Source organism: Tiliqua scincoides, chromosome 1, assembly GCF_035046505.1.
Source record: "Tiliqua scincoides isolate rTilSci1 chromosome 1, rTilSci1.hap2, whole genome shotgun sequence".
In the NCBI taxonomy this organism is placed as follows: domain Eukaryota; kingdom Metazoa; phylum Chordata; class Lepidosauria; order Squamata; family Scincidae; genus Tiliqua; species Tiliqua scincoides.
In genome coordinates this window covers 154,452,587-154,596,765 of record NC_089821.1, presented here as the reverse complement: position 1 = coordinate 154,596,765, position 144,179 = coordinate 154,452,587, and the positions used below count along the sequence as shown (strand labels likewise).

Genomic DNA, 144,179 nt, shown 5'->3' with positions numbered 1-144,179 from the left:
TCGCGCATTACAAAGAAATTAAAGTTTGTGCAGGATCGGGGGCGATGACAGGAAATTCTCCCCCATCCCCAAACAGCAAGGCGTTGCCTTGTATTTTCAGGTGATCTTCTCACCCAAGTAAGACCCCGAATTGTCAGGCCAGGGCTTTCAAACCAACATTGTTTTGGCCAAGTACTTGTAGAGCCCAAAACGACTATTAAATCCTCAGCAGTTTCCTGACCCACGAGGTAGATAAATGGCTGGTTGTTTTGGCTGCGGGTCTGCATTCCCATCCAGAAAAGCACCACCGATGGGGAGGGGTTGGGTTTTGAAAAATATGTGCGTTGTTGTTGTTATTATTTGGGGAGAAATGAAGAGCAACAGGCGCGATCCCTTCCCCCCTCCCAGTTAAGTGCTGAGAAAACTTCAAATAACATCCTCGTCAATATCGCGGTTTGTGATTTTAATCGGGCTCCAAGAAAACATCTGAATTTTTCCAAGGAAACCCTCAAGAGAAGGGAAAACATTAACACTGCAGCAAGCGAGAGGGGAGGTTTGTTTGGCTTCATTTTTCCCTTCTTTCTTTCTTTCTTTCTTTCTTTCTTTCTTTCTTTCTTTCAAGTGAGAATCCCCGTTTAAAAATGAAGGTAAACGATCTTCTCTAGAAAGGATCAAAGTCGTGAAGGTCTATACAGGCGAGATTTCAATTGCAAAATGGATGAAAGAAGACCCTGCAGGAAAGGAGGCTGTGGTTTCTGGTGGTGAAGGTGGCCACCGTATGACGGAAAAAAAAAATCTCTTATTCAACCTGATCCTAAACGTATCTTTTCGGAAGGGCAAATCCCACACAGCGTGACCAGATCCAATGGAGGACAGAATGTCTACACCTCGATCCACTATTTAGAAGAGGGGATTTTGTGTAGCAGATCGTGGAAGGATTTTAAAAAAATACACCTGCCAAAATCCCCTCTTCTATACAATGGTTAAAGGTAGAGGCACTTTGTCCTCCATTGGATCTGGTCACCCTGATCCCACAGAGTTCAAGGGGACTTATTTCCTGGTACTGAGCCTAATCTGTGAGAACAGCCTTGAGGGAAGAAGATCCTCACCCCGATCCTATACATTTATTATTATTATTAACAGTATTTATATACCGCTTTTCAAATAAAAGTTCACAAAGCGGTTTACAGAGAAAAATCAAATGGCTCCCTGTCCCAAAAGGGCTCACAATCTAAACAGATACAAATGAATACCAGCAGACAGCCACTAGAACAGACAGTGCTGGGGTGAGGTGGGCCAGTTACTCTCCCCCTGCTAAAAAAAAAAAGGAGCACTCACTTGAAAAAGTGCCTCTTACCCAATTAGCAGGGGTTTAGGCGCGCTTAACTGCCATTTCTGCCCAACGTTGCATTTACGCAACAGGGACCAAATGTGTACACCTGTGGTTTGGGCAGACATGAGTTTTTAACCCTGATAATTGCATCAAATCCAGCTGGGTTCACCTTCTTAGAAAACATCTCTGAAAACGAGCCTGCAATCCCGCACACGCTGAGCTTGCGCAGGAGGAAAGCATATGTCAATTACACATGTCAATGACACGGAGAAACGTCTTCTGAAATTAACATCAATGCATACGATTGTGCGTCACCCTATTTGATTATGACGACGAGAACCTTGGAAATAAGTTCTCAGTGGAAGAATGGCTGTACCCAGGACAGCTTGGTAGTAATGTTCTGGGTACAGGCATTCTTCCACTGGGAACTTATTGCCATCGTCGTGTACTCCAGAGCATACCTTCGTATGCACGCCAAAGACAGTACGTGTACTCCTAAGTGCATATAATGACACACTACCGTATTATTTAATAACACGTGCACCGTGCTACAATGCGTAAGAGTGATGGTAAAGATTTGTGGAAGTAATACGTGGAGTGATAATAGCACTGCAAGTTGCAACACCAGGAGTTGGAGTAGTAGTAGCACCTGCTGATGATACTAAGGCTGCAATCCTAATCTTACTTAGGTGAGAGTAAACCTCATTGAACTGAATGCGATTTATTCCGAGTAGATATGCATAGGATTGGGGCTCTAAGGCTTGCAAACCTAGCCACACTTACTTGGGAGTAAGCCCCTTGACTCTAATGAGACTTACTGCTGAATTACTTACATGCTGAATGCATGGGATTGGGCTCTAAGAAGGCAATTGTATGTACTTTGATTCAGAACTAAGGCTACAATCCAATGCACAAAATGGACATGATGTGGCTTACTTTTGAGTAGACCCGTTTAGGATTGGGCTGTAAGCCCATCTAAACTCAACTGGACTGACTTCCATGTCAGAGCAGATGGGGGTTGCAGCCCAAGACCAGTACTCTGGCAATCCGATGGAAGCATCTTTATTGGAAAGTTACATTTTCTCGGGTTAAAAATTAGGCTTGTTTCAGGAGGGCTGCAACCGTGTAGGAGCAGAAGTGCGCAAGGAACAATTATTTCCAGCAACTCCTCCTGCCTCTGCTACTCCTAGCAGTAGTAGTACATTCCTAGTAGTAGTACACTGAGAGTGAGTGTGTGTGTGATGTGATTTCAATGGAAAGGACTGGAGAAAGGGAGAAGGCAGCATCCTCTCGGAGTTCCTGCCAGTTTCTTTCTGCAGTCGATGCAACTTCCTCTGGGGCGAGTCCAGTCCCATTCCTGTCCCCCTGGGGGGAGAAGGAGAGGGAGAAGCGGCCCCCCGCCCACTCCGCCTCTGGGGCGACAATGCTCCCTGCCCCTTTGCCGAGCGCCTGCTGAGGCAGGAGCCCTGCTGGCACGGGGTGCGGCTGGCAAGGGCGCCCCGAGCCGCGCCAGGCTCCAGCCCCGGGAGCGGTGTGACTTCCGACGGATCCCCCAAAGCCAAGGGGGAGCGGGCAGGAGCCGGTGACAAAGCAAACAGATGACTCCACGGTGCGGCTGCTGGGGGGCCGCGGGCTTCTTCCTGCACTGCGCGCGGCGGCCAGGGCGCAGCAGTGGCGGCCGGCCGGCAGGGGGCGCTGCGCGCGGTCCGCAGAGCCCCTGGCTGGCCGTGGGCGCCTCGGCGAGGAGGATCGCGAAGACAATGTTAAAAGGCGGCCGGGGAGTCCGCGGAGCCCTCACAGCCCGCAGCCCGAGCCGCCGCAGCAGCCGCGGAGGGACGGCAGCATGGAGCTGAGGGGGGCCGCCGCCGCGCTCTGCCTCTGCTGCCTCTGGAGCGCCTGCAGGAACCCCGCGCTGCAGCTGGACGCCGCCGCCGTCGGGCCCCTGCCGGGTGGCGCCTCCTGGCCCTCGCCCCGGCCCCACCAGCAGCAGCCCCCGGGCTGGAGAGGAGGCGCCCTCCGCAACGGTACTGTGGTGCCCCACGACTACATGCTGACCCTCTACCAGCGCCTGGCCGCCCTGGGAGGCGCCCCCCGCCACCGCGCAGACACCGTCACCGGCTTCGCCGATCAGGCTCTGCCCCGAGGTGAGTGCAGAGCGCAGCCGTCCAAGCTCTCCCCTTCCAGGGCGAGGGGTGTCAAAGCGGCCTCGGAAAGAGTTCTCGGGGGTCTGTGGGGCGCCCCGGATCGTGTGCGAGGGATGCACCCCTAATGCCAGAGTATCTATAGAAGTGCCAGCCTTCCTCGGGCTGGGGGCGTCTCAACTAAGCTCAGGACTAGAACCATCTGTGGACACAAGCCAAGGCGTGTCTACTCAGAAGTAAGTCCCATCATGTTCCATGGGACTGACTCCCTGGAAAGTGTGTGGACGGGATTGTAGCCTGAACCTTGGTTCAGATGGTAGGAGGGTGGAGAGATGGCCTTGTCTTTGCCAGGGAAAGAGTCAGGCTGCAATCCTATCCACGCTGGACTGGGAGTAAGCCCCATTGAACACATTTGCACACTTACTTCTGAGTAGACATGCCTAGGATTGGGCTCTCGGGCAGCCCAGCGCACACTCTCATCACCAATCGTTTTGCAGGGTGTGCTTGAATCCGAACAGAATCACTATCTCCACAGTGAATCTCCGAATTCTTGTCCAGGACGGTGAGCTCATCTCAAAAATGCAGATCTCGTTCCAGTTTCACGCGGGGGAGGCAACCCAGTCCGAACGGAGCTAATTGAAGAAATTAATCTCCGCTCACCCAAATCCTTCCCCACTAGTTAATCTGATTCTTATCTGAAAGCTCCACAGGAACTATCCCAGTTCACCTCAAAGCAAACCCCCCCCCCCCAATCCCAATATCTCATATTGAGCTGGTGGAAAACAATTTGATCAATTTCATTCTAAATAGAGGAGGGGGCTTGTCTGCTGAGGTGGTGGAAGAAAGGTTCAAGAAAGGTAAGATAAATAAGAAGAAAGTGGAAACAAATCCAGAGGATACAAATAGGTGGATTTCAGGGAAAATGTGGGATATATACGGAGAAAATGGAACCCCAGTAAGTGAGATGATTTTGACTGAAGCCAAAGATCTATAATCCACTAACTACGTGGCTGACTCACAGCCCAATCCTATCCACACTTTCATGGGAGTAGGTACTATTGACTCTAATGGAACTTACTTCTGAGTAGACATAAATAGGATTGGATAGCCCAAGCCTATGCATGTCTACTCAGAAGTAAGTCCCATTATCATCAGTGGGGTTTACTCCCAGGAAAGTGTGGATAGGCTTGTAGCCTCAAACGTATGGGCAAGCCAATGTCAGAGGAGAATTGTGATGCTGGGGATGGTTTTGGTGTGAAATCACCAAAGAGAAGTGTTTTTTTGTTTGTTTGTTTTAAAATTCCTGTGACCCCAAGGATCTCCCTCAGGATCCAGCAGCTGTAGGGCACGGCTTCAATCTGGCTAGACTTGATTGACTGTGAACCCACCAGTCGACTGAACACGAAAGTTTGGGAGCTTAACTCTTAAGATGACCAAAATGTCAATTCACCAGTTCTGAGGGCTATCAGAACCTGGCCAGTTTGCTCTTTGACATCCAGTCTCCTGTTCGCCCTGATCAAGAAGAAGGAAACTCAGCGTTTAAAGAAAGAAAGAAAGAAAGTTCAGAGGAAAGGAAAGGGAAAGTGTAGGGTTAGGACAGACTTTCAGCGATGAACCCCAAATCTCAGACTGGAGCCCCCAGCGAGTGTCCCACCTCCCCTTGCTGCCCCTTCCCTCCACCGGTGGGCGGGCCAGGGCTTCGCCTCCCGCGATCCTGCGTGGCCTGCCCTGGGAGGCCACAGGACTGGAAAGGAGAGCTGGCGGGGGCGTGAGCAGCAGGTGTAAGGCGAGGGAGGGAGGCTGGCTGGCTGGCTGGCTCCGAATGCCCGCGCCGCTGGGCCCCACGCAGGACAGGAGGAGGGATGGACTCATCTCCTTCCCTTCCAGGCTCTCCCTGGTCCTGAGCGTGGCTGCGCCTGCAAAGGTGCTCCAGGGGCTGCCCCGTCCTCCTGGGCTCCTTCCCGTCTGCCCTCCTCCTTCCTGGGCAGGCGCTGGGAGGAAGGCTGCGGGCACCCTTCCCTGCTACCAGTTCCCTCTTGGGGCAGCGAGAGTAACTCAGAACATCTCCCCCCCCCCCACTTTCCTCCCACTGGCTTTGGGGAGCCACTTGGGTGGTGACATTCCTGTTTGGCAAGGTAGGCAAGCGGCAAGGGGGCGGGGTGTGTGGGTCTGCAGTGGGGTCGTCATCTGGATCGCATCACCACCACCCCCAGCCCTTGGCGTGAACCATGTCAGCGCACTTGGGATGGAGAAACAGAAGGCGCTTCAGTGCATCGTATGCACACTTTCGTGGGAGTTGCAGCAACTGTCACCCTGCACATGCCTAACCTCGGAAGCTAAGCAGGGTCAGGCTTGGTTAGTACTTGGATGGGAGACCACCTGGGAATACTGGGTGCTGTAGGCTTGTACCATTGTCTTTCGAGACTGAAGGTTGCCAACCAATGGGACTTGCTTAAGTTGACAATCCACAGAATTGTGCTTTCAGACTGCAATCCTATCCACACTTTCCTGGGAGTAAATTCTATTGACTTTAATGGGACTTACTTCTGAGTAGACATGCCTAGGATTGGGCTCTCAGTCTCTTCTCTCTGGCTGAATCCTTGCTCTGGCCCTGAAACTGACCTGTCGCTGCGCTTGAAATTGACCAATTGGGTTCCTTTGCATGGTTAGTTCCAGGTTGCTTCTGAGTTATACAAAGTGACCAGATGTTCTCTTTTTCAGCCTCGTGCCCTGGAAAAGAATCTAAATGTCCTCCTTTTCCCTATGAGCAGGCAGTCCAGAGCTTTTTTGTGATTAATAAATTATGTAATATAATTTTAAATTAATAAAATAAGGGCACAATCCTAACCAGGTCTACTCAGAAGTAAGTCCTATTTTGTTCAATGGGGTTTACTGTCAGGAAAGTGTGGTTAGGATTGCAGCCTTACAGCCCAATCCTATGCATGTCTACTCAGAAGTAAGTCTCAATAAAGTCAATGGGGCTTACTCCCAGGAAAGTGTGGATAGGATTGGGCTGTTAGTCATATATTGTTTAATAAGTCACATATATTTTTTTAAATTAACCACATGAAATCAATGTAGGAGTGTTTTTAGCTTTCATTTTGTGATGTCCTGCACTTTTTAGTTGTCCTACATTTTGGGGTGCCTTGTCCTCTTTTGCGGTTATGACGTCTGGTCACCCTATTACTCGGAAGTAAATCTTGCCGTGTTCAATGGGGTTTACTCTTAGGTAAATGTGTGTAGGTTGCGCTGTTGGTTTATTGTATGCATTTAGGCAGACCACAGCCCCAATCAAAACCATCCAAATGAAGTATAGCTGAATGGATTTCCTCGGCAGAGATTGAAGCGGGTGTTTAACTCACCCCTTGAGAGCAATGGAAACGAAATGTAACTTCAGCTGTAGCTCCTGTATTTGCATTAATTTGCCTCAACAGCCATGGATAGACATAGGAGAGAGGGCACGATCCAGCCACAGTTAAAACCTTTCATGCACGTGTTTTCCTCCATCTAGATTTCTTTCTCGTGCTGTCAAAGAAGCCCTAAGCCCTGAATATTGGGCGAAAAGATCTGTATTCAGACTTCCCTCCTCCCCACTGCTTCGGCCCCCCAATTATCTTTCTAGAATAAGCAGTTTCCTAAAATGAACCCGAAGTGAGATAGATGGCCTTGCCTGGCTGAGCAGAGCCCCGTTTTTGATTCACCACTAGTGCCAAGATTTAAATCGCCCTTATTTCGAGCACAACGAAAAAAAGCACCGTGTCGAGGGCCATAGGAAAGTCCTATGTACACTTTCCTGGGAGTAAGCCCCATTGAACTCAATGGGACTTTCTTCTGAGTAGACATGCATTGGCTTGGGCTGTCAGGTTGCAATTCTACCCATATTTTCCCGGGAGTAAGTCTCATTGAACTACATGGGACTACCTTCTGAGTAGGCAAGCATTGGATTAGGCTGGAGGAGTTCGCCTCATAGAGCAGGTTGGGGTTGGCCTGGAGACAGATCTGAAGGTGTGGGAGACGCAGGCTATTCAAGCAGATTCCCAGCGAGGACACCAGTTGGATTGCAGCCCAAAGAGTTGTAAGGAAGGGCCGCCTGAGCGCAGCCTTTAGCAAGCAAGCCTGATATTTTTTTTTGGGGGGGGGGGAGGGAGTGCCTTGAACGAAGTCGGATTTGCCTGGGGGAGATCGGAGCTGTCTCCTGGAGGAGTGTGCGGAGAAACGCTGGGAAGGGACTGTGGTCCTGGGTTCTTGCGGATGCAGGTTGTACAGAAGTGGGACAGGTCTGGAGATGATGCTTTGGGGGTGAGTGCGGGAGGCGCGGCAGAGGGGAAAGAGGACTGGACTTCCCAAGGGAAGGGAGGAGGACTCCCAAATGTCCTATGAGGGGCTCCCCTTGGAGACCTGGAGCGCATCGGAGTGGCTGCAGGAATGGGAGCTGCGCAAGAGTTTGCGAAGGAAAGGTGGTCAGTGGCGCACTCCCAAGCCCGGTTACAGACCGTGCAATCGGTGCCACAGGGGCCTGTCCTGTCCTGCAGACCCGCCTGAGGCTGGCATCCTGTGCACGATCGCTTGGGGGAGTCTATTGCAACGAACACAGCCGAGTAAACGTGCAGAGGGGAGTCTATTTATTCGTATTTTGCCTACAAATCACAATGGATTTCTTCATCCTTAATGGACCTTTATTATCTAGAGCAGTGATTCTCAAACTTTTAGCACCCACTTTTTAGAAAGAAAATATGTCAGAACCCACCGGAAGTGACATCATCAAGCGGGAAAATTTTTAACCATCCGAGGCTACAATCCTACCCACACTTACCCAGGAGTAAGTCCCATTGATTGATTGATTGTTAAAAGTACAGGTCTGAAACATTTCCCCAGATGCAGTCACATACCATGGTAGCATTAAATCTAAAATATTAAAAATAAAATACACATTGAAATGAATGGGGACCCACCTGAAATTGGCTCGCGACCCGCCTACTCCGTCCTGATCCACATTGAGAAACAAAACAGTGAAATCTGAAGATTTTAGAGGTTAAATCTTGCCAGCAACTATATAGGAAGACCGGTCCCATAGAAGCATTGCCGGAGTCACTTGAATGATGCCTCTGTGTCCCAAATGCATTTACTCGGGAGTAAGTCCCTGAAAGGAAACTAACTTTGGGGATGAACTGGTATCTCTGAGAAATGGATCAAGTCTGATCCCCACTCCAGATGGTTGAAATGTTCCAACGGACTCAGGGCAGCAGACCAGACCCACTGAAGTCAATGGGATTAACCCATTTTTTGCCCAGCCCACAGGTGGTACCCATTTGGTCCCTATTGTAACGTTGGGCAGAAATGGTTTAAATAGATTTCTACCTTAAGTGAAATCCTATGTGGAACTATTCAGAAGTAAGCTCCATTATGGGGGTTACTCCTAGGAAAGTGCAAATCGGATTGGCGCCTGAGGGCCCAATCCTACCAACTTTCTAGCACTGATGCAACCATAATACAACCCTGAGGTAATGGAACAGACATTCCCTTATCTTGAGGAGGCTCCATTACTGCCCCCCCCACCGGATGCAGTGCACACCCCATTGGCACTGCTGTATTGGTGCTGGAAATTTGGTTAGGATTGGGCTCTTAGTGAAAACAGGAGGGCGACTGTGGTTGTAGGAGTTGGAGCTCCATGCATTTTAGCTGGTTGACTGCACACCAATCAAGCAATAAAATGCACATAGAGTTTTTAGATGAGGCCATAGATGCCACAGGCACCATCTTAGAAAGGGCATTCCCTCCCACGTGGGGTGGATGAGAAGAGGGAATGCTTCCCTAAAATGGAGCCTGTGGGTTTGTATGAACGGGGGGGGGGGGTAGATCTGCTGCTGGGAAGGACACTTTTAATTCTTGGCTTTTCTTCTACTTAAAAATACCTACTGCGTATAGGTCTCTTTTCCAAACAGACCCAGACCAGTTTAAAATTAAAAAATAGTTGCCACCAACAAATCATGCAACCTAACAAAACAAAACAAACCTAAACAAACCTAACCTAAACAAACCTAACCTAACCTAAACCTAACCTAAACAAAACAAAAAGTAAAAAAAAAAAAATTAGCTAGGAGAGTCTAACATAAGGAGATGACAACATGTTCTCATCCATTTATGCCAATTCCTGTCCCTTTGGGGAAAGGTGTTGAGGTCTGAACTGTAAAGGGGGAGGGCTTTTAAAATCGATCAGAAGGCTTTTAATGGATAACTCTGCATGCTAAACCGTGCAGGTCTAGTTAATAGGTCTAGACAGTAAATCAGGTTTCCCGGAAGTTCTACCAGAAAGTAAATACCAAGGTGTGAACCTGTTGATCTGAGAGTTGATGAATTCTGCCCCCCATACAAGACAGACAGACAGACACACACACACACACACACACACACACACAGAGAGAGAGAGAGAGAGAGAGAGAGAGAGAGAGAAGGGAACAACACTGAATCTTATAGATTCGAGGTGGGAGTTAAGCAGGAGCTTAACAGCCCAATCCTTTACATGTCTACTCAGAAGTAGGTCCCATTGTAGTCAGTGGGGCTTACTCTCAGAAAAGTGAGCACAGGGCTGCAGCCTGACCTGGGATTGCTCCCACACTTACCTGGAGTAGGGCCTATTGATTATCACGGGACTTACTTCTGCGTAGACATGCATAGGATTGGGCTGTAAGCCCGCAGTCCTCGCCTAGGAGTCAGTCAGCGCCTCTGAACGGGGCTTTCCGCTGCGCAGCCCATTGAACTGCGAGAGGACTCTGAAGGTGCTGCAAAGAGGGACAGCGGGGGTGTTCGTGAGCCCCCCTTGGGAAGGTTCGAAGGGCGCCCTGCCCGGCAGGCCTGAGGTGGGTCTACCTGGCCAAGCTGCATCCCCCACCGGCCGCTCCCTAGGCCCTGCTGCGCTTGAGAACCAGCTACCCCAGCAGAGTGCTTCAGATGGAGGAGTCTCCATCTCCTGGAGGGAGACCCCCTCCCCCCCGAAACCTGCCCGGCTGCGCTCGGGGCACTTTGAGGCTGGTCTGGAGGCAGGAACCTGGGAGCACCTGTCTGATTCAGGGACCCTTTTTTTTGGGGGGGGGGGGGTGAGAAGTGGAATCAAGGCAGCTTTGGAAGGTGCCAAACTGGAGCAGATGATTTCATCTTCCTCATTAGTTGGTACCCCGCCTTTCTCCTGGAGTGGAACTCCAGGCGATGTACAACTCCCCCACCTTTGCAGGCACTGACCAGGGCCAGATCACCTGAGTGAGCTTCAGCAAGGGGGCTGCATCCAGCTCACAGCAAAATCCGGAACTGTTTTGTTTTTGTCGTCCCCCCCCCCCCAATCTGAATCAGGGTTCAGCTTCTGAATTGAGAGTGCCCCCCCCCCCAAGCAAGAGTCTTCGGCTGTATGTATAGCGACATCAGGAAGAACGAGTTGTCTGTGACAGATCAGAAGAGAGATCTTGGGGTGGTGGTGGTGGACTGGTCGATGAAAGTCGACCCAATGTGCGGCGGCAGTAAAAAAGGTCAATTCTATGCTTGGGATCATTAGGAAAGGTATTGAGAACAAAACGGCTAGTATTATAATGCCGTTGTGCCACACCTGGAGTATTGTGTCCAGTTCTGGTCGCCGCATCTCAAAAAGGACATAGTCGCTCTCTTTTGCACCTTTTCCATTTCCACTAAGATGATTGCTCAGCTGGGGCACGTTCCTTATGAGGAAAGGCCTCTTCAGCCTAGAAAAGAGATGCCTGAGGGGGGACATGATTGAGACATACAAAATTAGGCATGAGAAGGATAAGGGGATAGAGAGATGCTCTTTACACTCTCACATACACCAGAACCAGGGGACATCCACTAAAATTGAGTGTTGGGCGGGTTAGGACAGACAAAAGAAAATATTTCTTTACTCAGCATGTGGTTGATCTGTGGAACTCCTTGCCACAGGATGTGGTGATGGCGTCTGGCCTTTAAAAGGGGATTAGGGGGGACAAGTTTCTGGAGGAAAAATCCATTACGGGTTACAAGCCATGATGCGTATGTGCAACCTCCTGATTTTAGAAATGGGCTATGTCAGAATGCCAATACAAGGGAGGGCACAAGCATGCAGGCCTCCTGTTGTCTTGTATGCTCCCTGGGGCATTTGGTGGGCCGCTGTGAGATACAGGAAGCTGGACTAGATGGGCCTATGGACTGATCCAGTGGGGCTGTTCTTATGTTTATGTTTGAGCATGCAGAGAACTGATTTCTGCCCCATTGAGGAATCCCACAGCCCCTGTCCCACATCTGGGACTTCTGTCCTTGAGACACAAATGGAAGTCTTTTCAGCCCCGATTATATGACCGAAAGGGAAACACACACTTTTCAGGCTATTGAATTTCGGTGAGCTTTCAGTTGCCGTGCTCCTCTCCGTTGACATAATCAAAACTTCCCTTTGGATATGCTTAGGATCAGGAGCCCAAAGTCTTACTCTAACAAGCAGCCCACTCGCTTGGTGCAGGGAGGATCCATTTGCACCTGGCACATTCAGGAGTGAGTGAAGCGATGGATGGTGTGAGACGGAGCCTTTGGGAATTGAAGTTTTTTTTAACATAAGATCCCCACTGGATCAGGCCCAGGGCCTATCTAGTCCAGCTTCCTGCAGCTCACAGAGGCCACCAGATGCCTCTAGGAGCACCCAAGACAAGTTACCTGCATCCTGGTGCCCTCTCTTGCATCTGGCATTCTGAGGTGGTCTGCTAAAACCAGAAGCCCATCACATCTTATAACCTGTGATGGAGTTTTCCTCCAGAACTTTGTCAAATCCCGTTTTAAAGACACCCAGACCAGACGCCATCACTACATCCTGTAGCAAGGAGTTCCACAGACTAACTACAGGCTGGGTAAAGAAATATTTTCTTTGGTCTGTTCTAACTCCCCTGACACTCAATTTTAATGGATGTCCCACTGGATGTAGTGTTTTTTCTTCTTTTTCCATTCTCCTCGCCCTCCTTTTATTTATATTCATTTAATTAACGGGCCGTCATCGTCATCCCCGATTGGTTTAATTCATCTCAGGAGAAGTTTGTGGCCTAGCTTGGGACATCAGTGAACTGGCAGGGCTAATATATGGGACCGACGGCAAGGGAGTTAACAACAAGGGGGTGATCGCGCCAGAGAAGCCTGCTCCATTCGTTCACCAAGCTCCAACAAAGTGATCCTAGGCAGACTGGAGAAATGTTTAACTTGGCTTGGAGTATGGAGCGTTCTGGGGAATGAAAGACGAGAAACAAGCGCCCAGAACCTGCTCAGCTCAAAGACAGGGACATAAATATAGCTGATAATGGTAAAGATACTTCAGATTTCCTTATTCTCGATCCTGTACTCGATCCTGGACAGAAGCGGAGCAAGAATTCCAAATTTGTCCATCTTGCAAAAGATGAATTTCAAAAAGGAGACGGTTTGGCCTCAAACCTGCTTTATAGTTGGCACTTCTGGACCCGGGGGCCTTCCACTGTTAACCAACACGGGGTGGATTGTACATGAGGAACTTTGCACTTTGCACATGCTTGAAAGCACTTGTAAATCGTGACATTACACATTCCAGGGCTGAGCAGTAGGAAAGGCTAGCTAGAGCAGAGGTGGGCAAACTTTCAACTTTAGGGATCCTGGACCTTTAACAATTGTATAGAAAAGGGAATTTCAGCAGGTGCAGCTTGTCGTCTCACAGGTGACAAGCTGCACCTGCTGAAATTCTCTCTCCTACACAATTGTTAAAGGTCCAGTTTGCCCACCCCGATCTAGAAGATCTGACCCTCAGTCACCCACTCCCGGTCCGATCAGAGCTGGAGGGAGAGAGGTAGAGTCCAGCAACCCCCTGGGCGGACTGGCGACAATGCTGGTCGGCCAGTAAGTCGCAGCGAGGCTGCAATCCTCTCCACCCTTACCTGGGAGCAATCTCGATTGACTATCGTGGGACTTAAAGCCCAATCCGATGCACGTCTATTCAGAAGTAAGTCCCATTAGAGTCGGTGGGGCTTACTCCCAGGTAAGTGTGGAGCCTTCCTTCTGAGTAGACATGCCTAGGATTGGGCTGCGAGTCCTGCAGGGCAGGGCAACGCAACTCCCTCCCTCCCATTCCTTCACTGATTGCCAGTCACGTGCTGCTCCCCTCCTGTCTTCCAGACGACCCCGCGGCGGAGGACGGGCAGCGCTACCTCTTCGACGTCTCCAGCCTGCCGGCGCTGGACGAGGTGGTGGGCGCCGAGCTGCGGATCCTGCGCAGACCGCCGCGGAACCGGAGCCTGGCCGCGTCCCGCGAAGGGCTCCTGCACCACCTGCTGCTCTCCAGCTGCCCCGCAGGCGAGGAGGAGCCGCCTCTGCTGGACTCCCGGGCGGGGGACCTGCTGGACTCCTCCTCCGCGCCCCGCTGGGAGGTCTTCGACGTGTGGGCGGCGCTGCGGGAGCAGCGGGGGGCGCTGTGCTTCCTCCTGAGGCTGGCCTCGCACAGCTCCGGGAGGCTCCTGGCCCCGGGGCAGCTGGGCTTCGGCAGGGAGCAGAGCCCGCCTCCCCACGAGCGCGCCCTGCTGGTGGTGTTTTCCCGCACCAGGAGGAAGGAGAACCTCTTCAGGGAGATCCGCGAGAAGATCAGGGCCCTGGGTGGGGGGCCAGGGCCCACCTCTGACCCCCTCAAGGCCGGACAGGACCTCCTGGACAGGCAGAGGCAGCGGAGGCGGCGGCGCAGGACTGCGCTGGTGGGCAAGGTGGGCAGCGGGCGCGGCCAGGGCAAGAAGGCCAAGAGCCGCTGCAGCCGCAAGGCCCTTCACGTCAACTTCAAGGAGCTGGGCTGGGACGACTGGATCATCGCCCCCCTGGACTACGAGGCCTACCACTGCGACGGCATGTGCGACTTCCCACTGCGCTCCCACCTGGAGCCCACCAACCACGCCATCATCCAGACCCTCATGAACTCCATGGACCCGGAGGCCACCCCACCCAGCTGCTGCGTCCCCTCCAAGCTCAGCCCCATCAGCATCCTCTACATAGACTCCGGCAACAACGTGGTGTACAAGCAGTATGAGGACATGGTAGTGGAGACCTGTGGCTGCAGGTAGCAGCCAGGCCTGCCGAGCCCCCCGCAATTGACATCCTCTGCTGGCCTGGTGGCTGGCTCTCGCAGGGGTGCCTGTGGCCTCGAGTTTAAGGATGCAAGGATGCGTGGCAGTCCTCCCACCTGCTGATGAGGCCTATCTTGGCTGCTAGGCCAGCTTCTGAGGGCACTCTTGATGGAGGAAGATCAGCCAAGGAGATGGCTTGGAATCTTGCAATGTGGGGAACTTTCTCTGATCTGAGGGTGTTGCCTCCTTCACTGCTTCCCAACCTTGCGCTAAATCTCCCACCAAATGGGCACTTTAAAAAAGAAGAAGCAAAGAACCGTTGCTTGTCTTGGAATGACAGTCTCCAGACCTGGGCAAACATTGGCCGCCTTCTCCTACGGCCAGGAAGTGAGCTGAAGAATGAATGACTTGTGGCAATAACCTGCAGTGGCAGTTCTCAGACTGCTCATCCTCAGCCAACCCGTTTCACATCTGCCATTGAACCTAACACATTTGCTAATGATCCTGGGATACAGTCTAGAATGCACACAGTTCTGACTAGTCACTGGCCCGACAGTTCCTATTGTGACCTGAAACACAGCACTGGGCCTGTACATTAAAGTGATGGGTAAGATGCCTTTCAGGTGAGCTTGTCTGCCATTACTGATCCCTGTTCTGCCTCTGAAGAGTCCTAGAATTCTCCTGAACACAGCTTGAAAGCATCCCTCCTCTCCTCCCTCCCATCCAATTGCTCCCATTTGCTGGCTGCATCCTCACTCGTTTCAACATTTTTCTTTAGGGAGAAAGCTTTCTCCAGTCTCTTCCTCCCATGCCACATCAAGGAACCAGCCGTTCAGTTGCCACATTCAGCTTGCAAAATGACCTGGGGTTAAGTACCATGGAAGCCAGTAGGTTATCTGAGTAAACATCAGTGTGTGAGTCAACAGGTCCCTATGCACAAAGCCCAACAACAGAACTTGGTCCGAGACTAAATCAGAATAGGTCTGAAGGGCTCCCCTTGTGTTTTAATTTGTGTGGTTTAGGGGTAAAAATCAATTGGGCAGGCTTTAAATCCGAGAGACCAATTTCTTTCATGACCGCTCCGTCCATGATGATCCAGCCTCCGTCCAGCCTTCAAGTATATTTTGCTGAACAAGTCTTATTCCGCTTCTTCAGAAAGTCTAATATTACGTTGCTAGCAGTCAACAAGGATTTAACAAATATGGAACATACATACTCATCCAGGGCTAGGAACTGACTTGCAAGACTCCAGGGAAGGAACTGAGGGCCCAGTCCTATCCAATTTTCTAGTACTGGTGCAGCCATGCCAATGGGGCACGTGCTGCATCCTGTGGTGGTGGGGCAGTCAAAGAGACCTCCTCAAGGTATAGGAACATTTATTTCCTTACCTTAAGGCCACATTGCGGCTGCACCAACGTTGGAAAGTTGGATAGGATTGGGCCTAGAGATGTGTGGAATCTTGCATTCTCAGTATCTGAAGGCAATGGTCTTTTCTTATGCATGATTTTTGTTTTAATCACACCTTGATTAAAATCTGGTGTAGTTTACAGAGGCCAGCAAAAATTGCTTCATGGGCTGGATTTGGTCCTTGGGCTGTCAGTTGGCTATACCTGCTTTAAATCCTGGAGCAGCTTTCTATTGATTTATTTGTTACTCACCTATGCACAGAAACGGAGTAACAGCTCTTGATTTTGTACAACCAATGATCCCCTCCCACATATGCATTACAAATTAATATAAGTACGAATTATAAATCACTACTAGTGAAATGCTAGTTATGGTTGATGGGAAATATGGGGAGGAAGGACATGTGTACAAGTTGCAACTGCTCCTGTCCCATTGCAGGATCTCTGTCAGTTTTGATTGAGCCCCTGACATGTCAACATGTAAGGGCAAGAATAGCAACACTGCTTTATTTTTCCTTAGTGGGCAACCACTCACTTTAAGGGAAGGAGATGTCACAGGGATGGGATTCAAACCATGCTTGTTGTCCCTCAGTGACCTTAACCTTTGAGAATCAAGCATGACCCCTTTACCTGCCTAGCCTTGTCCTATTTTTCTGCCTTGGTTAGGCTACAGGGAGTTGGTGATGTGAAAAGAATTTATGACTCAAATGGCACAATCCAAACCCACTTTCCTGCACTGATATAAAGGCAGTGCAGCTCCAGTGGAAGAGAACAAACATTCCCTTACTTTGAGGCGGTCTCCATGAGTGCCCCCCAACTGCAGGATGCAGCACACGTCCATTGGCACAGCTGTCAGTGGAGGAAAGTGGGTTAGGATTTGGGCCAAATTCATGTCCACATCTTTTGCATGGCTGTTAAGAAGGTTTTCAGTATCTAGTCGTCCACACTTCCTAAATTATGTTAAATAAAACAGGAACTTTAATTAGAGATTTGGATGGGACCTCTTTTGAGCATTACAGTGGTCTTGGCTCTAAGCCTTCAAGAGTCTGTTAGTACACCAGAACTCAGCAGAACTCGGTCTCATGTGAGCAAATGGAGGTAATCTCTGTTTAACAAATTTGTGGCTGGATGCTTCATCACGTTGGATGGATTGTGGGGCAACAGGATTGCATCGGAGTAGAATTTTCTTGTCAGAAAATTCAAAAATGTCAAAAGAAATGTGGTTTCTTTTCCTATCAGGTGTAGAGATTTGCCAGTCTTGTATTTGCAAAAAAGATCAAAGTAATGAGCCCTATCTCAGAAAACTATGAAATAGCTATTCTGTGACTGTAAAGATCAGTAAGAAAATTCTACTCCAATGCAATTCCATTGCTACATGTACACACACACACACACACACACACACACACACACACACACACACACACACACACACACACACACACGTGTGTGTGTGTAGGTGTGGGTACAGGGGTGTATGTTCAAATATCTGATTCCACTCCATACCTGCTGAAGTTTGAGGTGATAAAATCTGGAGACAATGTTAGCACATTATTTGTTACTGGTGTAGGCTGGTCATCAGAGAGCACTTGTAAGCACACTTACTAGGAAATATGGGGCTTATGTTAGAGTAAACATGTTTAGGATTATCTTATTATATTACACTTCCAAACAAGGTTACTTATTCAGTTCTATTAAAATCAGCAAGCTTACTTCCAGATAAACATGTTTGGAATTAGGGTATACAAATTGAATAAATATGTATCAACCTGTGGTCAACCTGTGTTACTTGCAGTTCAAATTGTAGGTGAGAGCTTATGTGTTTGAATGCATCTCCATACAAAACAATTGCCTTCATGTTAAAAGCTAGCCTGTCAGGGAGAAAGGTTCTAGCCTAGACTTTTTCCTGACATGCTTCTTTTCTGTATGCAGGGATTTTTGCTATCAGGAGGTACATTCGATCATATGAGCTCCCACCTGCAACCTGAAGTGTCACATCTTGAACACAGGTTGATTACTAAGAGCTAGGCATGTAAGAAGGGATATGTTTCCTGTTGGCTCTATAAGCAACTATAATTCCATAATGCTTATAATTCTATTAATAAGCAACTATATTCCAAACAGATCCTTTTTTTTATTGTAGCTGACACTGAACTCGCTGATAGGTCTGGGAGCACCTAATTCTGCAACAATAAAGCTAAGGAGATGTAGACCCCTTGGTACCATGAATGGAGACCCGTTGTCAACCACTCTGACCTTTCTTGAGGCATTCATTTTTAAATATAACATTTCTGCAGGGCAAATTCTTTGCAAATCTGCTTTAATTCTACAGACCTTCATAGGTACATCTTGGATCTGTAGAAGGACGAAAGCATCATGCTTTTCTCAGAATGAGCATTTAAGCCGTTGCTATCCCCATCTTCTAATAATTTGGTCTAGCATTTTTTGTTTTTGAACAATTCTGTAATGCAGATTCTGATGGCAGACAGTTGCATTGCTCAACAATGTGCAGTGTCAATGTCTTTTATTTTGTTTGACTGAAAGCTGGAATAGTCATTTCACTGAGTACATGCTACTTCTAGTACTAAGCAAAAGAGTTAGCAAATTTTTACTGCTTACATCATCACTAATGTGGCAGGAAAGGAAACTTGGGTAACTTGGATCAGAACAAACATGAGCATGTTAGATGAAAATGCCAGTCTTTATCCAGCTACCTTTGTGGTCTGTTCATCCATCTCTTTGCATGCCCAAAACTGCCACCTCCATTACACAGAACAGGCCAATTTCTACATGCTCCCTGGGAGCCTTAGCGCTCATAAGGGGCACTGGATTGGAAAGAGAATATCTCACTAGGGCTCCTCCGAGACACAGAGAAAGGCTTGATTTCTTGCTTAGTTTTAAATTCTGCTTGGGATGCTGCTCTCTTTTCCTCATGGTGATCAAGGCCCATGGTGATCAATTGCCAGATGGTTTTACAACAGAAGAAAAGTGTATAGATAGTGCTTCAATGGGAGTTCATAAATAACTTTCAGAGTTAGGCAAAGGAAAAACATAGAGTAACTCATATAAAGGCAAGTTGGCCATGTAGAACTGAAGCACCTGGAAATATTTCATATTTGTACGCCATATATAACCCCTCCCTTGCTTTTTCCCTTCCTTCATGCTGTTTACAAATTCAAGGATGGGTCTTTTTTGGGAGGGGGGTAGTTTCTTTTTGATCACCAAGAGGGAGGAAAGTTAGATTGTTAGTGCTTTGTTATCATTACCACATTAGTTTGGCTTTCCAAGGACAGGAAAATTGCAGCATAAGGAAGCAGTATTGGCCAGGGAAGCATTAGCAGGGTTCTAATACAACTTATGGAATATGGCTTATTCCATACTGGTCCATAGTATCCATAGTATCGACTGGCTTTTTCACATGGCTGTTAGTCACTTTGTCCCACAGTCAGCTCCCAAGGTTGCTACCTTCCTTTCCTTTTGCTAGGTCCCTTGTTCCTTTAAGATTTGTATGGCAGGCATAGACTCAACAAGTGGAGCTGTCCCCATCATTGTAGCTAGGCAGAAGAAGCACTCTCTGCTCAATCTTTACTTCTCTTACAGCATTTAATGACAGGTGCACTGACAGAAAGAAAAACAAAACATAACTGCTTCATCTTAGTGGTTTAATATAAACATAGGCACCTTCAACATTTTCCCAGCCACTTCAGACTTTTTCTGACACAGACACTGATTAGAAATTAGGTGGAAAAAGCAGGCAACTCATAATGCCTCCTCTCAAGCAAGGGCAAGCCACACACAGAAACAGTCCCAGTGTATGCAGTTGGTGCACCGTAATTCCATCTGCATAGGCACAATGGTCTCCACTGAATGGGTGCCATTGAAGCCAATGGAGTCTCCGTTGAATTGGCTTGATGAGTTTGATGCAGAAGTGGATGCGCTTCCTTACCTTGAGCTACTAATTCTGATGCTCAAAGATGACCAGTATACACTTTGAGCTGATTCTAGGTCACTGTGGATATTTGTGTATCCATTTCATTCAAGATCTGTATGTCCAGATTCTAGCTTAATATTTGGTCCATTTGGTCCACTTTTATTAAACTATTATTTTTCTTGTTGGGCTCGGTCACCCACAGAGGGGGCATGAACACTAAGGCCTAGTGCTGACTTCCTAAAAGGGCATTTTTTAAAGGATACTACTGACAGTTAGCTACAAAAAGCGAGTTCACATAGTAGAGTTTGGAGTAAAACAGCTCTTTGTTAAGAAAAGACAAGATGCTGATCTTTCTTTTCCCTCAAATGTGGTTTTAATGGTTGCTTTTTGCTCTATTTGAATACACACTTTGATGACCAGCCTAACAGAACTGGAATCTTTGACTCATAAATCATGTAAATATATTTAAATAAATGCATACTTAGGAGTATTGAGGTTAGTACACCACACAAACCAGCCATCCATAGTTTCTTTTTTTCCATTCACTAGGATAGTATAAAAAGATCTTGATCAACACCCAATTAGGGCTGCAGTATTTTTATGGAGATGAATCAGGAAGGACTGGATTTCATTTTTGTACTTTATGTAAGAACTGAGAAAATGCAGAACCAGAGTACCAATGAAGCCACAAGCTCCCTGTGATTAACTACTGCTGGGACAGATGAGATTATGATTGCAGTCCACTTGTCATGGAAGTAAATGGCAAAATAACTATTTCAGATATGATTATATCCCATATCTAAGTGCCTACTTGAACCAATCTCAGTTTTCTTGCTGTGAAACTGAGTCTAGGGGCCTTTTCTCAAGTAACTTTGTGTGTGGCTGATTCATTCAGCACACTTGAGGTCTGCCAGACACATATTCAGAGGCCATAGCTGAGGCAAAATTGCACTCCTGGTGAAACAGGCAGGTGCAGAATTTTGCGAGTTGTGTGCAAATAATGCAATCCACATTGCTGGTGTGCAAAAATTCATTACTTCATAGAACAAATTTATTCATAGAACAAATAGGGGACATATAAAAGCAGCCTGCAAGCCTTGATGTATTGACCTAGAAAAAAAATGGTGGGTTTTTTTCCCTTATGGTTTAAAATCAGTTTTGAAATTGGCATCTTGTTTGTTTGGGGTTTCCTAGTTGGTTTCAAGAGAATAGTTGAGTAAGAGGATCTCTCCTCACCCCATCAGCTTCCATTAGCAAAACCATATAAACCTTGGCATAGGGTTCCACTGGTGTGAATGTGTCTAGGATCACAGCCACTGATACTATATAACTAACTGCAGAGCTTGTTCATCTGTCACTTTAATTTAGGAAGTACAGTGTGGTCATATTTTGCAGGAGAAAATGTTGTGGGGTCAATAGCAAAGGATCCTACTATTGCAAAGCTGAGGATGCATGAAGGGATTTGTCTGAAGAGCAAACAATTACACCAGATCAGTTGACAGTTCTCCTTGTGTATTAGCATGATTTGCAAATGATACTATAGTCTATGCGAGAAAGTATACAGAGGGAGTTAGCAGTTGGATGAAGAAGGTGGAGACACACAAATCTGGACCTGAGGGCAAGTGGATGACAGGGTCATACCTGTAACATGGAAATGGAAGATGATCTAACTCAGTGTTTCTCAACGTTTGTCCTCTGCTGTGCCACTTCACATGGTTCACCTATTCGAAGTACCACTGGAAGTAACTGGTGATGATGTCATTGCCAGTTACTTCTGGGTTGGTAGGCCAAGTGCGGCATGACAAACACCAGTAAGAGGCTCAGGGTGGGTGGGAGGGCTTTTCTGAGCACAAAAAAGCATGCTTTGGAGCCTCCTACTGCTGTTTGTTGTGTTGTATTCCTGGTCTTGCTGCCGGGTGGCAGATGTCCAGCAAGTATCACCAGACACCACCTCAAGTACCACTGGTGGTACCCATACCGCTGGTTGAGGAACACTGTTCTAACTCACGCACACATATGAAAAGGGTATATGTTCCTGATGGGAAAAATTCTAACCAAATAATTGTTTTGAAAAACCTCAGTGAAATATGAGCACAGCTTCAGTTTACTATGACAAAGCCATATGAAATTATGTGGCTGAAAGTCTGCTATTGCTAAATGGCAGAATTCCCACTGAGTGTACATCGTTTCAGTGTGTATCAATGCACATGCAACCCACAAAGTTCTGTTTTTGCACCAGTTCCTTTCAGAGAAAGTTAGGTATGCCTAAAAGCTGCTTCCCATAAGATTAATTTCCCATATGGATGCCATGTGTCAGTATAGATATGTGCGCGTTTGTGATGTATCCTCACCTGTAAGTTTCAAGTAATGGCCTACATGAACATCATAGGTTAAGCAGCCCACTGCCCTCTTGAAATGAATGGAATTCAGCTGTGCCGAATCTTTTCTTGATTGCACCCATTGAAATGAATGGAGACCACATAAAAGGACTTGGAGTGCATGGCTACAGCTTACTGAAACATGTGAAACACAACCTGGACTCTTGAGTTTTTGAAAGCAACAGACTGTCATGCTGCACAGCAAGCCATGTTTGAAACTGGGTAAATTTAAAAATATGATCAGTTTGTGATGTGACGTTGGGGGTTGCCATTCAATTTAGCCAAGCTAAAAACTCTCAACGGGCACATGCAAGTCTTTGGGCTATTCTAAAGAAACCGTTCTGAAGCAATAGGATTGCAGTCTGTCTTGTGCATAGACACTTGTGATGTATGCACTCTTGTCTGCTCAGCAAGTTTTAAAGATAAAGTATTGAAGGTTAGGTCCAAACATTTCTGTTCAATAGAGGCATGTTCCAGTCTAATACACTATGTACATATGTATGCATGAACACTAGCATTTGTGTTCCCCTCTCTTCCCCCACACACAGTGGTTGGAATCCATCGTAATTTTATTGACTTTAGTGGAGATACGCCTGATTTACTGTGAGATTGGAATCAGGTCCCGTGAATGTAATTTATCTCAAAACATGACCAGAGGCAAGAGGGTGAAAAATGAAATATCTAAAATTAAAAATAGTGTTGCACATTTTGACATTTTTCACATAGTTGGGTTCCAAATAGTTTAACTCTAACCTTGGTCAGACCTCAGGAATGCTCCCACAGATCACCACGTCTGTTTCAGTGACTTGGCAACTCTCCTGGCTTTTATTGTCAGTATTTTCTCCTGTATCTTTTCATACATTGATAGCTTTCTTTTTTCTCTTGCTATGAGCATGGCTACTGTTCACTTGGATAGCTGTTCAAAGGGCTAAGCATATTTGAAAACCAACCATTGGTAATTAGGTGCTTAAAAAAAAAAGTGTCCAAGATGTTAGCCTCCACACCTGAAAACTGTGACCAAAGTTTAGACTGTTACTTCTTGCAACTTATGTTTTTCTTTTCCCCCTTATCAAGCAATTAGAGTCTGTATTATTTTTTATTTGCAGGAAACCACTGCATTCTCAATGCTCCATATTTTTAATGACCCCTAGAGAAACACTGCCAGAACATATTTATCCAACTGCCTAATGTTGCAGACTTACCAAGAAAACAAAACTCTGTACTCACCAATCCACATTTTAATTTATATTCTTCCTTCTTTGTTGAAAACAAGTTTTTCCCCCTCTGACCTTCCTATTTTTCATCCCTGAGAATGATTGTTTACTGTTTTTCCATGTGTGTCTGTACATAAAAATAAATGCCTATTTTTCTGGATTAAAAAAAAAGTATTATTTGGGTTTGAGTGGGTGAAATGTTTTATGGAAGATAGTCCTGTAAGTCATGGTGTAAATGCATTGTGTGTACGTATTCTAAAATTTAAATAGATTGTACATATTGGGTTGTAAATGAACTGTAAACAAGCAATATATATTTTCTTGAACATATTATATAGTGGTATATATTTGTTAAATAAGCAATCTTGTATACTCTTAATTAACCTTTTAAATATTTTGTACATATAAGTTTATTAAATATTTTATTGATACGTGCTTCATTGACATTCTTTGGAGTTTTCTTGTCAGGTGCAATAGAGTTAAATTTTCCAACTAGAAATGGAACTTCCATACTGTATTGGTGACTGAGTTTTTCCAATCAACTCTTACAATATTGGCTTGTTATATCGTATTTGATTATCACTATCTAATTTGTCCTCCCCACAACATTGGTAGAGGGCATATTTTCTTATTTTATATGTAGGGGACAGAAATGGCAAAAGCGTCATTTATTGACCCTGTGGCTGGGTGCTTCATCACACCCTTGCCTACATATGCTGTTCATTCAAGAGTCTACCCACTGAATTGCATCAGTTGAAAGTGCATGAACTACAGCAGTGAATGGAGCTGTGCATGAGGTTGCCAACATAAGCTACAATCCTATCCACACTTTCTTGGGAGTGAGCCCCATTGACTTTAATGGGACTCAGAACTAAGTAGACATGCTAGGATTGGGCTCTTGGAGATCTGATTTAACCCTCTCCTGGCAAGCCCCCATTTTAATGGGCACACTTCTGCAGTGTCAGATGTGACTGTGTACAGCCACGCAATTCATGTTGATTGGACCTCCCACATTTACTTATCAAGGAACATCAACACTTTCCCGAGCCTACCTTATAGGTTACTTACATTATGAAAAGGGGTACATCCACATGTGGGTGCATGGGAGAGAATCTGCTGCTGGATGCTGTTATATAAGAGGGTCTTCAAAGTATATGAATTTGTCAATGGGTTGCCAGTTGAGATTAGATCTCTGTGAGGTTTAGATCTCCATGAGGCTCCACCTTCTTGTGGCCATTCATTTAGGTGTAGTATTGCACCTTACCATTGCACACTGATCATGATTGCTCACAAATAACGGCTGTTGTGTCCAATGACAATTACTTCCAGGAGGACTGCAAGTATGTTTAGGACTGCAGCCTTTGTCTTCTTATGCATTCTGGAGAACTACCCCTTGTAATTCTGTGTTTTTGAAACCTTTAAATAAAAGTCCTGACCACATGAATTGAACCCTTGTCCCAGACCCATTCTTCAACATGGAATTGATTACAGCTCTGTCCCTTCCTCCAATTAAATATGCTTAAGACGATCATTGCTACTGGGATACACATCTCTGTCCTAAAATTGCAAGTACGTCCAATGTACAAAATGATTTGCACCACTGAAGTTCTTGCAACATTCTGCTGAAGTGCGTGGCCTACACTTGTCCTGTAATGGTGACCATTAGTGGCTAGTCCATACAGAAAGCAACCACCGAGACTTGTGCAAGGGAATGGTTTTCATGGGGACAAAATGGAGGGCACTGCTGCTGTGACCTAGATTCACACGTTAGCACTGCTGTTACACAAACTGGATTTTTTAAAAAATGGGTACATATGACATTGTGACTCACTTTTGAGTGTGGCTTCACTAACCCAGAGGATTGGTCAATTAAAAAAAATTGGAAGAATGCATATGTCTGTACCAGCCAATTTTCCAGTTATAGTTTCCATTATGTACATGCCCACATCTTGATCTTAGAGCCTTCTGATGTAGCATGGGGGAGGGGGAATGGTATTGACTTTTCGGACAGCTCTTTTTAGTTGCAAGGAATTCCTGGATCAATATTGAGAGAAACAAAGAGGTGATTCTGCCAGCTGCCTGGTAAAAGTGTTCTAATATGGTTTTTAAAAAGTTACATTGTGATGGTCAAGATCGAAACCCAGCAAGATTGCACTTGAATTGCCAAGCAAGTGGAAGCACATTTATGTGTGCCCTCCAGCAGGAACAGTTAATCAAAATGAACAGCAGACCACAAGACCCTGAGAAGTGGTCCATAAGACGCTGAGAAGTGGTCCACGTGCTCTCAGGAAAAAAAAAAAAGCCTTTGATCACTTTAGTGCCTCTCAGATCAAGCAATTTCCCAGAGACCACCAGAGAGGGCAGAGCAGGCCCGTAGCCAGGATTCTAGAGGTGGGGGTGGCAAACATTTTTCGGGGCGGGGGCAATTATGTCAGGTATCTATACTGGTGTGCAAAATGACAGATAAGTATGGAGAAACATCAAAGACCCATAACTAACCCAAATTTCAATAGGAGGAAATATTTTGGTGTTTTTTTTTTAAAGATGCATTCATTATCTGTAAAGCAATCTAACAATGATCTGCACAGAATAAATGCATCTCTGTATGCAGTGTAGAATCTATTTGTTTACATGGAAATAACATGCAACTTATCCTTTCGTTTTGGACACCAGTGTGATACACAGACTTGCAACACTGCAAAAGTAAAACATATCACTATGATACAGGTCGTATTTACTTGTATTGAAAGCCTTTCATTTGCTGATGACAAAAGTAAATTTACCTAAAAGCAAGAGGAAAGCTATTGAAGTAAAATATAGCAATGCCATGGAACATTAGTTTTTTACATTATTCATTACTTTTAAAAAGCAAGGTACAGAAGATTTGAAACTACCTAGTAGAGCTGAATTCTTCTATCTTTCTGAGAACTGAATCTTCTTAGAACCTTTTCCACACTTAAATTCTTGGTTCTCTTTGGCTCAAAAGCTAGGTATACTAAATTAGCCATTCTTGAGTGAGACATTGATAGTCTTTGAGGTCTGTTAATTTGTGTAAGCACTGAGAAGGTCGATTCACAAACTGCTGTGCTACATGCAAAAGTTCTTACTGCTACTAGCATACTGTAACAATCTTCAAAGGCACTCCGGTGTTTGTATATTTCACTGAAGAAATTTCGCTTTTCAATTTTGTTCTTCTCAAGGAAATGTTTTACTACTTTCATTTCTTCTTTACTTGGAATGGTAATATTGAAATTTTTTATATAATTAAGCCTACCATTTTCTGCTGCAATTATTGCCTGAAGAATCTCTTCATTGTTGTGGAATCTTCTTTTTATTTCACTAGCTAGCACTACATCCAGAATTTCAAAAAAGTCAGAAGCATGCTTACTGTGGGTGTTACTACATGATGCTCTGTTACCTGTTGTTTCAGACACCACATAATCATCAAGTAACAAATTAAATTTCCTTTTCCTTGGCATTTTTACTTCTTCCTCTTTAGCCAGTTTTGATGTTTCCGGCAGAATTGATTTCAAAGTCTCACTGTTTCTTAAGTCTTCTAGTGAACTTTCTGTAGCTTGAATTAAGTTACAGGCCTGCTCCAAGGAAATGTCATGACTTTGGAGTCCCTTATCTACTGGAGAAAGAATTTACAAAATATTTTTCATTACCACTAGACAAAAATCTAAACTCTTACTTCCACATTATAAGATGGAGACCAGTGCTAAGAACCACATCTTCCCCAGCAAATCTTTTTCCATTATTTATTGATATTAGTTCAAGAGTTTCTGATATGTTTGTATTCTTCAAAAATTATCCTACACACCTGAAGATGTCCTGACCATCTCTGTTCCAGCAGACGAGAAAGAGCTTGCCTTCATACTCAGCAGCTACTATCCCATGGGACAAAAAGCTGTATAATTCCACACACTGTCCAAAAAATTCCCTCATCATTGGCACAACCTCAACTGCTTTAACTACAACTAAATGCAGCCTGTGGTTAAAACAATGGACATTGAATTTCTTTCTTCAGTTTTTTTTTTTATTAATGCCTGGACACCACCTTTCTTGCCACTCATAATTGATGCTCCATCGTAACATTGGCTCAACAGTTAGGATTTAAACCATACCTATGGTTGTATTTGTAAAAGTCTCAGCATCCAAAGCAGTTGTTGTCTCTATGGATAGCATGGATTCATAAGTTTCACCATCTTTGACGTATCTAGTAGCAATTGCTATATTTTCTCTTTGATTTTTGTCTTTTGTTCCATCCTCCAAGACAGAAAAAAATGGGACATCTGCATTCTTTATGTCATTGGAAACTTCCTCTTGAATGAGATCAGTCATTACTTTAACTATTTCATTTTGAATTTCTGGGGATTGGTAAGTGGCATTCTTTGGAATAATTTTATAAGATTCAGCTAGTGTTGGGTCCTTTTTGAGGGTATATTTGAAAAGGTTTTTAAATAAACTTTCCTCCACATGTTCTTTAATGTTGTATATTCCCCTCATTGGAAGCTCACTGGCTATAAGAAACTGAATGATTTCAACAATGCTTGAAATGTAATACCTATATTTTTCAACCACATTGTCATTAATTAGAGTTGAAATAGATTTGTCTGAATCAGTTCTTTGGTTTCTTTCAGACCACATTAACATAGCCTGCATGTGGGTCTCAGATGAAGCTTGCTTGAAAAATCCTGATTTAGTTTTATCCAGTGCAGCCTTCCAATTGCTAAATCCCTTTTTTATGTAAGCTTGCTCTTTAGTAAATGGAACAAGCTGGCGACAAGGATAGCAAAATGCAGCATCTAGTTTTGAAGAATATTCCAACCACTTAAAATGCTGAAATCACTCTGATTTGAATGATCTGCCATCTTTGTTCTTTGGATATTTACCAAGTTTAATTTCTTTAATAGGCTCTCCTACTCATGCTAAATCATCAGGAGTCTTCTCATTAATTGCCTTACTGGTGCTAGCAGAAGCAATGATATCTCTGTCTCCACCTGTTGTTTCCAAAGTTTCTTGATTACACGAGTTTGAAGCTCGGTTTGTTCTGACAACAAAATGGTCCATGTTGGAAGATCTCAACACTAACTCTTTTGCAATCAGGTTCTTCAGAGTAAACATCTGTTTATTTGGTGGTGTATATTCACAAATTCACACCTGTCAACAAACCATTGCAAAAAAATCACACTTTTAATGAAAATATAACAGTTTGCAGGAGCAAAGAAGTCAAGTGTTCAGTGGTCACCCAACATATACACAAGGAGAGCCACACCATATATCAGGTATGGAGTTTAGGGCCTAGACCTATATTATTCCAATTTACACTAACTCTGAATTCCAAAACCCATGAAAAAAAACTCTGAGATCTCTAGGAAAGATTCAAAATCTTAAAAGAGGCCAGACCCTTGCTTTCCTCTCCCCCTCCCAAAGAGAAAGGCCCTACAGACCCAAACAGTGGAAATGGTCCATCCAAAATCTCAGAGGCAAGAGCCATGCTTTTCTCCCCCCCCCCAAGAGAAAGGCCTTACCAGAGCCAAACAGCAGAAATGGTCCATCCAAAATCTCCTGCCTGCTCACCCCCAAATGGTGCCAGACTCACTCAGCAGCAACCTCCAGGGTCCTGCAAAGTGCCTGCACAGCCACTCAGGTCCCAGGAAGGTGATGAAGGCACTGAGCACATTCTCTCCAGGCTTTTTCATGCCCGCCTCTCTGGTGTCCTGTGACTATCAGCAGGTCGCTATGATTGGCCCCTGAGGTGAGTTACTAAGCATCAGCAGCCTAAGCTGATTGGAGGAGGCTGCCTGCAGGGAGGGGCTGAACTCTCAAGGAACAGGAGCTAAATTGGAGGACATTCAACCACATTTACATGACAAGTGTGGAAAAAATGCCCAGGAGGGGGGCAAACTGCTGGCTTGGGGGGGCAAAACCCCCCTGAACCCCCAGTTATGGCCCTGGGGCAGAGGAAGGACCACCTACAGCCACTGAAGTGTCTCCATCCTCTCTGATAATCCATGGGGGTGCACTTTGGAGATGGACCACCAGAGAGGGCAGAGACCAGACAGCTGCATGTGGTCCACAATGATTCCAATTTCTGCCTCAGTGGTCCTCAGGCTCCTAAAGGTTGGAAACCACTGATATAGAAGAACCTTCAGCACACAGAGAATGTCATAGAGAATTAGTGAAGGAGGTTACATTGGCAGTATTTTCAAAAACGATCCCTGACTTTGTAATCTGTAATTTCTTTGTAGTTGTACAGCACAGGCAGTTGAGCACCCTTAACCCATTTTTGCCCAGCCCACAGGTGTACGCATTTGGTCCCCATTGCCTATATACAACATTGGGCAGAAATGGCTTAAATAAAACAATGACATTTGTAACATACATATAAAAAATATTTTTTCCCAGTTGTCGTTAACTGGTCAATGAAAGACCCAACACAGGGGCTTTTAAGAAAGCTGGGTTCAGTAAACCTGGAGACATGGTTTTTAAGGGAGTTGAAAGGGCTTTAGGGGGCTTAACTTTTCATTTTGTACTTACCTATTTATTTTATCTGCTGTCTCCTGTGATAAGACAGGCTTTGCAGAGTTTAAAAATGAAACTCAAGTCCACAGAACCCATTTACTAGAGGTGGAAGTCGGATGAAGGGCACACCATGCAGAGAGTTGAAAGAAGGCTATCACTTGTCTCAAACTTCATAGAATGTTGAAAAAAGATCAGTCTTTAATGGATATTTCCATGGTCCCACCCAAATACTGACCTGGTCCTGTTTAGAATTCAAGATTGAGCATGTTCGGAACAGTATGGCTGTGTAGGCCATAGTTGTTTTTTTTTTTCCACTCTGAATGGCTTTGGAGGACCTTAAAAAAAGATTCAGGATTTGCTCCCCTGGTCTATAAACAACAACATTTTAATATTTATTCAATTTTCACAGTGATATGAACACTCTCAGTTTCTTGCAAGCACTTTGGTACGGTACACAAAATGGGGACAAAACAACATCCCTTTCCCTCAATGAGCATCAAGAACGAAACTTTTATTTCAGTGCCTGAGGCAGGAAATCCAAATGGTGGTAAATATTTTAAAATTAAAACTAAATAATTGACTCCTTGCTGTGCTTCCATGGTACTGCAAAATCTACTGCCTGAGACAGACCATCATACACACCTCATGGTAAGGCCGGCTCTGAACACCAACTGGTTTTTTTGAATTATTATTATGTCTTCTTCAGAGCAAGGACAATGGCATTCTCCCTCCTCTGCTCCATTTAGACACATGTGCTGTCCTGGTCCATAAATTCTGCATTAGTGCTGCTTAAAGCAATGGCTGCCTCAGGCAACTATATTCTTACCACTGCAGCTTTCCCTTTCAGCATTATGTACTGGCTTAATCATTCTCGGTCACTAGGAAACTCTCAGTGGAGTCTTATTTTGTCTAAGGTCCAAGAAAGAGGCTCAGGGACTCGTGGTAATTGCAAGTCTTAGCTTGACCCTATGACACAGAGAGTAAAATGATAAGTCTCCTGGGCATAGCAGATCTATACCATTCTAAATAAAAAGTTTTAAGTAACTCTAGTAACAATAAAACTGCTCTCCGTCTCTTTCTTTAGCAAAACATTTTTTTGCTCTAGTTTGTCTCCCAGAGATTGGGAGGGGAAAGGAATACAAATCTGAAGTATGCATGCCTCCAAAATGAAATAGGTAAATGTGAACAACTGCAAATGATAAATTATCTGTTGAATGTCCCTCTTGCTGAAGGAATCCTTGTTTAGTTGCTAAGGTCAATATTTTAGTCGTATCTCTTGGGCACATGTACTGTAGACTGAAAATAACTAGGTTTTTAGAAATCTGCCTAGTGGCAGATAGGCCCCAGATTGTAGACTCTAATTTGTTAAGAGTGGAATCCAGTAGCTCTCTCACAACCTTGAGAATCTTTTTGTTTAGTCCTTAAAAGAAAGTTTTTCTTCTCCATGATCACAAAGAAAATCAGGCGAATGGATATAAGAGCCTTTGCTGGATCAGACCAAAAGGTTCATCTTGTCAAGCATTCTCCTTCCTACAATGGCCAAGCAGATGATTCCAAGAAGCCCACAACCAGGTCATAAGGGAAAAGTCTCTTCCTGCCCTTCCTTGCCTGCAACTGATATTTGATGGCTTACTGCCTCTGCAAATCCATGATGAGCCACAGTGAATTATCTAATTCCCTTTTTAAAGTTAGTGGTCATCACCATGTATTGTGACCTCCTGGTTGCATTGAGGAGCAACCTCTTGGTACGACATCTTGGTCGTACTCTTCTATAGACTCAAAACCATTCTGCAGAAAGAGGTGGAACTTTATTGATTAGACTTTTATACTCAAACTGGCATTCAGCAGCAGTACACACCTTTTTCACCCCCCCTTTTTTTTAAACACCCAAGTTATTTCATATTTATATATGAGAACTGTCAGCATAACAGCATAAAGAATTATTTTGCAACAAGCATTTGGAATATCTTGTGTGTACGTTCTGCAAGATTGCTCAAGTCTGTGAACAATATGATTTGCTCTGTGTGTAATTTGAAGCACAAGGAAAAACATTTAACTGTGCCTTAGTCAAGACACAGAAGCATCCTGGTGATTAGTGTTTAAAATGCATAGGAGCCAAAAGAAAAAATTCTGCAATTACTCTAAGTTCATTTCAATGAGATGAGACAATGGTGGTAGTAAAATTCACACTCTTAAAATAGGCTTCTCAGTCATTATCACGACTGAATAAGATTTCCTTGCATTAAATGTCAGATTAATTCATGTAATCTATGGGGGCAGGATGTTTTTGACTCATTGCTGAACACCCTGAGGGGTGAATTTCCCTGCCCAGTACAGTATGTAGGCAACTGCTACTATGAACACACAATTATTTCTCTGCTAAGCAGGTCTGACACACAGAAATATTTTAAGAACATTTTAAAAGAGTTGAGTAACACTGCTGCCTCATGAGTTAACAACAGTGCTCAAATAATGTAAACAATTATGCTCAAACAATAGCATAGGAGAAGACAAGAACATGCAAGATCCGCTACGTCATATCAATTCTGATACAGAATGAAAAAGTTCTAATTAAAAAATCATGCCTAATCTTACATTAAAATAATCTAGTAACTTCCTAGCACCTAGAGCAACATATTATATTGGCAACCTTCAGTCTCGAAAGACTATGGTATCGCGCTCTGAAAGGTGGTTCTGGCACAGCGTCTAGTGTGGCTGAAAAGGCCAATCCGGGAGTGACAATCCCTTCCACACCAGGAGCAAGTGCAGTCTGTCCCTGGTCTGTCTCCCTGGCTATGGGCCTTCCTTCTTTGCCTCTTAGCCTCAGACTGTTGGCCAAGTGTCTCTTCAAACTGGGAAAGGCCATGCTGCACAGCCTGCCTCCAAGCAGGCCGCTCAGAGGCCAGGGTTTCCCACTTGTTGAGGTCCATTCCTAAGACCTTCAGATCCCTCTTGCAGATGTCCTTGTATTGCAGCTGTGGTCTACCTGTAGGGCGCTTTCCTTGCACGAGTTCTCCATAGAGGAGATCCTTTGGGATCCGGCCATCATCCATTCTTAGGACATGACCGAGCCAACGCAGGCGTCTCTGTTTCAGCAATGCATACATGCTAGGAATTCCAGCACGTTCCAGGACTGTGTTGTTTGGAACTTTGTCCTGCCAGGTGATGCCGAGAATGCGTCGGAGGCAGCGCATGTGGAAAGTGTTCAGTTTCCTCTCCTGTTGTGAGCGGAGAGTCCATGACTCGCTGCAGTACAGAAATGCACTCAGGACGCAAGCTCTGTAGACCTGGATCTTGGTATGTTCCGTCAGCTTCTTGTTGGACCAGACTCTCTTCGTGAGTCTGGAAAACGTGGTAGCTGCTTTACCGATGCGTTTGTTTAGCTCGGTATCGAGAGAAAGAGTGTCGGAGATCATTGAGCCAAGGTACACAAAGTCATGGACAACCTCCATGTTGTTGTAGAGCAACAAGCACCTAAATATATTATTGCAAGAGCAATAATATCTATTCACATGGATTAGGACATTTAAAACAGTAATGAACCAGCAGCCTCGGTTCTGATCCAACTGCAGCATGCTCCCCTGAGAGACTGGGCACAAAGATCCCAGCATGTAATCGGAACTGGAACGAATAACTCCTCCTTAGATACCATCTCACTGTTTCAGTTCAGATGTTGCACCTACTAGAGAAGGGATTTCAAACCTATTTCATACAGAGGGCTGAAATTAGCATTCATGGTGCCTGCTGAGGGCCGGAAGTGACATCATTAAGCAGATGATGGCCAGAAATAAGCACTTTGTTCTCACACAGAAACTCATTAGCTGCAAATGACAGAAAAGAAAACGTGCAAATTTTGTTCTTATTTACAAGGTATGACAGAGCCCAATTATCATGCTGGGAGAGCCCAATTAGAACAGGGAATGAATTGCTTCTGGGGGCTGCATTTGGCCTGCAGGCCTTATGTTTGACACCCCTGTACTAGAACATAACCAGAATTTTGAACATGCCAAAATGCTATACAGTACAATGTCCTAGATGTTAAAAGAAAATGGGAATGTGGCTGAAAGATTATTATGAAACTGTCAACTAAGGGACCGATCCTATGGTCTGCACCGCGCCTCCGCAGCGCAGACCACAGTCGCAAACGTGCCGTAAGGCACGTTTGTGGGGCTTACCACCGGACTCCCGTTGGAGGTGGCTCAGCTCTGGCTGGCCCAGCGGGTGCCCGCATTCCGCAGCTCGGCGATGCCTGCGACCGCCGGGCTGCGGAACGGCAAACGGGGAAGGGGCGTTCTGGGGAGGGGGGAGGGCAGCGTGATGCAGGGAGGGGGCGTGCCAGAAGTGTGCCTCAGGGCAGGTGGGAGGAGGATCTGTGGAGCTCTGCTCCGCAGGATCCTAGGCACTCATGGAGGCTGAGTGCCTTACACAAGTGCCTTTAATTCAGCAGCGCCTTTTGGGCGCCGCTAAAGATAGTAGCCCCATTGCGGGGCTGCCTCCCTTTCCCGGGGGAAGGGGACAAATTCCCCTAGTCCCAAGGTGCCTCCCACGGTAGTGCGGGAGGCACTTGATTCGGCGGTAGCCCTCGTGGTGCCGCTGTGCGGGGACGCCCCGGGCAGCTCAGGATTGGGCTGCCCGTTAGGATTGGGCTGTAATTCTGGTGGAATAGTCAAACCATCGTCATCTGCACCAGTGAAAGACATGAACATATCTGTGACAAAATGGGATGATTGTCCTTCAAGTCATTCAGGTGAAAGATATCAACACTCTTATTTGGTCTCACAGGACTGTTGCAAAGTCAAATCACAAACAAGTTGTAAAGTATCACACACATTAAAGGTGCAATGTGTAATGTAGTATTCACACTCGCATTAAAATAACCAGGACTTTAACTGTGCATTTAAGCAGTGTAGGTACTCGGTGCATAAAACAGTCACACCTGGGTGCATTCATTTTAGAGCCTACAGTTATACACTGGAGAGCAACAAAATTGCTTTCCCTCGTGTGTTCAGCAGCAAACATGCAGAGAGCGGATTTCTCTGCGTGATTTCGAATCCAAATCACATTGACAAAGCTTCCATTGACTGCTAGCTGTTCTGCCTCATGTGAATGAGTGAGGCTATGGAATGTTGGTTGGTGACTGGTAAATGCCCAGCATCTTGGGAGTGGGAAGGGAGTCATTTGGAAGCTATAGGTGAGATGAGCCTCAGGCTAGTCAAAGGAATCAGCCTTTCAGCACAATGGGTTCTGCACCTTTATTATTTTTAGCCCTGATTGCACTTATATCGCAATGGGCCTGCTGAAGAAGCTGCTCACAGAGCTCCTGATTGCCTATTAATTTTAGGCTCAGGTCTCACAAACAGTAGATGAGCAGGCAAACTTATTTCTCAGCAGTAACAGGTCAGATTGGAGGTGGAGGCTCATGTGCATTCACATACTGTACAGTGAATGAACACTCATCAGTTACCAAAAACAAAACAAACATACAAGCTAAAAACAAAACCCAACCCTCTGCACACAGAAAACTGGCACATCCTGACACATTAGCTTTCTATGTGCAGGGATTTTTTTGTATGAAGGAGCATTTATTAGGTGACCTTCGACCTGCAGTCTGAGATGGAAATAGAGGCAATAGGAACAGTGGTTTCCTGAATGGATTATATCCACCCTGAACTGTTTCAAATATTATTTGGTTGGAATATGTATGGGCTGAAGATTTTTTTTTGTTTGCCCCGTATCCGTTTGTCATTTCATATAAAAGTTTTTTTTCAACAAAGTTATCTGTATAATAAAAAAATCTTACTGATATTCTCTAGACTTTTAGAACTTGATAGATCAAGGTAGTTAAGGCTGCATGCTGATGATATCACCCCCAAAACACATGTCAGCATATACAAAGTTTTAAGTATAACTCCTTTGCTGAGTCCTACTGAAGTACTCAGTGAGTCTCATCTCAGGGTTGACTCACACATGCATGCGCATTATGCAATATCCCTTCCCACTCAGCAACTAGCAGCTGAATGCACAAACTGCCCCCAATTGCAACTACTGCATTTGAGGGGATAGTAAAGCTCTGCCTGTGGTGCTTGACCTATTTCATACAAGGAAGTCATTCCCTGAAGTTACAGCCATTGAATTTGCAGGTATGAACTCACCTTCAATCACCTGTTTCACCCATGGGAAGAAAGCACTTTCCCCACACAGCATTGCTGGGGTTGGGCATTCATTTAACGCACCACCACCACCACTGCTCTTGGGTTAGTAAATGACATTTCAGTTTTTCATTTGACAAAATCCATTCAGGCACTTACGGGCATATCATGGGCATTCAACAGGACTTTTACGAGGGACTGCACTTTGGGTCACAAGCTCACACCAAGCCGTCCATGGGAAACCAGCCACGATTCACAGACAAAATTAGAGACAAACCTTTGCATGTACAATTACAGATTCACAAGACAGTTTCATTTCCCTCATCAGTCATTATCAGCTACACCACCATTTACAGCCTGGCCAGATCATCCTGTAGCCACTCTACCACCATCTCAGCCACCTCCTTGCTGGCTTCCAAGACAAAAGCGTGGCGGATCCCTTTCTCACACAGCCGGATGTCGCCATCTGGAAACTCCGCCTTCATCTCTTCATAGTATTGCACAGGACACCACGCATCTGCAGCTCCATAATAAAAAGTCAGCTAGAAAGTAAGGAGAGAAATGTCTTGGGAGACCAAAAGAGATAGAGCCCAATCCAATGGTAAGATGAAAAAGATGGACATGCCCCACAGATGACCTCCCAACTCACCAGACCCTTTGGACAGGTTTGGATAAGTCACTACCTTTTGGCCATTACTCCCACTTAAAGAAAACAGGCATATCAATGACTTTCACCTCAGTGCAATGGGAATGTTAAAGCATTTTATACCTTGTAAGTAACACAGAAATGATTAACAATTAGAACTGATGATGATGCTCAGAACTCTTTGAAACATTCAAAGATGTTCACACACCACTGCAATGTTGCATGTTGCTGGTAACCTGGGAGAAAGTGCATTTGCTGTGTTAGACAGCTCAAGGGACTTGTCCTTCCCTCTCATTGCAGATGAGAATGGCATCTCATGCTGGATGCTGAACCTATCTTCACCCAAAGTTATTGCCACAGCAAGGAAGTCTGCTTCTACTTGTGGCTCTTCATGCTGGATTGGGAAGAGCAATTGGATTCCTAAGTATAATGAGGACATTAAAGTCCCTGTAAAATCAACCTCTGGTCTGCACTGTGACTGCTTTGGAGCTAGAAAGTTGGAGAGGATTGGGACCTTAAAAACATTGCAGTTTCCATAAAATATGACATTAGGATTCAGATACCACGTAATGATGGTAGCTCCTGCAAAGACACTGGAAGAAGAGGAGACTGCTATCAACAGGATGTTTACTTTTAAGGAGCGCCTTAAAAAATAATGAAGATTTCCTGCAGTTTTCTCTTTTGGAATCAAGAGCTCTGGCAGCTCAAGAAAGTGCAAGTTACAAAAAATTTCCTTCTGCTTCTTGGACAGCTGCCACAGACCCATGGTGGAAAAAGAAAACCACCGAAAATATACAGCAAGCATCTTAACCTTGGTGCCCCGAGTTCAGATATGCTGCTTTATGCCAATACTGCCAAACTAGAGGAGGAACCTGGGTCTCCTGGGGTGTTTTGGTTTTGTTTTGAAATGACAAACATAATTACAGGAGACCCCTTAGTGAGACTGGGACTGTGGTACCAGAAGAGAGTTTTTGGAAAACTTATCCCTGTGCCATTTTCTCAGCTGAAATGATTCCCTGTGCCAGTATTTGCCATTAAAAAACATTCCAAAGAACCAATCATGGGTCTCCCACTATCTCATGGAGCTATGTTGAAAAAGCTTCAACATTTTCATCTTTGGACACACCTTTCCACCCCAACTGCAACAAGACTCCTCCCCACACACACATTTTTTGCTGCATCTCACTCTGTGCTACTCCTGTCTCTCCCTTTATCTTCTCCTTTCCTCTTTCTGTTGTTTTGAAAAGGAAACCAAAAATACTTTGCCAGCGACAAAACATGGCACCACTTAATTTAGATAAAGACACAGTCATGGGCTGATGCCTTACCCAACTGGGAGCCCAATCCTAAGCTTGGCGCTCCAGCTTTCTGCCAGAGTGCACTGTCACAAAAGTGCCATAAGGCATGTCTGCGAGGCTTACCGCTGGGTAAGAGCCCATGCTAGCCCAGTGCTGGCTGGCACTGGGCGGGTGCCCGTCCTTCACTGCTCAGTGGTCTCATGGATGGCCAAGCCACAGCATGGTAAGTGGGGGCGGGGAGGAGGTGTTCCAGGGAGGAGGGAGGCAGGCGGAGGGCACAGAGAGGGTGGGGAAGAGGAGTGAAGGGGAGGCGGGAAGTGAAGAAAGGGTGGTGGGAGGTGTGCCAGAGGGAGGTGGATCCAAGGCGTTCGTGTGGGGCTCGGCGCCCTACAAGAACGCCTTTACCATTGCGGGGCTGCTTCCCTTACCTGGGAGAAAGGGTCGAAGACCCCTTCTCCTGAGGTGCCGCCCACAGCAGGCTGAGGCGCGCAGGATGCGGCAGGAGCTGTTCTCAGTGCTGCTGCAGCCATGCGCCCTGGGCAGCTCAGGATATGCAATTACCTACCAATTCTATCAAAAGATGGATGAAATTTGGTTCATGGAACCACAAGTGCAGGAATAACTTTACCTTTTCTTAATAAGGAGACATAAGAATTTTCTTAGTTGCTTTTTCATCATAGAATTTCCTTTCTTCCTTCCAGTAAAACAATGAAAACCAAAAGATAACTATTGTTTTTGTACATTCTGCTTCGTGTTTTGGACTTAAATATAAGAAGTGCTTTGGCATGACCAGTTGGATCCAAGTTGGATTGTTGGTGTTATCCCAAAAACACTTGACAGATAGGAATTCACCCTTAAAATGCTTCTGCCATATGGCGATCAGCTGTTGAGGGTTCTAATCTGCCAAGACTAGGGTGTGTTAATTTTCCAGAGGAATTGGCTCAAAAATGTAATAAATACAATCAAATTCAGTAGCAGTGGCATAGCTAAGGGGTGCAGGGGGTAGCAGCTGCACCGGGCATCAGGTTTTAGGGGGGCAACAAGCTGAGCTTGACAGTAGTGGCCAAAATTATGAAAAAATTGGTATGTACAAATAATACCATCATGTTATACATCACTGGAAAGGTAATTTAATGCAGAATGCAATGAAACAAACCTCACTGGAATATCTGCATTCTAACAAAAGATATGGCCAATTAACCAGAAATGGAAAACACAACTGCCTTATCGAACAGAAAGTGGATTTTTTAAACTCAAATCTGACCTATGAGACTGATTTTTCTGAGAGCCAATGAGATGTTGTTATGCTACACCATGGAGCCAATAAGGTGTTAATATGAGTCTGCTCTCATTTCCATGTATCACAATACAGTTACTCTGCTAACTCTGTAAAGAGGCACTTTTTCAAGTGGTGCTCCTCTTATATTTAACAGGGGGAGAATAACTGTCCCTCTTCAGCCCAGCACAGCATTTCTAACCAATAAGGGGCACACTTTTAATTTACTTAATTAAATTAAATTTTATTATTATTTTATTAATTTATTATTTATTATTTCTTTATTTTAAAAACTTTATTTTTATGTTGTGGGGGGCTTCAAAATCTTCTTTGACCCCAGGTAGCAGGTAGATGCATTAACTATGCCACTGACTGGGGGGTGGTGGCAGAATAAGTGGGTGGCGAGCTTCTGGGGGAGGAGGCAGGTTTTTCCCCAATTTCCACTTTTTTAAAAGCCTGGGTGTGACATCACTTCTGGTTGTGACATCACTTTTTTAAAAGATAAGGAGGACAGTTGGGGAAGAGAAGGAGAACATGAGATGGGAAGTCTGAAGTTCTCTTTACACTACAATGGATCTATCCTTATTTCCACATCATGGCTTTCCCTCTTCCCCACTCCTAAACCATTTAATCCTGGGCCTCAGTGCTTGATAAGAGAGTGCTAAGAATTCTTCATTGGAGATGTTTATCACCCCTCCCCCACCAAACTACAATTCCCCAGGTTTTCTAGGGAGCAGGAATGATCATTAACTCAAAAGGACATAAATATAGATATGCCCTAAGAAGGGCAGAGATGGAGAGAGACAAAGGAAGAACAGAGAGAGAGAAGCACATATGCATTAAAAATTAAATCTGGGTTTCATATTGCAGACTGAAATACTAGAAATAAACACTTTGTTCTAATGTAGGAACTCATCAGCTGCAAATAACAGAATAGAAAATGTGCTAATCTTTATCCTATTTCCAGGATATGGGAGAGTCCAATCATCATGCTGGTTGCCCTTTCAGCAGTGCCACTTCTGCCAAAGCATCACTTTGCAGTTCAGGTGCTCTACATAGTGATGCCTTGGCGGAAGCGGTGCTGCTAAAAAGGTGGCCATCATGGTAACTGGGCTTTCTTAGTGCCTTGGCAGCATCTCCCTTTTTCACCTCTCTTGGTCTGCCACTTCTCTGGTAGCGTTCCTTGTCTTCTGAGGCTTCTCCTGTCTCTCCCTCCTAGATTCTCAGCAGAAGCAGCACTACTGAAAAGGCAGTCCTGGGAGAGCCCAATTACCACCTGGGCTAGACAAAGAGCTTCTGTGGACTGGTCTATACCTAATTTACTGAGAGAGTCACAAAGGTAATATTAAACAAATGCAGACAAGAAGTAGATTAACGGAGACATAAGCAGTCTTGGGTAATTTTAGGGAGGGCTCCCAGAATACAGTGTTACTCAGGATACAAACCCAATTAGATTGGTATAGTTGTCACACTGCTAGACCTGGGGAGCTGGCCAGTACAACAGAAGGACACTTCACTAATGAACAGGATGTTTGATGGACATGTGCCTCTCTCAGAAAGAAAGAAAATATTGGTGCTCCTTTCAGAAACACATTTGACTCTTTGCAACCAGAGTTTTCAGTTTGGTTTTCAGTTTGGTGGTCAGAAGTACCCTCCACTGGCATTCCTGCAGGGGAGCATTCCTGGAAGGCACGGGGGAGGGGCTGCTTTACACCAGCGTTTGGGTGCCTGCAAAACTTAGTGTTTTGCCCCCCCCCTTTAGCAACACCAGTGGTGCCCTCTAGGACCACTAGGGGTTTTCCGCTTGCATAAGGGGTCCTTCCTCTTGACTAAAGACATCTTGCACGAGCCGAATGTTCCTTTTGGTCACAGAGAGAATGTCCGATGATGGAGCTGTGCTCTGTGAAAGATGTGAATGAAACTCTTTCTGCTATCCTTTTTTAGATAATCTATTAATGCAGGAAGATGCAAGGCTTTTAAATTGTGCAGAACTCTTAATGATGATCCATGGCATGGCCTGAGGGTGCATGATACAGGCACTTTGGTAAAACTTATCAGGTCTAGATCTGGTTACTGGCTGGATGGGAGATCGCCAGGAAATCTCATGTATACTGCTTTAAATTCCATGATGAAAGGTGGGATAGAAATAAAGATGCCATCTTTCCTAGGGCCAAATTTCATGTTAAAATTTGGCTGCTGATATGCACCTTCAACAAACTCATGAGAGGTTAGCATTCCACAACCACTCCCTAGTACCTGGCTTGTGTGCAAGTTCTCTCCCTATATGCCATACTGCTCTCATGAATAAACCACTAGAAAGTCATTCAGTGCAAATCTGCATGGCCAAATGTAACAAAAGAACTGGCACTTATTTGGTACATCACAATAGCCACTTTCTTCACTTTCCATTTCCTACAGTCTCAATTTCTGCCTTCCCTTTAATGCTACTGTGCGTCACAGAGCTAACTGGAGCCTCTAGGAAGAAATTCTGAGCACTGCTCCATGTGCCAAAGAGCAGGTTTAAATGCTACGTGTAGAAAAATCCTCATGTGCAACTTTCCTAACTTCCACTCTTGACTTTAGCAGTATGCAGGCCAAAAAGCATATGGGACCTGCCAAAATAAAAAGGTGTTCCTGGCGGTAGAAAGCATTTTAGGCCTATTCATACAGGGTATTTGGAAGATTTTCCACAAGTGGAGGCAAGTAATTTACTCTGGCTGCAGGCAGAGAGTCTGCATCTGTGGTGTCTTCCGTACTGCTGCCTTCCAGATTATGCGCCTTTCAAGGGCAATAGCTATTAAACTGCTAGGGACAGCTTTGGACACTGGGTCAAGAAAACTGGGCAGCACCAGGCCAGCTGTTTCAATAAAACCAACACAAAATTGGTTTTGGCTGCTTCAGGTTGCAATATTCTTCATGTTGATATAACAAAATAAGCCCATGCTTTAAAAGAACAGAGAGCTGTTAATTTGAAAGAAAGAAAAAAGGAGAGAGAGAGAGAGAGAGAGAGAGAGAGAGAGAGAGAGAGAGAGAGAGAGAGAGAGAGAATTCTTTAAAGGCATTTTGACTTAAATTTTGGAGGACACAACAGGTTCATCTTTATGAGAAGTCTTAGTTAGAGGTAAAGAACTCTTTCAGTACCTTGCGCACACAGGGTTCTGCCTGGTCACCAGGGCTACACCCTTTTTCTTCCAGGAGCAACTACTTATGATACAGCAGAGGTCACTTCTTAAAGTTCCCTCAGTTCAGAGTGACCAGATACAATGGAGGACAGGGTGCCTATACTTTTCACCATTATATAGAAGAGGGAATTTTGGCAGGTGCGGCTTTTTAAACCCATCCATGTTGAGCCGCACCTGTCAAAATTCCTATACATTGGATAAAGGTACGAGCACTCGTATAAGCACTCTGTTCTCCTTTGTAACTGGTCACCCTGCCTCAGATTCTTTGTAGAGAGATAGCAGGTAGGGAGGTTTCTCTCCGAGGGAGAGCCGCTCAGTGATGTGCATGGAGCAGACTGCACAACCGACCTTAGAACAGGAGATAAAATATTTGATGCCCAGCACAATATAACAGAATGTGGATTGTACTGAATAATACATTTACTAAACTCATGTCTGAAAATTTATAAAGCTCTACAGACCAAGTGCTGCTCTGCTCATTCACTAGCCAGGGATTTCATCCACACAGTGGGAAGATCAGACCTGTGTACCTCACACTGTGCATACGTGACACGACAGTGTGTATCCATATGCCCTTGTACACTCAATCACCGACCACTGTTCACAGATTTTTCAAGAGGAAATGCAAAATGAATGCAAAGCTGAGGTGCCTGCAAATTTGATGCATGAATGCATCGCTCATGTCACACATTAAGCATTGTGGAGTGACACACTGTTGTCCCACTGAGCATGTGGGATCCCCGAGTGTGAAATAATCAATACACTTCACATTACTTCATTTGGGTGCTGTGATTAATGCCACTTGTTCGTGTTTGGATGTCAATCACTAGGTCACAATAAAAGCGGGAGGATAAATTATCGTCTTTGCATAGCATTCCATGGGCATTTAATGTGGACAACTGCTGACTTTAAAATCCAGAAGTGCTTCTGTTAATAGCCTAAAGATGATTCTGGCCCCTAAGCTGCAAGCACTGCTGCGATTGGGACACCCAATTTTGAAAACAACCATATTTTCTCTTGCACCTCGACATGCCCTAATTATGCTGTATGACTGGGCTTGGAAAGACACGAATAATTTACTGTCTTTTCTCTCACCTCCTTCAACGCACAACACGCAAATGGGGTCCAGGAATAACTTTTCTCTTCCACAGCAGCTGGCACCGTCAGGTGTTAAGATTGGCTTTACACTTATGATCACACTGACTACTAAACAGCATACATTTTTCAAAGTGACAACTTGCCAACTCTATAGCAATTTGGACTCTAGTTCCTGTTCTTGTAAACTTCCAACCTTTTATTAGTCAAGCCTACTTTTACTGTCAGTACACTTCAGGTTTAAGTTTCTGCCAACTCACATTTCTCCCCTAATTTTCACATTTCCAGAAATTATTAGAAGGAAGAATGAGAGGTGGGGAAAGGGAGCGAGAAAATGAGAAAAAAGAAATTCACACTTTCAGCATCTGCTCTGCCGTGGACCTGCCAGCATTTAAAGAAGGTAATGCCAGCTTTCTCTACCTTTGCCTTGATTTTTTTTAATCTTCCTGGGTAGTGTGGCACTTAAAAAAAAAGAGGAACCAATAAAACACAGGTTTTCAAAGAAGGTTCTCAGGTGCCAAAGCACTGCTTGCATTGACGTCAACAAGAAAAACAGATGGAAATAGACTAAAGCACCTGCAACACACTTGCTATTTGCCATTGCCCTTAATTTAGCAAGGGAAGTATGCCTGCTTTACAACTCTAGTAAGCAAAATGACAGTGAATCACAGTGAAGTCAAAAGGCTTCACACATGGTAGAGATCGCTAATCTAATCCTATCTGGTCAATGTTTGTTGTGGAGTTTTGGGTTTTGTTTTTTTTTTAAGTTAAAAGAAAAAAAAACACACCCAAACAAAGTATTTAAGCACAGGATGTACTTAAAAATATTCAGTCTGTCTTATAATAGTTGCACTGGCAGTGATTAGCTTCCAGGTCCAATTCAAAGTTCTGGATTGAATCTATAAATCAGTTCTCATTTTTGGCCCTAACCTCTCCAAGACAGTTGTACGCCACACAAGCCCTCCTGCCTTTTATTATCTTCCAGAGAAGTGCATCTTCAGGTCATTCTCAATGAAAGAAGTGAAAAAAAACCTAGGAGTAGGGAGCACAGACTTTTCTGTGGCAGTCTCCTTTCTGAGGTCCATTAATGCTCATCCCCACTAACATTTAGAAAAATATATAACATATTGCTGATCAGGTTGGCTCTTCAAGTTAAAAAAAGAATAGGTAGCTGGTAGTTTAGGCATTGGTGTTATTTTATCAATTTTATGTTGTGATTTTAAATATGACACCTTGAGCGTTAAAATATTAACATGGGATAAATTATTTTTTTCAAATAAACCAATGTAGGCAAAGTACACAGATTGGAGATGAGATCAGAAGATGATTATTTGAACTTTGAAAAGTGTAACTGAGCCTGACTTTCAGTAAGCAGGAAACAGATGCAAGAGTAAAGGATTACCTTCTTTAAATGCTGTTTTATAGTGGTGCCGTCTCTTTCCACAACCTTCCGCATCTCTTGACTTGCCATGTACATGGCATTTGCTGCAGAAATAAGACACACAGTGTTACAACTATGAAATTGTAAAACAGCGTTTGGGTGGAAAAGTGAGAGATGCAGGACACAATCTTCAGACAAAGTTGGGGTGAGCCTTTCCAGCTTCTCCTTAATTGAAAATGACACTTTTGGCCTGTCCCTGTAACATTGTCAAAGGTTTCTGAAGAAAGCTGAGAGGCGTTTGTCCATTTATAACTTTTGTCCATCTAAAATGTTTATAGTTTTATTTTAAACTTTTAATCAATGCTTACACTTTAAATAAATCTTTCATAAATTTATAAATAAATCTTTGGGCCTACAGCATTTGTTGTATTTGAATACAACAAATACAATATTTGTTGTATTTATCCTTCGATGAATTATTTTCTTTTGCTTTCTTTCAAATGGGAATTGATGACATTCAACCTTTTCACTATCCACCTCTTTTAAACGTTAACTGGCCCCAAAGTCCCTCAGTCTGTATTTGAAAATCAGTAGGCTAAGTGCTGCCCACCCCTGCCCTGCAGGTTTTCCGACCAATGTCTCCTGATGAGCAATGGAGAATCACACTCCTTTTGCCTTCCACTTGGCAGTAACAGCTAACAGAATGGCAATGTTGGAACAATGCCATTGGCATCGTTAAAGCAATATATTCTTGCAAAAGGCCCAGAAAAAGGAAATAGCAATCAGACAGTTCTTTACTGGTGACCCCAAACATCATATTGGACAAATTCCTGCAGTTTACGGAGGAAATGGAAGCAAATGACATGGAGGAGGGAAGCGGTGACAGATCAGGATATCAAAAAGCAAAACTAAAGCCTCTACATAAATATACAGTGAGCAAGGTCCTTATCAAAACCTAAATGAACAGGCTGCTTGGAGCTGATGAGATGTCAGAGATCCTGGTGGCAAAGCTTAATAAGGAATATATTTTTAAAAAATCTATATTGCCAAGAGTCTACTATTACATAGAAGATGTTAGGCTGTTGCGAGATTTTTTCCATTCAAGAAAAGTCCCACAGAAGAGTTGTGAGGATTATTTTGTCAACCACTGAAGTACACTGAAGACACCTGGAAGTACTTTGATACAAAGAGCCCTATAACTAACTAGGATTTTCAACAATAAGCTTTAACATCCATCTATGAACCAGACTGCAGGGCTTGCAATGCTTATAAACAACTTGTAAAACTCAAGTAATTTGCCAATTTTTTACCATTTTAAACTGGTAAGGCCTATCAAGGTAATAAATTTCTGGTCTGTTGTATATACCACATAGGAGGAGTTAATGAAAGACTAGCCACTGGAAGGTTTTCATTAACACATAGGTCAGGTCTAGTGCACTTAGTTGTAGAAAAATTTTCACTCCATGATCCTGCCAATGACCTCTCTTTTGACCTGGAAGAAGGGATCGCTGTCTCCCTCCCTCTCGATTTTTTCTCTCAACTAGAGGTGATTAAGCATTGGTGTCAGTTTAGTCACATGCCTTTGCTAAACAGAGACTGCTAACTGTGCCAAAACATGCTTGATTTATTTGTGATGGCGCAACAGTGATGGGACTCAAAATCAAGGACCAGGAGAAGAAAAGAGGGCTTTATATCACTGGTAGCTCTTTAACCCCAAGTGTCACAGCCAAGGCTTAATATCCACATCAGCTAAATTAATAGGGTTTTTTTGCACAAAGTGTAATGACTGAAATCAATCAAGCTCTTTCAGTTTCAGGGCTGACACCAATTCAATTAACCACCAATTGTCAGATAAAAATACCTGCCTGTACAGCACTGAAGTTCAAAACCGCTTAGACACCCAGACTACACAATAAGGCAAAGAAACAATAAAAAATTAAACAAAAGATGACCTGTGCTTTGAAGCAACAACAGACTAGCACAGGGGTGGCCAAACCTGCTTAACTTAAGAGCCACATACAATAAACTTCAGCTGTTTCTGAGTCAAAATATTGAAGAAGCATTTAAATTCTAATATATATTTACTCAGCATGAACATTAAACTTGCGTTTTAATCCAGTGATCTCTCAGTTTATACCTGGTAAATAATTATAAAGCTTGATCATTTCTTCTTTACTCTTTGTATTAATTGTGATGTAAAAAGGAGTTCAGACAACACATTTCTGAAAGCTGCACATTATATGTCAAAGAGACACACGTGGCTCACAAGCCATGGTTTGGTCACCCCTGGGTCTAGCATTATTATTATTATTATTATTTTATTAATTTGTACCCCACCTTTTTGCCCAACGGGCACACAAGGCGGCTTACAACATTTAAAAAAAAATACAACATTAAAAACAATTAACAATTTACATAATTAAAAAAATCTAAAAACAAACAAATCCCATGGATTTTCATATAAAAGCAAGAATGCCAGCCAGCCTGTCAACAATTAAAAGCTTTTTGAAATAAAAAGGTCTTCAGTCCACGCCGAAACGTTAGCAGCGAGGGAGCAGTTCTCAGTTCTAAGGGGAGGGTATTCCACAGTTCGGGGGCCACCACTGAGAAGGCCCTCTTCCTGGCCGCCACCCCTCTCACATCTCTTAGCGGCGGCACAGTCAAAAGGGCCCCCCCAGATGATCTAAGAGCACAGGCAGGATTGTAGGGAAGGAGGCGGTCCCTCAAATACCCCGGACCCGAGCCGTAGAGGGCTTTAAAAGTCAAAACTAGCACCTTGAATTGGGCCAGGAACAGAACTGGCAGCCAGTGTAGCCGCCGGAGCAACGGCTAGACAGAGTCAAACCGACGTGCCCCAGCAACCACACAAGCAGCCGCGTATCAACATTTAGCAGACAAATCCTGATCTGGCATATTTCTATGAGCTTATGTACAGAATCCAAGCAACTGGCATTTTCTTTTTCTTTCAGGTCATGCTCTTAGGAGAGGAAATAGAGAAAAATCTATTATATTTCAGCTTAATGGTTCCCCCGGGGCTGCCAATTGGCAGGGTGTGTGTGCATTGTGTTTCATAACTTTAAAGTTTTCCAGAAGATAGACTGCAATTTGCACACAACAGAGTAACTTGTGCAAGCGAGCAATCAACATTTCTTTTCCTCTGAAAGAAATGGTAACCCTCATTCTATTCACGGACAGATTCGTCCAGAAATTTAATCTACAATATGGACCTGTTTGGTCCATGCATAAGCCACAGCGCACATGTTGTTCCTGGGACGCCCTCAGGTATTTGCTTGATTACTTCGCTGTCCAAATGCCACCTGGTTGCTGGTTTGCAGCAGAGAAAATTACATTAATGGAGAAGTTAACTGAAAACTCTCATTGGAAGTTGAACAGTCATAATGTGTTGCTTGCGGCTATGTGCACTGTAAGTTAGAAACTTGTCAGTTAAGGGGGGAAAAAAATCCAAACAAATGTGGTCTACACATGTCAAACTAATTTAGGAATACAAGAAAGTTCAGCATGACAGACTTAACTTGGTTAAATTTAGAAGAGAACTTGAGTTCTGACTTAGGCAAGCATAAAGAATGTTTGATGCCGCAACTTTAGCTCTTGTTCCACACTGTGCCGCTATGTAGGAGACAGCACTGTAAATAAAGAAACAAACAAACAACATGATATTTAATTGCTCAGCCAAGCATCTGGGGTCCTCTGTGACATAAAACATAGATACAAAAGTGATGTCACAGCAATGGAACAATACAGAAGTTCCAAGTTAGATTGTTTTCCACTTGGTTAGCCAAGCATTTGAGGAAATTAAAAAAAAAGAAAGAAACATAAACCCAAAGAATTTTTTCTCCCCAACAAAAGCAATCATGAGGATAGCCCCAGCCATCCATCCTTTGCAACACACCCTTGTAGACATACACACTTTTAAAAGTTTTCTCTAAAGTTAAAAAAACAAAAAGAAACCAAAAGTCAGCAGTGTGTTGGGTCCCCTTCTGGGTAAGTGGGGCTGCTATTTTACACAGCCTGAACAGATGTATAGTGAATATGTTTTAAGGAGCTTCTTAGCTGATTAGGGTATCAGTTCTGTTTGGAAGACTTTCTTAAAATTGTCCTTGGTGTATGAAAACCACAAACCTAATCATCTCTTGCTGCTGGGTTGACTAGGATAGATGCAGGTGTAGAATTCAACCACAGTGGGTCTAATGATGATTCAGCAAGTAATTTGAAAGAAAGGAATAGTGGTCATATGGAAAAAGTGCACCAGCTCCTGGGAAGTAAACACTGTGCATGCACATAGAACAAAGGGTTAATTTTTCAAGACTGAAGTGAAAAGTTAAAATACTATCACCCAACCTTTTTTTTTTTTTAAATTACTAACAGATACAGAAACTGGAAGAAAGAAAATGGTACTCTCTCTGGTGCACATTGCTTCACTAATAAGTTGGGCCCTGGCACAAAGCAATAAGAGTTTTGAATTATATGTCAACTGTACTATGGTACACAAGCTGATGGCTTGTGGATCAAATTGAAACATTGAGACATCACTCAATAAGAGAGTTCATGCTTTGCATACCAAGGGATCCAGGTTCAACCCCCTAACACTGATAGTTCAAAAACGATCTTGGTGCCTAGAGAGCTCGGAGCAGAATGTACTGGACGAGACTACCTAATTTAGACTTAGTTCTGATAAAATGTTTTGGGGTCCCAACAATATGGGAAAAATGCAAGGCATACATATCCTTTTCTCATTCACCCTTCATTGTATGCTGTACCTCTTCCGTTGTTCAAATTTCTCTTCCCACTGAGAAAAAAAAAAAAGACGTTATCCAACTGCTTTGTGATGAATAAAACGTAAACTGAGTTTCTATGTCTCGTAGAAATGACTTGCAAAGAGTAGTTTTAATCTTTCAAAAATGTATTTTCCTTGGGGGAATGTACCAACATCTGCTCAGATTTTTTTTTCCCCCCTGGTAAGTTGCCCATCACTGCATGGCTCTTTCCAGAGGAGTGTAACACTGGTTTCCTTTCCAGGTTATCCTTTGCTCCCTAGGAGGCACTCTCTGCCATTCCTCAGAAAGACTCAGAACATGGTGGTAAGAAATAATAATACCAAACAGCAGTGCAACTTCCTAAGGGGAAAACATTTTCTATCGGTAATTATTGCTAACAGCAATTTTGGAAACACTGTATAATTTAGTGTTTAATGCGTTACACAGAAGGAACTGTTTAGTACCAGTACTTGACCAGAAAAAAAGAGAACACAAATAATATATACATTTTAAAAAAACCTTTTAAAAAATCCAGATGAAGGGAGAAACTGAAATGATGAAAGCATATGCTTTGGTTTTGGACAATAGTTTTTAGAGAGAGGTATAACTATGAGCCTTTGCAATCAGTGCTAATTAATGATGATGGTGATAACTAAAAAATGCCAAGCAATGTAGTAGTTGCATTTGTCACAGTCATTCTTACAGACGTGTTAAAGGCAGCCAAACACTGGAACTGATCTGAGGGTGTTTTAAAATAGCAAAAAGCTAAGGGATCTGCAGGCAACAACAAGAAAAATCAAAAACGTTTCAAAGCTGAAGTCTTATGGAATCATTAGAAAACACTATTCATTGCTTTGTGTACTGCAACATGGGTGAAACCTGCACATGGCTATCAAATGGCAATGATGGGCCAGACTTGATGTAAGCCTTGCAGACTGCAGTTTCCATTTGTGATAACTTGCCGGCAATTCTATACACTCTGACCTGGGAATAAGTCCCAGATCTCAATGGAACTTAATTCTGAGTAGACATGTGGAGATTGGAGTGTAATACAAGGAAGAAGAGAATCTTAGATCACAAAACCATGAACAAGAGTATTAGGCAGTTTCTTCAAACTAGGTAATTGCTATCTGCCCCAGTTAGTTCTTGATCAGAAATTATGTTGTACAGAATGCAAACTGCACCATCACATAATGGCTTTAAGTCGCATGGAGTTAACTGATCTGCAGCACCTTCTTGTAGCAACCTATTTGTGTCGCCAGAACTGTGAAAGTTGAACAGATGAACAGTTCTGTTTTTGAGGTGATGGGTTGAACTCATTGGCTTCCTAGACTCTACTGAGGGCTCAAAGACAACTTGAAAGGTGAATGTGTTGCAGGCTTCTGCACCAACAGCTGGGGAAATTAGCTACAGTGCTCCATTATGTAAAAAAAACCAAAAACACCTCTCACCCCCAACATACATACAAAAACCAGCACATAAAGAAGAACAAGATAAAAATCCTTCTCTTGACATGCTGTCCTATACACAGAGAGTTTTTAATACAGTTGAACATCCAATTACAATTTCTGCTCAGTACAGATTTAGAAGTGAAATGTTGTCATATCAAGGATTTCAGATCTGAAAATAGAAGCCTACGAATGCCACGTGAGATTTTGCTTGCCTTGAACCATCAGAGAGATGTGCCTCAGGAACTCTTGTGGACTCTTGCCTCAGGAACTCTTGTGTTCCCAGATATTGTTGATCTATAACAGGGGTGCCCAAACCCCAGCCCTGGGGCCACATGTGGCCCTCGAAGCCTCTCAATGCGGCCCTCAGGGAGCCCCCAGTCTCCAATAAGCCTCTGGCCCTTTGGAGATTTGTTGAAGCCTGAAATGGCCCAATGCAATTGCTGTCAGCATGAGGGCAACTGTTTGACCTCTCGTGTGAGTTGTGGGATGAGGGCTTACTCCACTGCTTGCTGTTTCATGTCTGTGATGCAGTAGTGGCAGCAAAGGAAAGGCCAGCCTTGCTTTGTGCAAGAACTTTTATAGTTCTTGAGCTAATGTAAGACCTTCATTCATTCATATAAGTTCATCTTTAATATATTCATTAATGTAAATTTATTCAAATTTTAAATGTAAATTAATTTTTTTTTACCCCCGGCCCCTGACACAGTGTCAGAGAGATTATGTGGCCCTCCTGCCAAAAACTTTGGACACTCCTGATCTATAACCTTGGGCTGCATGCATCTTCACTGGCACTGTCACAGTGCTGCTCCAAGGAACCAAGTGGGTTTCTTAGTGTGGTTGGGTCTATCTTGCCTAAATGTCCCTCATTTGACAGAACTATTTTTGCATATGGGCATTTTTCAATCTCCTCTCTCTCCCCCTCCCAGTCTCTTAACAGCACATTGCATGAGTCACTACAAATGAGCTCTCCTCCAAATGACAACCTCAGGAAGGATGTTAGAAACCCCCAAAAACTGTGCTTCGTATTTCTTGGAAGTTATGAACAAGTTTCACTATCAAAGCATTCAAGCTTCATGAGTAATATTTATGATGGAAATAAAACTGACAGCTTCTAATATTTTTTTCTTCAAAAAACATAACTACGAAAACCAAACCAAAATGGGATTTTTTTTCCCTCACACAAGGCATCTGCAGGGAAATCAAAGCACTTACAAGCAATAAAGTGACCTTGTTAAACTCCTCCCCCACCTTCCTTTTTTTCGGAAACGGTAAATTATAAAGTAGAGTCACTTTGACAAATGAATAGGTCTGTAAACATAATAAATCCTTTAAAAGCCATTTGTTGCTCTTCGTTAGGTTAATAAGAGCATCTGACTCTGAAATAGGGAAACTAGTTCACTTGCAAAAGGGGGAACAAAGCAGATGGGAAGAGCTCTTTCAAGCCATGCTTAAGTGCCATCTTGGGAAGGTGAGTTGTCTGACAACATTAAGCAAACATTTTAGTCAGGCATCACACAGGAAAATAAACAGTAGCAGGGGAAATGTGAAAACAGTAAAGGCCGTTATTCTTTGGTCTCCTTTCCTGGAAGGCAGGTGATAAAATATAATGTGTTTCCACATGTAAGGAAAATATATACTTTTGAAAATATATGCTGTGGAATATCATTTCTTATGTCAAATGGTATAGCGCACCTGGGCAACAGCCACAAGGCACTGGAACTGGGTAAGTACATGAATATTCACACATCCTATCCTGGATGCGGCTTTCAGGTTTCCTAGCTAGCTAGGCATTAGATGGTGGGCGCAATGATGCTTTAATTCAGGTGAGCACAGAGTGAGGAAACATCTGTGTTTTGCTTTTGGGGAGGAATACAATTTCACTCATCGCACATATGACATTGCTTGGAGGACAGGTTCAAACCACAGCACTCTGAAAGCAGTGAGTGTGCTAAGCCAGAGGGCACTTGAGGACAATCCCAGTGAAGGATACATGATGAACAGCACAGACATTACTGTACATGCTGCAGCCACCATGGGAAGGGTCATTTACTAAAAAGCCATGAATATATCCTAATATTATGCAACTTCCCTCCACCTGAGTTTCATGAAACTCACCTCCATGTTTGCATACTCTTCCACTGCCCCATTTTGAGGCAAATTAGCTGCTGTGGCACTAGGGTTCAGGCTGGGTCTACTGGTCCACGATGTCTCTTGCAATAGGATACAGACCCTGTTTTAAATGACTTTGACATGAAGCTTTATGATAGAGCATTTATAACTCAGAGAGAGAAGAAACAGAACACTATGTATTGTATCAGTAGACTATGACAATAAATGCCCACACTTTGATAATTCCACTGAAGTGAATGGAAAGTACCTTCAAGTATTGAGGGTTAGGGTAAATCATAATGTGGAGCGTTCGATTAATGCTTATTCCCCTTTTCACATTTACTCCTTGTGAGCTCTCGCATGAGACACAAAACAGACATTCTTCACTTGAGTTCTATATTTCATCTAAATGTCGTGTACATGACCAGTAGAGAATTGTGGCCATGCATTACAAGCATAAACCACTGTGATGGATATAATACATTGTGATAAACACACAAAGATTGCCCATGTTAACTTGCACTTCGTTTCTTTTATGGGTTTGAATTTTTTTTTTTAAAACCTATTCTGCAAATACCATTCTCAAAATGATATTCCTCAAAATGAGAAAAATCTGTTTTTTCCCAGGTTAGTTTTAAAAATCATTTTGAAGCTTAGAAAACAATCTATTAGTATAATCTCTTTGGCATTTAAGTAAGGATGGAGATAATTAGGCCTTTGTATCATTTTTTCCCCCCAAACCAACTTCTAAAACATAATTTCTCCAGATAAACTATGCCATAGAAATGTCACATTAAAAAGGGACTGGTTAACTTTAATCCTTATCTGGGTGCTGGTAATGTCCAAAAGCAATGAAGGAGAAATTCTAACATCCCACCCACCATTGTTTCATTCTGCTCAGAGTGATCTATACTTGAAGTATGCAAGGACTAAGGGCCCAATCCCATCCAACTTTCCAGAACCAGTGCAGCTACAATGCAGCCCTGAGATAAGGGAACAAATGTTTCCATAACTTGAGGGAGCCTCTGTGACTGTCTCCCCACCACAGGATGTAGTGCATGCCTTATTGGCACAGCTGTACCAGCAGTGGAAAAATTGGATAGGATTGGGCCCTAAATTCACTTAAAAAAAACTGGCCTATGGAACATGGGCTGAAAGGAAACATGCAGAGCTGTCTGACAAGGCAGTCATCTAAGCGTGTTGACAATTCACCCTACATTTACTATGCTGCCAAATGTGGGCGAAGAAATTAGAACTGCATTGTGAGTTGGATACATGGCTAGTATGGCTTATAAAATGGCTTACAGTGCTGTTCTCGATTGCTGCTTCCAAGGCCTTCTTTCCATTTCCACCTTTTCCCTGCTCATCTCCCTTCTTTCATCCTCCATCAGCTCCTTCTCCCTACTCCCCTTCCGCTTAAGTCCTTCCAGTTTGCCAAAGCCTTGCCTTCCCGCCCTCTCTCACAAGTCCAGGCACGTCAAATCTGAGAGGCAACAACTGGTTCTCGTCCCCAGCCTCATGAGATTTGGTCATCCTGTCCTCTCCAGATGCTCCTGCTTGGCCAGGGAAGTTGTGGAGGTGACACTGGACTAGAATGATAAATTCTGATTCCTGTCTAAAGTTAGGACTTCCACCTTGCTGTTATTTTAATATTAGGGCTGGGGAACCATTGACCCATATTTAGCCACTTGCCCCTCTATTCACTCCTGCCTTGTAGCAGACCATAAGAGGCTTTCAGCTGCAGCTGATCTCTTAACCTTTGGTTTCAGGAGGGAAAGGAACCTGCAAGATACACACAAGCTTTCTGTCGTCCTCATGCTGATCCCAAGACAAGCTGTGCACTGGTTTTTATCCCCCCTCAACTCTGACTTCTCGAGTCAGAAAGTAAGTAAGGGGAATAAAGGAAGAGGAGAAGGGACTTGGCCCCTCAGCCTCATTCTCTGCCTAATTCTGGCCCAGGTAGCTGGCAGCTACCAGGCTCACTTAAGTCTTAACAGAAAGTAGGAGGATGATTGTTATTTGCACTCCATTTTTATAACAATTTCAATGCTGTTTCCCAAGATAAGATTTTTTTTTCTGCGGTCCCCTCCACCATTTCCAAGTATCATAAAATAAACTTGTCTCCATTACTCCCCTGGTCAATAAACAGGTTAAACAAACAAGGAAATTCCTCAAGAGAAGCCACAGATTCAAGATTGCAGAACACAACCACGCATAGGCTATTCAGGGGGAGGTTTTTGCTTACTGTGCTTATCTGTATCTTCACTGTCATCCAGACGTTAACCTCTGACCTACAAGCCTGCCTCTCTAAAAAAGTCTTGCAGTGTTTACCCATTATGTAATGTCTGTGCTTTTGTGGAAATTTTACAGAAACAAATGGAGGAAGTTTGCCAGTCAAGCGAGTGGACAATAAATCCTGTGCTATATAGATATGGACCCACAGATGCAGACCTGTCTTCCCTCACCTTAAAACTGCTACTTACGTATTTGCTGGAAAATATTTTTCAGACTGCAAATTCTTAAAATGGACCAAAATATGTTACGTTGCAAAGCACCACACAGAGTAATGAATCCTCTTCACCTTTTGTTAGTAGGATCTGTACTAAATTCACTTCTAGAATCTGAGAAAAATCTAATTATTGTCCTCCTTCATTTGAATAAAGTTGGTGGAGTTTAACTTAAAGGGAAACATTTCAGGGATCTTTGAAGATGAACAAAAGTGCTTATAAGGTTAGCTTCTCAGAATACATCTCTTAAAGGTCACATGCATTGTCCCACTATAACCAATCGGTTACAGAGACAGCAAAGGAGTCCACACTACACTGTAGCGAACAGCAGAAGTACACACACACACACACACACACACACACACACACACACAATTGGTGCATGGAAATCTGCTTTGTGAACGTGCCCTTCAGTTCCACTTATGAAACTTTTTTCCAGTTTCCCTTCTCCTCAAGATATAAATGTACATTATGATCCTTCCACGAAATGCTATAGAATTTTAAAGAAGGATGAAACTCCCACCAGTTTAGTCAGTCATAAAAACAACATTAGAAGTAGAAATCAGTGCTGGAACACTTTTCTGTTTTTGTTCTAGATGCTGCTAAGAATGTTTACATATTATTGTTATTGGTTCAAAACCCCTTCTCTGTCCAGCTACTGACCCATATCAACCTGTTTCCATAGTCTGTCTGCTGTTATCTCTTTAACAAGATTGTAAACTTATATCCGATTTCTAAAAACATGTTTAGTTTCTGTTATCTCAACTTACATTGCTTGTCCCTAATTTTCTACTATCACTTTCTGGGCGCAATCCTAACCTGTGCTGGAGCAGGCAAACCAGGAGGCTTGCACTGCATCCAACACAGGTTTGTTGGCTGCAGCGGCTCATCTCTTCCCCTTATCTGTGGGTAAGGACTGTGCACCCCAATGGTTCTCCTCAGACCTGCGCCACCTCTGCAGGTAGCACAAGTCCAAGGAAGCCACTCCGTTCACCCCTGGGACAGGGGTTCAGATCCGGCATAACTGCCGGATCCAGCCCCACCCCTGGCTCCTGGCACGCCCGCCCATGGGCCTGCCCTCCCCCAACCAGAAACGCTCCCTCCCCACACCTACCTTCGCTGCTTGTGTCAGCGCTCTTGCGCTGACACAAGCGGCGGCATAGGAGCTGTGGAGGAGGCTTCTGCATCCATCTGTGCATCGGCACATCTGAATGTGCCGACGTGGCTCCCGCCTAAGGAGGCGCAAACATGCTTTACGCCACATTTGCGACTCCTTCAGGGCACCTATACTGGCATAAGTGCCGGTTAGGATTGCACCCTCTATCATTGTTGCAGTGATGTGGTTTCTTTAGTCCAGAGGAAGGATGTATTACCTGATTCTTGTTAAGGTTTTTCAACCTCACTAGCAGGCATAGGGTTATAGGGCACTATAAAGATGGGCCAATAAATTACAAGACAACTACATTATTATTACATGGGGGAAAGGGTTAAATTACTAGTGTTCAAAATTGGGAACAAAAAGTGAAGTGTTTCTGCAACAGTATCTGATCTGAGAGCTCATTTTCAGAGAAGATCTTCTATTTTTTACAACAGGGGTCTCTAAACTTTTCGGCTGAAGGGCCACATCAAATATCTGGCATGGTGTCGAGGGCTGGAAAAAAATTAAATATACAATTTAAATAAATACATTAGAGGAATGACTGTGATGAATGAATGAATGAATGGGCTCAAATGTCCAGGATTTCTCCAAGCACCAACACAGCCCAAGAAATAAAGCACACACACTTAAATGGACCCCCATCCCCCCACCCCACAAGCACAACTCTGGTTGTGTTTGGTCAACTGGGCCAGAGGCTCTCAGGGGATCAGAGGCTGGCCACGGGCCGGACAGAGGCGCTCAGTGGGCCGCATCTGGCCCCCGGGCCGGGGTTTGGAGACCCCTGGCTTACAACATCAGACAATGCATATACTTGTCTTGAAGAGCAGTAAAAGATAGTACAGGATAAATTAAGATGGAACCGTACAAGGTCTATAGAAATGATGTCCATTAAGAAATTGAGTTATAAAGATGACATGACAATGCATCAAAAAATAAGTTATCCGTTAACTGGCAAAGGAAACTACTATGAAAAGGTTGCTTTATTCACTGTTACAGCTGATCAGAACAGAGCAATGCTGTTTACCACTGTGAGAAAAGCTAATGTCAGTATAATATTATATTCAGATTCTCTCCTATGAATGACTGCATCAAAAGTCCAAATTGTGCCCTCCCCTCCAGTATAAGCACATTTACACTGGTGATATGAGATCTGAACCTGGTTCATGGCTCACTCGCTTAGCAACTACATTTCAAACAATACACTAAGGACCCAATCCTATCCAACTTTCCAGTGCTGATGTAGCCGCAAGGCAGCCCTGAGGTAAGGGAACAAATGTTGCCCCCCCCCCCGGATGCAGCACATCCCATTGGCACAGTGCGGGAAAGTTGGATAGGATTGGGCCTAAAATATGGAAATAGGAGGCCCCTAAACAGCTGGAAACTGGTCTTCCACGCTGCTGTTTGCTAGTGGTATAGCTAAATATTTTAGCACCAAGAATGTTAGCGTTCCACATAGAACTCAGAACACACCAGTAACAAAAGCTGGCGAAAGACAATATGTAAGAAAACATACAAACTTTATACGGCTTAAAGAAGTCATAATTTCTACATGAATGAGCACCAAGGTAGATGAGCACTAAGGAAAGCAGAAAGGAGCACAACTGGTTGCCTGCAAACTTTAGAGTGTTCAGTTCTCAAGTCTCCCCGTGCACTGGGAGCACAACCTGGATTCCGGAGAGTCCAAGGCAACTCTCCCATTAACGGCAATAGAGCCCGGATGTTGCTCCAGGCCTTGCTGCTTCTCAGCGGTGTTTTGCTTCTCGGCCTTGGCGGAAATCGGGCTGGGCACTTAAGGTCTTGTTATAATTACGTTTTCTAAATCTCATTTCCTTTCGAGAGGAGAGAAAACATATTGTTGTGAGTAAGCTCTGGACACAGCAACAAGTCCCTGGCAGGCTAGCTTGTTCTAGCAGATGCATTACTTTTAAGGAAACTTTGACCGCCTTTGCTGCCCTTCATCATGGGTTTTATGACAATCACAGCCATGAAATGGAGGCTTGTGCCAAAGGTAACATGCATACATTTTTTAATGAGTTGACATGACTTTCTGGAGGAGAGGAATAAATTCATTTGCTGGGGATTTCTGAACCATACCTAACGAGTTATTAAAGGGCAGGAGGATAGGCTCAGAACATTTGCTCCCATTTTTGTTTGCTGCACGTGCTCATAGAATGGGAAAGTCGAGTTAAAATAGGCCAGATTGCTGACCAAGATACTGTCAGTTATTGCTAATCTGAAGCATATGCTATGGGCCATGGCACTTCCGAGATTGCTTAGACCTATGCAGGAAGGGCTGAAAGCTTGTTACTATATAAAACTCTCTCTCTCTCTCTCAAAGTCTTAATGTTTGTGGGCATTTCCTTTGAACTCAGTCAACCGCAATGATTCATATCCAAGCAAGGCCGCTCACTGAAATCAATGAGTACTTAATTTTATTTAAGGCAGCCAGCAGAATATAGCCAAGTGAAGCCAGTCATTCTCAATAGGGGCTAATTGCACAAAGATATTTCAGGATCTGTCAGAGAGGCCCAAATACGAGAATGGTGTACAGTTACTGGAGTCAAGGGAGCAACCTACACTGTGTGGTACTGGCCAAGCTACCAGGGCTTTGCTCTAATCCTACAGCCTCTTTTTCCTTTTGTGTGAAACCATCTTCTCCATCACAACATAGCAAATTTCTGCCCTTGCTTCAGAATGCACTGTGGTAAAAACTGGAATCGTTGAAGGCCAAGGACGCATTTGTGACTTCCAGGCTGTGAGTCCTTATACAAGGGATGGCCAACTGACAGTCCATCGTGACTCCATAGATCCTTCATCCAGCCCTCTGGTGGATTTTCTAAATTAATCATGGAATGGTAAGAACTGGTAAAACGGCAAGAATTTTAGCTCACCATTCACTTTAGCAGTAAGAAATTTTCCTTCTAAAGGCTTCACATCACTGTGCAGACACCTTTGGCTGCTACACAGCAGCCCAGCAGTGTTTCTGAACACACAGTAATGATGCTGCATGTCGTTGACAGACGTCCAGGAACACTAAAGTCTGAGCTGCACAGAACTTGGCTTCCCAGGGCTTTGCGTTGCATGGCCACAAAGTTTAAAGGAAACAGTGGCAGGGAGCCAGCAGGTATATTTTACTGACAATCTGCCAGCTTGGGCGGGATGGGGGAATCTTTCAGGAAGGACATTTCTCTCTCCAGTGTTCCTTCCAATGACCTCATACCATACATGGCTCCATACTTGTCAGGTCCTTACAGACAGCAGACACCAACTTTATCATAAAGTAGACTTCTATAACAGACTATAGTAGACTACTATAATATAGTAGACTATAATAATATAGTAGACTTCCAGGCCAAGAGTCTACTTGGCCTGTATGCTCCAGTCCCCATACTAGCACCTACAGCATATGGAGGGTGCCCACCTTAGAATGAAGTTGGCATGCCCACCCTATTTCAATCAAGTTTAACGACTCAAATATGTATTTTTTATCAAGTCATTACTGGCCTTTATAAATGCTGTATCCACATATTCTTCATAATATGAAAAATAGCAACAGAAAATACAAGATTTTGTTGATCTCTTTTTCCACCCACAACTTATACAGAACCACAGGTATTTCCCAACGGGCCAGTTTTAAATGGCAGAAAAAAAAGTGAGCAAGGTTAGGAAAAGGAATACAAAATGTGGACAGCTGAAAAAGAGGGAGAGAAGGCTGGGAGATACGGCATAATAAAGATATGATGAATGAAATAAGTGGCTCTTCTGACAATTTTTCCAAAACAGAAAAATTACAAACATATATAGATTCTTAGATATCCCAAAAAGTGTTTAACTTTTCACTTTTCTTAAAAGACTTTTTTTGTCTTTTTCATCTAGACTTCTTTTTGTATGGGGAAAAATTCATTGTTGGCCAGAAACTACATCTAAGAGCTATGAACCATACCCTATTATTTATTTCCCGCATAAACTGATTCTAACAGATGTCCATGAAGCTGATTAGGCATATCTGTATTATAGAAGCACATGGGTTCATACAAATGGCACAAAATCTGCATGCCTCAAAAATTACCACATGTGGGACAGAAGGAGAGAGAGGGGAGTCCAGACTGAAGACACTGATCCTGAAAGCTGCGGCTACTGAATGGGGCAGGAACAGTGCCAGTCAGAAAGGCACTGGAGACTATGCCATCTTGAAGCATTGTCCCCAGTGCTCCACAACAATAAGCCTCAAGCAAAATCTTACTGGATCCTTGCTAGGTTTAGTTCATATCTAGTCATTGTTCCGTTTACTCTTCTATCTCTGGAGTGGAAATTGTTAACATCCATTAATTTCAAAGAAGCCTATCAGAGCTTGGGGGACTAGTCACCCTCAAATGGGATAAAAGAAAGCTGAGTAACTGCATTCAAGAGTAGGATGTACAGAAGAAGCAAGGTGTAGGAGGTGTGGTGTACCGTACAAGGTGCCAGGGAACCTGTGATGGAAGCTGTAATGCTGTCCAGATAAAAAACAGTTAACTCCCAAGAAGCTATTACCCTCAGGCCATGAGGATGCTGAATTGTAAGTGAACTATTTAAGTTGGGGAAGTCTTAGTCAGAATCTGTTTTTACTTTATTTTGAACTTTGCCTCTTGATCACAAGCACAGAATTTGATTATCTGTTTTTCCCCTTTCACTTTAATCCCCAGTAAATCTTTTCCTTTGAGCTGATTAAAACAAATCAGCTGCCTGGTGCTATAACACAAAGAGTAAATGGCCTCCTGTGTCTGATGCCATGCTCAGTCTTCCAATTGCACACGCAAGAGAGAGGGGGGCGTCAGTCAAGATGCTCCCCCCCCCTTTGTAATCCTTCAGGAAACTGAAAGGATAGGCTGCTGGTGAAGAGACAGACCCCCAACTGGATGGAAGGCTTGCCTTGTGGCCTTCAGTTCACAAAGCTGGTGAAAGTGACATATTAGATATGTGGTCTTAATGTGATATCAGGTTGAGGAGAAATCCAGAGCCCGAAGGGGAACGTGATCCTTCTCAGTGCTACCGTGGAGATCGCCATAGAGATCATACAAAGACAGTATGACAGTGTGCCATAGTAAGACAATATGCCATAAATGTATGTGTACTGGTTCTTAACAATTGCACAAACTCCAGATTATTCAATGTACAAAAAGACTACCCAGAAGGCTATTTTGTATAGCCAAGTTTTTTCCACCTATTCTTTTTTTTTTTTTGGGGGGGGGGAGGCATTTTAAGTTCCCCTGAGCTCTCTTTTCCTTCATTGTTTCAATTTAAGGGGTTGAACTGAAACACACTGAAAACCATCTCAAAAAGTATGGCTATCTTAACATCTAATAAAACATATGACAGTCAGTTCTTCATACACTCATCTCTCTGTGAAAGCACTAGACAAAAATACTAAGTGAAAATACGAGTATGTATTACATACTGATTGTACTTACCAACACATCCCATGTTAACTAAATCCACAGAAGTCATTATTGAAGATTCATCATGGATTTTCAGTCCTCGCAGTACATAGCGGACCAGGGGATCTTTGACTCTTTCTGGGAGCAGCGTCACCAGGTATATAGGCATGTACAGAATGTAGCGAAGCTGGCAAAGCAGTGGTGTCATAATCTTGCCTTGTGGAGACTGAGCCATGCGTTCAATTGTAGGGAAGAGCATCACACAGCGAAGAATCTGAAAAGCCACGTAAAGGAAAATGGGTAAACAACGTGTGATGTAAAGAAAAAGTTCTCTTACATGAGTGTCTTGTTATTTGGCTGAACAGGGTTTTTTTTTTAGTACATTCTTGGGAAGTGAACTGAAAATTATTAGCCCCTTAATTAAATTATTAATAATTATACAAGTTATTAAGTTTGAATAATATTCAAATTATTAATAAAAAACTTAAAAGCCTCTCCCCCTGTAAAGTAACTAATGATCCAATTCTGTAGAGTACTCCAGTTTTCAAATCCAATTGTCCATACATGCCCTGGTCACACTCTTCCAGAAAACAGATTAAAACCCAGTCCACAGGTGTACACGTTTGATCTCTGTTGCATATATGCAACATTGGGCAGAAATGGCTTAACAGCCCAATCTTATCCCCCACCATGGTTGACAATGTGTGTGGGGGGTGGGAAATTAGGAGGTGTGGGAGAGGGAAGGACAAATATTTTCCCCTTACCTCTCTGTAGGCCTCCTGGTGGCCCATGGGTCTCCTCAGACCTTCGCCAGTTATATAGCTGGTATAAGTTCAAGGAGCGAAAAGGGGAGAGATGAGTTTGAAAAGAGGGGATAGGATCCTGGTGCATGTTGATGCTGCCAGAATCCACCCCTCCCTCCTTGACACACCCCCTGCCCTCCCTTTCCGTACCCTGAAATGCCCCAATCCTCCCCCTTCCCACCCTCAACTTACCAAGAGCAGCAGAGACTCCAGAATCCACTGCTATGTGCACAACACCTCTGCCCATTTGTGGCCATGGTCCAAAAACATGTAACAGCAGGCCAGCTTCTGCACCACTGCAAAGGGCCTTGTGCTGCTGGAATGTGAGTTCTGGTAGGATAAGGCCCAGATAAGAATGGGTCATCAGGGTACCTCTCCATTCGAGGAAGTGGCTCTGTTTGTGTGTGTGTGTGTGGGGGGGGAGTGTTCATTGATCTTCCCCCTTTGCACAAATGGAGTTTCTTCCATGAACAGAAATACCATACATATAACCCCCCCCCCCAAATATATATTAATATCCTGTCTTTCACTAAGTGCGCACAAGATAAGACACCTAACAACAATCTAAATACAATTTGAGCTTAAGGCAACAAAACTAAAGAAAGAGCAGAAAATAAATATTTCATGAACTACAAAGTAGGTAAATAAAGACTTCCTATAGCATTCAGATCAAATACTTGCTGGAGAAAGTGTGTTTAGCCAGAGTGGGTACATCATCATGGATGTATTTTCTGGGGAGGTGAGTTGCACATGGCCGTTTCACACATCCTGTTATCTCAGCCTGCCAGATCAGCAGTCCTACTGACCACAGGCACCTTCGGTCTTGTTTAGATTATGACCTAGTGTATTAGCCCACACTCAGTTCAATACTGATCTTGAGTACCTATTCACATACATTTATATATCTGTTTGCAATGCAATCTGTCCCACAGCTCCCTATCAGGATGAGTTGTTCCTGATTTCAGGATATGTATCACACTGCACCAGCTGGGGGAGGAAGGATAGGATTAGGGTAGCCTTGATCAAACCTTAAACAACGTCACCCCACCACCATGGCATCATAGGTGCCAATTCATACCATGACACTGGACATAACAGAACACATGTGTGGCTTATTCTTTTCCAAACAACAAACTGTTCGGAATATAAAATGGGAAGTACCTGTGGATGCGTACACCATTTCCCTCTCACAAAAGAAAAGGGAAAACCCCTGCTATTGTTAGAACTGAAATTAATTTAGCTGTGGGGTACAGGTAGTGAAATCTGAAGGAAAAAAAATCCTGGCTCAGAATTCTTCACAAAATCGGCACGTCTACTTTCCTCATTCATATTCTTTTCACAAATACTGATGTTACTGAGTTTAGATATTAAAAAAAACCAAAAACATTTAATACAACCCAAAAAGACAAGGTACAAAGGTATCAAATTTTGCATGCTGATACTTATTGCCTTGCTTATTGCCTTAAAATGTATCAACACAACTTAGACTTTTTTAAAGTGTTATTTGAATTTTGGAAGTTTGCAATTTTCTCCACTTGTGTTACAGTTTTTGCCTTTACTGGCATTGCAGTCACAGTTTTGGGAAAAGACAATGTAACTGATTGTTGACTCTAGCTCCTGCCCTGTACCTATTCTGTTGCCCATTCTTCTAAGGTTAGGTGCCAAGTTGTTGAAAGTAGGTCCTTTCATCTTATTCAATAAATATGAATTAATAATACAGTACTGTTAATACCAGCAGACTTGGAGCCAGATCCTAAGGCGACCTCAGTCACAAACATGCCATAAGGCATGTTTGCGGGGCTTACTGCCGGGCTTCCGCCAGAGCTAGCCCAGCTTCAGCCGGCGCTGGGTTAGCGTGCAGCGGTCACCCAGGTTCCACAGCTCCGTGGTCTCCTGGACCGCCAGGCTGCAGAACAGGAGGCGGGGGCATGGGGGAGGCATTCCGGGGAGGGGGGAGGCTGGCTGGAGGCGTGACCAGGGGCTGATGGGAGGCGTGTCGGGGAGGGGGAGAGGTGGATCCGCTGAGCTGAGCTCTGCAGGATCCCAGGCGCTTGGGCAGGGCTGCTCGCCCTACACGAGTGCCTTTACTTTACTTTAAAGTGCGTAACCCCATTGTGGGGCTGCTTCCCTTGCTTGCGGGAAGGGGACGAACATCCCCTTCTCCCGAGGAGCCTCCCGCGGTAGTGCGGGAGGTGCAGGATCTGGCAGGAGCCCGCCATGGAACCGCCGGACCTGGGCACTGCAGGCAGCTCAGGATTGGGCTGCCCAGCTGCAATCCTTGCCTTTTTACTTGGGAGCAAGCCCCATTGAGCCTGCTGGGTCTTACTTCCGAGTAAGCATGCATAGTATTGCACTGTTAGCAAATTTTAAACATCAGTTTTCTTTTAGGCCTTAGAATGAGCATAAATCTCCAGGAGCATACAAATTCAGAAGACATTCAGTTGGATGGTTCACTTGGCAAGAAAGGTGAGAATCATAATGGAAGATGTTCACGAGAAGAAGACGACCTTAGGATACAACCCTATGGGTGTACAAAATTTTAGATTTGTGGAATCTAAAATTGTTGTGGAAATAACCTTACAATTTTGAGGCACCCAGCCTAAGTATCTTTAAAAACATGATCATCATATCCACTGTTACAGAAAAAAGCCAGAACATCACCACTCTAAAATACTGACAATAACACAGTCCAACACACATTTTGCTCCCTTAAATGTTACACCAATTCCTGGGTATATTTGGGGTGCCAATTCCAAAAATGGCATCTGTTTTGCCCTATCACATGTAGTTTTGGAGACACGGCATAGCCTCTTTAGTGAATGGTTCAAGCAGCTTCCTCATGAGGAAGCCAACAACATGGCTTCTTCATGAGGAAGCTGCTTGAACCATTCACTAAAGAGGCTATGCCGTGTCTCCAAAACTACATGTGTTAGGGCAAAACAGATGCCATTTTTGGAATTGGCACCCCAAATTCATATCAAACCATCATAAAGTTTGGGAAAAACTTTTCTGACCCTCAATTTTGTAGGCCTGTGTAATTTGTGTATATTAGTTTGTTCCCAAAGTGCACATTTCAAAATTGTATGTCAATTTCCCCCCCCCCCCCAAGTCTCCACATTTTTATAAAGGTCAGTCATCTACCTTCATTGCTAAACAGGCAACTGTTAGATTTTCCCAGTTCATTGCTGTTTGCACCCTAGTTATAGACAATGATCAGCATCTAGAGAAGTCATTTTCAAGCATTGTGCCACAGCACATTGGTGTGCCATGAATGGTCCACAGGTGTGCCAGGGGAATTTGGGGGAGGGTCATTTATTAGTGGGACCATTGGGGGATGTGGGCCCCTCCACCAGCAGTGCGGTGTACCTTGCCAGTTGTCCAAAAACTGTTGGTGGGCCTCAACAATTTTAGCACCCTCACTATATTATGAGATGAGGAAGACAGTAAATAGCTGATCTAGACTAACATTTTTGTTAACAGAGCATCACTCTGTGAATACAAGTTCCCCACTGAGGGCCCAATGCCCTCCAACTTTCCAGGGTTGATGGAGACCTGCCAATGGAGTGTGCGCTGCATCCTGTACAGGGGTGGGCAGTCACAGAGGGGTTCTCAAGATGAGGGAAGGTTTATTCCCTTACCTCAAGGCTGCATTGCAGCTGCATCACTGCTTGAACACTGGATAGGATTTGGCCCTCATTCCAAAGATCCTTATGAAAGCAGAACACTCCTTCTATTCTCTGAGGGAGATTGTGTTGATGAATTGCACGTTCGTTAAATGAACTGTTAACTCTGGATACACCCTGCATTCATCTTCACCATTAGCTTCATATCAGATTTTTTTCACTGTATCTTCCATATAACCAAGCAGAAGTATTACAGCTATATTGTAATACCAAAACTATACACACTTTTAAGTACATATTTCCAATAAACAGGAATTACATTGCAAGCTCACAAAAAAGAAAATACGCCCAAGAAATGCCACACCCCCAACAATGGCCTGATAATTTATAATACTTTTTTTTGTAACTGCAGCTACAATCCCACCCACACCTTGGAGTAAGCTCAATTGACTATAATGGAACTTAATTCTGAGTAGACATGGCTAGGATTGGGCTCCAAATGGCATTAAGTTCAGATACATAAGATTTTGCAACTAAAAGAAATGGAAGTTAAATGAGCCATTTGCAAAATAAGTCCATATATCTTCTAAAACAAACTGAAGCTGAATCACATAAAACAGAGTTTGACTTTCATCAGCAATGAATGTTACTATGCTTAATTTTATCTGTTTTCAGTATCCCAGATCATAGAATTGGTTTTCCTATGAAGAGAATAAACGTTTTCAAGTTTGCTTTTTCTATCTATGTGTTAAGTTTTCCCATAGTAATGTATCTTAGATGAAGCTCAAGCTTTAATTTGCAACGCTCGTCTTCTCTAAATATTTATGATATGGTTTGTAAAAATACATGTATCATATCCAACTTGAGCTTTATCTAAGATACATCATTATGGAAAGCTTAACACATAGATAGAAAAAGCAAACTTGAAAATGTTTATTCTCTTTGTCATTCAGCTATTTAAGACATGTGGGCAGCTGTATTTGTCTCCAGGGCAGACTCTATGGATCCTACCCCAGATTCTTCCAGAAATATTCTGACAGGGCCTCCCCCCCCCCCCAAATCTTGAGGACCTTGAATGCCATCAGTTACGTCTGAGGCCCTGAAGGGAAGTGGAACAGAGAAGGGTCTAAAGAGCACGAACACTGTCTTGACTTCTGGTTCTCAAGTTACTTTCTTCACTGTCATGATAGGCATGTATGAAAGGAAATTCAACAGTGGTACTGAACTTATTCATTTGGCCTTAGATAAATCTCCTAACAATGAATTTCAAGGGCAGGAGAACCCTTAAAAAGCTGGCCACTGGAAAAACTGGTTTCAATTAAGTGACAGGCCTTATGGAGCTGTTAACAGAATTCAAGGGCTTCCATCTCAAGGAAGGGTACACATAAATCTAGTAAACAGAAGACTAATAGTCCAATCCTATCACTACCACTGACAATGCAGTGTAAATGTAAATCCCACTGAGTCAACGGCACTTGTTTTTGATTAGACATGCCTAGATTTTGGCAATCTTCCATCCTCCCATATCCACCGATTCAGATATCTATACTGAAGCTTTCTTAAAAATTTGGTAAACTTATGATTAGATCTCTTTTTTTCACATTCTGTGACTGCAGCTTTTTAGAGACTTCAACATTTAATCAGGAATCCGGCACCTCATTTGAACCCATAAACAATATTCTACGGTCTGCATGTATAGAGGTGGGTAGGTGGGATGCTTCATAGATATAAATACAGTTAGGCAGTGCCAAATTTGCCAAGGCTGCAGGAATAATTTTCGTTTTCAGCACAGGCAGCCTCTCATCATTTATACCATCACTCTATCAATTGACAATACCTTGTTGTGTTCTCACTGTGCTGACTCTTACCAGATGCAGAGACTTTTCAAAAAGTGGGCAGGGTCTTCTTTTCGGTCTGCTAACCTTACTTCACAGATGCTGATTTAGAGATATCTGGGCTGAAATTTAGTCCAGCCAATGTTTAAGTTCACTGACAAAACTTAACTACTCCCTATATCGTCAGAGACTGGAGCTGGCTCAGAAACCGCTTGTTGGCTCACACAATGTCAGTAACAAACTCAGTGGTGGTTGAGGTTCATTTCCACTCCTGAGGAGGAAATTACTTTGGAGCTTGTTTGCTTTTGCTGAATAACCTGCTTTGAATTATTTGGGGTTGTACACAAACAGTTAATGTAATCACCATCAGCCAAAAAGAATGTACGAGTTGGATTCCATACCATGTATGTAACCTGAAGTTCCAATGAACTTCACAGACTGATCAAATCAGCTGGCAGAAACAGGAAGCAATCCATTATTTATATAATTGATCCATTGCGATGACCCCTGCAATGGGAAGCTGCATCCAAGTACAGTTCTTGTGACTGTAGAGCACTGATCCATAGCAAAAAAAATTCTAGCATGTAAAATGAAGGCATAATTTAAAATCAGAGAGCTGGGAGAAAAGACAATGAGGAAATGTCATAAGCACTTAGAACAGATTACTACTGATCATGCATTCTTCCAAGATCCCTTTGAGAAACCCAAGGCGGTTTTTCTGTCAAATGTAACACATCATTTTGATGTATTTCAATTCACTCCCAGTGTTCATTAGCTGCCTTGGCAGAGGGAAAGTTCTTATCTGTCAGGTGAAAACTGCTGCAAGTTTTTAAAGATAACGTAACAATGCCCTTAGCAGTAATTTATGATCTACTTTTGACACAGTGTCACATGAATCATCGTTTTGTTTAAACCATGTAGGAATTAGCACACAAAATCACTAGTAGGATCAAGGAAACATACCCTGCTTTAAATGTCACATCTGTGAGATGAAGGTGTAATACACTTGAAAGCATTGTCTAACAGTCTCATTTCAGAACAAGACTTCAAGATTAAGATCTGACCTGTCATTCAAATGGGTTTGTAGTGTTACTGATCAGAATTTAGGATACTAAGGCCCAAATCCTAACCAACATTCTAGCACTGGCATAGCGGTACCATTGGGATGTGTGCTGCATCCTGCAGTTGGGTGGCACTCACGGAAGCCTCCTCAAAGTAAGGGAATGTTTGTTCCCTCACCTCAGAGCTGATTTGTCCTTATGTCAGTGCTTTCCAGCACTGACATAAGGGGTTAGGATTGCGCTCTAATGGTGCAATCCTAACTCACTTTCCAGCACAGACATTAGGGCAATGCAACTCTGAGGTAAGGGAACAAACATTCCCTTACTTTGAGGAGATACAAACTATTAAAACTTTTTTTCCTACGTTCAGCTGCTAGTTCAGTAAAGAGAAAGGGATTAGGAAAGGGTGTGCTGCTGGTATGCTAACAACTCTTTGTCAGCCTGTCTTCTCCCAGGAGTCACTTCCCCCCCCTTCCCTGACAGAGCAGTAACATCTTTCTCATTTTATGTATTTAAATAGAATATTAAGAACAATAGTAATGTCTTATGCCAGTAGTTGGAAGTCAAAGCAATAATGAGATTACTGGCATCTTTTAAAGCATGTTTGCTTTATTCTCTTAGATTACAAATTCTTCATGTGGTGTGATAAATGAGAAGAATGGTGTCTCTACATAAATAAATAAAAATGCCACCACTATAGCATAAGTCTAGTTAAAGAACCTCATTTGTATCTGGGTTCATATGCTAGGCTATCAAGACATGTTTATAAACAATAAGTCAACCAAACTTTACTCTGCCAATGAGTGATCCTAAAATTAATGTGTTCAGAACATGTTCATCCAACTAAGGAAATGCTGTTTGTTTTTTCAAAAGCAATCAGTGGAGATTTCAAAAAAACTAGAAACATTTACTACTGTTAAGACAATCCAAGCCAGCTTACAAAAAAAAAATACACCCACCTTCAGCTCTTAGTCATTCTCAATCAGGTATAGCTATTTCATTTTCTTTCAACCCAGTCTTTGTACAATATGTTGAACTTAGATTAGATCTCTCAGGATATCAGTAAATAGGCACCTGTGATTCAGTGGACCTTTCACATTTATTACTCTTAGCTAATGTACAGATATAACCTAACTATTCATGAATTTTTCACCCACAGTTTTATCTCAATGTGATAAGAAGGGCCCTTTAAATTAAGGAAAAAACACAGCAATTCTTTCTTGTGCTGGAACAGGCAGGCCAGTAGGCCTATGCTGTATCCAATGCAAGATAGGGCCCCAAAGTGGCTCTTCCCCTTAGCCCTGGGTAAGCCACTGCCGCTCCAATGGGTCTCCTCAGATTTGCACCACCTCCAGGGGTGGCATAAGTCCGAGGAGAGCAAGCAGCTTGTAGGCACTCAGTGCTGCTCAGGGAATAGGGTTGAGATCTGGCCTAACAGCCAGGGCCCAGTCCCACCTCCCACCAACCTGCCCCCGGGATCGCCCTCTGCCCACTGCCAAACGCCTTCCTCTGTCCTCTTTCCTGCCCTCCCCAGACGCTTGTGTTGGCCAAGCTCAGCCAACACAACCTACCTGGGGCAAGCCACCACAGAGGCTGGATGCAGCCTCTGTGCGCTGGCGCAATTCGCTTCTTAGGAGGTGCAAATGTGCTTTTATGGCATGTTTGCAACCCTCCTGGGCCAGTGCAAGGGATTTGCGCCAGCCCAAGGTCGCTTTAGGATTTCACCCGAAGTTATTTAACAGTAGCCTTGTTAATGTGAGAGAGGGCAGCTGGTTGACAATCCATCAATCATTCTCTCTCCAGATACTTAGAACAGCTTTACTCCAAGGCAAGCGATCCCTCCCTTCCCCCTAAGCACATGAAAGAAAGATAATCACTTTGCATTCTTTCCCAGAGCTGCACTCTGGGTGAAGGAAGGGGTTGCTGGCTCAGAGTGAAGCCTTTCTAAGTGCCTGGAGACTGATGGATGGATTGTTTGTCTAATGACTGTCTTACATCAAAGGTCAGTAGGACCACTTTTAAATCGCCTAGCAAAAGGACATTGTTTTTTAAATGTATTTGCTTTACTGCGATTTTTGCCAACCACGTGAGTTCTGGGAACGGAAACCTCACAAATAATAAGACTCAACCTATACTTGAAAGAGGAATATTTGGCATAAAACCAACAATCCTGGAAACCAGCCAAGAGAGTCACAGAATCCTCAGGAAAAACCCACCACCCTATACTATGTATAGGATTGTAGCTCTATTGGGGAGTCACAGCTAATGGCCGAGTAGGTCAAGGGAGTTGCCAATCAGAAATATTTGGGAACCACTGCACTACAGTTTAAAAAAGTTTAATGTTAAATTGGCCAATGTGAAAAAGAGCCCCTGAATTTTCCTGAAGTTTTACAGTCAAGCAAAGTTTGTTCTCCTGTCCCAAAGGACCATTCCATTGCTCCGATTAATGCTCAGAAACACACTTTGCATTTGGTCAATGTTTGCAGACACGGTTGACAAGCTACAGATAGGCAAGCCTCTGAATAATTCTGTTTTTCATTGCAGTCACTAAATGCCTTTTATTCCCCTGCAGTGAAATGTCACCTTTCAATGAATGCAGCACTTCAATAAATGCCAAGGAACTTTTCAAGGTTCCAACTAGAGCACCTGTGGCAAGATGCTGAAACACTTTCCCTGAAGCAGGAGGAAAACCAAATACAGTCTCTTCAGCATGTCATCAAGTGCAATGCTGCTGCACATATAGGAGAGGAAGGTAATTGGGGCAAACCAGCCAATTGCCTGCAAACAGAAAAACTTTCTAGCCCAGGCAAAGATGACATCCCTCAGTATGGTAACTGAGAGATCACTTCAGATAGCATGTTACCTGTAGGTAGTAACCAGAAGTATCTCCTCATAGACTTATTTGCTGAAGAATCCCTGGGCATCACAGAGGATTTCCAGGGCTTGTTTTAGGAAACACGATCAATTTAAGTGGCACATAAGGAATACCTCTTGGACCTATTTATTACCTTAAGACAACTGTGTCCAAACTTTCCTGTAGTTACGTATTTACAGGAAAGATTATTGAAGTGGACAACATTCCAGTAAAAGGAAACTTACTCTCCATTAATGATCTTTAGATGCAACAACTCCCAAAAACCTTCTGAGAAATTCCAAGGTTCCCAAAAATAAAAACCTTCCAGTGACGAAGGACAAGCATTTATTTTTCATCCCATCTCAGTGGCTGTCCTAGATCAATGGTCATCATAATGAAAACCACCTCTGTGAATATTCAGCCTCCTGCAGTCACTAATAACTTTGGCTGTGTTAACCTATGAGAACTGGTCAAACTAAAGCAGGGTATTGCTGAGACTTTGTAAAAACTTAAAACCTTTTGGTTCGTTCTTGCTGTGTGGTTAATCACAGAAAAGAAAGAATGATAGAAAGAATTAGCTGAATTCTGTGTGGTTGCTGCAAACCTGTTCTTTCATTATGCAATGTAGCTTTCTCTCTCAGACTTCAATAATTCACTGTTTTTAACATACTTGAAATATATGGAATGTTCAATTAAAATCAACTCAGGTATCCAGCTCTGCACTGGATTAAATCCAGGAGATAAAAAGCTTGCTCATAGAAAGCCCTGCAATGTTCTAGAGAACTTTTAAATTACAAATCCATAGTGGCTCGTTTATTGCAGAATTCTCAGGAAAAAAAGAGCAGATTGGTTCAAATCTTGTAAAAATGCAATGAGATTTTGGACAACAACATTGCTTGAACTTGTAACTCAAAAAGAACTTAGCTCTTATTTACAATTTATGCACAATATCCAATGTTTCTGCAAAATGTATTTATGAACTGCTTTGCAGCAAAAGAAAAGAGTTTAACAAGTTTCTAAGTTTGATTTCAAAGTACAATTTTGCTGTGGCTGTCACCCTTTCTCCATTAACTGCTGTTCCTGCCAATTTACATGTATCCAAATGGCTCAGGTGAAAGATCTGAATACAAATTTCACTTGCAGACACAGTTACAACAACAGGAACAGTTCAAAACTAGATTGAAAATCAATTTGCTTTGATTATATTTCCCTATCTGCTTCAGTTTCCTCATAGCCCTATTCCCTTGCAAAAGCTTGTGTCTGTACTTGTGAGCTAAGCTAGCCCTGCCATGAAAATAAGCATTAAAAACTTGTGGGATTTCTCCACCCATCCATGAACTGAACAGAAATGACTGCGCCGTGCAGGGAGAATATAAGTACATTATATGCAATGAGATGCCATATTTCTTACACCCTCCTCATCACTGCTGCAGATTCTTTATATACATATATATATATATATATATTTTTTTACACAGCCAGTCTTTGGTGTCTTTCAATAAGCAAACAATAGACCAGTGTGTCTCTTACAAGTGCTAGGTTGAAACTGATGACTGTCTTCACAAACTTCCCATTGTTCTTTGACAAGGCTGTCACTTAAGGGTCAAACTGGAGCAAACTCAACGAGAGATGAGGGAAAGGAGAGTTGGTAGCCAGGCACAGGTCAACTGCTCCTCTAGAGAGCTGAAAACGCAGAACGCATAATATGCTTTTCACAAAAGCCTCTGTGATGCTGTATTCAATCCAAGCTCATTGCTGACTGCAAGAAAAGCATCAGCCTACCTACCCTTCGTTTAGTATTAGAAGTTTCTCTGCTACTTGAAATCTTATACAGTCTTTTTTCATAGGTAATTACTAAAAGAAAAAGAGGGAAGGCAGCACATCTGACTTCTCAAAGGTTCAAGAGTAAAAGTGCTGAAACAGTGGATCATTACTGTGAGGTGAATAAAGAAATAGGTTGGGCTTATTAACCAAAAATATGTTTCAGACAAACTCTTGGGGGCTGCAGGAAGCCCTTAGCCCCCTCCCCCAGTCCCAAAGGGGCAATTTAGCATCCTTAAACTGTGGAAAGGATGTATTTGCAGAAACAAGGCAGGGCACTTATCACGCATTCAACTAATTTAATAGAAAATTAGCCTGCTAGGTTCAGAAAGAAATACAGGTTGTGCCTCATTATCCACTGGGATTATGTTTTATCCCAGTGGACTAAAAAATCAGTGGATACCAAACAAGTGGAAAAATAGCTGTAAAGATTCACTTCCAGGTTACTCGCTCTTCCACTGTCACCCCAGAATGCATTTGTATAGATGCTATACCACTTTCAGCCACTAGATGGGGTGAATAATGGAATCTAGTGGAATGAAATTATAATTATGTAACAGTGTGAAGGTAGGAAATTGGATTTTGGTGCTTTTTTCCTTGTTACAAGGCATTTAAAGGTGGGCGTCGTTATCAGTAGTGATTCAAATCAGTGGATACCAAGGTGCCATCTGTACACAAGTTGTAGCTATAAGTTCTATCATCTGGGACAGTGACTCTTGACATTCAGTGACAGTGGCATCACCCTCCTGAACATGCAGAAGTTATTGGCAGTGGCATGATGATGTCACCACCCAGTTACTAGAAAGGTCCCAAACAGGTTAGAAAATGGGAAAAAAAATAGGGAATAAATCAGATATTTTCACCACATTCCCCCAAGGAAAATTGATCACTCCTATCAAACTTCTGCAATGGGCAGGAGGAGAATTGGGTGTGTTCTACTGCACATTTAGAGGTAACAATACCACCCAAACAGGGCTGTGCTTGTGCTCCAAATCACACAGAATATTCTGCAGTACATAGGGAAGTTCCATGGTTGACGTTACCAACTGCAAACAAAATAAAATTTAACAGGAGTTAAAAAACTATTGCAGATGTTGAAAATTGGTTGCATAAAATCTTACTGTTTTTCCAAGTTTGATTCTTAAATCGATATAAAAATTTCATCATTTATATCAGAGGTTCTCAAATTAAATATTTCCTTGTTCAGTAAAGAGGATGAGTCCATCTATGCAAAGCTAAAGAATAGTGAATTCCTCGCTCGCATAAAGCAAACCACTTTATGTGTAGAGTGGGAAATGGGGAATCAGAAGACCATGAGCACACAGGAGTCCCATCCCTGGCTGCACAAAAGCAGACCAAGGCAAGCATATGTCCTTTTCATTTCCATTGTCAACCACAAAACACCTCTAATTATTCAGTGGATCTCAATTGCTTGATCTTGTCCTAAACACACACTGCAAAGGCCACACCACTGAATATAAAAGTTGCATTATTCACATGCAAATGCTGTAACACTGAGGACATAGTGGATTTCTTTTTAACCTCCCTGAAGCTGAGATAATACAAACAATCCCCCCCCCCAATCTGACTTGAATTAAAAAAAAATTAGGAAAAGTTCTTATTGGCCAGGAACCATTTTACATCCAGAGTTAAGTCCCCTCGGAGTGGGCAATATCATTCTGTGGAATGCAGAGAAAGGGCCAGAATTTGCAATGGTATGATAATGTCAACCAGGAAATATCTGTTGCTATTATGATTAAAATGCATAAACAGTAAAAGATTAGAAAGAAGCAGAGTGAAAAAAAGATAGGAATAGTAGTTCATTGGCTGGAAGATGGGCACAGAGAAGCTTATGTTGGAATGTGGTGTCACAGTTACACACCATAAAGCTTTCAGTCACTCCCATTCTGAAAAGTACAAGAAAGGAAGAAAATCAATGACCACTTTCCAGGAGGCATTCTTTCCATTTCCACTGCAAAAGTACATGTTGATATTTTATCCCCACCCCCAGTATAACACTCCCCACAGAACCATTGTCTTGGATTTTCAAGACTCCAAGAAAGTAGATGTTCTGACAAACACAGAACATACATGTACTGTTCTGGCAAAGACACTCTTTTTGTTGGACCCAGAGTTCCTTCAGCATTTTCAGAGGATGCACATATAGTTTTGCAAGAAGAAATACTAAAGGATCAATTTCCTCTTACAATATTTTTGTAGTCATCTCCAGTACCAGATGTTCCCAAACTTTTTTGACTGGTGGCTCCTTTGACCTACTGGGCCATTGGCTGCAACTTCCCATTAGAGCTGCAATCCAATATATTGTATAAAGCAGCAGGTTTTTTGCAAGGATTCTGAGGCTCCCCAGGGAGCCACAGCTTACAGTTTGGGAACCACTACCTTACACCATTGTAGTGAACATACAAAATTCAGAGTATTAATACAATTATAACTTTCTGTAGATGACTGAAAATCCAGGTCACATTATGAGCAACTGCCCACAGAACTTAGCAGGGTTTAAATCCTTGCACTTGCTTCAAAGGAATTGACAGTAAAGATGAGGAGGAAGAGGGAAAGTGGAGGCAAGTGGGCAGATGGGGATGTCCTCACCAATCTGCTGCCCAAGGCAACCGTCAGTCAGCCTCATGGATGGGCTGGCCCTATCTGACACCACCTCCCTCCAGCCGGTCATGGACAAAGCTACTGCAATCCACTTCCCACTTGACCCCATCACCTCACTCCTTCCTTGCGCCACCCCTTTAAACAAAGCAGGCAGTACAGGGCACACTGGATACCCTCCCAGTACATTCTGCATCTCTTGCTTAGTTTAAAGGGCTTGTGTGATGAAGCAGTAAGTGGAGGGGATAGGGAACAGATCACCACCTTCAGCACACTTTTTTGAGGTGGTGCTGCTGGATCACTCTTGGCTGTCACAGTCTCCACCCCCCCATTGCCCATCTTGCCCAGTAAAGGTTCTATTGAAATGCTCTCCTGCAGGAAACAGCTGACTGTTATTGTTCTTCTGTGATTTTGCTGAGCTGAACAGTTGACTTTTCTTCCAGCTCTGCTGGCAAATATCTCCTATTAATCTCCCTTATCTGACAGCCCAGAGGTTCTCACACATTTAGCACCAGGATCCACTTTTTAGAATGAGGATCTGTCAGGGCCCAATGAAAATGATGTCACCAGAAGTGACATCAAGCAGGAAGAGTTTCAACAATCCTAGGTTGCAACACTATCCACACTTACCCTGGAGTAAGCCCCATTTACTATTGGCTAGTGACCCACCTAGTGGGTCCCAACCCACAGTCTGAGAAACACTGTGATAGCCAATTTGAACACTGCATTATTATTTGGCAAAAGGCACTACCTGCCTCTGCACACTTACTAATAACATAATATCCAAATTGCTGACACACAAATCTCAACCATTGTTAGAATTCCAAGTTCTGGGATTCATTTTAGGAGACCTACAAGTCAGCTCTCCATTTCTTAGTTAATTTCTCCTAAGTATGCAAAGCAGAGTTCAATCCTTGTAAGGTATGTCTGTGAGGCTTACCACTGGGCCAGCGCCCATGCTAGCCCAGCGCTGGCTGGCGCTGGGCTAGCGCCAGGCGGATGCCCATCCTCCGCTGCTCAGCAGTCTCAAGGACGGGGAGGCAGGAGGCGGAGAAAGAACAGGCAGGAGGTGTGCCAAGGGTTAGGGTCATAATGGAGCTCAGTCATAATGGAGTTTATTTTTTAGCAAAGATCACAGCCTTAAATAACTTAGACCAAGCTAGTGTATATTATAGCAAAAGTGCTGCTCTTTTAAAAAAAGTTTGCAGAGGAAGAATAAAAACAACTAATATATTTGGTTGGTTATTAAAATATTACTTGGAAATGGTGAGAGAGAAAACAATGCAAGCTGATGAGCATGGAAATTTGCATATAAATGGAGGGAGCAATTCTTTTATTTCTAATTTCCATCATAATTCTATTCAAGTCAATGGAACGAAACACAAGTGACACAAGTAAATAGATTGCCTGGTGAATTCTATTTACTACTATTTACTCAACGAGTCACTGAGGTTTAAATTCTTCATTTCCTCTTCAGTGTAATGTTGCACTTGGACTACTGAAGCGGAATAACAGACTTTTACTTTTATGTTCTAATTTTGTATGTTTGCTATTTTAATGCCACGTAACTTCCTAGCAGCGTTTTAAGTGGTTTTTAAAAATTTCTAACTTTGCATGCATTTGAAAAGGAACTAGACACACCATCAGTAAGGTTTTACTGAAGAGGAGTACAGAGTTATAAGCCTTTAGGTATCAAGTGTTCTAATATGCCTTTATTTTTTGGAACATCTTGAATTTTTTAGTATTAGAATTTAAAATTAGAAACCAATTTTACCTGAAGAAATTTGTTTTCTTGACAAATATTTCATGTTCAGTTACTTCATTCGTACCTGCTATTTTTCCTGAAATAATTCCTAATGTCATGATCAGCCTTTCAAAATACATTGTGGGTTAAATATGGCTGTAATCCTATACAGCCTTTCTTGGAAGTAAATTTCACTTTGTTTGGTGGTACTTTCTTCCAAGTCATCACACATAAAAATCAGGTTGCAATTAATTTGTTCAATGACTTCCACCTGGAAAGGTTCACTGAAATAATTATGTCTGTATGTCTAGAATAGGTGCAGTTTAGTAGTTAACACTGAAATCCTATATGCCTACTCAGAAGTAAATTCAATTTAATTTAATCTAGTTCAATTTAATCCACTTAAGAACCTGGATTAAATTTAGTTCAACTTAATTTAATCCACAATTCAATTTAATCCAGTTAAAAGCCCAATCCTAACCTGCACTGGCAAAGCAGGCCAAGAGGAATATGCAATATCCAAGTTGATTGCGATGCATTCTGGGGCAGCATTGCTTGAAGGGAGGAACCTTGTAAAATAAGGCAGATGCTCCAGGCAGCTCAGAAGACTGCCTGCACTTCTCAAAATGCAGCAGTTTCACTGTGCCAAGGAAGGCTGAGCTATATTTGGTAGTTTCCCTACCTTTTTAAAGGGTGATCCCAGTATCCGCAGATTCAGAGTACCCAATCTCGGATATGGGGGTACACCCTGAAGGTTTGATCAGTGGTACAGAATATATAAATAGGCATGTTCATTGGTAGCAATGCACCGAAACCAGAGAAAGGCAGACTACAAAACAGAATGGATTCGACAGCAGCAAAAGTGACTTTACTATAATTAAAACACGGAAATATTAACAGCATACATATGAATCCATTTTGCTAGCAACAGTACAATCTGCTGCTTATCGGAGTGTACAAAATGCATGAAATAAGTATCTACAATGTAACTGTGGTGGGTTCTCTAGGAGTGTGATTTTCATAAACTGTGGCTCATTTACACTTCTCATGCTTGAAACCTCCATGTTCAAAAAGATGGGTTTAAACCAATGTTACCAGCTTGCATTTTTTTTTTTTAGAACAGGCATTATAGACAGATTTTCTAATTTGTAACATTTGCTGGAGCCGAAGCATAACATAAGAGACATCTGTCAACTCTTATATACACACACATCGCTTCAAACCTATGTGATTCGTCAAAAGTTCCATCCCAGGAAGTACAACTGCTTATAAAGAGAACCTCCACAAGAACAGGGGTGAGTTTGGAACCAAGCCAAAGCAAATTTTCTGTGGTCAAGTTTATAGATACTGGTTGTGATAGTGGCTATGTACAGGGATACACCAAAGTTTTCGTTTTAAGTCTCTAGTGAAGGAACTCCAGATTCAATGCTATTGTGGCAGACTTTCCTTACATTTTTAAAGAACTGGAGAAGAAGGTACAAAGTTGAAATGTATTTCTGCACAGCCACAAAAATGAAAATGTTTTAAAAAGTGAAACCTGTGGACTGAGTGGCAGTTACGTTAGAGGCCAGGATATTTTCATAGCCTTTCTAATTTGCTGTTTTATATTGTTGGGTTTTAAATGAACCAATTTAATTGAGGAGGTATGGGACCCAATGATCATAATACAGAGAAAAGTACATTTCTTACCCCAATTCCTGTTTTTCAAAGTTCCCAGAGGATATTCTAGAACAAATTGGGATGGAACCTCCACCTGTGAAAGCAGGGGCCAAATCCAGAAGAAGCCTCTCATTTGGGAGGGGCCAAACTGGAAGAATGAAGGCAACTCTCTGTAACATCACTAAAAGAAATTGCTGACAGTTTTACGACTGTAACAGAAGAGACAAATAAGGAACTCGCCTAGGAGACCTACTATCTCCCCTTCATATGCGATGAAGGCAGAAGCCATAGGACCTTCCTGATCTGATGATTAATGATGGTTCACACTGAAAACAAGGCTGGTGGAATGCCCTCTGGGAGTCTCAGGCCAGACCAAACAAGCAAAAACCCATGTGGAAGTGGGCATTTCCCACAGAATAAACACGTGTTTGAGTGCAAAATCAACATGGGGTTCTTCACACACAAGTTTCTTGCCAGAGAATATCCAAGTATCTTTGTCCAACTTTTTCACATCTTAATCCATGAGCATGGAGTCTTCTATGTGGGGTTTTGAACACATGCTTACAAAAGCCACACAGTTCTCGAAATCCTGAGTTTTAGTCCTCAGAGGAGGTGAGTTGGCACTGTAGACAGGCTCTGAGGAGCCCTCCTTCCCTAAAGGTTACCCTCTCACTGTTCTGTGTTCAAGGGCAGCTGTCTCTTCTCATTGCTTGTGGTACGTAGCAATGTGCAATCAGTAGCAAAAGTGGTTTTTGCTTGATCTTTTGCTCTATCTGGTTGTATTTGGGAGGGGGGGGAGGATAGCCAAGAAAGCCCTCTCTTAACATACATTATACAGTTAAGATAACATTTTTAAGAGCCATCTCTTGTTAGCACTTTGATAATCTTCCCACTGAAGAGAGAAGGCAAGAAGGTGCTGCTGTTTATATTGCCTCATGCACACCTACCCAGAAGTAAGAGCTGTCAAGACCCAATTAAGGCTCCAAGTAGGAAACTGGTGCAATACTGGGTGTTTCAGCAGAGCCACCCCCTCCAGAATGTGCCATATGTCCTGGTGAATCATCATCAATTAGCACCTGTTCATGGCTCTGGTACTAAACGCCTTGTCTATGCCAGTTTGCGAAAACACCAAAATATCCTTAACTTCAAACTGGCATTTGATCTGCCATGGCTCTTATGCCACCTTACAAAAACCCACCGGGTGGTGTCATATGCTTGGTTGATGAATGGTTTGCATGATGACTGAAATGATTTAGCACTCCCTTAGCATATCCCAAGCAATTCAGTCTTTGCCACTCAGCCTGCAACCTGCTAGCCAAAAGAGATATGGCTGGAACACAGGACCTCTGAGAGAACAGATCTGGAGAGACAGAGATCTTTCAACATATGCTGCACTGTCATGGGAACCATGGGTGTCTGGGACCAATGGCAAATTAGTAAAACTCATTCATTGTGTTTTATCCCAAACCTTCCTCAGGAGCATTAAATGATAAAGAGTCATTGCTGGCGTGTCCATCACTGGGACCCTAACACGATCCATGGCATTAGCCAAAATGGAGTATAGCAAGCCCCTGATAAGGGGAAAGTCCATTTTTTGTGCATATACAGTTCAATGGAAGGGTTTGGGATGAGCAGAGAAAGCGAAGGTGGGTGGGACGCTTATTGTATTGTATTGGCAACCTTCAGTCTCGAAAGACTATGGTATCGCGCTCTGAAAGGTGGTTCTGGCACAGCGTCTAGTGTGGCTGAAAAGGCCAATCCGGGAGTGACAATCCCTTCCACACCGGGAGCAAGTGCAGTCTGTCCCTGGTCTGTCTCCCTGGCTATGGGCCTTCCTTCTTTGCCTCTTAGCCTCAGACTGTTGGCAAAGTGTCTCTTCAAACTGGGAAAGGCCATGCTGCACAGCCTGCCTCCAAGCGGGCCTCTCAGAGGCCACAGTTTCCCACTTGTTGAGGTCCATCCCTAAGGCCTTCAGATCCCTCTTGCAGATGTCCTTGTATTGCAGCTGTGGTCTACCTGTAGGGCGCTTTCCTTGCACGAGTTCTCCATAGAGGAGATCCTTTGGGATCCGGCCATCATCCATTCTCACAACATGACCAAGCCAACGCAGGCGTCTCTGTTTCAGCAGTGAATACATGCTAGGGATTCCAGCACATTCCAGGACTGTGTTGTTTGGAACTTTGTCCTGCCAGGTGATGCCGAGGATGCGTCGGAGGCAGCGCATGTGGAAAGCGCTCAGTTTCCTCTCCTGTCCTGTTGTGAGCGAAGAGTCCATGACTCACTGCAGTACAGAAGTGTACTCAGGACGCAAGCTCTGTAGACCTGGATCTTGGTATGTTCCGTCAGCTTCTTGTTGGACCAGACTCTCTTTGTGAGTCTGGAAAACGTGGTAGCTGCTTTACCGATGCGCTTGTTTAGCTCGGTATCGAGAGAAAGAGTGTCGGAGATCGTTGAGCCAAGGTACACAAAGTCATGGACAACCTCCAGTTCATGCACAGAGATTGTAATGCAGGGAGGTGAATCCACATCCTGAACCATGACCTGTGTTTTCTTCAGGCTGATTGTCAGTCCAAAATCTTGGCAGGCCTTGCTAAAACGATCCATGAGCTGCTGGAGATCTTTGGCAGAGTGGGTAGTGACAGCTGCATCGTCGGCAAAGAGGAAGTCACGCAGACATTTCAGCTGGACTTTGGATTTTGCTCTCAGTCTGGAGAGAGTGAAGAGCTTTCCGTCTGATCTGGTCGGGAGATAGATGCCTTCTGTTGCAGTTCCAAAGGCCTGCTTCAGCAGGACAGCGAAGAAGATCCCAAACAAGGTTGGTGCAAGAACACAGCCCTGCTTCACTCCGCTTCGGATGTCAAAAGGGTCTGATGTGGAGCCATCGAAGACAACAGTGCCCTTCATGTCCTTGTGGAAAGATCTGATGATGCTGAGGAGCCTGGGTGGACATCCAATCTTGGGGAGAATCTTGAAGAGGCCTTCTCTGCTGACCAGGTCGAAAGCCTTTGTGAGATCTATGAAAGCTATAAAGAGTGGCTGTCGTTGTTCCCTACATTTCTCCTGCAGTTGTCTAAGGGAGAATACCATATCAGTGGTGGACCTGTTGGCTCGGAATCCACACTGCGATTCTGGATAGACGCTCTCTGCAAGTACCTGGAGCCTCTTTAGTACAACTCGGGCAAACAGCTTTCCTACAATGCTAAGGAGAGAGATGCCGCGGTAGTTGTTGCAGTCACCCCTGTCACCTTTGTTCTTGTACAGCGTGATGATGTTTGCATCCCTCAAAATGGGTGGGACGCTTATGGCACATGCATCAGTTGAGTAGGTGGAGAGAGGACAAGCCTGAAATACAGTTCTTCATGCAACATTCAGGTGATCTTTAACAACCTCCTCCATGAAGAGACCCAACAAAACAAAATATTCTTAATATTGTATTCAATTAAGTAATTAAAATTAACAAACTTTCAGAAGGAGAGGAGACATGCAGTACATCGGGGTCATCTTCAACTAGGAATGGCTCAGTGGAAACTGAGGAATCCTAAGGCACAGGTCGTTCAACCTTCCTTACAACTTATTGAGAGATGACCGGATTGTGGCCTTCCCCTCTTCTTTACATACCTCTTTATGACATGTCAGCATATTGTCAGAATCTGACTTAAGAATCTCATCACTTTGGGGTCCCTCTTCTCAAGCCATGTGATTAACATCTCATACCTTTGGCATGAAAGGGTCGTGGCTCTTCCTGCAGTTTGTCAGATTTCAGTTATCTGCCTTTGCGGGCTGCCACACTATCAAATCTTCATTTGATAATTCAGCCCTGTGAGACTGTATGTTTTCCTCCACAAAGCTAGCATGGACATCCAAGTGCAGCAGTTAAGCAAGTTTTGTCAGTCACCTATTTTGTCTGTCACCTCTTCATATGTTTCACCTCTCAAACCTTTTGAAGCTGTGCACTAACTGGGGCATAATTTCTTCCAAACCCAATTGAAAACACACACTGGCAAATTCATCCCATGCCTTAGAGATGTTCCAAATGGCTTGGTATATATTGTATGATTTCCAAAAATCACATGCAGCAATATTCTCATTGTCCAGTTACAGTTAAGGCCTGAGGAAAATCTGTATGTAAATAATTAAGCATAAATTCAGCAATAAGCCCCCAATCCAAAAGCTGGAAGAGTGAAGTTACGTTAGGGGGCAGAAACATGACTTTCACATTAGGCTGAAAATCATCTCAGTGTGAGGGATGGCCAGGAGCATTATCCAAATCATTATTCACATCTTGAATGGAATGTCCTCCTCTCTGCAGCATTTTTCCACCTCAGGAATAAAACAACCCAGGAACCAGTCTTCAAAAATCACTACTGTGATCCAAGCCTTACGGTCTGCATGGTAATAAACAGGAAGAGTAGCCTTACTGAAGCACTTCAAAAGCATGGGGATTTTCAGTATGATAAAACAAGTAGTGGTTTCAGTCTAATCTCCAACTGCATTATCCCTAAGCAAAAGCAGATCTTTCGCAGCCTTAAAACCTGGCAATATCTTCTTATTTTTGAAATGTAAAGATGTTTGAGCATCTTCTAGAACAGACCAGTCCAATGTTGACAGATTGGAGATCTCCTGTGCCATAGAACCACCCTACTCAATAATTTTTATCACCACATTGGGATGTATTTCTACGGTTTTATGATCTGCCCCTTTGTTGGTAACCTTCAGTCTCGAAAGACTATGGTATCGCGCTATGAAAGGTGGTTCTGGAACAGCGTCTAGTGTGGCTGAAAAGGCTGATTTGGGAGTGACAATCCCCTCCACACTGGGAGCAAGTGCAGTCTGTCCCTGGTCTGTCTCCCTGGCTATGGGCCTTCCTACTTTGCCTCTTTGCCTCAGTCTGTTGGCGAAGTGTCTCTTCAAACTGGAAGAGGCCATGCTGCACAGCCTGCCTCCAAGCGGGCCTCTCAGAGGCCAGGGTTTCCCACCTGTTGAGGTCCATTCCTAAGGCCTTCAGATCCCTCTTGCTGATGTCCTTGTATCGCAGCTGTGGTCTACCTGTAGGGCGCTTTCCCTGCACGAGTTCTCCATAGAGGAGATCCTTTGGGATCTGGCCATCACCCATTCTCACGACATTCTCAGGACATTCTCACGATCAGCCCCACTCTCTGAAGAATAATTTAACTGAAGTTTAGTTGAAGTGGCAACTAATGATTTGTTAGAAAAATGCATTACATTTCTACATTTCTAGGGGAAAAGAAAAGTACAGATGGTCTTTTTTTTTTTTAAACCGTTTTTGACATTGTTTTCTTCAGTCCATCAAAGAGTCATTCTGGATTTCAACAATGTTTTAAAATTCCATCAAATGAAACTTTAATAGGTGCACAGTGAGTGTAAAAACCTAGAGAGCTACTAAAATAACAAATACAGCACATTAAGTTTCAGTTCAGAAAAAGAGAATGTGGCAATGAAAGCCTCTTTAAAAAAAATAGTGAATTTAAGATTAAACCAAAAAAGGAATCCTATAATAAAAAGTATAGCCAGTCAGTCAGTCAGTCAGTCAGTCAGTCAGTCAATCTCTCTCTCTCTCTCTCTCTCTCTCTCTCTCACACACACACACACACACACACACACACACACCTGATCCAACTACTAAACGACACATATGTGTTCCAACTCTACTGAGAATTAAATATTCCAGTAAAAATAAGAGAAGAGATGGAAACACAAGTTTCTTATTATCACACTTCATATGTCATAAAACATAACAGTTAACTTATTTTTGGCAAAGGGATATAAGTTGCACAACAATCTGGCTTGCACAAATATTTTCTATTGTTGAACACATCTTAAATGTGGCATGTCACATGTTAACTTCAAGCACACAGTGCTCTCTCAGTATCCTAAATATACGTAAAGTTTCAGCACGCTGACAAGACATCATTCGGCTGCAAGCATCCACAGAGTCAGGTTAAAAAAACAACACTCAACAATTCAAGTATAATTAAAGCCAGGTAATACTGTTTGAGCAAAAGATGCTGACTAAGGAAGCTTTTCTTTTCTTTTTGCTTTAAGACACTCTGTCCTTTAATATGTTTCTAGATATTCAAACACCAATTTGAAAGCTTATTCACCACAAAAAGGCTTATCTTCAGGAAAATGAGATACTAAACTGCATTTTATGAATATTTATATTCATTTTAAAAAGGCAAATGTAAATAGATACAAGATGTATAAGAATGCATTCATACCTATAAAACATTTGATATTGCAATATATTTACTCTTACCAACTAAGCAGAATATTTCATGAAGCCAATATATTTATTGGCAAACAAATTTCAGTGATTATTATTAGCTACAAGCAGAATACAAGGAATGGCATTTAAAAGACTGGTCAAAAGTTTGTTCCCTGTCCCCTTTAAACTTCCTCTGCCTTCCCTTTTATTCCCAAGCCAGTACTACCCATCTGCTTGGCAGATGAAACATGTGGCAACTCTTTGTTCATAGGCTGCTGTTGCATATCAGTGGAGTGGGGCAAAAGGATATTAAAAAGTTTTTGTAAAGGTGTTCCCTATTCCCCCCTCTTGCCTTCTCTCACCCAGTCTAACTAGAACCCATTTCGTGTCACACTTTAGAAGTTGCATGTCGCATGCAACACTTTAGAAGTTAACTCTTCGCTAATCCCAGTGGGGAAATGAAGGTCACACGTATCCCTGATGGGAACTTTATGTCATGTTACCTGCAGCTCTATGGGAAAAAATAGAGGGCAAAATGGGTGCAGTGCCTAGCAATGTCGCCCAGCCTCCCTGCTTCCCACTGCACCCATTTTACTAGACAAACTGAATCCTGATGAGTGACCCGAGACCAGGCAGGAAAAGTAAGTTTATTAAAAGGCTAAAAAATCAAAACGGGGGAGAAAGATACGGGATAAAAAAACAAGGCACTGGTAGATTAGGAGGTTAAATTTTACACATTTTTAAAACATTTAAATCCCCCTTTAAAAAGCATCCAAGACAACTTAACATATTTAAAAGTTGTTTAAATAAATTAAATAATAAGCACAAATCAACAGCAAAATAACCGAAACTTAGAGCACCATGATGTCTTCAGGTTACTAAGGCAACCCACAAGCCTTGAGGTGCTACAAAGGTCCAAAACAGGTGAAAAATAGGGGGGGGGGGATACAAGAAATCCCTGCCCCCTTTACATTTCTTCTGCCTTCCCAGAGATTTGCACCCCAGCAGCACAATGGACAAAGACTGAAAACTGGACTGCATGAGGGTGGACAGTTAGGGGATGGACAGTTAGGGGGTGGATGTGCACTTTTGACCTATCCTGTGGGAGCAGCTACAGAACAAGATGGAATGTACAAATTCCTTGAAACACCAGTGCTACCTAATGCTCCAGGAAGGTCGTCACCCTCACCAGGTGGGACTGGAAGAACACAGTGATTGCCAAATATGCCTAACTCCTCTAGTCACTGAACTTGAAGGATGGCAAATGATCAGCTCCTTCCTCCAGCTGCTGTTTGAAAAGCCTTTAGCTGCAAAGAGGGAGAGCATTCTCCTGCAGAGAACATTGCCCAGTCAACACGTTTTTTCTGACAGAAATTGGGACACTGTTCTCCAAGCCCCTTATTTCTGCTATGTAGATACATAGTAGATACCCAGTGCATGGCTTACTCAGCGTTTTGCACAAAAAATTGGTCACTCAGGAATGTAATCTTCATTTTTTTTTGTCTGATACACTCTTAAAAAAGAAGAAATGGCCTCCACAAAATCCAAAATGCGACAACTCGCAAAGAATCAGGTTTTCTGTTTTTATATCTATTGCAAGGAATTTGGCCTTTCAACACCTGTGCCATTCTTAAATAGCAGGTGCAATTTGCCATCTAGACTCTCTGGTCCAAAAAGTGTAAATTGGCCCTCAATGTTGTTGCCAACTCATGATATTTATTTTACATTTCTATCTCACATACTCATCTGTTTCCAAGTGGCTTGTAACAACTATCAGCAAAACCATTAAGTAACCCAATGGCTTGTGAACCATCATTAGCAAACCAAAGAACAAAAACACAACTACCAAGGAATACAAAAAAAGGGTAAGTGTTCAATAACTTACCTCCAGTTCTGGTGCCTTCTTCATCATTTCAAGGGCAATATAACAACCAATTGAGTGGCCAATGAGCACAAGCTTCATGTCTTTTGGTACGTTCTTTCGAAGAAAGTTCAGCTTGTGTTCCATTTGCCCACGAAGTCCAAAGACATCTAGTTCATTAGTATCTGTCTCTAAAACACACATACATCCCCAAATATTTTATTTTCTTGACACAAATGCAATATCTCTAACAGCCTAATCCTAATCAGCACTGGTACAGCCAGGCTGCAGTGGCCTATGCTGTATCTAGGGCAGGTTGGGAGGTGGGTGGAGGTCACTATGGGGTAAGGCGATATTTTTCACCTTCACCCACGGGGCTATTTGGATCTGTGCCAGCCTTTTAGATGTGCAAAGCTTTCATTTTTTTAAGAGTGATAGAAGGCACAGACTAGACTCTAAGTAAAATCAACTGTCCTGCTCATTTTTTCAGGAGCATGAAGTAGTCATTTCATAAAAGATAGTGAAGAAACATACTGCTGTTAAACAACTGAACACAACTTGCATGCATGTACATTAGTTGGAATTTAAACACTAGCATTCATTCTACCCAGCTGAACTCTTTCCACAAACAGGAAAATGCTGGGGGGGGGGGGACAGGGATAAGGAAGAAACAAGCATGAAAGAATGTTCAATAAATGTTTTCTAACCCCTACAGATGCCAGGGAAAAAGCACTGTGCTTCAGATTAACCCCAAGACCTTAAAAGGGCTCTCCCACCTCTGGGAAATGTTCCTGTGATTTTCAATATAAACACACTATTTATTCATTTATTTATTTATTGGAAAAAGTACATTTTTGGTCAAAGTATCCTCCACAAATAAATGAACATTTGCCCAGGAGTCTGAAATAGTTTCACCTGCATCATCATATTTGCGACACCAATTTTAGCTTACAAATTCTAACAACCAACCCCCTCCCCCTTACAAACACTCAAACTCTATTTTCAATATTTGTGGTAATTAAGCAGCATCAATAGCTGCTTTGTGTTTTTAAATGTTCTTTATAACACATTAAAATTAATAGCTCCATTTAGGATACATATACACTGTACACTTTGTTTACATGCTCATAACACTACTTACTCATTTATCTCAGTAACCCATGCAGCAATGTAGTAAGATATCACTAGGCTCAGATGGGTGCTGAGATAGTGGCTTGCCTAGGAATGCCAGAGAATTCACGGCAGAGCTGAGATTAAAATTAAGAATTTATTGGCTCATAGTTCCTTATTTCAAGCTCTTTGCGTTGTTCTAGCATTCGTAATAGCAATTTAAACGGTAGACATGTGCAATAGCAACTCAGCAAATCAATCAAGAGCTCAACTCAGCTTTCAACTAATGTGGCCTTATGCAATGTTCACTTGAAGAGATGCTCCTTCCTTCCCAAGCACCCTCAAAGGAGGAGGCAGTTTTCAGCACAGAAAGGAAAGGGTGCTTAACCCTTTCATTGGCAACCACATTTCCGCCCCAGTTGCTTTTTACCCTGCAGAGCTATGCCTAACCTGCAAAGGAGCAGGGGGGAGTTCCAGAGGAAAAGTAGGCCAATAGAGATGTTAAGCAAATCATCTCCATGGCAAATCATGCCTCCCAAAGGGGCTTTGCAAAAGAAGCCATCATTTTGCATGGGCCTAAGTCTGACATCTTCATAAATAGGTAGACAGACTATTTTTGCTCTTAAAATGGAGGATAATACTTTATTTTTAGAGGCTAGGAAGGAGAAGGGAAACATTTAAAATTAAAGGAACAGTTGATCCTGACTGTATATCAGCAGCAGGATACAGGGTTAATTAGTGCATGAAGTAAAACCGTGCTGGTGTAACATGCATGTCTATCCTGGACTCTAGTAATCTAGTCACCCACCCTGTCCCACAAATATCAGAAGCCACTGGGAAGGCAAGTAATGAAATGGAGCAACACCTACTCTTAGTTTAGACTGCACTGTACAGAAGAGTGCCTACCACAAGACTAGCCATGCCAGACCAAATGCATCTGCATTTTTGTCTCTGTTGCAAACACCACCACCACAAGCGATTAGCACTTTTAGCAGGCAAGCACCATTTTAAGACAGTGTTATTGATAGCAGAAGTCTCAGGCTGTATGGCAATCCTACTAATGACCAAACACAGAAGACAAGTTTTAGAAGGAATACTTAAACAGAGTTCACTAGGTCTGCAGATATATCACAGCTTCTAGATGCACTGAAACTTCACTACCACTGAGATGTGGTAAGGAAACACTAGCCTACACTAGGAACATGCTAGGGTTGCCAGTCCTCTAAAATCAGAAACTCCTGGAATCAGCATCAATCTCCAGGTGACTGCTGAAAGCAATCCTGGAGATTAAGGAATTTCTAACATTATTTCACATTGATTGGGAAAAAATCCTAAGGAATAGCAGTCAGTCAGCAACCCTAGAACATGACCACTCAACCTTGACAATGTCCTACAACACAGGAGCTGCTGTTGGCTCTCAGGGTTTTAATAAACATTGTCCAGACCAAGTCTTGACTCATCTGAAATATTAAATGTTCTCCATAGTTTTTAATGTCCTGACAATTCTTAGTCCCCATCTCAAAAAATGTACACACATTAAGAACACACACTTCATTGTAGAAAGCCAACACTCAAACTTCTAAGGAAAGCAATTAAAGAGATGTCTGGAACCAACCCAGCACACACTTAGATGGATGTCTGCAGATACCTTAGAGCCCAATCCTACGTTTACAGCACCAGGAGAGGAGGGAGCACTGGTGCTGGGCCAGTGACAATCAGTGCTGAGCCTCAGCGCTGGAAGGATGCCATAGGACAGCACCTGGCGGTGTCGCACTGTCAGGTAATAGTGTGGCTTATTGAGACAGGGGGGAGAACAGGGGGCATGACTGGCCCAGGATGGGAGTGGGACTGGCAGACACCTGCTCTGCCAGATCCTATCCTCCATGTTGGGCTCCAAAGCCTGACACGGAGCTTCTGAAATCTGTGCCTGTATAATAGCCAGTGCAGACTAGAGAAACCCCATTGTGGGGCCTGGGGCTTACCTCGGAGAAATGGGACGAAAGTTCCCTTCACCTAAGGAGACCTCCAGCGGCTTTTCCCGCCCACAGGATATAGCAGTAGCCATTTTGGTGCAGCTGCTCCTCCAGGTGCAGGGATGCATAGGATTGGGCTGCTAGTCGATGTCAGCGATATATATAAGCGCCAACAGGAAACTTTTTGGGCACTTGGTCGAATTCATTAACTAATTAACTGGATCATGCAACTGCTTCTTCTGTGTATACCATATGCAGGATCACAGCATGTGTGTGAATTACAGCATAATAAATTTGACACCACAAAGTGCGTGTACATTTTCTTGAGATGCCCTGTACGTTCCACGTCCACGTTGGCATCCTTCGGTCATGGAAGACTATGGTATTGCGCTCTGAATGGTGGTTCTGGAACAGAGTGTCTTGTCCAGTGCGCGAAGCCTGGGTAAAGTAGATATGGAGGATAGGCTGTTACCCATGCAGCAAATTCCGCCTCTCCACATCACCGAAATGGTCCAATGGAAAGGCAGAGGCCAATACTGTTGGTTCCAGTGGCGTCGCAGGAGTTGCCAGAACGTGACTGTGTTCAGCCATGAACTGCCTCAGGGACTCCAGGAATGTACAGGAGAGCCCCCTGTACATTATCTGCACTCATAACGGAATACATCAAAAGCAGATTTGACGGATCCCCTTGCGTCCAAATTTTGCAGCAAAATACATGCCATGAGCACAACATACTTGGCCCTTTCTTCTGGGCTGTCTACAGTAGCTAGTGCTGCTTGTCTGTCATCCCTTCCAAAATGCTCCGAGTCCCCACTAATACTTCACTGACAGAATCCAAACCAGATTAATTGTAATGGTGGGGCAAAGGAACGACATGATGGATGACCTCATCATTAAATCATAATGAGAGAAGTGCAAAAAACATGTCATGGATATTGTTCCTATCTCAGGAACAGTTTTCCTGTGCAACTGTGTGAAGGCAATAAATCTGTTTGCCCTAGTCTACTGTATTTAACATAGTGTTAATTATGCTTCCTTTATCTCATTTGTCTGTTTAGGAAGCAGATAAGTACAAGAACAGTTTATTACATAAAGAGTACCTGGCCCAGCAATCTGGGCTCTGGGTGCAGCAACAGCTGTTAAGGCAATAATAAAAATCACATAACTATTATTAAGAATTTTTATATACCACTTTTAAACAGGAGTAGTTCACAAAGAGGTTTACATAGTAAAATAAAATTAATAAATGGTTCCCTGTTCCCAAAGGGCTCACAATCTATAAATATAAACAAACACCAGTAACAGCCACTGGAAAAGATGCCATGCTGGGGTGAAGAGGGACAGTTGCTCCCCCCACCCAGCTAAATACAAGAAGACCCCACTTTAAAAGATGTCTCTTTGCCCTGTTAGCAAGAGTGTACCTAAAAGGCCAAGAGTCTGCATTCTTCCTTATTAGTCCCACTTGACAAGAACAGTTTTCATTTGGTATCTCATTACAAGGGCACCTTGCCAGAGCAGTTATTTGAACCAGCTTAGAAAAAAAAAAAAGAATTAAGAAAATAAATTAACTCCTTGCTCTAGCTCCTGAATCCAACATTGGAATTTAAGGTTCAGTAGGAATTTGGTTTATTTATTATCCTATGTAACGCCTTTAGGAATTGTTCTATTCCTTCCCCACCCCAATAGCTGAACTAATATCAGCGATTTCCCGTTTGCGGAAATTTATATCTCAATTTATACCAAAGAAATTTATATCTCAGTTACCTAAAGTTATCTTCTGTCATTAACACAAGACATGTAAAATTCCTCAAAAGCTGTCTACATCTGTACATACATAGAGGGCAGTCATTCTCGTCACTACTGCCAACCCCACTCTCAATAAATCTTCTAGCTAGAAGAGGGGCCGCCAGAAACACAAGGCCCAAGGCAGTATTCCAGAATAAATGAAAGGGAATTCATCACTGTGCGGATAAGTTTAACATATCACAACATCTGATTGAGTTTACACAAATGTAATGGTATCTAAGTACAGAGAACATAAGGAAAACTGAGGGGAAAGTGTCTGGTCTCAGTGGTTCTGACCAGCAAATTGCAGGTGACCTGCCATTTACAAACTGGTGGCCACAATTAAATACTTCATTTGTAAATCCATTTTTATTAATCCAGCAGTTGATAAATTATGGACCATTAGTCTGGCATGCCTACAAGTCTGTTTTCCCCTCATTCATGTGCCCTATACCTTTCATTAACGCTGTCACATCTCATTCAGATATTATACTGAACTCTCACTTGAGCTATCCATTCATTAGGACTGCAATCCTACACAGGTACATACTTAAGCCATTTCTGCCCAACACTACACATATGCAACAGGGATCAAATACATACACCTGTGGGCTGGGCAGAAATGGGTTAACCTGGGAGCAAGTCATATTGAACTCAATAAGCAGACATGCATAGATACACACTGCAGGTTGCCTTCAGCAAGCCAACATACCTCAACTATGATTTGGACATAACCTGTAAAGAACAATTTCAGAGGGCTGTACAAAAGCGTGTTCAAAAGTTATTCGAAACCCAGATCTACACACATTTTGTTATCTTAAAAGTTAGACCTATTTTTGGGTACATTAGGAGTGCTGAATCCAAAAACGGCATCGGTGATTCCTTGTGAGGAAGCCATGGTGTTGGCTTCCTCACCAGGAAGCTGCTTGAATCAGTATGTAAGGTCGCTGTGCCATACCCCCCCCCCCGCCCAAACTAGAGCCAATCAGACAAAACTGATGCCATTTTTGGAATCAGCACCCCAAAAAAATATCCTAATTTGTTCAAGCATACTTGGCAAATAAAAAAAGTTTTGGTTTTTTTCTCTTTTGTAGGTCTGTGTTATTGATAATGTGTGAAACACTTTGAACATTCTGTATAGATATTAATTGTGCTCAAAATATTGCAAATTGTACATATTTTTCACATTTTTATACAGCCCTTCCTCCAAGGTGCTCAGGGTGATGTACATAGTTCCTTCCCTCCTTTTGTCCTCACAACAACCCTGTGAGATAGGTAGGGTAGAGAGATAGTGACTGGCCCAAGGTCATGGATGTATAAAATACTGTTCCAAAGATGTATCTTCCACTTTTTACATTTTGCGTTTGTCTATTCCCAAAGGAGAAGACAGACAATTATATTACTGTTCACAAAGATATAGGCCCACTTTGGTTATCAGAAAAGGGCCACATTACAGTCAGTGGTTACAATCACAAGTCTAGAAGTCTTGTCTCTTTGGAAACAAAAACACAAAAATAGGGAGTCTTACTGCTACACCTAGTCTTCCGTGCAGAGCCCATGAAGTACCTTAACATTCTTGTCACTTAGAGAAAAGTGTAGCTCCTTAACTACCATTGAAACATCATATTGCTCATCTCACTAAGCTACAAAAGGCCTCCTGACATGGGACAGAAGATGCGACTTTCCTTTTTCATAGAGTTTAAATTCTTATGAGAACATTCCCCCCCCCCCCACACACGCACAATTCCACTCTGCTTAGGGTGCCATCTGCACTCAATTATAGGTGATGGTATCAGCTGAAGAACATACCCAAGTCATGGGGTGAAAGGCTGAAAATTATCCATAAACTCTCAAGCACTAAAGACCGAGAGGAATTTAGTCAATGTGAAAGCTCTTGACGTTATAATGGATTAAAAAATGAACAAAGCCACATACTTTCTCAAAAAAATCCAGAGAAAGTGTTTTTTTTTTTTCTTTTTTTTCCCCATCTAGGTTTTCTTATAGAACTTATAGAGCACTGGATCGATATAGTATGGTGAAATATACTGGTAAACATAAACATATGTTGATGAGTATTGGGAATGGACCTAAATGGAAGCATGAAGACCAGAAAGAGAAACACTCTTCTTTTGGTAATGAATAAATCTACAAATATATCAGATAAAGGAAATGGTACAAAACATACTTGTACCTAGTACATACAGAACTCTTGGGGGATAAAAACATAATTATATGACATTGGTACTGTCATTAAAATACTGAGTGTTTTTCATTTAAGACAGTAGAAAGGTATCAAACAAGCGAAAGGTCGCAGTGCACATGCTTTATATGGCCATGCTTATGCATTTACAATGTTTCTAAATTAAAATGGAGGATTGCAAAGGGGGGAGGGAGGGGGGGAGGTTGTGGGTAATGGAGGATTGCAGAGGAAGGGAGGGGATGAGGGTAATGGAGAATTGCAAAAGAGAGTCTCGCTCACAAAGAGAGTCTGGTCCAACAAGAAGCTGACAGAACATACCAAGATCCAAGTCTACAGAGCTTGCATCCTGAGTACACTTCTGTACTGCAGCGAGTCATGGACTCTTCGCTCACAACAGGAGAGGAAACTGAGCGCTTTCCACATGCGCTGCCTCCGACGCATCCTCGGCATCACCTGGCAGGACAAAGTTCCAAACAACACAGTCCTGGAACGTGCTGGAATCCCTAGCATGTATTCACTGCTGAAACAGAGACGCCTGCGTTGGTTTGGTTATGTTGTGAGAATGGACGTTGGCCGGATCCCAAAGGATCTCCTCTATGGAGAACTCGTGCAGGGAAAGTGCCCTACAGGTAGACCACAGCTGCAATACAAGGACATCTGCAAGAGGGATCTGAAGGCCTTAGGAGTGGACCTCAACAGGTGGGAAACCCTGGCCTCTGAGTGGCCTGCTTGGAGGCAGGCTGTGCAGCAAGGACTCTTCCAGTTTGAAGAGACACTTCGCCAACAGACTGAGGCAGAGAGGGCAAAGAAGGAAGGCCCATAGCCAGGGAGACAGACCAGGGACAGACTGCACTTGCTCCCAGTGTGGAAGGGATTGTCACTCCCAAATTGGCCTTTTCAGCCACACTAGACGCTGTTCCAGAACCACCGTTCAGAGCACGATACCATAGTCTTTCGAGACTGAAGGTTGCCAACTACTAAATTAAAATGTGTTAAGGGAGTACACATACCAGGGAAGGAAGGCTGCCCACAAGGATATTTGCATGTGGGCAGTCAATACCATGCATTTAATTGGCCATTGATAATCTGGCCCCGAATGATTTCCCAAAAGAGTATCTACATTAACAGCCCAATCCAATCCTTCCCCCCCCCCCCACTGGTACAGTTGCACCCGAAACAGGCATGCTGTATCCAGTAATGGAAGGGGAATCAAGAGGCTCCAGAGAGATTTAAATCCCCGTACACATCCATAAGCCTCCCAATCCGCAATGGGGCTCCTCAGGCCTGCCTAGTGATTCCCATAGGGCAAGTCTGAGGAGAGAAATGGGGCAGGGAGGTTGCAGGAAAGGGGGGTAGGATCCTAGTCTGTCATTTTGTCTGCACTTGGCCTAAATGTTTAACTATTCTAATGTGAGCACGTTAGTAAAGATTTGGTGAATGTGTGCATGGGGGGGGGCTTTACTTAGGCAGCTTCCTTACTATGGTTGCAATCCTCAACAAAGCTAGGTTGAAATCAAACCCTGTTCATTTTTATGGGATTAAAGCAGTTTAAATTGTATGCAGGATTGAAGTCTGTGTGCAATTCTCAACTCACTGTTCCTTTTGGTGACAATTTCAATACAGTACAGCTGATTTTAAGACCTGGGGGCAAAAATGTTCTAATGAATACTTAGTTATGAAATAATCATACAAAGTTAATTGGGATAAACATATCTAAGCAATGGGTATACACACAACCCTCAAAGGAAAAATGTGTACATGAAGACCGATAGTAGCACCAGTAGCAAATGAAGATCTGTTTTAAAGAACCTGGCAAACATTATGCAGCAAGTGTTGAACAGGGAATGTGTGAAAGCAGACTTCTGGTAATGAAAAAAGAAAATAAAAATTAGAATTCCAGGTGGCAGCAAAAATAAAGTTATTATTTTGATCTATGCTAATGATTCATTGTGAATGCTCATGCTCTCCAGTGTCCCCATAAGAAGTTTCAGAAGGGACAAACTGAGTGGCAAGGGGTGAAGCCCCAAGACGAGCAATGTGACTCTGCTGAGACAGTTCCTGCCACACTCTATGAAAACAACCAGTTCCTCTACACAGACATTGATGTGGGATACCTCACTGTTGACGAATACCTTGCAAAATGCTCTAAGTGAATCATCACTTACAGCAGACTGTTCTATAAACAGGAAGCTTACTTGCTGTATTGAAATACTAGAGGCAGTTTTGTAGCTAAAACACCATTTGTTCGTAGAAGTAAAACATTTCACTATGTAAAAAAAACTCAACACCACAGTATTTGTTCATGTACCAAGCACAGCACCATTGTAGCATATAAAGTTTGTGAAAAACCCAAGCATATTATAAGAAGTGGGCTTAAGTAAGACAATCAACTCAGCTAAGAGGTATATAGACATTCAAGGATTTATTAAAGGATTTATACACTGCCTTTCCTCTAAATTACAGTCCAAAGCAGACTGTATTTACATTAATATATTTATGTAGTGTTTGTAGGGAACCCTTCTTTCACCTTCCCTTCATGCTTCCCCCACAGGGTGAAACCAAAGGCAATTGTAAATATAAACGGGCTGCCAAAAATTCCATGTCTAGTAGAGTTTACTCAGTTCTCAACACTACAGTATTTCATGTTTCTCCATCCCATACCAGCAACTAGTCAATTATATGGAATGGAAGCATAACATTTTCTTACATTAGCTAACATGTATGTCCTCTTAGAGGTCATATGGGATAGAGGGGAGCTAGATACGTGGCTGATGTTTTCAGCAGCTGCCATTTTGGATGGCAGTCATATTTTTACTATCTAAAATGGGCTTTGGTTACTAGCTCTTTTTCCTTCTCTTCTTTATTATAAGGTTTATAATTATATATCCACACAAAGAATAGGTCTCAAGTGTGTAATATAAAACTGTGTCAAGTTTACAGTCAATATTTGATATTGAAAGTAATCCAAATTCGGAACAATTTAGCACCACCAGCTTCTGATATTATTATTAAATGAATTTTTACCCTGCCTTTCTATCACCTGTTGGGGCACCCAAAGTAGCTTACAACATAAAAGATTCTTTTACTTGATTATGTTAAAACAATAAAACCTTAAACAAATCAGACAAAACAAATCCTTTGGGATCACCGATTAAAATCAAATTCATTTAAAAAGTGCCAGCCCAACATGTCAACAGTTAAAGACTTTTTTGTTCAGAAAAGCCTTAAGTTCTTCTAAAAGGTTTCCTGAGAAAGGATTCCAGGAAACTCAACACATGAGGAGCCACCACTGAGAAGGCCTTATTTCTAGCCATCCCCTCACCTTTGCTGTTCGCAGCACAGCCAGATAATTTTCTATAACAATATTCATATTTGCTAACTGGGTAAGAGGCATTTTTTCAAGTGGGTGCTCCTCTTTTTAGCAGGGAGAGAGTAACTGGCCCTTCTCACCCCAGCAGTGTCTTTTCTAGTGGCTGCCTGCTGGTGTTCTTTTGCATCTTTTTAGATTGTGAGCTCTTTCGGGACTGGGAGCCATTAGTCATTTGATTTTTCTCTGTAAACCACTTTGTGAACTTTTAGTTGAAAAGTGGTATATATAAATACTTTTAATAATAATATTTCACTATGAATTTCTCCAGTGGTCATTAGCAACCACATATTCTGGGTTAGCCAATTTAGGATGCTCCTGTACAAATCCTGGCATAGAATTGTTTAAGCATCCAACTACTTTAACACAGGAACATGACATGCAGGCTGGGAGCATGCACTCTAGAGCAGGGGTCTCCAAACTTTTTGGCCAAAGGGCCGCATCAAATATTTGGCACAGTGTCAAGGGCTGGGAAAAAAATGAAATATGAAACTTAAATAAATACATTAGAGATGGAACTTAGATGAATGAATAAATGAATGGGCTCAAATGTCCAGGATTTCTCCAAGCACCAACACAGCCCAAGAAATAAAGCACACACACTTAAATGGATCCCCATTCCCCCACCCCACAAGCACAACTCTGGTTGTGTTTGGTCAACTGGGCCAGAGGCTCTCAGGGGATCAGAGGCTGGCTGCAGGCCAGATAGAGACACTCTGTGGGCCACATCTAGCCCCTGGGCCGGGGTTAGGAGACCCCTGCTCTAGAGGTTCACAGCCTGAAAGTCAATAGGAAGCAGGAACTGTCCTGCTTCTTGTTAACGTTTGGTTGTTCACCTCTTTCTAGTGCACTGGTTTTCAACAAGTGTGCCGTGACACATTGGTGTTCCGCAAGTAGTTCATGGGTGTGCCACTAGAGTTTGGAGGAGGGTCATTTATTAATTGGGCAATTGGAGATGTGAGCCCCTCACCCAGCAGTATGGTATGCCTTGTCAATTGTTCAAAAACTGAGGGTGCGCCTTTGTAATGTTAGTGCCTGATCAGCGCGCCATAAGATGAAAAAGGCTGAACACTGCTCTAATTTGCAGGCTCTCTGTCTACATATCATGTTCCTTTGTTAAGCAAGAAAATAAAAGTACAGAAAAACGAAGGTAACGGAAGGGGGGCGCACAAAGAACCACAGATAAGTGAAATAGTGGATACCAGAACCATATACACCTGTATATACAGCCCTAGAATTCTATGTGCTCACTTCTGCTTATATTAAAATATTTAAAGTAGCAAGGGAGAAAGAAGCTTACTAGCACTCTCTGCATCTTGCCTAGAAGCCAAAAGAATCTATACATGCTGAATAAACATTAGCAGAATCTTTAAATGTTGCTTTTTCCTTTTCAGTGCCCAATATTGACACTTTGACTCATACGTTTTCCTAAGAGTTAGTTTGCTTGACTCAGCTGTGCAGATGCCACCTATGAACGGCTTCTTTTATAATCTCATAAACACCAACTTCTTATTTATATCGTGCAGTTTTGTCCGTTATAGCAAGTGTCTTATGATTTTGTTTGAGTTGCTGCTTTATAAGACTAAGAGCCCAAACCTGAGCTCCCGGGGCATGCAGCTATGGTGGCACTGAAAACAGTTGCCGCTGCATCCTGCACTCCCAAAGCAGCCACAGGCAGCACCTTGGGAGAAGGGGACTTTTGTCCCCTTCCCCAGGTAAAGGGAGTAGCCCCGCAATGGGGCTACTCAATTCACCGCCGACCAAAAGGTCAGTGGTGAACAAAAAGCCTCTGTGTCAGGCGCCCAAGCTTGACACGAAGGTTTAGGGTCTGGAGAAGCATCACTCCACCAGTCCCACCTCCCTCCCTCCCCCCCCGGCATGCCTCCCCCCGCCTCCCCATCATGCTTTCCCCCCACCCTCCTCCCCAGAACACCTCCTCCCCACCTCCTCCCATGCCCCCGCTTCCCTCTCTCTTGCTCGGCGGTCTGTGCAACTGCTGAGCAGTGGAGGCGGGCACCCACCTGGCACTAGCCCAGCACTGGGCTAGCACGGGCGGCTAGCATGGGCGCTCGCCCAGTGGTAGGGCTCGCTAACACGCCTTATGGCACTTTTGTCACAGTGTGCACTGGTGGTAAGCTGGGGTGCAGAGTTCAGAATTGGGCTCTAAGGCATTTCGAAACTGCTGTTGGTGGACTTGGATCCAAAGAGACAGGTTTCAAAAACAACTGGAAAGCGGGAGAAAGATCGGATGATCTCCTGCAGTTTATTACAATAGTGACATAATGAGCTCAAATCACTAACTAACTGAGAAGTCAAAGCTTGTATATGCTATTTATTTCTGTAAGTTTGTAAGGTTTCTTTTAACATGTCACCATTTGGAGGAACACTTCTTGGAGAATTCAGATTGCATTTTGTGTGGAGGTAGTAGTGAGTAATCTACTCTTCCTCATTGTTAAGTTTGAAGAAACATGTAGGCTTAGGGAAGTTTATTTAAACTGTGGATTAGTACTTCCTATCAGAGGCTTTAAAAAATACATTGCAGCTCTGTGTCTTGGCTATCAAAACAGAGGCTAATGGTAAAGAATGGGTGTTAGTAAGTTTGTAGTCTCCTACAGATTAAATGGGTGGCCATTTTTATTGAGTAAATGCAGGTGTTAGGTTTAAATGATACATGATTTATATCGGTACACGCCTGTACCAAAATAAAAAACACAGGAAATCCATTCTACAGTTCTGCAACTAGCATTCTGTGTTCAGCTACTTGCACATCACATGTCAAACAGAATCCGTTGAAAAACTGGTAGACTTTTTTATTTATTAATATAAGGTACATAATAAAAATACATTAACTATGCTTAAGTAGTTTCTAAGGGCAGAATCCTGGACAAATCTAATCAACAGTCATAATACAGGTATTTGAAAACGTTATTCATTTTACTCAGAAGTAAGCCCATTGTGTTCAGTAAGACTTGGGCTGTAAATCTATCTTACTCACCAGAAACAAATACCTCTAGTCATAAAAGGAGTCAATGAGGCCCCAACTCTGTCCAATTTTTTCCAATTCCAACTTCCTTTTTTTTTTGAGAGAGAGACTGTTCAATTCTGAACACATATGAATTTCTAGTTCCTTGGTGAGCTAGTTTTCATCATAGCAGTCAAACACTTTGAGGATTGATTGTCCTCAAAATATACAGGGCGTGTCTAAAAAGATAACATAAAATTGTGAGTGGGTTACAGACTGCATTAGTGATAATGGTATACTATATGGCAGGGGTTTTCAAACTGGGGCTTTGCGACGCCCCAGCCTGAGGGCCCTGGCCTCTTTCCCCTTAAGGGGCAGGGCAGCCAGGAGGTAGGGAGGAGGTAGCAACGCAATCCCCAGGATTGCGTCACTCAGGAGGCTGCAGGGGCTTGGCTGTACTTACCAGAGCCTCCTGTAGCCTCCTGGAGGTGCAGGGAGCCCTGCGCGATCTTCTGCAGGGCTCCCAGCAGCTTCAGAAGTGAAAGTGGAGCGATTGTGCTCCACTTCTGGTTTAGCAAAGGCAGGGCACGATCACTCCACTTTCGCTTCTTAAGCTTTGGGGAGCCCTGCAGACCCCCGGGGAGGCTGCAGGAGTCTCTGGTAAGTACAGCCAAGCCCCTGCAGCCCCGAGCGATGCAGTCCTGAGGATCGCATTGCTGCCTTCCTCCCGCCCCCACTGCCTCCCCCCCACCCCTGCAATAACTTTGAAAACCGCTCTAACTCCCTGAGAGTTTGAAAACTGCTGCTATACTATTGCTGGCACAGGAAAGAGCTTCTAGCTTTTTACAAGATCCTATCAGGTTGTTTTATTACAGAGGCCATCAAGAATACCAATGGAAGATGCTTATCAGTTTTCCTAGGACCTTTTCTGTGGTCTCTGAATATTTCTGATGAAATTTCTGGAACAGTCCTATACAAAAGTCATTTGCATGGGTGAAAGTGGAATACCACAGAATCTAGATACATATAGCTTGTGTGAATCAAACAGCATGAACAGGAAAGCCTCCACTGAAAATGGTTCTCTAGCAGATTACCTACAGTAAGAAGCACTAATCCTCTTAGAGTTCAGTCATACTGCAGTACTACTTACCACTTCCTTTCATAAGGATAACCGAAGAGCATTGGTCCATAACATGCAAGGACATTTACCTATCAGAGCACAGCTTAACATTTACCACTAACAACTCCAGTGAAGATTAGTTCACATCTTAAGTAAAACTGATTAGTCCTATAATGACATATCTTCCACTATTTGGAAGAGCAAACACACAGGTGAGAAGGTAACTGCAGAACTTAAGCACTCTGCCTCCAGCATAAGCCTAAAAAAGGCTGTTCAGCTGCTTTAGTTTTAGGACACTATTGTGAGGCAAGCATCACAATCAGTGCTCAGTCAAGGAGCACAGGAGAATTAAAGGTGAATGCATACTACATCACCACCAGTCTATTGTTTGGTTCCCAAACTGTGATTCCCCGGAGAGCCGCAGAACCCAACCAGAGGAGTCGCAGAGTCCTCACAAAAAGACTGACGCCCTATGCAGCATATAGGATTGTAGCCCTAATGCGGAACAATGGCCAATGGCCCCAAAGGTCAAGGAAGCCAACAGTCGGAAACATTTGGGAACCACTGTGATAGACCGTATACTGGCAAGTCTACTGTGTTCCTATGGAGATTCCCTTCAAGCAGTCAGGTGTCCTTTAGCAGTTTGGTGATATTGCAGTGATAGATAGCTACAATGGGCACTGCAGCTCATTCATGAAACTATTTGACTGACCCTTAAGCATCAGCCTCATTTTTAAGCAAGGCCATGATGCTCAACAAGTATCTAAAGTCATACTCTACTGACTGAAAGGTGCTTAAAATAGCATCTGCAAGGAAAGATAACAAGAGATAAATTTAAAATAATCCTAGTTAACTTGCTAGGGCAGTGTTTCTCAGTCTGTGGGTCAGGACCCACTAGGTGGGTCATAGGCCAATTTCAGGTGGGTCCCCATTTGTTTCAATGTGTTTTTTAAATTTTTAATATAGTCAAGGTGATGCTACCATGGTACGTGGCTGAATTTGGGGAAATGTTACAGATCTGCACTTTTAAGAGGCTACCATATGTGTGTGTGTGTGTGTGTGTGTGTGTGTGTGTGTGTGTGGCCTTGGTATCCACAGGGTTCAGGTTGGCCCAAGCTAGATCCATGGATAGAAAGTTCATGGATAAGTAGGCTCAACCTGTATGTGCTTTTAACAATGATAGTTCAAGGGGCTTATTCCCAGTTAAGTGTGGATAGGATTGCAGCCTTTCGGATATTTGGGGAACTTTTTAAAAAAACAGATCAGCAACTGCTTGGGATCGCAATTATTTTAAATAAATTTTTTAACTTATACTGAATGTTCAAGTGGTATGACTGGGTATTGGGTTTTTTGTGGTATATCCATACAAAGGTATAGGGTCATTCCATGTCAAATGGTCTAGTTTTTGAAAAGTGTCCCACGCGACCACCACAGATTTTAATGAAATTTTGTGTGTAGAGTCCCACATGTCTCAAATGAACTTTGGTAAAGTTTTAGGTTCACCAGCGGAATACTTGTGGCGATATAGCCATTTGTTTGACCCCATACTGTAACCATGTTCAGTACAAAAAGTTGTATAAAGTAGCTAAGTTTCATTTGTTTTGAAAAATAGCAAGAGAGACATTATGTCTCAAAGTTGTCAAAATCTCACAATCATACTGAACATGGTTGCGGTATGGGGTCGAACAAATGGCTATATCTCCACAAGTATTCCACCAGCAAACCTAAAACTTTACCAAAGTTCGTTTGAGACATGTGAGACTCTACACACAAAATTTCATTAAAATCCGTAATGGTTGCGTGGGGAGCCCTAGACCACTTGACATGGAATGACCCTATATCCATCTTTTCTTTCTCTGCAATTTTACAGTGAATTTATTTATTTATTTATTTATTGGTTGGCAACCTTCAGTCTCGAAAGACTATGGTGTAAGCCTACAGCACCCAGTATTCTCAGGCAGTCTCCCATCCAAATACTAACCAGGCCTGACCCTGCTTAGCTTCCAAGATCAGATGAGATCGGGCATGTACAGGGCAACGGTTACTTACTTAGATTTGATTTTGTCATAAGGGGTGTTAATTTTCCTGCTTGATGATGTCAGCTCTAGCCATGACATCACTTCTGGTGGGTCCTGACAGATTCTCATTCTATAAAGTGGGTTCCAGTGCTAAAGAGTTTGAGAACCACTGTGTTAGGAGAACTGCAAACACTTGTAAACAAAACAAATACAGTTGACCTGCATCTATCAAACACGGGTAGTGCAAGAGGTACTTAAATTTCACTGACTAATTTTTTTCTTGTGCAGGTTATTTGTGAGTGCATGAAAGAAGGAAGCTTACAGAAAATGCTTATAAGGTTGCCGTTCTTATATTTGCACTCTCAGGTTTATTAAGATACCTAATCAAGCAGAGCCTAACAATTTGTTTGTCTTCAGAATCCCCTGCTCCTGCCACAGAAGTAATAAAGATTATTTAAGGAAATTACTTCTCCACCAAGTAGTTTTGAGGGGATAACGATAAATACATGGATCTTTCAGGCAAATAAACGAAAAGTGACATGGAAATCTTGACTGAAGTCATCCCCCCCCAGCTATCAATCAACAGCATACCAAGCTTTTCTAAATTCTGCAGGGTCGAGGCTTACCAGTAAGCCCCATTTCTCAAGTTCTACTAGCAGTTTGAAGCCTAGGGGATGTTCCCCCCCCCCCAGTGCCAAAGTGTTAATGTTTGCCTTAGAGTCTGACATTTGACCACAATGATTAGCAGCAATTTAACTAAAATACCATAGGGTCTCAGGTTTCACTTTCAGCCTTGAAACTACAGGAGGTAGGGAATGTACACAAAAGGCTTAAAAGTTCAGGTGCAACAGCCTGCAATAAAGTAATGCTAATGACAAACATTAAGGTTCCAAACTGGATATTCATAAATAGTTTGAAACCAGTGTTCAACCAAGGTTGAGGCGATTTTAATAGTAACAGTCAGGTAGGAGCAGGTTTTCAAGTTCAGAGCTCTTCTACAGGCAAATGTATAGGTATTGTGCTGGCAATTTGAATTTTGTCAAGATCAACACAGCTACCTGCAATTTTTGGCCATTACTGTATAGTTAAATAGACACGATATCCTATTTTTCCAGTGTTCAACAGTCTCACACCTCCACCTTTAGGGCAATAAGTGCTCTCACAGGGAAGATGGTGGGTAAGTTTCATTTCATAATAAAATTTCCTTTGGAAGCAATTTGATTGATAGCTTTCTTTTTTACTTTCTGAGTTTAAGCACAAATCAACACATTCACATGAGTAAGTCACGCAATGTAACATTTCTAGAACTGGATGAGGAAGTCACATATGTCCTATATCAAAATCTCCCTGCTCAAGAAAAAGCTAGCATGTTGGAGACAAAGTTCTAGATCCAGTACAGTGGTATGCAAACTTTTTAACACTGGTACCCATGTTTTTAGCATGACAATTTGTCAGGACCCACCGGAAGGGATGTCATTAACCTGAAGTGATGCCATGGCCAGAAGCGACATCATCAATTTAGGCTTCAAACCTAAGCTGTGATCAGGTTCCATTACACAGTATGCTTGTGCTGTTATTTTGCATAGGCTGAATTCAAAGCAGAATGCAGACTTGGATCTTTCTTCGACTACACAGTCCTCTCCCCTTTCCAATGTTCCATCTTCCTACCTCTTCAGGGCAAAGCACCATGCCTGTCTCCCACTGGGAGTCCATCCTGCCCAGCAGCTCTCTACCCTGTATCATCAGTTTTCTATTTTCAGTGGTGGCTGAGCTAGTTGCTACGTGACCCACCTGAAACTGGCTCACAACTCACCTAGTGGGTCCCAATCCACAGTTTGAGAAACACTGATCTAGACCATCTGCTGTAATATTCTAGCTTTCTACATGCAGAGATTCAAAGATTTTATCAAGCTCCCTACCTGCTGTCAGAAACAGCGCAGCTTCAAAAACTTAAGTTATCTGCATGCTTCAATCAGCTCTAATTGATCACATTTGGAATTCAAAGCCACATTGAAAATTAGATAATTGAAAAATAGTATAAAAATAAAACAAAACAAAATTATCTCAGCTCAGATTGGCAAGAATCCCTGGAACTTCTTAATTTTATTTTGGCCTTCCACTTTGAAGTATGTGGTTTGGCTCACCTGCACAAGTAATTAAAGGGTTCTGTTCTGTAGGAGATTTTAGCAGTGTCCTGGCTGGTTCCACTCTCTGCCTATGACATACTATTGCCCAGATTATGCAAATTAAACAGAGGATGGGCTAACAAACAGGGGGACCCTGGACTGGGGGTTGAACTTGACTTTGTTTCTTTCAATTAAGAGCTTTACTGCTTTATCATGGTGCCAAAGTTGATCAAGCCCTCAGCTAGGAAACTATGAAGATAATCAGAAGAAAATGGGTTTGCATGGTTTAAAAGGACCACTTTGGAAAAACTTTGTTAAGACACACACGCGCAGACTAGAAATGAACATGATTCTGAACAAATCTTCTTCCGAGCTATCGTGGATGCAGTTTACAAGCTTTTAGGTTCTCTGCTGGAGTTTTCAGGCCCTTTTTTATTTCTATTTATGCTTTGGAATAAAATGCAATGTGTATTCTCAGTGTTTTCTCTGACCAGCTTGTCTTCCCCTACAGTTATTTTATGCACAAGTGTATGCACTCACTTCCCACTCACACCATGACAATATGGAACAAAGAACAATGAAATTATTGTCCCAAAAGCAAGGATACATGTTTCTAGTAACTCACAACCTGATCGGCACTTTTGCCTTCATGCTCCATTTTGCTTGTTGCTGCATTCAAAAATCTAAACTTACAAGGTCTATGGTGGCCTATGATGTATCAAGATAAACAAAACTGAATTATATGTTTTACGTTGTTGCCCTTGCAGCCTTGATCTTGGATGTGTATTTTGAATTATGTGTTCATTTTCAAAAGAAAAAAGTTAACCTGCAATGTACAAATAGGAAAATTGATCCATAGTAGTCTCTATCTCATGGTACAGTGAAAGAAAACTACTGGTAGAACATTTCTACTTATTCTGCATATGTTAAGTGCTTGTTGGTTCTAAGGAGAAAGTACTATTACACTAAATAACGTGCTAATAAAATTCATAATACCTTCCAACATTTCCATGCCATGAGGGACTTTACAATGTCCAGCATGACTTATAACCCAAACTGGATACTGCCGATTCAGGCCACAGTACAAAGCTTGAATGAAGGTCTGATAATACCCAGCCATTCCTGGATTACCTAAAAGAGAAAGAAAAAAGCCTGTTAAGAATGCAAGCCATAAATGGAGGCAATAGAGCTGAAATAAAGTACTATTCGAAAATATTGCTTAATGGTTTTGTACTTGCTTCCAACCAACTTTATCAAAAAAGAAAAGAAAAAAAAAGACTTCATTATACTGACTACTGGACACTATATTTTAAACTCAGCAAACAACCAAATATATTCTTAAGGTGTGAGCCACAAAACAGATTTTTTTTAAAAAACTGAAATCTAAGCTTCCCCAGGTCAAAATTAACCTCTCAGAATATTTTGAGCCTGACAACATTCCTCTACAATAGAGCAATTGCTCTCATTTCCCCATAACTCTGCAGCCAGCTGTCCTCCTCTGATCTGGGACACAATGCTCACCTCCCCCAGGTGTAAAACTTCTGCAGACACAGAGGGCCGCTGTGCCAAGGAAGTGGAAGTGAAGTGCGTGTTCCTACACAGACTACAATTTCTGTGTGCTCCTTAGAATAGAACCTATATTCATTCTTCCAGAGAAGAGTTTCAGAGATGAATTCCAATAAATGTCTAGAACAGCCATTTTCAACCACTGTGCCGTGGCACACTGGTGTGCCACGGAGGGTCTGCAGGTGTGCTGTGGGAGTTTGGGGAAAGATCATTTGTTAGTAGGACCACTGGGGGATGCGAGCCCCTGCTGTCAGTGTGGTGTGACGTGTCATTTGTCCAAAAACTGATTGTGTGCCTTGACAATTTTAGTGCCTTGTCGGTGTGCCATGAGATGAAAAAGATTGAAAATCCCTGGTCATATCCCTAGAAGGGATATCCCTAGAAAATCCCTAGAAAATCCCTAGAAGGTACAAATTTGTATGATGTTAATCTAGACTTTTAAAAAAGGATAAAATCTAGTGAAATAAGTTTGGCAGTACTTTTAATACATTATTATCCCCCCCCCAACGATTTTGAAAATCGTTCCCTAAAAAATTTCTGATATTTACAGAATCTCTTTATGATAATTGAACATCATTTAGAGATGAGGGGACATTATAGGATCTACGACTGGATAGAAATACACAGGACTGTGTTCTCGGTGGCTTGCTGGTGAAGCAGCTCAACAAGCTGTATTACAAAGAACTAAAAGATGACCAGACATCTCATATCTAAGTTGATACTTTGAGCGACCGCGTTGTTGGAAGAGAAACTTTTCAGGATAATGTGAAAAGTTTCTCTTTCAACAACGTGGTCGCTCAAAGTATCAACGTAGAGATAAGAGGTGTCTGGTCATCAAAAAATGTGGGATTGTTTTATCTCTTTGAAATACAGTTTATTAAGGTACTTCACCAGCAAGCAACTGACTGCACAATCCTATGCATATCTACTCAGAAGTAAGCCCTGGGGCTTACTCCCAGGAACATGTGTCTAGAATTGCAGCCTGAACTTACCACAAACAATGTATTCTTCTACTAGTTTTACATGTCTCAGGGCTCTCCAACACACACATTTCTGTCACCACATTGTTTCCCCCCCCCCCACATTCATGTTACCAACACTCTTTTAAAAAGCGTTAGAGATGATGAATATAAAGCTTTCAAATGCCTACGTTTTCATACATTTTTATTTTTTATCACTAACTCCATTGGGTGGTTTTATGGGGCATTTTCTCATTCCAGTCACCAGTTGAATAGTGAAAGCAAAAAGTGTTTATATAACCCTTGTTGAGCTTTGTGTTCAACACTGTATGTAGCTTACAGCACCTGTGACTAATGCTTTCCCCGAGACAAAAGAAGATTTCTAAACCTCAATAATTGGAGAAACTACCTGAGACTTATTTCAGACAGGAAACAGAGATAAGATCATAAAGTGAGACCCAGGGAACAGAGAGGGGAGTGCATCCTTCTCTCAAGCATCTGCTCAGGAAAAAGATGACATTCATGGTCAGTGGTTAAAACTGTTAGCAACACTGAGGAATGCCCTGGAGGGGTAGAAACATTACCCATTGTTACGGTTGATTTTTCTTTTTTTAAAGATGAAGACAAACTCGGATATCTTTACCAACAACAAAATGCAGTCAGAAGACTGGCAGAGCCCTCAACACATTACTTATTGAACTACCACCATCACTTCATACAAGGATGAACAAGGAATGACTATTTAAAAACATATTCTGCCACATAACTGCAACCACAATGTGACCAATCTTCACAGAAAATACAACCAAAAACTATTTCCAAATCACAAATGTTAACTGTGGAGTAGTTTGCTCAATCTACACGGGCTGTTTTCTGGAAAGGGACTGGAGTAACACAATCAGAACCAGAGATGTCCAATTCTGCAGAACAAAAATCTACTGAATTGTATATTTGCTATCACATGAAACTCTCATTGCTGAAAGACTCTTTCCAAACAATATCTATGGGCCTTTAAAGCAGCTGAAAAGGCACCAATAGCTTGGGGAAAGGTTGTGCAAGATGCAAGATTGCATGCATATAAAATGATATATATCTTGTAGGTTTATTTCTAGAACAGCACCATAGCTTGGGAGATAAGTGCAGCTGCAACAGAATTTGCAATATATATTTTAACCAAAATTAAAATGTAGAGCGGCATTTTGAAATGGTAATGGTTTAAATCTTGGGAAATACTGCAGACCACACAACAAATTAAATTTTTTTTGGTGGCACAGATTGCAACAACTCTCATCTCAAGATGCTGGGGGTTCCAATTTGAATAAGAATTACAGTTTCCTTGCTTCAGGAAAGCTAATCTGACTTTGGCTACAAATCAACCACCAGGGAAGAAGGAACTTTCAACTCCCTTATGCTCATGCATGGAAGCCAGCCCACACAGATGTCAGAAGGGTTTAAACGGAGCATGTACAGAAAACAGCAATGTTCTCACACATGGATAATTTTGGGGAGACTGACTTATTACAAACAACTGATGATCAGAGCTTAACAGGAAACATGCAGTTTTCCATGACAGACTTTGCTAAGAAACTTCCTAGGGTCATTCACACATCTTTTCTTCCTGCGCAAAAAAGTTACAAGTAGGAAAAACTTTGTACAATGTCGTGCATCAAGAACATGTGCCTGTTTTATAGTACTGGATTCTAAGCTAACAGCCCCATGGTGCACCACCCTGAAATCCTTGGAGAAAATGTTGCTTGTAAATATGAAAGATAGAGTGCTTCTCTAGGTTGCTCTATACTGAGAGGTGCACTTATTTAAGTCAATAATTCTGGTTACCACTAACCAGAATTTTGAAACACAGCACATTTTGCCTTGTCCACATGGTGAGCCACTTCAAACTCATTCTGTGAAAACACACAAGAACTGGGACTGGGTAGAGTGCTCCAAGTTTTCAGATTTTCCAAGACAGCTGTATACTCCAAATCCCTACCTTTCTGTATTCTAGCCAAATTCCATCAGAGCATTTACAAAGGATGCAATTTCACATTTAAGTAGCAGGGAAGACAAAGATTAATAGGGGAGGGTGGTAACATTCAGAGCCAGATCCAAAAGGTCTGTTCTTGGATATGCTCAGAACTAAATTGCAAAAAGGCAAGACAGTCAAGACATGTGCTGCAATTATCGCCCATACCACAAAAGTAACCAGCAGTCCTTAAAAAACACCCCGTAGAATGATCCCACCAAAACAATGTATTTGTGCTTATCTTTAAAACAGCACCATCTTCTGGCACATCTGTTTCTGCAGTCAGAAAAGTACCATTGTTCCCTTTTAATCAGTACATCCTATACGGTGCGTAATAAATATGTCTGTGGAACAACGCCTATGGTGAGAACTACAAGCAATAAACATACCCAATTCCACAATTTGGAATTGCCACAATTTTTCAACAAAAGGAAGTTCCAGGGGTTCCCTCCCCTTCTGCGCTATAAGGCCTGAGGTTAACCTCACTGAGAGAGATAATAATACTTATATAACATTTTCTTATATGCCACTTTTCAATGATGTTATCATCAAATGGAAAGAGACAAGATTTTACTAGCCTGCTAAAGAAAAGTCTCTATTTCTACTGTCATGTGCTTGGTCTCCCACTCATAACCCTTTTGATTTTCTACATCACTTTTACACTCAGTGATCTCTATTCTCAAAGCTCCTCCCCCACTTTTATTTCCAGCACAACATCTACATTTCACCTTCCACTTGGTCCTGCCTCTCTGAACTTCAGGCTCCATAGACTACAGCTTCAACTTGGAAATATTAAAACAGAGCTGGCTTGATGACCCTTTCAGGAGCAAGTTCCATTACAGAAGCTGACCTGTTCGTAGTTGTCCTCAGACTAATGTCTCTAGCCAAGCCTATTCCCCCTCAATAAACAAGGCCTGAATGCAAGGGTCCTCCTCAGGCACATGGTACAGTCACCCAGGTTTACTGAGGGGTGAATGTAGAAAACTAGCATAGCATGTTTGGGCCTCTCCAGTGCACTACCAGACACCTTGGCTCCTAGCAATTTTTCTCACTATGAAGCAGCTGTGCCTCATCATACACATAGCTTAGTCCCATTTCAGCTAGAAAACTTGTGTGGGACCCAAGGTGTTGGATGCCCCAAGGGGAACAGCATATCTGTCAGGAGTCTCCACATACGCTGCATGAAAACAACAAGTTTGCATTTACAGGGAAAAAAAAAAGATACATAGTACAGGTCCAACCTTGTTATACACAGATTTTTTATACACAGATTTGACTCAACACGAATGACCACTGCAAATGAGAAGGAATGTGATGATCCCTGGAGAAGGGGGAAAATGCATCCCTTTAGAATCACAGTTTAACAAACTGCTTTTCTTACTGTTTTAGAGAGACAGTCATGCAAGCGATCATTCCATTCTTCAGCTGAGCCAGGCAAAGGCAAATGGTCCTTTGCATTTCTAATTGCTGACTGCCTCTCTACAACAGTAAGAAAAGCTGTTTTTTAAACCAGAATTGTAAAGGGATACACTTTTTAATTTTCAGCAGGGAGTCCCAGAATCAAATCCCTGTGAATGTCGAGATACAACTTTATTAGGAGCAATGAGAACCAGAGAAGCGGTTGAGGGAGGGAAAGGGGAGATAAAAGGAGACTTAGAGATGGCAGAGAAATTAAATGAGTTCTTCGCATCTGTCTTCATGGCAGAAGACTTCGGGCAGATACCGCTGCCCAAACGGCCCCTCCTGACAGAGGAATTAAGTCAGATAGAGGTTAAAAGAGAAGATGTTTCAGACCTCATTGATAAATTAAAGATCAATAAGTCACCGGGCCCTGATGGCATCTACCCAAGAGTTATTAAGGAATTGAAGAATGAAGTTGCTGATTTCTTGACTAAGATATGCAACTTGTCCCTCAAAACGGCCACAGTGCCAGAAGATTGGAGGATAGCAAATGTCATGCCTATCTTTAAAAAGGGAAAGAGGGGGGACCCCGGAAACTATAGGCTGGTCAGCCTAATATCTATACTGGGTAAGATGGTGGAATGCCTCATCAAAGATAGGATCTCAAAACACATAGATGAACAAGCCTTGCTGAGGGAGAATCGGCATGGCTTCTGTAAGGGTAAGTCTTGCCTCACAAACCTTTTAGAATTCATTGAAAAGGTCAACAGGCATGTGGATGCAGGAGAACCTGTAGACACCAAACTTTTCCGAGTGGTAAAGACCAGAAGTGATTGTGAGGAGCTCCAGAAGGATCTCTCCAGACTGGCAGAATGGGCAGCAAAATGGCAGATGCGCTTCAATGTAAGTAAGTGTAAAGTCATGCACATTGGGGCAAAAAATCAAAACTTTAGATATAGGCTGATGGGTTCTGAGCTGTCTGTGACAGATCAGGAGAGAGATCTTGGGGTGGTGGTGGACAGATCGATGAAAGTGTCGACCCAATGTGCGGTGGCAGTGAAGAAGGCCAATTCTATGCTTGGGATCATTAGGAAGGGTATTGAGAACAAAACGGTTAGTATTATAATGCCGTTGTACAAATCGATGGTAAGGCCACACCTGGAGTATTGTGTCCAGTTCTGGTCGCCGCATCTCAAAAAAGACATAGTGGAAATGGAAAAGGTGCAAAAGAGAGCGACTAAGATGATTACGGGGCTGGGGCACCTTCCTTATGAGGAAAGGCTACGGCGTTTGGGCCTCTTCAGCCTAGAAAAGAGACGCTTGAGGGGGGACATGATTGAGACATACAAAATTATGCAGGGGATGGACAGAGTGGATAGGGAGATGCTCTTTACACTCTCACATAATACCAGAACCAGGGGACATCCACTAAAATTGAGTGTTGGGCGGGTTAGGACAAACAAAAGAAAATATTTCTTTACTCAGCGCGTGGTCGGTCTGTGGAACTCCTTGCCACAGGATGTGGTGCTGGCGTCTAGCCTAGACGCCTTTAAAAGGGGATTGGACGAGTTTCTGGAGGAAAAATCCATTATGGGGTACAAGCCATGATGTGTATGCGCAACCTCCTGATTTTAGGAATGGGTTAAGTCAGAATGCCAGATGTAGGGGAGAGCACCAGGATGAGGTCTCTTGTTATCTGGTGTGCTCCCTGGGGCATTTGGTGGGCCGCTGTGAGATACAGGAAGCTGGACTAGATGGGCCTATGGCCTGATCCAGTGGGGCTGTTCTTATGTTCTTACATTATATATCTGGACTTTCAGAAGGCATTCGACACGGTTCCTCACCAAAGGCTACTAAAAAAACTCCACAGTCAGGGAATTAGAGGACAGGTCCTCTCATGGATTGAGAACTGGATGAAGTCCAGGAAACAGAGAGTGGGTGTCAATGGACAATTTTCACAATGGAGAGAAGTGAAAAGCGGTGTGCCCCAAGGATCTGTCCTGGGACCGGTGCTTTTCAACCTCTTCATAAATGACCTGGAGACAGGGGTGAGCAGTGAGGTGGCTAAGTTTGCAGACGACACCAAACTTTTCCAAGTGGTGAAGACCAGAAGTGATTGTGAGGAGCTCCAGAAGGATCTCTCCAGACTGGCAGAATGGGCAGCAAAATGGCAGATGCGCTTCAATGTCAGTAAGTGTAAGGTCATGCACATTGGGGCAAAAAATCAAAACTTTAGATATAGGCTGATGGGTTCTGAGCTGTCTGCGACAGATCAGGAGAGAGATCTTGGGGTGGTGGTGGACAGGTCGATGAAAGTGTTGACTCAATGTGTGGTGGCAGTAAAGAAGGCCAATTCTATGCTTGGGATCAATAGAAAAGGTATTGAGAACAAAACGGCTAATATTATGCCATTGTACAAATCTATGGTAAGGCCCCACCTGGAGTATTGTGTCCAGTTCTGGTCGCCGCATCTCAGAAAGAACATAGTGGAAACGGAAAAGGTGCAAAAGAGAGCGACTAAGATGATTACTGGACTGGGGCACCTTCCTTATGAGGAAAGGCTATGGAATTTGGGCCTCTTCAGCCCAGAAAAGAGGCGCCTCAGGGAGGACATGATTGAGACATACAAAATTATGCAGGGGATGGACAGAGTGGATAGAGAGATGCTCTTTACACTCTCACATAACACCAGAACCAGGGGACATCCACTAAAATTGAGTGTTGGGAGAGTTAGAGCAGACAAAAGAAAATAATTCTTTACTTAGCGTGTGGTTGGTCTGTGGAACTCCTTGCCACACGATGTGGTGATGGCGTCTGGCCTGGACGCCTTTAAACGGGGACTGGACAAGTTTCTGGAGGAAAAATCCATTACGGGTTACAAGCCATGATGTGCATGTACAACCTCCTGATTTTAGAAATGGGCTATGTCAGAACGCCAGATGCAAGGGAGGGCACCAGGATGCAGCTCTCTTGTTATCTGGTGTGCTCCCTGGGGCATTTGGTGGGCTGCTGTGAGATATAGGAAGCTGGACTAGATGGGCCTATGGCCTGATCCAGTGGGGCTGTTCTTATGTTAATGGAGGGGCAAGAAACCTGCAAGTGGGGCTTTAAATCTATTTTTCCACTGTTTTTTTATCCATGGATTTTTTTTAATCCACAAGGGGTTCTGGAACAGAACCATAGCAGATAACAACCTGTATATCTATAACAGGATTGTGCATTCTGAATAACCACCACCCAATTCTAAATTGCCACCCAGATTTTTAATTGCCAACTTGCTTGGCATTTAATCAATGGATTGAATTTAGACAAGTTCATATAAAAGAAACATCTCTTGGAGAACTGAGAAAGGAAATACTTAAAAAAAATACTAATAAAAATGTAGTAGTTGCTGCTCCACATTTTAGTACACCTTTAATATTTTACCTCTCATAAAATTAGAGAATGTTGACTATTTCTCAAGTTACCACCTTAAATCAAAACAGTGTATCACAGACATCCTACAACCAGGTCACGCCTTTCCAACATGAATTATGCCACTGTCATGACTGACAGCCCAACCCTAACCTCCACTGACGCAGCACAGCAACATGGCCTACACTGCATCATGCACAGTTTAGGAGCAGGCTGGAGGTCTCCTCGAGATAAGGGGACATTTGTCCCCTTATGCTGGGTAATGCCCCAGCCTGACCCCTGGGGCTTCTCAAATCAGTATCAGTAAAACTGTTGGTGCAAATCCAGGGAGCCCTGTGTAAGGCTGGCAGACCTAGGAAGGGGGTTATGATAAGGCAGGGGCCTACTCCACCAGTCCTGCCCCCTCCCAGGCCTGTTCCACCCCATCCTATTTGTGACACTCTAGGCTGGTACAGGGACCACTATGCCAGCTTACGGTTTGGACTGCAAGGTGTCATAAGGCTTAATGTAACCAGTTTTACACAGCTTTCAATTCTTAACAAATTGGCCAACATGAGTTTTCAGATAATGACATATAAAGGCTACAAGAGCACACTGAACTCTTTAAATAAAAGAATCCATCACCATCCATATTAGGGTTGGTATTCATGACAAATCAGTTTGTTCAAGACTCTGCAATCTCTGTTTTTGAGTCAAGATTCACCAAGTAGTTCCTTCACCTTTTTTAATGACAAATCATTAAATACAAATACTCAGTAAGTATTCCTCATTCTCAAAACTGAGGAATCCTGAGGGATTCAGACTTCTTCACAACCATCTCAGTCCTATGACCCCAAACATGTTCCTCTGTTCCCTTACCCACCCTAAACCCACAATGGTGAACCTATAGAACATATGCCCCAGGTGGGACACAAAAAATTTGTTTGCACGCATTGTGCAGCACTGGCCCTTGATTCTTTAAGATCCACCCATAATAACTATATCATGATCATCATTACTGCCAAATGAAGCAGTAAATTGGTTGCCTAAACAAACTTCTTTAAGATTGCTTTCCAGCATTTTGTTCTTTCTCCATAAGAAAATGTATATAATACACATAACAGCAAGTGATCTGCTTGCTCAAAATTCCTTTGGGCACATGAGATAATTTTTTAAGAAGATCATCACCAAGTAAGGCACATTGTCTCAAAAATGTTCACCACCCCTGCCCTAGACCAATGACTAGAGGTGTGGGTTTTTTTTGTGATAAATAAATACATAAAGCACTACTTTCTGCACTTCTTTTTCGTAAAAACAAACAAAAAACCTGACATCTGCAAAAAAAATAAAATAAAACCATCCTCTAACACTTGACTGTGTAATTACCATGGTTGCATCTGCTGACACTATACCACCTACCTAGTACATTTTTAAAGTTATTAAAATTATAGTTTATTAAAAAATGCACCCTTTGAATCAAACTTTTGGAATATAACTTTTCCTCCCTAGGGAAAAAACAAAATCTGTGAAAAAATAAAGATGTTTAAGAACGCCTCTACCAATAGCTTATCCCCAAGGGGAGGACTAGAAAAACTTTAGCCAAGCAACATCTCTGGGTGTCTGCAAATTATCCCAATTCTAACCCTCTGCCAGCACCTACCTATCTGTTGTGACAGCTAACTTGTTGAAATACAACTAACTAGACCCCAAACCAATCTGAAGATGTGCAGAGTAGGTAAATACACTCCACAGAACCTAGGCCAATTTGGGCCAAGGAGTAAGAATTCTGACTCAGCCCCTGAAAGGCAAGCTGCACTGATACAATGACACATTGTACTTCAGCTTGAGACAGTGCAATGGGAGTAGAAGTGGGGATCAAAGTACAGGTGCGATGCCTTGTAAATGCCTTGTAAAAAGGAAAAAAACACCAAAATCCAATTTCCTACCTTTGTAGTGTTAAATAATTATAATTTCATTCTATTACTCACCCCTTCTAGTGGCTGAATGCGGAATAGTGTCTATACCAGAAGTTCCCAAACTCCTACCAGGGAACCTCATAAGTCCCTGCAAGGGCATGACAAGAGCGAGGGGGGAAGCCTTAACAGTGCTGCAGTGATCGTGCCACAGCAGGATCTAGCAATATTTGAGTGTACCTAGGGGGCTGCTGAATCATCCTCAAGGGTCCTGGAGGCTCGCAGCCCCCTCCACGTGGCTGCACAGAGCTCCGATTGCCAAACAGAGCTCACTTCTAATTTGTGCGAGTGAGCTCTGTTCGGCAATCGGAGCACTGTGCAACCACGAGGAGACGGCTGTGAGCCTCCAGGAGCCTCATGAATGCTTCAGCAGCCCCCAGATATGCTCACATTGCTGGGACCCTGAGGCACCACAACATGTCAGGGACCTTGTTATTGGACCACTTCCCTTAAGGGGGAATGGCCCAGTTTACACATTGAGGGCCCAATCCTATCCAGCTTTCCAGCACTGGTGCAGCTGCAATGCAGCAACAAATAAGGGAACAAATGTTTCCTTACCTTGAGGAGGCTTCCATGACTGCCTCCCCACCACAAGATGCAGTGCTTGCCCTATTGGCACTGTTGCACCAGCACTGGAAAATTGAGTAGTGGTGGGTCGCAACCCACAGGTCTATATTAATGTGGGTCGACAATGGAGGAGCAAGAAACCTGGAAGTGGATCTTTAAAGCTATTTTCCCACTGATTTGGTGTCCACTGATTTTTTTTATTCCCTGGGGATTCCAGAACGGAAAGCCTGTGGATAACGAGGCACAACCTGTATATAGATAAAATTAACAGGTTTTTGTGATCTATTACCTGGACAAATAAAGCAGACTTTTCACATCTGGTTGAAACAAGCTGCCAAACTAAATGGCCAGCATTTTGTAACATAACAGACAGAATAATACAGCCACTTTTATGCGCTTCAATGTCAGTAAGTGTAAAGTCATGCAAATTGGGGCAAAAAATCAAAACTTTAGATATAGGCTGATGGGTTCCGAACTGTCTGTGACAGATCAGGAGAGAGATCTTGGGGTGGTGGTGGACAGGTCGATGAAAGTGTCGACCCAATGTGCGGCGGCAGTGAAGAAGGCCAATTCTATGCTTGGGATCATTAGGGAGGGTATTGAGAACGAAACGGCTACTATTATAATGCCGTTGTACAAATCTATGGTAAGGCCACACCTGGAGTATTGTGTCCAGTTCTGGTCGCCGCATCTCAAAAAAGACATAGTGGAAATGGAAAAGGTGCAAAAGAGAGCAACTAAGATGATTACCGGGCTGGGGCACCTTCCTTATGAGGAAAGGCTATGGCGTTTGGGCCTCTTCAGCCTAGAAAAGAGACGCTTGAGGGGGGACATGATTGAGACATACAAAATTATGCAGGGGATGGACAGAGTGGATAGGGAGATGCTCTTTACACTCTCACATAATACCAGAACCAGGGGACATCCACTAAAATTGAGTGTTGGGCGGGTTAGGACAGACAAAAGAAAATATTTCTTTACTCAGCGTGTGGTCGGTCTGTGGAACTCCTTGCCGCAGGATGTGGTGCTGGCGTCTAGCCTAGATGCCTTTAAAAGGGGATTGGACAAGTTTCTGGAGGAAAAATCCATTATGGGGTACAAGCCATGATGTGTATGCGCAACCTCCTGATTTTAGGAATGGGTTATGTCAGAATGCCAGATGCAAGGGAGGGCACCAGGATGAGGTCTCTTGTTATCTGGTGTGCTCCCTGGGGCATTTGGTGGGCCGCTGTGAGATACAGGAAGCTGGACTAGATGGGCCTATGGCCTGATCCAGTGGGGCTGTTCTTATGTTCTTAAGAAAAAAGAACAAATTGAACAAGTTACAATGTAGGAAAAAAGATGAAAACAGTATCACATCATATTCATGTATACAACTTAACTCAAGGCAGTCTTCCTTTCTCTTCTACATACATCTCCAAAATATGTAAAACAGATCCAGAAATACCAAGTCCAACCCAGAATCAAAATTAAGTTGCAAGGGGGGTTAGCCATTGTCAAATGAACCTACTATTTTTCATAATTCAACATATATAAGATGAAAGAAATAAGTTACAAACAACAAATACTGCACTGCAACAAGCAGACTAATTAGCCTCTTCACAGATATCACAACACAAATATGTTTACATTATGAATCATAGTAATTTCCATGACTAACAGAAGACAAGTACACAAGCAGGTCAAAATGCTCCATTTGGTCATGCAGGTTCCTTTTCCTTAAAATCTAAACCTTGGGAGTTGTTCATACGTGCATATACATAACTCAGCACTCAATTCAAGGCTCAGCATGTAAGCCAATTACATTTAAGTATATTGTGATAGGAAGAGACCAGGTACAATCCATAGGGTTTAGTAAACATAAATATGCAAACCAGCAGATAGTTGTATGCAAGATATACATTATGATCAGAGTGACAGGAATTTTTTTGATAACTTATACAGAAGCCCACTTATCTCCCTGGTTTTTTTTGTCTTCTTTAGTCATACTCAGGTCTTCTTGCTCTTCTTCCTTCCAGTTTCCCCTAAATTCTGTCTTGGATTAATCCTAATACTTAGAAAATGTCCCTTCATACCTGCCCTATCATGAAAACATTTAACAACTTACCAGGAATGACAAGAAATAAGAGTTTGGGAACACTTTCACTTTTCCACAGATCTTTCCATGGGCCACACTTTAGGACCTGGGTAGCTGCTCCACAAATGTATATGAATTCTTCACATAGGGGAACTTGCTGTTCAGATGCGGCTTTCATGATCACTGCTAAAGAGAATAAGATGTCTTGACTTGACTAAGATGGCTTAAACTGTTGTAAACAAAACTAGTTATGCATGCCATAATTCACCCTACAGATCATTTGTAGCCAAATAAACTCTGCTCTCATCACCTGCTTGGTCACAGAAGGAATCAAATCAGTTATCCCATAGCATAAAATTTATTATACTTGTCTTTTGCCATTTCTTAGAAACATCCCTGTAATTTGCTTACAGCTCCAAACCACTAGTCACCTGCTTAGCTTCAACAATGTTGCATCATCATAGGCTTGCACATCAGAATTGGCCCAGTGTTATTACACTAGCTGGGTGTATTTAGGTGACCTTGATATATAGGATTACAGCCCAAGCCACACCCTGCAACCCAGAAGCTCCCAAACTATTTGTGAGTTATCCCAGGAGCATGTTATCTTCCATCACTGAATGGAGCAACAAAATATGGGCTCTATCCCAATACTAATTGATTACAATCTAAATACACTAACAGCACTTGAAACCTTTTTGACTATTGATTATTTATGTCGCTGGAAATTTATACCACTGCTTCCCCAAAAAACAGCCCAAAGAACTGGAATGAGTGCATCTCAAGCCCTTGTGTGCAGAAAATTACTTGGACCACCACATGCCTCTAACAAGCAAAGCGTATGTGATATTTCTCAGCTTCACGAAGAGGAGCAGGTTCACCCAAGCCAAGGCACATAAAAATTGATATGGGGGGGTGGTGCTAATGCACCCTGAAGAGAAGATAAACATGCAGTTCCTGATGAAAACCTATTCTGCCCTAAACATGTCTACCCTACAATGAATAAGCACAGAGGTTTTAATTTTTGCTTCGATGCAGCTGTGCCAGATTTGCTGACTTGTATGACTTCATGGGGGAGGGGGAGGAGAAGCTTGCATGATGTGAAGCTTACTCTGGGTGGGGAGGACACCTTGATAGGACACATAGACACTCATAAGAGGGATGATCCCTAGCAATGCTGCTCAGCCAAGGCTGCCACCTTTTCCAGACCATTCACTGTTTGTAAACAGCTGTGCATAAAAGGTGAGGCACTGAAAAGTGACGCTTCCTGCCCACACACTCTCCCTTCATCATGGGAGGGGAGAGACAAGCTCCCCCTGGTGCAGTTCTGCCCACCAGCTGTTAAAGACCTAGAAAGTTGGTGGGTGGGGGAGGGGGAAGAAGGAGGTGTCCAGGCTGCCCCCATTGCAAGTCTGCCAGGAAGAGCCCTGCTGGTCCTTCCCCAGCACGTACCTTCCCCGTTCGGCTGCTCTCGACCAGCTCCCAGCATCTCTGAGACAAGACCCAGGAGCTTAGTCCCTTCCAGGCCGGGCGGAAGAAGCCACCAGTGCCAATACTAAGTGATGGAGAGGGAAGGCAGCCGCTCACAGGTTCTTCCGCCAGGCTGGGAACTCAGAACACGAGGGGCGGGCTGAGAACGTGGAAACAGCTCTGTGCCGCGCCTCGAATAGTCAGCAGAATCCCGCCCCAGCCAATCAGAGGAAAGCGTCGGATTATGGAAGGGACTGGAGGGGAAGCGCTTCAATTGACTGGCAGAACCTTTGTCCCTTGAACGAGGTCTTCTAGTGCAGATGGATACGGGAAATAAGTGACTCCCTTTGTGTTCATTGGAATTTATTCTCACATGTGCATAACAGCCCAAGCCGATGCCTGTCTACTCAGAAGTAAGTCCCATTATAGTCAAGGGGGCTTACTCCCAGGAAAGTGTAGGGAGGCTTGCAGCCTCAGAGCCCAAGCCTATGCCTGTCTACTCAGAAGTAAGTCCCATTAGAGTCAATGGGGCTTACTCCCAGGAAAGTGTGGATAGGATTGGGCTGTTAAACTGCAATCTCATGTTAAACTGCAATCTTTTTATGTTCTTAATCCTATACAGGCTTTCCTGGGGGCTTACTTTGGAGCATGTGCGCCTAGGATAAGAACATAAGAACAGCCCCACTGGATCAGGCCATAGGCCCATCTAGTCCAGCTTCCTGTATCTCACAGCGGCCCACCAAATGCCCCAGGGAGCACACCAGATAACAAGAGACCTCATCCTGGTGCTCTCCCCTACATCTGGCATTCTGACTTAACCCATTCCTAAAATCAGGAGGTTGCGCATACACATCATGGCTTGTACCCCATAATGGATTTTTCCTCCAGAAACTCGTCCAATCCCCTTTTAAAGGCGTCTAGGCTAGACGCCAGCACCACATCCTGTGGCAAGGAGTTCCACAGACCGACCACACGCTGAGTAAAGAAATATTTTCTTTTGTCTGTCCTAACTCGCCCAACACTCAATTTTAGTGGATGTCCCCTGGTTCTGGTATTATGTGAGAGTGTAAAGAGCATCTCCCTATCCACTCTGTCCATCCCCTGCATAATTTTGTATGTCTCAATCATGTCCCCCCTCAAGCATCTCTTTTCTAGGCTGAAGAGGCCCAAACGCCGTAGCCTTTCCTCATAAGGAAGGTGCCCCAGCCCCGTAATCATCTTAACACTTTAAGGGCCCAATCCTATCCAATAACACTTTAAGGGCCCAATCCTATCCAATTTTTCAGTGCCAGTGCAGTGGCAATGCAGCCCCAAGGCAAGGGGACAAACATTCCATTACCTTGTGGAAGTCCTTTGTAACTAGCCTCCCATCACAGGATGCGGTGCATAACCCACTGGCATGGGTACACTAGGGCTTTAAAGTTGCAAAGGATTTGGCTCTAAATTGTGTCAGCTAAGACTGCCATCCTTTTCACACTTACCTGGGAGTAAGCCCCATTGACTATAACGGGGCTTACTTCTGAGTAGACATGCATAGGCTTGGGTTCTAAGTATCATTGATGAAGGGAAATTGCTTCTGAGTACAGTGCAAATAGATGTTCCCTTATCTGGAAACCCAAAATCCTGACTATTCTGAAATCCAGACATTTTTGTCCAAGACTTTTCTTCTGTAGTGTGAACACAAGACGGTCCTGTGCTCATTCCCACATACAGTGCAGGTACAGCCTGTAAGGGCCCAATCCTATCCAGCTTTGGTATAGCCACACTGCACCCCCAGGGTAAGGGAACGTTCCCATACCATGGGGAGGCCTCCATGGCTGCCCCTCCACCATAGGATGCAGCACACACTCCACTGGCCCAATTGCACCAGCACGGAAATATTGGATAGGATTGGGCCCCAAGTTCTCTGCTCTGTGGTGTGTACCTGTACAGAAAATGTCAAAAGAGGCCAGCAAACACTCGTTTGGGTAACAGTGAAAAGAGCAAGACAAAGCATTTCTCATTATATTTATGCACTTGTTCCAAAATCCAGACACCTTCCCGTCCCAAGCAATCTGGATAAAGGATAATTAACCCGTACATGCAGAGTGCTTGAATTCTAATTACTGAATAACTGCAATCTGTCATTGCACACATCTGGCAAAAGGAGGTGGAACTTTCAGATCAGAGGCTATATGGGACCTCCTAGATTATAGATTTTATTGCACAAATTGGTTTTCAAAAAAATCTCCTGCTCCCTCCAGCAACAGCTCAGGTATGAATGCCACCAGACCATTGCTGGAGTTTCTCAACTACATAATACACATTTGCTTCTTAAGTAACAAATGTAATCTACAGCAACAAATGTAATTGCCCGCAGCACTTCAAAAGTACAAATTGCCAATGTGCTCACATTACAGTGTAACGAAGCTCTTAAAAGCAATAATGGGATTTAGCAACAGTATATACCAAGCAATTATCAGCAACTGAAGATCTAAAAAAACCTTACACAATATTTCTAAGTCTGAAATAATATCCAAAGTCTGGTAACTATCCATGTGCCTCCAAATTACACATCATACTTAGATCAGCAGAAAGATCAAGGTTCAGTATGTGCACTGAGTAAGGGCACAATCCTATGTCTGTGCCAATCCTACTTGGCCTGGTTTGTTTGTAACCTGTGCTTTGCATGAGCCAATAGTTACTAAGTCTGTCTGAGCCAAAAGGCTCACTGTTGCTGAGCAAAGTGAACTATAACCTAAGAAACAAGTCCTTCAGAGTTGGGAGGGACTGAGCAGGAGGATTTTAGTGCAGAGTGCAAAAAATAGAGTGCCATCTGCAAAATTGTGCAGAGCCACTGAGGCTATAAAAGTGGCTGCCTCAGAAGAGACTCTCAGACCACCAGGGAAGCTCTGAGGAGAAGGATCTGGGAGTGAGCTCTGCTGGAGACCACCAGGGGAGAGCTGCTGGAGCTGCAAACTGGAGAAGACTCTGCTGAAGGAGCCCTGAGAGAGCCTCTCACCAGAGCTGAGAAGCAGAGATGGGAACCTCCTCCAGCCCTTGGCCTGCTTCAAGTCCTGCTGCCCGAGCCTGCCTGCCTGCCTTGGCTAATTCTAAGCAAGGTTCACTTAGACTTGGTTGAAAGGTTTCATTCCTCTTAATAAAGAGTCTTGAACTTAGCTTGGTGTCAGTAGTCTCTTTCAATCCTGCTACAACAAATGCAAACTACAAATTTGCTTTTACCTGTACCAGATTATCTCTGCAGTGCCAACACTCTTTATCCTTGGACTATGGCAGGACCCTTTTGCAGGCCTCCTAGTTTGAAATGAACCTGAACTTGTATATGTAACTGAATTTCCTCCCATCTCTTCCTCTGTAAAGTGGATGTGTCACATGTGGGTGCCCTAGGAGACTAAACAGGGAAACAGCAAGGTAAGAGCAGGTCTCAAGCTTCAGAACCATCTACCAGCCCAATCCTATCCACATTTTCCTGAGAGTAAGCCCATTGTCTAAGGGGACTTACTTCTGAGTAGACATGCATAGAATTGGGCTGTACCCCAGCCATTTTCAACCTCTTTTTTGTTTTTAATTTCATGGTACACTGACAAGCTACTAAAATTGTCAAGGCACAACATCAGCTTTTTAAGGATATATTCAATCATTTAAAAAAATTAGCACTTTATTAAGATAGTGTTCAAAGTTCAATAATGGTCAACCCAACCCTATTGAAATTCCCACACTCCAATGCAATGGGGCCAGCGCAGCTTGCGCTGTATCCCATGGGGGAATTTTGCAGTTTGGAGAGCTCCACAAGGATCTCCAGCCCTGGCAACAGGTTAACTCAGACCTGCACCTGCTAAATCACTGGCTCAGGTCCGAGTGGATTCGTGTTGGTGGATCTGGCCTGGGAAGGCAGACAGGACACGGCACATGCCATTGCCGCCAATTCTGTCCCCCTCCCTCCTGGTTCATCCATCCTCCACCCCTCCCTGCCAATGGCGACATCATGCCCAGGGCCATGACTGCAGAGTGCACCCCTCCTGACTGGCACCTACCCCCGTCCCGTGAGGCTGATGCTCTCATTCCTTACTTGGGTGCTCCGGAGCTTCACACGGAGTCATGAAGTGCTAAGAAAGCCTTCTGTACCTCCAAAGGGCCCTTAAACAGTACTTCCAGAAAACTGGAAGTACTGTTTAAAGGGCCCACCGGAGGCTCAGAAGGTTTTCCGGAGCACTATGGGACACCATGTGACACTTTGCCGCCTGGTACCACGTGGCCCTTGACTCTAATGCCAGGGACACCACTGCTCCCTGCTTCCCATTCCGCCCCCTTCCCATTCTCCCCCACCCTTCTGCCACCACTCTACAGCTTTGTGCAGATCTTACCTGCTCCGGTGTGCGTTGGTTCCTTAATTGGCCCAGCTGGATGATGCAAGCCTTCCTGCCCGCGTTACTAACTCCAAGGCTGTCTCAATATGCTTCATGGCATGTTTACTATAATCTGAGCCAGCAAAGCGCTCACTCACCCAGCCCAGAGGCACAACACGAGTGTGCCATAAGATTTTAAACATTGCATTGATAAGTTTTTCAGTTTTAGTCCTCTATTATTTCTGATTTCTGGCAATTCATCTTCTTCTGTAACAGTTAATTCTGCTGACTTGCACACACTTAACACAAATGGATCCCTCACCCAATCCAAGAAAGATAGGTCAAATGAAGGGAAATACTTTTTCTTCTTTTTATGTGCACCAGCTTGTGTTCCTATATTGTTACTTACCCCTTATTAAATGAAAAATAAAGTTGTCATCCTCCAAAAAAGTCAAGTGATGGGACATACTTTTCAATGTTTTTACTGTACAAACTTTGTAGAATTAAATCAACAAGCTTTTCCAGTCTGCAGCTTTTTGTCAGTTCAAACATTTTAGCATTTGTTGTCTTTTTTAAAAATTCTGTTTTCCCACAGTGTTAGCTTTTCCTTAAGAAGATACCTCTCTATATTCCCAAAGTAAAAAAGGTAAATAAATTTAAAAAAAGCTTTTGGCCATGATCCAGGACAGAATAGCCTAGCCAGGTAGCAAGCCAAAGGAACCCCCCTTTTATTTTTTGACAAGCTACCCTGCAAAACCCTACCCGCCCCCCACCATGTAATTAACAGCTTCCAAAAAGCCACGACAACGCCTCTTTGGGTCTTTGATTGGTCTGCTACTCATACATTTCCTGACTTTGGTTGGTGTATTTTAAATATCCCTGCCTCTTCCTGCTTCAACAGGAAGCTTGGTGCTGCTGAGCCACTCAGAGTTTTCCTTGGGCTTGGAAATAACATGGTGAGGCAGAGAAGCCACACGGGTCAAAATCTGCATGTGTTGTTTTTCTAGGAAAGCACACAGAATGTCCCACACAGAAAAGAAACAACATGTAAGTGTTTGGCCAAAGGAAGTAGCTTGCACTAGTAATTTACGTAAATGGGGAGCCTAGTATCTGGCAATCACTGATGGATTTGTACTAGGTTGGGACACCAAACTTCTGCGGCACATCTGTGGATCATTGTGCCACAGCACAGCAGTTGAAAACTGCTGGTTTGCCCTTTCAGAAAAAAATACTGGGGGAAGGGTTGACCTTCTACTAGCTCCCTTGTCCCCAGCTGACAATGAGGGTGGTGCCTGCTTGTTTTATAGTGTTAGGGAATATCTCTGGTATTAGAGACCACTGTGCAGACATGAATTCTTAGCCAGTCAGGGCTTGGGGCTTGAGATGCTAAAGACAAAAGCAAGTGGCCTTCCTCAGCCCACCCTCCGGGCAAATTATCTTTTCATGGACAAGAAAAAGGAAGAATGCTGGCAGAACACTCCCCCCTGAGGGAATCAGGGGGGTAAATGTTCAGGGCAGCATCCCACACTTTGGGGGCAGCACCAATTTTTTTTCTTTATTTGGGCTGTTTTGGGGCCCGTTTTTGAAATCTTAGAAGGTTTTTTAAGGACTGGGGAGGCTGCCCACAGCCTTCCTGGCCCCCATAAGGCCCTCTGAGGCCTTAAAAATGCCAAAAAGTGGCATTTCCAGTTTTCACGGAAAACCAGAAGTGCCATTTTTCAGCATTTTGGGGGACTGGCGAAGCTGCCGGTGGCCCTTCCCAGCCCCCAGAGGGCTTTCTGAGACCTTCAAAAATGCCAAAAAAAGGTACTTCCAGTTTTCCGTGAAAACTGGAAGTGACTTTTACAGGCGGGGGCACAGCATTTTGTGGTCCTATGCCCCCAGGCAGCACCAGGGCCAGGTTCACAATTGAGGCAGCATATAAATGATTTAGGGCACAATCCTAACCCATTTTCCTGCACTGACGTAAGGGCAGTGCTACTTCAAGGTAAGGGAACAAACATTGCCCTACCTTGAGGACACCTCCGTTAACTGCCCCAAACTGCAGGATGCAGCACATGCCCCACTGGCACAGCTATGCCAGTGCTGGAAAGTTGGTTAGGATTGCGCCCTTAAGTAAATACCTAAGTTTAAACAGTATCCAACACAGCAATTTCAATGACACCTGTTTCCAGGGATTGCAGTCCTAAGGAGTGTGCGTGTCTGTGTGTCCCCTTGTGTGTGTTTATCTTAGTTTGTTGGCAGCCAGTATTTGCATGCAGTGCTTCAACAGGGATTTTCCAGATCCTGCCTTGTGATGTGGAAAAGAAAGTACATCGATGGGAATTTGGTGCTTATTCCAAATGTGTTCTGTTCCTTTTTTGTTTACTGCTGTCACATACATGAACTTGTTTGGCCCATTTCATCCTCAGCGGGTGCCAACTTTGTGTTGTGCAACTTTCTACTTTTGGCTTTCTGCTTCCTACTTTGTGGCTGTGTCTGCACGGTACAACAGAGGTTTTCACTACATTCAGTGCATTTGCAATTGCTCAACTGCTCCCCTGTTAAAAACAACTATATCATAGGTCTACAAACTATAATGTAATAATTATAATGTCCAATGTACATCATGTATACATGTTTATAATGTATAATAACTGGGGTGGTATTGATGATGGCTTGCTTTCCCTCACCCTCTAGGTCGGGGTGCCGAAACCCCGGTCCGGGGGCCATTTGTGGCCCTCAGGAACTCCCAATCCCAGCCCATGCTGGCCAACACAACTGCTCTCAGTATGAGGGTGACTGTTCGACCTCTTGCATGAACTTGCTGCTTGCTGTTTCACGACTGTGATGCAGCAGCGGCAGCCAAAAAAGAAGAAGGCCAGTCTTGCTTTTGCAAGGCCTTTTGTAGGCCTTGACCTATTGCAAGACCTTCGTTCATTCATATAAGATCCATCTCTAATATATTCATTATGTAAATTTATGTAGATGTATTCTTTTTTCCCAGCCCCTGACAGTGTCAGAGAGATGATGTGGCCCTCCTGCCAAAAGTTTGGACACCCCTGCTCTAGGCTGCAATCTAGAGAGAGTTACAAGGGAGTAACTTGTTAATTACAAGGGAGTAAGGACCCAATCCTATTCAACTTTCCAGCACCAATGTAGCTGCAATTCAGCTCCAAGGTAAGGAAACAAATATTCCTTTCCCTTGAGGAGGCCTCCATGGCTGCCCCCCTCACCACAGGATTAAGCACAGGCCCCATTGGCAGTGCTAGAAAGTTGGATAGGATTGGGCCCTAAGTCCAATTGCATGTAGTGAGACTTGTAGCCACAAATTGGATCTTAAAATGAGATAAAGACAACCCAGAAAATCCTAGCATATAGCAGGTTGTCAGTAATGTCTAGATCAGCGGTTTTCAAGCAGTGTGCCATGGCACACTGGTGTGTCGTGAATGGTTCATAGGTGTGCCATGCAAGTTTGGGGGAAGAGTCATTTGTAAGGAATGTGAGCCCCTGGCCAGCAGTGTGGTGTGCCTTTGTCAATTGTCAAAAAACTGATGGTGTGCCTTGACAATTTTAGTGCCTTGTCAGTATGCCATGAGATGAAAATGCCATGAGTTGAAAATCACTGGTCTAGATGCTCTGAAAGAAGTGAATGAACAAAGGACAGCAGTTTCAGACTAAACTGTTAGTGTTTAACCACTTCATCTTTTAATTGTTTAAACTTCTCCTTCCTTGTTTAATGTTGCATTCAACCAGAAGAACTGTGGTTGATTTTAGATCACTTTCTTATCCTTCTGCTCTCCCCCATTATTTTGCTTTGCTTTAAAAGAGAGAGAGAGAGAGAGAGAGAGAGAGAGAGAGAGAGAGAGAGAGAGAGAGCCTATGAGGATCATCACCTCCAAAATGTGCATGTTTCTGTAAGACATATGCTCATATAGGATACAAGCCCTTGGGAGCATTCATTCAGTATATCCAGTACAGAGTCCAAACATGTTCTCACATCTATCCATATAGTAGGTGTACGAAATGCTTGCATGGCAGAGTCCGGACAGGAGACTGAGAACTGTTGTATAAAACTATATGCAATGCAAAGCTGTACCTTGCAAGATATTGTTTATTCCTGTCTCTGTTTTGTGCTAATACACATAATAAAGTATGCAGGAAACTTCCATGGAGACAGACTCTAATTCAGTGGTTCCCAAATTGTGGGTCAGGACCCACTAGTGGTGATTCATTTTGGGTCACCAAAGGGTGATGGAAAGATCAGAAAACTAATTGCCTCAGGGTCCAATCTTAGTCTTGGCGCGCCGGCTCACTGCCAGTGCGCACTGTTACAAATGTGCGACAAAGCCCTAGGGCTGGTGCTAGCCCAGAACTGGCTGGTGCTGGACTAGTGCTGGTGGAGCACCAGAGCTCTGCTGCTCAGTGGTCTCGTGGACCACCGAGTAGTGGAGAGGTAGGTGGGGGCATGGGGGGAGGTGGGAAGGAGGGGTTCTGGGGGAGGGAGCAGGGCAGGAAGGATGCGAGACTGGTGGAGCTTTGCTCCACCAGATCCAGAGCCTCTATGTCAGGCTATCTGCCTGACATGGAGGCTCTGAATTCTATGCTGACCTTTGGGTCACTGTAGAATCAAGTAGCCCCATTGCGGTTTACCTGGGAGAAGGGGAAGAAAGTTCCCTTCTCCTGAGGAGGAGGCAGCAGCTGCCTGGAGTGCAGAGGATGCAGCAGCAGCTGGGGTTATTGAAATGCCCAGCCCTGGGGTTATTCAAATGCATGGTAGCTGTGAATTACCCTGCAAAGAGCTGAGTTCCTGCAGTTTGCAAGATAGCTGCTAACTGCCCTGCAAGGAGCTGAGCTCCTTCAATTTGCAAGCATGTGTAAATATAGGGAGATAAATGTTTGAGGTTCTGGTTATTATTACTTATAAATAAATAAATAAATAAATAAAATATTTCTTTCTAGATCTCCTTTTTTAAAAGTCTGGTAAACCTAAGTGTGTCCCAAAGAGCAGTGTTTCCCAACCTTTTTTTTATTATTATTTTTTTTACGTTTTTCACTTTGCAGCCAATTTCCATAAATTCTACCCCTCATATTAGCAAACTGTTTGTAATTAATATAGTTATTCAAATATATATAAATAAAGGTCCAATAATGGGATTAGAAAACAATGGAATAATTTTTATAAAACACACAACAAATGTTCAGTGTGATCCTTGAGCTTGTTTTAAGGCACATAGTTTTTTGAAATCAGGTTCAACTGATGTAAAATACTACTGATGTAAAAAAAAAAATCTGAAACTGCATTCATCTTACTTTGGTATTTTTTATGAAGGCATAAGAAGAGAAAGCCCTCTCTACCAGCTCCATATCCTTGTTTGTATAGCTGGCATGTTTTGTTTGTAAAAGCAAGAGTAAAGAAGGTTTCATGTTACCATTGGATAATTCTTCCCCACACACTACACACTGGGTCTGGGGCCAGTCCTCACCTCCTATATATGAAAACCTATACTTCATTTATTCATCACAGCATTTTCTCTTTTTATCTGTTTGAAGAACCGAAGATTGTGCCTTTTAACTGCTTCGTGTTAGATGTGTCCTGTGAAATTCTTAGCGATTGATCACTTTCCATTATGTTTCAATGTGCCAGTTTTCAATACTGTGCCACTGTGCCACTGATCAATATCTGATAATACACAAAAAGATTACCATAAATTAGCGGTTGGTGGGGCTTTCGCAGCCAGCTAGTTGCCTTCCTTGGTGCCTTGCCAGCCCCACAAGGCATTCCAATACAGTTCTGCCTTTTCCTGCTATTATTTAATTCTTTTTTGAATACCCCTAAAGGTCCTGGAAAGTATCCCTGGGAGAACTTGTATCCCAGTTTGGAAACCACTGTAATAGTGTTGTTTTAAAAAGCGGGTCCTGGTGCTAAAAAGTGTGGGAACCACTGCTCTAATTCTTTGCAAGATGGGAGATATTGCATTATGATTAATACATAATAACAACAACAAATGTTTTCTTTGAGAATTTTTAAAGAAATCATTCAAGGTGAATTTCACCCCCCCCCCCCCGCCCATGATTGATTCAATGTATTTGTTCTTTTTTGTCATAGGCAGAGGATTAGGGTAATCCTTGGCATATGTGCCGTGTGGAGCCCCATAAAAGCATATAAGAAACACAGGATTAAAGCAAGCTTATTTCAAAGCAGCTGGATAGACCTATGTTTGGCAATGATAAAGTTGAAAATGCAGTGCCAATGGAAAGAGAGGACTTGAAGGAGGTGTTGCCTCATAACTTTTCCAGTGGACGTTTGACAGCGATTGCTGAAAGAAGAGGAACTGCAAGAGGCCGACGTTCTTTCCAGGCTGAAACCGGCATTTCAGAAATCCAAAATAGGAAAAGGGTGCATTCAGAGAAAAGAAATTTTTATTTGTCTTGTGGAGAGAGAAGACAGAACTTGACATAGCTGTGATTACACTTCCTCATTAGAAAGGACAAAACATTTTCAAATGAACGTCCTCACTGTGGACCTTTACACACCAGTGTGCTGTAGTGAAAATGTGATTACGAGCTCAGTTTGGAATTGTTAAGCACACTATTTATAAAAGTTAACAGAGTTGTATTTTTTAGACTTTAGGGCCAAGTAATAAGGTTGTATTTTAAGTCAAAGTCGAGAATCTCATGCATTCCAGTGGATCCCAATTAACCTATTCTCATTTTACCCCCAGCTTTCCTTTCCAATGCCTGCATGCACACATGTGCTTGGGCTCTTCAGATTTCAGTCCCCTCCTTTGTGTCTTTAGAAATTCTGCCCAATTCGATCCCTCACCATTGGCACTGATGTGGCCTTGCTAACAGAGTGCACGACATGCACAAAAGTGAGGGGAACAATCGGATAGATAGCAGGCTGTAAGTACAAATATTTTTTACTTACCCCACTGTAGGTTGCCCAATTGCCTATGGGTCTCCTTGGTGCAATGCCAGCCATTTTGCTGGCATATGTCCAAGGAGAAAATGGGAAATGGAGGATAGAATCTGGTGCATGCTAGTTCCAGCAGCGCAAGGTCCCAGAAGGCCTTGATTTCTTAGTGAGGATAAGTGCATGTCGATTTTAGTGAGCATAAAATACATATGATATATACATATGGATACAAAAACCAGTTCACCACTTTCCACTTCCCCATAACGTTCCTAAATTTAAAAAAATCAACATCAGTCATGATTTGTTTTGTAGGAAGCTGTTTTATGCTGCATCAGGTCATTATGCTGTTAGGCACATATTTATGCACTTTTGGCAAAGAAGCCAGAGGTAGACAAAACAATTTATTCTTTATTAATTTTTAGGATACAATGTAGTACTTGCCAACTCTCCACTTCCTCTGATCCTTGAGCTAAGAACTTACCTCATAGCTAGAAGTGGTTGAAAAGGGTGTTATTTATTTTACCCAAATGTAAGCCTATTGTGTATAGGAACAAAAGATTTTGGATGGCCTACTTTTTCATGCCTCTGAATTCTGGGTCAGCATGAGGGGCTGGGGTGGGAGAGCTAACCCTGTTTGCTTAAACTTCTCCAATGCTGACAGGTTGACAGTTGCATTTATTTATGAGAGTTCTATCTCCTGCCTATTCTTCCAGGCATCATGCAGTCCCCAGACAGTCTTCCTGTCTGGGGTGCTAAAGCAGGGCTCTTGTTCTTTGTGCCTAGGCTGTCTTGTGCTACTTCGGCATATTTGTGAATGTGGTGAAAATGGGGTAGAATGCATAAGACACATTTTCTAACTGCATGTGTGGCTGATGGAACTTTTACACTATTGTAAAATGCAGGCTGCGGGAAACCTGGAACACACTTCTGATACATTCCTACAGCCCAGTCCTGTACCGAGTAAGCAGCCTTACTGCATTGTCAAGGACATGTCGCCGTAAGCAAGTAAGCAGGCTCCGGCTTGGCCTTTCTATGTGATAAAAAAAAGGACAGGCTGTGGTACCAGAGGAGAAGCAGGTTTTGTAATTGGGGCTGCAGTATTACGATATGGCACGCTGCTGATCTTGAAATTCCTCTTCTACACAACTGTTTGCGAGATGGAACCCTTTTAATGGGAAGCTTTAACCATTATGTGGCTCTTTCAACCACAGGCTGCACCAGGGCTGGTTTTAGGAGCTGCGGAGTCAAATGCAAAACGTTTTTACGGGGCCTCCCCACCTGCGTGGGCCCCCTGAACTCAACAGGATGAGTGGCAGCTGCATCACCACCAACTGCTCCCGGGGGGGGGGGGCAATTTCAAGCCAATTGGACCCAGTCGTGGGTGGGAGGAAGGATTGTCTAGTGGCAATGCTTTGCTCACCTGCTTTCCTTATAACACCTTGGCATGGAAGATTCCATGCCAGAGCAACAGAGCGAGGTGTCAGCTGCAGGCCCTCCACTCACCTCCTCAGTGTGGGTCCCTTCCAGGTGCAGGACCCAATTTGAACAAATTGCCCCAAGAACAGTCCTGGGTTGCACTAAGTCTAGAACTGAGAAAATTATCCATTCTAGACAGTTCTTGATCATACATTTGTTCTATGTTTGGCATCCATTTCTGGCCTCTTTCCTGAAATAACTGGACAATCCATATCTTCTAATATATCTCAGCAATCCAGTTAAAAATTAAAATACTTATGGATTCCTAACTGAGGCAGCAGTGTCCACTTTTGATTTCTCCAGGATCCACTCCTGTGTTCCTGTCCTTGGTGAACAGTCCTTTGATATATGTGTGCTGGGGGCAACTACCTCTCCCATTATCCTCTGACATCATATCCCTTCTCTTCAGCTCAGAATGTGTCTTCCTTGGGATCTGCAACAATATTGCCAGTTGCCCACCCTATTCACCCTCACTGTGACAGAACATAGACAGACAGACAGACAGACAGACAGCCTTATTTTTCTAAAGATAGTCAGTTCTTGTTCTGCTGGGGTTAGGTTCCCAGTGGATTCAAAATCGTCAATCCTATGGGATCAATGGGGGGGCAGTAGCTAACATGGTCAGCAATGCTAGCAGCTTCAAAATGGTGCGGATAAGTGAGAACAAGCAGCGAATGATGCAATACTAAGAAGCAATCACGTTCCCGCAGATAAGTGAATCTGCAGGAACTGAGTGTGCGGTTACCAAGGATTGACTGTACTGTGAGGGCAGAAAGCAACTAGCCTGTATAAAAGGAAATCTATAGCTTATGTTATGGGCATGATGTGGAATATGATGGTAGAATCAACCATTTCAGACTGAAGGTGGGAGACTACACCTTAGAAAAATTGCCTCCATTAAGTAGAAAATTAGCCCAGCAGTGAGCAGGCTGGGCTAGAACCCTTTTTCCTTATGTGTTAGGGTTCAGTTTTTACTTCTAGTGAGTTGGGAGTCTTTTGTTTTGTTTCGTTACATGGGAGGAAGCATTCAAAAATAGGATCTCCTTCCTGTCCTTTCCACCTCAGGGCTCTGACACCAAAGGGCCCAATCCTATCCAACTTTCCAGCACTGATGCATATGTGCCTGTGGGGTGCACACTGCATCCTGCTGTGTGGGGGCAGTCATGGAGGCCTCCTCAATGTAAGAGAATGTTTGTTCTTTTACCTTGGGGCTGCATCGTGGCTGCATTGGCGCTGGAAAGTTGGATAGGATTGGACCCTTTGTGTCCAATCCTGACCAGCTTTCCAGCACTGATTCAGCTGCAGAAATGGGCTGTGCACTGCATTCTGCACTGGGGGAGGGGCTGTCAAGGAGGCCTTCACAAGGTGAGGGAATGTCTGTTCCCTTACCTTGGGTCTGCATGGTGGCTGCATCGTGCTGGAAAGTTGGATAGGATTGGACACTAAGGACACTTTTTAGAATGACAATCTGTCCAAGACCCACCAGAAGTGATGTCATAGTGGAAGTGACATCATCAGGCAAATTAAAATAAATAAGTATAAATAATTAAAGTAAAACAAATAATTAAATAAGCAGAAGCCAGCCCTGTTCCACCAAGTGAATTTCCTTTGTAGCCTGCCAGCAATAACACTGCCCTCCAAAACCAGTAAGGTTTTCAGCCCTACCCAGTGCCCAGTTCAATTTAAGAACTTCTGTCTAAACCAGATCACTGTCAGGATTCACCTGGCTTTGCAAGTCTCAAAAAGGTTCACCTTATCAGCTGAAGCCTCTGTTTTGATCCTTTCTAGTGGGGGGGGGGGTAAGGCTGCCTTCTGGAGCATTTGTTGAGCTCCAATTCCATCAGATCAGGACCACTCTGGTGGCTTCACATTCCCCTTTGCCTGGCCTGACCATCAGCCAAGGCACATTTGCTTACTTCTGAGTAAATGCGACTGTGAGGCTTAGTTTGGTTTCTATAGGGCTCAATACATTCATCTGATTGGAGGGAGGGACTTACTTCTCAGGTAAAAAGGGGGGCTGCATTCATTGGATCAGGACCATTCTGGTGTCGTTGGATTCCTCTCTGCCTGCCCTTTCCAACAGACTGAGGCAAGTTCGCCTACCCACGAGTAAACATGCTGTATGGCTCAGTTTCACTTTCCATAGGGCTCCATGCATTTTTTGTTCTCCGTTTTTTGGCCATGACTTTTGATAGCAAGGAGATATTTCACCCCGGTTTTTTGCATTGCATTCTGCTGGAAATTCCAGATCCAACGGCACATAACATGATGGTATTAGCCCTAACCACTATGATTTTAGCGCATCATCCCCCTGTGTGCATTACCCAGTGCGGCCCGCACCCACCACACCCTTCTAGCGATGCCACTGAGGAGGCCTCTGTGACTACCTCCCCACCACAGGATGCAGTGCTCACCCCATTGGCTCAGCTGCACCAGCACTGGAAAATTGGATAGGATTGGACTCTAACTCTGCTGTATGTGTAGCCCAGGGTCAGTCCATAACACTTTTCAAGGTACAAAACTGACTGGTACACAACGTTAGAGGTGAACATGCAATGAAACAAAGCTAGCCTAATCTGCTTGATCAGCAACTCTTGTTACATCAGCCCTCTGGGTTTTCTGCATGACTTCAGTGTCAGCAGGGCTCAATAGGAACATTTTCAATGCTCCAATACCAACGAAGGCATGAGAAACATCAGTGTCCTAACAAACTGGCTAGGGATATTTTTCCTGGCAACAAACCATCGGCACAGTGGCATACAGAGCAGCTTCAGAAGTTTGCTGGTAGTATCACAAAGCATCAGATCTACAGGAGATGGGTTATTCTGGCCAAGGCTCTGGGGGCCACAGGCAATATGTGTTTGTAGTTTAGTAATGTAAACAATGCATTAATTGCCACAACCTATACATTTAACTCTATTTTTACAGTTCAGCTCAAAATACCGAATCCAAAGAAAGCAAAAGTAGGGTCCAAGCAAAATAGAAAATTCCCTTTACATGTCAACAGTTGTGACAGAAAACCCCATCTAAGCACAGATGGCAGTCTCTTTGTTAATCTTGCCCCATAGATGTGTGGAAAATAAATTTAAGGGCAATATGGGCAGGGAGAGAATCGAACATATCTGGTAAGAAACCTGCAGAATGAGCTAGTACTGGGTAAATACATAATAAAATACCAGCAGAAAGACGCATTTGGTTCTTCAAAGCATCCCATGGTATAAAACGTTATGTGGAGATTGCTGTTTAATTAACGCAGCTGCATGTGCTGGAACGACTCATATATTAACTTTTCCGTCTTTATACCAAAGAAGTGCTGAATGAAATAAGACACTGCATGTTTTAGAAACAACACTGTATTCCCAGCAGCTCTGGGATTCAGCACCCGACCTGGGGCAACAGCTGAGCAGTTTTCATTTGATTCTAGGTTGGGGAAGTTGGGGAAGCTCAAGCATTTTGTTGTCTTCCTGATCTAAGGTGACTCAGGGGCTGCCTTGCATATTGTGACTGTCACAGAAATACATAATCTGTTGCTTTCAGACACCCAGGTATGTGCATCTCCACAACAATGACCTGTCATTTCACCTTATCTCAGACCCAGTAATTCCAATGAGGATTTCCCCATTAGCTAAGAAACTGAAATACTAGGGTATTGATTTGGATTTATTACCATACTCAAACTATACAAACATTTCAAATGAACAACAGAAGAGTATTGGATATAGAACTGCAGGAGTTGTCAAACTTGGCTAGTAAAACCTGCTCACTTTTGCATTTCTGAATCTCAGTTAAGTCAAATGGTCTCTTATTTTGTTGTTGTTAAAGGCCCTCAAGAGCATACTCTTTAGCCAGATGAAATGCAATACCATCAGCCTTAATGGAGGGCAGATTTAAAGGGATGCTGTATACTGAAAGATATTGCCAATGTGGGTGCGATGTAGAAACTATAGCATATTTACTTACAAAATGTACACTCTTCGAGGAGGCACGCTTGAAACATAGAGGTCCAATCCTGTTTAATATGAAAGGTCAATCTGGATATGAAAAGGTTTGATTACTTCTATCTACTGAGTCAGTGGACACTGTGGAGAGAACAGTAGCTTTTCTGTGGGAGGTTGTTAAGAGCCGGATTAGTAAACACTAATAATGATATGGTTAGAAGGTATGTGGGATCACTGGTGGAAGGGCTGGGATCATTTTAGTATCATTAAAGATTGTAAAGTCTGTTGCTTGTATTATGCCAATAAAGGTTCCTAAATCCTATGTGCATCTCTTCAAGCACATGTGTACAAACTGTGACAGTTTGCGCAGCAGTTTGCTGGTGCACTCTCAGCTTCACCGCTAAGTTCCAGCAGTAGTGGGGAGGGGAATGTGCAGGTGTGTAGGAAGGTGCAGCTATCATTGGTATCCAAAGAGCATTTATTACAGTACTTGATATCTGATGCTACAGCAGCATCTTTAGGCAGGGCAGAGAAAAATTCTTATATAAAATCCTGGAGAGCCACTGCCAATCAGGATCCAGAGTATTGAGCAAAGTGGACCAATGGAATTACAGTAGCAGCCACTCTGCATGATCCACAGCTGAGGTGCACCACAAGGACCCTTCTCCTGTTTCAGCCAAATGCCCTTTTTAAAAGATATTAAAAGAGCCTGAAAACATGCCTCCATGGATCTTAATAAATGGGCAGGCTCATATTGCAACCATCAGATCACAAACCATTGACTTTGGTACCCTGAAAGCTGTCAATTATCTACTCCAGGGCTTCCCAATCTTTTTACTGTTGCAACCCACTTCATCATCAATGGTGCACGCCCTAGAAACCTTTCGGTTTCCGGGTAATCCCGGCACACAGCCCAATTTGTTGGCCACACTATGTCCCAGAATGCCTGGTGGTTTCCAGGTAGCACTGGCCTGCAACCCAACAAAAATCAGGATGCTACCAATGAGAACTGCTGATCTATTCAGTTGGGAGGAGAGAACAGGCGAATAAGTCAGATCCAGATTTGATGAGGCAAAACCTCTGCTCTGGTCTCAGAGAGATTATTGGTGGTACTTACAGGACCAACTGAGGTTACATCAGTAGAGCCCTGCCTGGTAGACTGAGCAGGGGAATCCCCCCCACACACCAGCTGTACGCATATGCAGTTTCCCACCCACCTGCTTCTGTACACATATGCAGAATGCTCATATGGCTGCCTTGGGGCAATTGTATCTCATATATAAGAAGAAAAAGAATTGTACTGGCCTCCTGCTTTTGGTTTGTATTCTCTCTGTCCCTCTGTTAACTTATTTTTGTATATAGCAATTCAGTGTCCCTTAGGGCTATCTCATAGTTAGACTCACTCACAGGGATGCTGCCAAAACCAGTATTCTCATAACAAGGAACCCTTTCCCCAGCTGTTTAGAGCTACTTATCATACAAATGAGGAAGAATACCGTATAAAAATCAAGAATCATTATTAGTAGACAATTGTTAAGCATTCAAACCTGATTGGCCCATCAGGAAAGAAGCCAACAAGATGATTTTCCTGATAGAAAATGTTGCCTTTGGAACTGATTTTTTGTACAAAGCAGAGGATGCTTTGGTGAGAATGATAATGAGAATTGAGAATGATAATATGAGAATGATAAACTGAGAATGATAATATGATGAAGAAGAACAAACACCTCAATTGTTGCAGATTTAAAATAGGGAAATGGGCATGGCTGAAGCCATGCTGCTTGCCTAGAGCAAGTACAGAACATTTTTTTAACACTGCTGATTTTCTAAGAGAGGGTCACGGGAAGAGATTTGGCAGGGCAATGGGTTGATGACAGCTGGACTGAAAAGAATTTCCTGCTTTAGATTTGGGAGATCTCCTGGAACTGCTTGCTTGTTCAGGAGATTGAAGGGCAATGGCTATGCAAAGGCTAGCTTTGTTTATAACTCCAAATGACAGTTCAGAGGGAAAAAAAAAAACATGTATGGAAACAGAGGCACTTTTGAATTCAGATTCAGAAATTGCAAACCATCTGATAGCACTGGGATATTCATAGCAAGTGTTTGAAATTTGCTGAAGTTTCCAATTCTGCCATTCACATTTGTGTTGGGTGTTTGTGCTTGTTTTAGTGTGCTGTCCTTGCTGCATCTCCCCATGGTGGAGGTGATGCCTGTTTGATTCATTCCTAGTGGCTGGTGGGGCTGCTGGTGGGGCTGCCCAGCATTGGCTGCCCAGTTCACTCTGGTGGCACTTCTCTGCCTGCCAGTGTTGGGGATGGATAGCTGCAGTGATTGGCTCCATGGACATTACATCAGTGACACATGGAGGTCACATGGATGATACACCAACTTTGCACCAACATATTACACAGGTGTCATATGGATGATGGCCAAGCATGTATGATGCATTCTGTGTTGCATGTATGGATGTCACACAGATGATATGACAATGTCATGGCAATGATGCCATGGCAATGAAGTGCTACCATCAGGACACCACCCTGTGGATAACAAGCTGTGTTGGTGATTCCATAAACACTGGGGGTGCTGTTGGGAAGGGCTGCACCAGCATTACATTCAATGGTGTGTTATGGTAGGAAAGATGTTTAGGAAATTCTCATGAACTCTTGCAATGATAAATGTATTTCATTAAGCGTTCATTAGGATAGTAAAAGAAATTCTTCCTAATCTATGCATGATCTAAATTTGGCAAATCAGTACAACCCAGATTTACTATATAAAGTCGGTGATTTTGCTCGCAAAAAAATATGCTCAGATTTCACATGGTCGCATTTCAATTTATCAGCAATATTACAGATAAAATGCAAATGCTGGTTTTTGGAAATTATCCTTTTCTAGTCCCATTACTTCCCCCCCCCCCCGAGTTTGATCTAGTGCAGTTGTTGTTTCTGGCATTTGTGCCTTTTGAGATCAGCTTCATACACATTACTTTGAGTTTGAGGAGGTCTTCATGCCTAAAGTTCACAAGATTTTTCGCAGGCTCTCCAGAAGAAATGCTTGGATGTGCATCAGTTGGCTTGCAAGGGGAAAAAAGCCTCTCAGTTAATCTTACAGTCACAATGGCTCTAAAGAACTGACAGTATAAAATACCCTCCTGCCAATGCAGCTGAACCACTACACTGCATGCTGCATCCTGTAGGTGAGGCACTCATGGATGTCTCCTTAGAGTAAGGGAACATGTCTTCCTTTGCCTGGGGTAAGATCTGCAGTTGATCTACTTTGACCTGAGCCAGCAATTTTGCTGTTACATGTCTGAGTGGATCTGGGAAGGCGGATTGAGGCTGGAAAGGGGGAATAAGATATTGGCAGTGCTACTGCTGCTGGTTCAAAAGACTATGGTATAAGCCTACAGCACCCGGTATTCCCAGGCGGTCTCCCATCCAAGTACTAACCAGGCCTGACCCTGCTTAGCTTCCGAGATCTGCCCCTTCCCAGCCTTGACATACACCCCACTCTGCCCTGGTCTCCACTTGGTTTCTCCCCCTCCCTGTCCTGTTCCACATATCCCCCTTCCCCACCTGTCACTCCTACTGACTTAGCGGTGCCAGGGCTTCTTTGCAGGCCATTGCAGTACAGCCATTTGCTGCTTGCCACAATGGCCCAGCTGCACAGAATGGGGGGGGGGGCTGTTGGCTTTTGCAACCTCTGTGAAGCATGCTATGCTATTGCAATGCAAGTTCTGATGGTGCAACAGGCCCGTAGGATCGGGCCCTAGGTGAACTCGTTCTAGAAGAGTAGTAATGAAGAAAAGATACTGATTATGAGCTCAATTCTATCCTTTCCCGCGCCTCTGCAGCTGCGTCAAGAAGGTGTGTGCTGTATCCAGTGGAAGGCCAAATCAAGAGGCTCAGGAGGAGAAAGGGGAATTATTTCTCCGTATCCCTCCACAGGTCTATATGCCAATAGGTCTCTTCAGCTCCTAAAGAACTGGTGCAAGTCTGAGGAGGAGAAAGGGGCTGGGAGTCTTCAAATGGAGAGGATAGAATCCGGCACATACCATTGGTGACCGATGCTGTACTTGTCCTCCCTGTGATTTGGAAACCTATTGCACAGGGCAGCCTTGGATTCACAGAACCAGCAGAAACACCTGGGCCCACCCCTCTGGGAAACAAATACAGGCGATGCTGTTTTTCCTCAGTCTTTCTGATACTTTCCAGTTTTGCTCTGGTTAGAAATATTACTGCTGTCTAAACCTCTATATAGCTTTCCTTATTAATATTCCAGGAGAAAAACAGGCCAGTAAATTATTCAAGAAGTCTTCATTTTTTTTTTCCAGCCTGAGGAGAAACATTAGCAGAGATATAACTTTGATGGATGTCAGTTGCTGAGAAAATATCTCTATGGCTGCGGCAACATACCATGTCTGAAATTCTGTTTAAATTTCAAATAGCGTATGTGGTGTATCTAAATCATTAACCATAAGGACCAGGTTCAAGCAGTATAGCCCAAGCAGACTGCCTAAATCAGGGGTGTCAAACATAAGGCCCGGGGGCCAGATGTGGCCCACGGAAGCTTTTTATTCAGCCCTCGGGCTCTCAGCTGCTGAGTAGTGCTGAGGTGTTACTGCTGAAAGGGCAACACATGAATATTGGGCTCTCCCATATCTTGAAATATGATCAAGATTTATGTATTTTCTCTTCTGTCATTGGCAACAAATGAGCTCCTAAGTGAGAAAAAAGTTCTTATTTTTGGTTATGACATATTTAATGACATCATTTCCTGACTAATGACATCACTTCCAGCCCTCAGCAGGCATCATGAATGCTATTCAGCCCTCTGTATGAAACGAATTTGACACCCCTGGCCTAAATATATAATTAGGG

General features: G+C 43.2%; 2 protein-coding genes across 2 annotated transcripts in view; one reads left to right on the top strand and one right to left on the bottom strand.

Annotated features, from left to right (window-relative positions):
* GDF7 (growth differentiation factor 7) overlaps positions 1-14,537 on the top strand; it is an 18,439-nt gene extending 3,902 nt beyond the window's left edge. Inside the window, exons 3-4 of the mRNA XM_066622566.1 lie at positions 2,871-3,456; positions 13,609-14,537. Coding sequence (XP_066478663.1) covers positions 2,871-3,456; positions 13,609-14,537 — 1,515 coding nt within the window. The remainder of the gene's footprint in view (positions 1-2,870; positions 3,457-13,608) is intronic.
* Positions 14,538-32,950: 18,413 nt separating this feature from the next.
* On the bottom strand, positions 32,951-122,707 carry LDAH (lipid droplet associated hydrolase). Its single transcript, XM_066611705.1, has 7 exons — positions 122,621-122,707; positions 121,199-121,354; positions 108,206-108,340; positions 88,573-88,739; positions 62,476-62,716; positions 45,046-45,128; positions 32,951-36,688 (listed from the first exon to the last, which is right to left on the bottom strand). Exons 1-7 carry the CDS (start codon positions 122,655-122,657, stop codon positions 36,497-36,499), a joined length of 1,011 nt encoding a protein of 336 aa, XP_066467802.1. The 5' UTR covers positions 122,658-122,707; the 3' UTR covers positions 32,951-36,496.
* Between the last annotated feature and the right edge of the window lie 21,472 nt (positions 122,708-144,179).

Coding starts and splice junctions, on each gene's coding strand:
- LDAH (XM_066611705.1), bottom strand. CDS start 122,657: ATGCTGGGAGCTGGTCGAGAGCAGCCGAACGGGGAAG. Junction 108,341..121,198: donor CTTATTTCTTGTCATTCCTG/GTAAGTTGTTAA, acceptor TTTCTCTTTTAG/GTAATCCAGGAATGGCTGGG. Junction 45,129..62,475: donor AGTTAACATGGGATGTGTTG/GTAAGTACAATC, acceptor TTATTTCTGCAG/CAAATGCCATGTACATGGCA.